Source organism: Homalodisca vitripennis, chromosome 5 (genome assembly GCF_021130785.1).
Source record: "Homalodisca vitripennis isolate AUS2020 chromosome 5, UT_GWSS_2.1, whole genome shotgun sequence".
NCBI classification, from domain to species: domain Eukaryota; kingdom Metazoa; phylum Arthropoda; class Insecta; order Hemiptera; family Cicadellidae; genus Homalodisca; species Homalodisca vitripennis.
The window spans coordinates 73912322-74056500 of record NC_060211.1 but is presented as its reverse complement, the minus strand read 5'-3'; the positions used below and the strand labels follow the sequence as shown (position 1 = coordinate 74056500).

Here is a 144179-nt window from a genome sequence, read left to right as displayed (position 1 = left end):
TAACTTAAATACATCTCTCTAAAATGAGGCTATATTAAACATTATACACATATTAAAAAGGGACCGTTCTCTTTCTCAATTCACATTGTTTCTATACCATAATGATCCAAGTAAAAAAAAAAAAAACAAACCACACACACACACACACACACACACACACACACATACATACATATATATATATATATATATATATATATATATATATATATATATATATATATATATATATATACTCACACACACACACACACACACACACACACACACAAAATATTTAAAAATCTTAGGATATATGAGAACAAACAAAGAAACATCGTGAAAAATTTCACTAATTATAATTAAAGCAAAAATAAATTAAAGCTCTATAGTATGAGCAAATAGAGACTGTAGCTGGGTACACACATAAGTACAGAGGATTATGACTTAGCATTAGGTAACTAACAGGGGGAAAATGCGCCCTAGTGTACCCTAATAAATCCAGATTCTTGTTATTTCTAATGACATCCTAAAGTAATTACTCGTATATAGATAAAAAACATCATAACAAGAAAACCTATATCAAACATCGTATAATATACTGAAATTGTTACAGATTATTGACACTCATGAGTCTCAGATGTTTCTGAATAACCCGGGACGGAAAACATTGCCGGAAAACCCTTGGAGCTCGTGAGTGTGGATGTGCGTACGTGCGAGGCGACTACCTGACCCTTCAGCGGCAATCCCTAATGGCTAATACTATAGGTCTACTAGTAGATTCACATTTTTAATTTGTTGTGTTTACTGCACAGTTGATTATTCTCCTACGCAAAACACGTGACCTAAGATAAGCCAAATTAGACGTCTCACTCGGGTTAGTAACTATGACCAGACAACAGAGTTCGTCAGTGTTGCACTAGATGCCGTGCACCATAACGTGTTGTTATGGGTAGGTGTACGAGAGGACTTAATAGTCCTAACCTCGCCAATTGAGTATGCTTTTTCGTTGTATTCAATAAAGACATTTTTCATTTCATTTCATGCCGTTTATTGATAGTCCCTAGATTTGCCTATTAGATCGCGCTCTAAGCGGTTGGTCCAATATATTGTTTAATCTTTTATGAGTACATAGCCATGCCTGAATTAAAACTAAGACAAAACCTTAGGGTAAAACACTACTGTTTCTCCAGACCACTTACAATAATTGACGAAGAGAATTTTAAAAGAATTTAAGTAGCATAGCATATTCAATTCCGGGACCTAACTTCGTGAGACTGTATGTAAAAGCCCTTTAGAGCCAATTAGTTTTCAGGGTATTGAGTACTGGACAGTAGACTTTAGCTAATATCACACACCACATTTATCTATTAAGGGTAGCACTCTTTTTAGATTCGCCTTTGGTCTATTCTGGAGCACACCAAATGTCTGAAGGTGAAAATATTTGTTTGCCAATTCGAGTTATACAATCACAATTATTATCCTATCGAGTACACGTTGTAGTGATATCACAACTGTTGTAATGAATTGTTTTTCCAAAAAGTAATTAGTTCTAATATACGCTTCTCACTTACTACCTGAAAACGTTTCAAAACTTCACCCGTGGATAAAGTATGAAGGGGAAACAGAAAAATGTTAATTAAAGAAGAGCAGGGTGTCGGTCATAATCGGACTTCTGATCTATAAAGGCGCGAGCAAGATTTAATAAATGGACGCAAGAATAACGACAGTGCTAAGTGACCCCTAAGGGAGGGGGAGGGTGTTGCAAGGCGAGGGGGCGGGGGTGGTATAAAACTGATTTACGGGCACAGTTCGGTTTGATGGTATCCCAGTCCCGCACTCTTCCAGAAATGTCAAAACTGTTATTAAAACCGTGGCGGGCCCTAACTGCCGCTGCATCTGTCGCCTCACCCCATCCTCTATCGAGCATAGCGAAAAGTTTCTTCACTTTCCTGAGCGAACTTGGGTCCGAAGTGAAAACTGCACTAACAGAGTAGATTTCCAATGGGGAACTTTTAGCACTGTGCCAAAGTATGTAATATGTAAAGTGAGTGGCACCAGCATTTTTGGCAACTCATAAATTTACTGAATTAAGGAAACTTCTCGTACGCTTTTAGATCTACGTTTCTAAAGTCTTATTGATAAATGGGAGAAGTTTTTAATACAACAGTCATGCTACTAGCCAATTATGGTTATAGGTATTTAAAATTTCAGGCAGTAAGATACAGAAAACAATTCATTTCTGTATATTTAAGTACCTGTTTTCCATCGTTGCCCGGAATATTGCTGTAAATTAAAGCGAGGTATTAAATCATCAAAAATAAATGTGTAACGTTATCAGCCCTGTTACTGAATTGATAATACCAAACTCGAGTAAATAATGTACGTATCGATATATCCGTATGGCACTAATAGGCTGTTGCCGTTGTATTTACTTCATAATCTATAGATTATTATTTTCACATTTCAATTAATATTTTTTAAACGTTTTACCGACCAATTCGCATATACGTATAAATAAAGTTTTAAGTTAATTAATAATTTAAATTTAACGTTTTGGCGATACACGAGCTTAACATAAATTGATTTCTTATTTTTAATGTTTGAAATCAAATAGTTTTAGGGATCATAAATAGAATAATGCATCTGTAATAGTTTTGAATATTTGAATCCTTGGACGGAAAGACTTAATTTGTCCTTAAAAACAGACATTCTTATCAAATTCATAATTTCTATATCGGTGCATGAAACCAAATTATCTTGAAACCAACACTGATGAGAATATAATGAATTAATTATCAAAAATTTCATTACACTAAAAAGAGTTTATTTATTATTCTAATGAAGAAGTACGAACGGATTACGGTTTAATAAAAAAATGTATAATACAATTCTTTAAACTATTTTCAGTATTTGATTGTGAGGAGTGAACCGTTTTTAAACAACACCGTACCCATATTTAGGGTTTTGTGTTCTTTAATTTGATGGATTTCAATAACAGGGTTGCTGTTTGAACAAGCTTACAACCAACCTCGTTTTAGAATAATAGGTAAAATTTTAAAAATCTGATACCAAGTATTGTTGTAAAAGTATAAAAGAATTTGTTCTTAAAAGTTTCGAACAAATTGAGGAAGGAGGTTACTTTATTTCTACTAAGAAATTTAAAACATGGCCACTCTATAAGAGACTCGTATTGTATTCTCAGCTTGTGCGGGTGGATGTCTTGTTACTACTTAAATGGAACCTTTCGTGTACAATTTGCGATTTTTCAGTTGGTATCATAATAATATATGTTTTTGGCTGAGCTTTAGCAAAGCCAATCACTCGAATGGCTGGAAAGATTTCATTATTGTTTGCCTGAATGTCTGTCCGTACGATATCAACAAAATGACCTACAGAGTTGAATTTATCCATGCAGCTTCATCAAATACGAGAACCACTGAGTTCGATTGTGGTGACGTCACTCCATGGGTTTTGGCTGAGTGTTAGCGAATATTCTTTTACATTGGTCTTATGTGTACCATGATGGCAATGAGAAAATAACAGAATAATAAATGTATCAGAAACATGAGTTTAATCATGTTAGATTTCAACGCGTAACATTTAGTTATAAAGTAAAAGAAAATAATATATCTGAAAGCCATTGTTTAAAGTCGGTGACAACATTTGATTTCAGCGCACTCTTGTGTTGAAGTACCATCCCCAACTCACCAAAAGATTTCATAGCTCTCCAAAACATTTATTATTTGAACACCGGAAATCCTAACTTAAGGAACGAAACTGGGAATAGGTCATGTGAAAAGATATCCCGAGAAAGATTTCATCCGTAAACTACATTTTCGTGAAACTTCTGTTTGGAATTAAATTTTTACAAATACAAGAATGTGTTTTATCATGGTGCATATCCAACCATAGAATTTGGCTGAGCATAATTTATGTCTCAGTGTCTGTTCTGTGTGTTGTATGTCCTATTTACCCGGAGGATATCTCAAGAATGTAATAAGTTATAGATTTTTACTTTTGTACTTAACCTCAATGTAACCTGTTACGCGACACGAGGTGTGGTGTAATGATTATCATAAATAATCTTTTAAAATACTGTAGTGTATTAAGTTGGTTGTTTAAGAACCTCTTGTAATTTACCACTGTTTCACCGTTACTGTTAGCAGCTATTATACTAAGATTTATATTTAAATAGTAATAATTAACAATATAACCATAATGGCTATTTGTTGATTTTTAATTTTCATAAATTATGTTTTAAAGGGGCAACATTATTACATTATTGTATACCAAAATTTGTTATTAATTTTTTGAACAACAAAAACACGACTTTTCAAAAACGTATATCTGTCCTATTCTTCAGGCATAATTTCTTAAAATAGTGACGCACATAAATTAATTTCTTGTTCTGTCTCATCAAGATCTTTAAACATATATCTAACTCAACCTAAACTTAGATTACACAATTTCCAGCAATTATGTAACGGCAATCTGAGGAGGTGAATTCTAAGATGGCATAAACGAGGATATTAGGTTCTAGATTGATTTTTTCTTTCTTAAATTGAACCATGAAATATTATATACAACCGTCCCAGGACGTCGGTGTCTTAATTGGGAGAATTCTCACACTTGGCAACTGATATTGGTTTTGGAGTCACTAAATACAATATTGTACTTATTAGCAAATGACGTGGGGATAATCAACCTTAAACATGCCTGGTTGTTAAGGCTTATATGAAAACAAGTTTATGTTTATAATTACATTTGGAATCAGAACATGCATTATAGGTTGAAAGTACCTACAAATAATTTTAATTTATTTAATATAGTTTGCAATAAAAAGAATATACAATTTATGAATACGTTTTTCGGATAAATAGGCCTGTTTGAAAGAAACCTCCACTTTAATATTTCCATTTTTAATTTGAATATTTTATGGACCATACAAAACAATAACATGAGTAAAGAATTAGTATTTACAACATTATACTTTATCTATGACACTGATTTCGTCTGATCAAGACCTTAAAGTTATGTGGAATTTTACCTACAATTTATATATAATAAAATTAATCTAAAGATTTTCTGAAATTCCTTAAGAACCATACTCTCGCCTTGAGGAATAAACATAATCCATCACGAATGGAAAAAAATGGAATGTAGTATACTCCATATCAATATGCAGAAATTCATTTTTAGAATAGAATCAATACAAAATATATTGTTTTTGCCATATAATTGCTATATTTGCCAGTCTTTAAAGATATAAGTACGATACACCACGTGTCTGTCGTAACAGGTTTCTCTGAGTTTGCATGCCAAATTACAAAACTACAGGTCATTTCATTCTAGAGATGCCCTGTGGTCATATACGAGAGACAATCGTACAAAAAGGTTCCCGATCGTACTCGAAAATTACGCTTCATAGAACTCATAATTGGAGAAATGTTTCATGCCACACTTTAAAGCCCCTCTTGTCATGTCTTGCCGCATGATAAACCCAGATTTTTGTGTATCAAATTACGTTTCAAATTAGTGTTGAAATAATAAAAGTCTAGACACTGAATAACTATAGAATGATGAATAGAATTTCTTGGGATAGTTAGGCTGCATGCGTTAATATATTAGATCGTTCAATATGGTTGTATTGACGTTGTTTATTACACTTAACTGTTTTGCTTTTTTCTCGTTGCCACCACGGTTACCCATAAGAAAAACAAGAAATTCGCTAACGCTCAGCCAAATCCCATGGATTGATACGCACGGTCTAGTAGTCAGTATTTATCGTCTAGAAATGAAGCATCATGTATAATTTTTCAGTTCTTTTTCGAGACAGAAAACATTCAGACATAGATGATCGGGGTTACCCCTCGAGGTCGCACCACCACCTCTGACTGTAGGAACTAGGCCTCACAGACATACGTAAATTAAATAAGCCCACGAGTGATAGGCTTCGCTAAAGCTCAGCCAATAAATTATAATAGAAAAACAAGATAGATGTACGCCATACCACCAGGCTTCACTGAGGTTGCATGCAACATTTCAAGACTATAGCTGATTTCATTTTCGAGATGTCCTGAGGACATATAGTCAGTCAATCATAAAAATATAAGTTGACACACAAAATGTTGCATCATTTAATTTATACTTGCAAAAAGAAAATTTTATGTAAATTAAAAATCTACGTATGAAATACTTCTTAACATTATCTTGCTACATAATAAATTCAAATTGTTGTCCATTAAACTGATTTTCTTACATTATTTAAATAATGAACTTCAACTCACCAAGTTATATATGTGGTCAATGTGTTGGTATAGTTAGGCTACATGTAGTAATTTGTCACATGTTTAATCTCGTCATGAGTGTATTGAGTTTTTTTACGTTTATTTATTCTGCAATTTTATCGTTGCTATCATTGTTACCAATAAGACCAATGCAAAAATATTCGCTAACGCTCAGCCAAATCTCTTGAAGTGACATGCACCAGAATCAAAATCATTATACTTCATATAGAAATTAAACCTCGTGCACAATTTCAAGCATATAGGTTCGTTTTGAAGATACCGTGCAAAAAGACATACATAAACACAGACAGGAGACAGAAATTAAATTTTCCAGTCCCAAGAGTGATAGGCTTCACTAAAGCTCACCCAATATACCAAACAGTTTCCACTATAACGCAAGGTTAAACTTGATTTCCTACAACATTCACCTTACGAACACAAGGAGATTCAATGCCGTAAACGGAAGGAACTGTGGGGACCAGCCAATACACTCTCCCTTACAAATCGTACATAATGCTAACCCCTTTTTATAGGCTCACAATTTAGCAGTTGCAAGATCCGCGATTACACCAAGAAAGGGCGCGGAAGACGGGGGCGGAATTCTATCTGGGGCGCGTTAAAATGATCGTTTTTCTAAACACCCTCCCCTCCCCACCCACAGTAATCCGGGAGCTTTGTTTGCTCGCGAAAGGGTTGTCAAGCCGTCTAAGCCAAATGAATGCTGGCGGATTTACACTTTAAATACTAGGGCCCTTCGGCCATCTGTAGGCTTCCCTGGTCTTACGTAGGCGCGGATAACAAATCATCTGATTGTTTCGAACTAATTGCGACAAAAAAGTCCTCCGCTTTTCTGAGAAAACTGGCTGAGTTTCGGAGACTTTTCCAATCTTTATGATTCATCCCCGAGATGGTCTTCGCATACCGATGTGAACATTTAATTCGGTTTCACTAAAGTTTTTATCATGTATGAATACGTGCTTGTATCTGCCTGTATACTTAAAGATTGCCTTAATTCGTACATTATGGGTTCTGTATGCAAGGACTTACAAAATCAAAAGAGAGTGTAGCGTTAAAAAAGTTTAGTTTTACTTAGTCATGCAAAATTCCTCATGTGCAGCAAAGAAAACTACAGTTGTTGTTATGATGTACTAAGAAAACATGTGTAAATAGTATAAAAATAATTAAACAGCAAATAATGATAGATAAGCTACATAGGGAACACTAATTTGAAATTGGCATGGCGTCAGAGAAGTTTTATTGGAAACTCTTGTAAGTTTGTTGGAGAAAAACGGTGCCTGTATGTTTGTTCTCGAGTAGACGTGACAAGCTACACAAGGTACAATCGAGCTAAGCGCCCCAGGAATGCTTTGTGAAAATTACTTCGCAAATGGAAAATACTCGATATTTAAGTAAAATATAGCTCATTTGAAATATATTAGGAACTTCAGTAACGTTCAAAAATAGTAAACGGCGAGTATGGAACTAAAAGCAACTGCCGATTTGTTACTCCACTGTCACTACATGAATATAATACTTTAAACACTATTAATACAGTAGTATTGAAAATTATTTATTTGAAGACCTTCATTGTCTATAGGGAAATTGAAATGGTAAAATTATCACGGATAATTGTCATTTTTATGACATATTGGCAGAGCATTAGCGAAGTGACAACTAAAGGAGCTAAAGTGTTATTTCATTCTGTTCACCTATCTTTCTAAACCTATAGACTTGAACTTTAGCATGAAGCTTAATTTCTATACAGTTAACACTGAGTTCGTCAATGGTGCATGCCAATCCATGAGATTTGGCTGAGCGTTAGCGAATATTTGTACAATAGTCTTCTGGGTAACCATGATATAGCTACGAGTAAAAGAACATCAAATTCAATTATGATTCATCTCACTCCAGTGAATTTGGCTGAGCGTTAGCGAATATTTGTACAATAGTCTTCTGGGTAACCATGATATAGCTACGAGTAAAAGAACATCAAATTCAATTATGATTCATCTCACTCCAGTGGATTTGTCTGAGCGTTAGCGAATATTTGTACAATAGTCTTCTGGGTAACCATGATATAGCTACGAGTAAAAGAACATCAAATTCAGTTATGATTCATCTCACTCCAGGGAATTTGACTGAGTGTTAGCAATAATTTTTACATTGATATAAATCTTATGTAGCCATGATGGCATTGAAAAATTATAGAATAAACAAGTGAACAGACTGGGCACAACTGTGATATTTTAACATGAGTGATGTAATAACTCATGTGGCCTAATAAAATGACATACGAACTTGAAATTTTCATGCAGCCTTAGCGAAGTCTGTTATGTGGTGTGGAGCACTCCTACCTTGTAAAAACAGAAACACGACGTTTCAAGTGATATTAATATCTACTGTCTTCTTCAGGTCTCTGATGTATCTAATGTACATCATAAAATCTAAATATATTTTTTGGACAAATTCGAATTTTAACCTTATTTTTTATGTTTGAAGACTAAACTTGCTGAAGAAAAGGGCAACATCAGTTTTCGAAACAGGTGTGTTTTTGTCTTTGTAACACATAACAATGGAACATGACAATATGGAACGTCTGTAGTTCGAAGTAAAACTACAGATAGTAAATTTATTACCTAAAAAAGTAACAATAGTTAGTACTATATACTACTAAAATTAGTTATTAGCTGAAAATAGACAATGAATGATATGTTTAATAGATCTAGTTGGTAAATGAAGCCCTTGCATGGATTGGTTTTTATGTTGAGACCATCTCAAATACCAAATTTTCGCCCAACTACATCTTTTTACTGTTCTGAACAAATAATTGTTGCGGGATCTCGTCCCTAGAAAACGTAGAATTCTTAGAAAGCTTAGGGCTAAAGTTTCATAATTATAGTTTGAGCTCCATAGAATAAGATGGACGTGAGAGCTGCAGAGGCTGTGGGGTTCAAATAATCCGTCTATACCTCGTTTGACAGTATAATGAATTACATTAAACAGGACCAATATTCGTATTACGGAAATGAATGCATTCCAGCGATTCATTTTCTCCCATCATTTCTGCTTGTGAAAAACATGATAGAAAACAAAATTGGCATATTTTCACACATGGTCGCTGGTCGAGAAGTGGGCGTGGTTTTATCTCTAAAGCCACTTAATTTATGAAGAGAGACTCTTTGAACGCGCTAAATGTTTTAAACTGATAGTATTTACAAATATAATTAGCTGTAAGCTTTGCTTAAATTAGGCTAAATTATAGTACATTTTTATGTGCACAGTTCATTTAGCTCGATAAATTCTTCAGATTTATAGTACATAATGGACCCGTATTTTTAATAACAAAATATATGGTTTAAATAAATAAGACTAAATATTTCATTTTTCAGACATCTGTCTCGTCGTGGACTAGATCGTATTCGTTAGAAACAAAATTATGTTTACTGAATTTCTATCAGTTATGTAGACAAAAGGAACTTTGAATTTAGAAAATTGAGCATGCGATAGAGTGAAGATATAAAGTCTGTTTAGGTTAACAATAACCAAGCACCCATTGAGCAAGGCGGGGGAGGGGTGGGTCTCCCCTAAAGTTTGCACCCTCGCGACTGAACGCTGCACCCGGCGCGACGGCCTCATTCCGCGACCTTCTCTCCCGAAATTGAGGCGACAATTTGATTTGGCAGCGCCTGAATGAGCTTCCTAATGGGACGGTATTGAGAAACCGACCCCCTTAGTCGCGTCTCACTCGGTTCATTATGGTAGGATCGCATCTGGGACACCTTGGCGACATCGACATATTGATGTCAGAAGTGGTGGTGAGATGGCGAAGAAAAGATATGTAGTAATAAAAAGTGAAAGAGTAAATCCTCCATTGATTGGAGACATACTATTTCTTTATTCCTCTAAACCTCAGTTAGAATATACAGTACTCAATGCAACATAGTATGCAATTTACTATCAGCATTTACAAATACAGAAATCACAAATTGGTAATGATTGCACAGCACTCCTTGGTCCAGTACGGATCTACTCACTCTTTTGTGAGATAAGACAGAAGTCAATCACGATCAATGAAATTTTGACTGAATCTTTAACGCCTGAGGTTAAGACTTCTTGGTATTAAATCTAAGGGTAGACACGAAGTATCACAAATTGGATTTTTATTTTATTGAAAATAAATTATCTCTTAAAAACGTCAATGCTGACCTATACGGGACGTGAAATTCAAAATTGGATACATAATGCATTTAAAGAGAAGACTGTACGAAGTTCCTACAGAGTAGATGTACAATAAATAAATAATAAATCAAAATAATGCTCTAAAAATTGAAAAATATGTATGTAAATTAATATAAACGTAATGCATACAGCAAAGAGAGTTAAAAATATAGCAAACGTGAAAATTCCTACTTCACAGATCACGTATAGTAAGTAACCATAAGATAAAACGGAGATATGCACAGTCTTCAGTATATCTCAACATTTATTTTGAAAACAGGATTCAGATATTTTATGCCGTGCAGAGTTAACGGGTAACAGAGGTTATAAGGATTCCATCTAATGAACGATTTTAGAATAATATAACAGTTGTTGTATACCATTGGTTTTTATTTTGACATAAAGGTATTGAGGTGCGAGATAGTAAAAAATACATCCATTGAATACCTTGATTTACCTGAAATTATAAAACTAAAATATCAAATTAAATAGGTAATGCTACCCTTTAATCTTTGTAATTATAGGCAATATAATGCTTATATCACTAGTAGCAAGGTAAGAACATGCCAGGCCATGTGTACGGCAATAGACTGCACTGAAATGGCATGCAAAATTTCAATCCTGTACCATATTTCACTGTCGAGATGTCCTGTGGACAGATACATATTCACACTGGAAAGAATCGTTACAGCTCCCAGGATGACAGAAGATAAAATCTGCCAGGCTTGTTGCGATGATGAACTTCAATGACGCTCACTCGTACGCTATGGATGGACATGCTCCATCACAGAACACAATTTCTCTATCGAGTTCAAAAAAAAAAAAAAAAAAACTAGGCTGTGTGTTCATCCATTCGGTTCTTGGACCTAAAAGTACTTAGGTCAGTTCGTACTCAAGATATCATTCCCACCAAACTATAATTGGTGGATGATCTGTCTGATTTCTCATTGGCTACGAATTGCTGTTTCCTAGACAGTGTCAAACATATACATACAACTCAGACCAATTAGACCCTCCCCATAGCACAAGGGTAAGGTTGCGGCTCTGTAACCGAGAGGACACGGGTTCGATTCCCGGGAGGTCAATAAATATTTGTAAGTGGATTTTGACAGTTTTCTCTTACAACGTTTAGTATGCTCAGTTTAAATGCTATTTTCATAGAAAGTACCCTATTATTTACGTCCTACTGAGGTTATAGCAACTAAACCAGCAAGCAATTCACTAGTGATACGATATGTCCTGTGAGTTGTAGTACTAGGTCTGACCGTCGCGTCAGCCTGCGCTGTGAACAGTTGCTTCAATGAAGCTTTTTTTGCTTTATCTCTTAACTTTTGTTTTGAATGAAAGAGTTTTGTTAAAAATATAAAATAAATTACATGTTTCGTATGTCATTGAAATGAACCGAAGAATTAGTATAAATTTGGGTCTAGGTACCTTTGTGCTAGTAGTTCATCCCCAAACAATAAATTTTGAACAGGTAAGAAATTGCTTTGTGAATGCAATCACATTATCTGTCGACGTTTTTAGCGAATTTCAAAATTACCAACCTATCACAAAAAATGGGAGTGGGAAGTAACTGAACAATTATAAATAAGAAGGCATCAAATGAGCTTGATATTACAAAACTAACGTCATAAAAAAAATCAACTTTCGACTACATTACATTATTCATTGATTTCCCCCCGATATATTTTCCAAAGTGTGCAGTATTGTAACATATCAATCCACTTCAACTACAATTTTCATTGCTATTTCATTAATAAACGAGTAAAATCATTTGAAGCATTTGAATGCCCTTTTTACGAGTTCAAAAACTCGTTTGAATTGAGGAAATTAAACGAAAATACTCGACTCAATCACAACTCTATTGAATCCTATCACAATTAAGTACTGGAGGTCGATTAAAAAGTTGTAGTTCCTTTTTATATTTAACCGTCGATTTCCCTAAAGAGACACCACGGAGACAACAGTCTTCGCAGGAAGGTAGGGCGAGACGGCGGGTGGTTGAGAGGGTCGGGGGGAGGTCGCTATTCTGGTAAGAGATTTGCAAGTCGACTGTTGAATATTCAGGCTGCCGAGGGCATCTTCAACTAGAGACATCTTTATTATCTTAACCACCCCCAGATCTTTAATCTTAAACACGTTCCTCCCCTCGGCTCAACACTTTAACGTTTATTTCCCTGCTGTTGAAAAGCTGTAAATTAAAAGGAATGTACGAGCTGATAATTAAAAACTTGGCGTAAGGCGGTCCTCCCCGCTCCGCGCCACGAGGAACCCGGGCGCTAACTTCAGCTACTTACAGCCGCGCTCCACTCTAATTTGAACACCGCTGGTGAATTTTAATTAATTACGGGGAGATGAAGTAGACCTAATGTCGGGAAGGTCCTAAGTGTCCAGAATTTGGATCACCTCACTATCGTCGTGAAGAGTACTTCAAAAACTGATTCGGCATCCATTCACCTTTATATATTATGGTCCATGCGCAATGGAATATGGAACAATTTTATTACTAGACATTGTGTACAAAATTAAATGAAAAATAAAAAAAAAATGTATTTTATCTTATTATATGTGTAGTAAAATTTTAATTTTAGTGTTCAATGTCCAAAATATCTTGTACGATCAGTGAACAAGAAATATCTTGTACGTTCGTACAATTATTTTATAATAAAAATTATAATAGAGCAGCCCGTACGAAAATCGTTCAAGGGCGGCTAGTGTCTCTGAACCAACCCCATCCCCCTCTACACCACCAGACCTACAATGCTGCAAAATTGGCATTTATGGAAAATTACTAATAGGTCTCAGCATCTGTTGCAGTAAACAAACATAAGCTTTAACCGTAAAGAAATATACATTTGATTTTATTGATCTGTTTTGCAAACAATGAGTACATCGAGCATGCATTGTGACTATAGGCACGTCATAGCGCTCGTGGTCATCAGCGACATGGCAACACTGCACAGCATCTCCAAAAATGTCATCGGACTGTTTTCGTGCTGATTACAATAGAAGAAGATACTTTCATAAAGTTATAAGCTATTTACTTTGATGAAATGAAAATTTGGTTATGAAACATATATGTCTTAGAGAGTTTTGTTTTTTTTTTTTTTATAAATTTTCAAAATTAAAAAGTGCCTTAATTTTAAAATTATAAGTGAAACACTAATGGATTTCGTAAGATGAGATTTTTGTATTGACTGATAATTAGTACATATGAAGCACATAATGCACGAGGAACATCCTCAAAATACAGTATTTTCTCCGATATCGATTCCCTATCCACGATGGAAAAGCCAAGAAAATAACCGTTCGCCAAACAACTCCCTTTACTTTGACGTGAACGAGCCGACAGTGACGAGGCAAACAAAGTTGATTTCCCAAACAAACCGACGGACGGATGGCGCGTGTTAGATCATCAGTTCGATACTCGACTAGGTCGACATCGTCATCATCGACTTCCAGGGCACAGACCCGGCAGTAATAACGAATCGCTTGCTGGGACTCCGCTACCCGCGCCGTGGCCTGGTTGGCGTCGTTAACTCTAATGAGGAATAGCACCCCCACCCCCACCCACCTACCCTCGCGCTCTCACCACCCACCCCAAGACGGCCCAGTTGTGCATTTTTTATAGCTCATTATGCCGCTTTCGCGACTCCACCTTTACCCTCCATGTTTAATTCTTAATAATCACATCTTTTGCCACTCCGTCTTCCACTTGCCTGTTTGTAGAGATAATTTAATATTTTTTCAAAGCTAACGAGTATTCCTCCCCGCTGCAGCCCTATAATTATCATTATTTTCAAAACGCACATCTCTTGTTTTTCTTCCCAATTTCCCACCCCAGCAACCCCGGTTGGTCTTTGTTTTCTTCAATTTTCATCTCATCCTCAATCAAAATTTGTTCACTTTGTTGCCCAACCGGACAGTAAAACTGCTTTACGCCAGTAAAATTCTGAACCATGCACAAATTGTGTTTTATTTGGGTTGCTGTCAAAAAAAATGTAAATATTAATAACCTCAACTAGGGACTTGTATGGCTAGTGATATCGTTAAGTAAATAAATTGATAATCTCGTCCAATATGGCTAGTGTTATGGTTTCGTAGTTACGTTTATTAAACCTGGATCTGTTAAACTAATAACTTCAGTTTGTGTGGTTAGTAATCTAGTTTAATAACTTTGACTAGTGCACCCGGCAAGTGATTCCAACTTGTGATTATGGTAGAAACTTAAGGGTAATGCGGATATAGCCTTCAGATGTATTTTGACCTAATCAAATATCCTTGAATAAGAATCTCGACTAATGATCCCGAATAGTGACCTAGTTCCTAGTTAATTATCTTAATAACTTCAGCCAATGACTTCAGGTTATACCAGCCGTTTCAACTAGTGGGATTTTGGTTGACTTACCTCTTTTAGCAAACTTGGTTAGGAAATTTGGTTGTATACTGACCAACGAGTCTCTTAGCTAACTGACCTTATAGTAGTCTCAGATACCTTTCCCTAGTGATTGTAGGCAATGACTTCGGCTAGTTGTTATCGTTAGCCCCACACGCTCTAAAAGTGCAGGTTTCGAAGAATTAGAAGTGAAATGTGTCTCTGTAGTATCTACATCCTCAGAAATGAACAAAAGATCTTGCATTTTGAGGACTGGTAAATCGGAGTCGAAAAATTGTATATTACCTTGCCGTTTACACTCGGTTGCAAATGTTATCCTGGCTGGATTTAAACTACAATTTCGGATACAGCAAGTAAGAGGTTAGTGCATGCAATGATACCTTATCGGAAGCTCGGAACTACAAGAGACATCTGTTAAGCCTCATAATTGAGAATTTTAATTGGTATCCTTAGAGCACAAGTTGTAGTAGTATAAGTATGAAAAGAAAAACATTTTACTGGATTTAGTATATTTGTAATGGTATTCCTCTGATTCCCGCCGTTACAAAATCCAGAAGAAGGGACAATTTAATGAGAATCATCATCAACCTCTGTAAACAAGACGAGTTTGAAAAGACGGAATCAAAACGGCGCACTCAACTGAACCTAAACCAAACAGTCCTTAATTCGGTCAACCATTCAGGAGGCTGGAACAATCCGGGAAGAGGGCAGATTATTAAATGACCATCAATAATGTAGGGTAGCCGGGTAATCTTAAGGGACGCGGGGAGGGCGAGTGTGGGTGGGGACGGGGGCCAGAGAAGTGACCCTTGACCGGCCGGCTCGTGAATGTTTGATGCTGTTTGTGTATGCGGACTCGCTGAGAAACAGTGAGGACAAAAGATGGAACCATGTAGCACTCCTCTCAAACATTCATACCGCTCAGGCGGTCCCCCCTCGCCTCTCTTCCTGGCCCATCACTGCTAATGACGCTCACACTCGTCAAGAGTGCCCCACTGCTCGAGCAAGACTTAGCATTACTTCATGTAGACAACATGTCTGTCTGTAACATAATCTGGCACACTTCTCTACTGTGCTGGTTCATTTCAAGTATTTAACTGATATTTTATTATCTATGCGAGAACGTACGGTTCCACCTTAATCTACGAGATTAATATTGGGCGAAATAACTGTAGGTCCTGTTTGTAGAATTTGTAGAAAACGTTTTCAAAATTATACGAATCATTTCAGATGTGTACATGTCAACAACTCAATAACATCAACACTAGAACTTCGCTCGTTCTTCTTCCCTCAACTGGTTTCGCGAAGCTAAGCAATGTGTGTCCGCTATTTGTGTGTGTGGAGAAGCATTTATGGTTCAAATAAATTACACTTTTCAGTGCCATAGATGAGTTCTCTTGTTATCTAAATCAAGACAATAGTTAGTCTGAGAAACATTACTTCGGTCCAAAAGCGTCACCTCTGAGCTATAGAAATCTATTTCCGACCTAAGGTATTTACGATGATGTAAATGAATCTGCCTTGTTACCCGACCAGGAGAATATATCTACACGTACGTAGGTTTGAAAAGCCTACTTCAGTAAAAATTGTCTACACCTGGTTTAAGGTATCAGTTCTTCTTGTTGCCCGGATGAGGAAAATATATACGTAGGACTGACCTAGGAACTTCGGTGACACAGCGTGTACATGCGGCTTTTTCAATCTTGTTCCTGTGTAGGTCATTTCTGATGCCATAGTTGAGTTTGCCTTGTTAATCCTTCTGACATGAGCTGTGAGAGGATACGGACCCTGTGACACTGTTATGTCGTAAGCGTGTTTTATCCCTAAATATATTTAAAATTTTGTTTTCAAAATCCTTTTCATAGTATTTTCTTAAAATTAATATAAACATTATATGTTTTATGTTTCATAAGCTTATTCGCTTACAACATTATAAATACGTGATATTGTGTAATGTGGTACGAAAAACCAAACCCTGAGAAGAAACAAGGAAGAAAAGTCATCCATGTAGGTATACGAATAAAAAAACTGATAAAAAATATTATTAAGAACAATACTAACAACATCCCGAATAATCAATAGGAGCAATACATTTCAATTAAATGCCTATATAGCTTTAATAAAGGAGATTCTTGAGGTGTGAGTTCCCAGTTAACTTTATACGCGGTCCTTCATATGGCAAACATTACATAAGGAACTCAAGTAGGTCAAAAACAGGTTTCAAAAACACTGTGCCAGAAGTTATAAAAAAGCCGAAAAAAGCCGCTACTCGCTTTCCCCCGTTTCTGTGTTGTGTGTGTTTTGCAATACCTCTTCTAATAAAAATTATAATAAAAATTCGTTAATCATAGTGTTAGTAATTGACGTGCACGCTTCGAATCAGGTGCATAACTTGCACGATACGTAGTTATGAACTACGTTATGAACTACGTATGCGGAGGAAATAAAAAAACCCAACTCGGTTAGTGTTAAAGAAAATATAAAATAACCAAGGAGTCTCTTCCAAACTTAAAAAAAATTCATAATTAATCAAAATATTTTAATCATTCAACAAGATTGCAACAAATAACTAGATAAATGTGCAACGAGTAAACGGTAAACCTTGTTTAAGCCTAATTTGAATGGTTTTCAAAATCAATTAAAACTTAGATTACAGAATATCAAGCAAAATTACCTGTGGCGTTTATTAGCATTCTTGCCTGGGTCTTCTGTAGCTTCTATGTCCTTCTGTATTCTTTAATTCGTGTTCTCTTTAATTTTACCTTCTTTCTTAAGATCAGCAACCGTTTATTAAGCCACGTATTCCATTTCCGTTTAAGGAGCTCCATCCTTTTTCCAACTTATAGTCCTAATCAATATTCTGGTTATGTAACTATTATTAGAAGGTGAAATTGCCTCTGATACAACGAAACACAATACACTTGCAGTTGTTATTTTTTGAAGTCTTAACCAAATCCAAATGTTTTAGAGAGTTTTACAGTCCGATTTCAGTTAAAAAATTACTAAAACAAAAACAATATTTCCCAACGACAAAACAGCTGACTTAACTGAAAAAAAAAAAAAAAAAAAAAAAAAAAAAAAAAAAAAAAAAAAAAAAAAAAAAAAAAAAAAAAAAAAAAGTGGTAGTGCTACATTATAAAAAATTTAATACATACACAATATTTGATAAAAATGAAGTCCAAATCCATCTACAAAAATCTTAGTAGATGTAACGATTACTAGTGTTTTTTATCGTCTAAAAATATTTTTATATTTCTAAAGATAAGATTTCAGAGATTTGCTTTACATTATTTAAACGTAAATTATATTTTAACTCAATAACACATGGTTATAGCATTTATGCTAATAACGAAAGTGGTATAGAAAAATTGTAAAAATGTTTCCGAATCTAGAGCTCAGAATCTTGATTGTATGCTTATATCGGTTTTGTGATATTGCAATACATTTTAAATAACGCTATAAACTTCAGAGGATAAAATACATGATGTTTCTGAACACCATTTAGTAAATTTCATGGATGCATTTTTTAAGTTAATACAAGTTTTATATAAATAAATATTTTATTCACCTTAAAAAATGCACTTCAAATCATAAACTAAGTAGAAATATTAATTTGAAGACTGTTATATACCACATACCTTTTTCCTAAGAGGTATTCCTAATTCATCCCCAACTCCACGTCCTTGGATCATAAATTCATCCCCAATGTCCTTGGATCATGAATTATATAATTAAACCATTCCGGGGCTAAAATAAGACCGAAAGATGATGCTTAATATTCTCATAGTTAGTCTTTAATTTTGACAACTGAAGAGGAAGAAGGATTCAAATCCTCGAAACGATGTGTACAATTTTTATTAATATAAAAATTTCGAGGATTTGAATCCTTCTTCCTTTTTATGTTATAATTAAGGTGAAACTAACATATTGAAATGTTTTTACTATTGTAGCCACCGCAGATTAATTACATTTACTATTTTTAGCAATGGCACAATTATTTCTCTTACCAAAATTTCTAGACTTTTCAACGATTATCTCTGTTGAGTTGAAGTCAGTTATCTAATTCACACCTTGCCAAATAATTGTTAAAAGAGATGAATTCTTGAAATATTTTAGCATTTCTGTAGAGAATCATATTCAGGCAAAGAGCACGTGTTACATTGAATTATATTGAAAAGCTGAATATATAATTACAAGATTACGCCACACCATCTGTAGCGTAACAGATTTCACTGAGATTGCATGCAAAATGTTAAGTATACAGCTAATTCCAATCTTGATATGTCCTACAGAAAGACTCCCCTGTGACAGCCTACCGAGTGATAGGCTTCAATGACGCACAGTTAAATCCCATAGTTGGATGTGCACCATCATCGAACTAGTTCTTGTCTTTAAAGAAATGAAGTTTCATGCAGCATTTAGAGCTAAGAGATAAAGTCTTTCTCGAGATATCTCGACATTTTTGTTCATTAAGTTAGGTTTTATACCAACGTTTGAATGATAAAGTGATGTAGGGACAGTAATAAAACGCAACGCAAGAGTGCGTTGAAAACAAATCTTGTTACATACTTTCAACGTTGAATTTCCGCTCTATTATTTTTATTTTTACCCTACAGTATGAATAAAAGTCTAAACACAAAGTGTTCAAGAGATGATATTGTATGGGTTATAATGGTTAGGTTACATATGTTAATTTTTCATATTTCGTACTAGCAGTTACTCACGGTTTCGCACGCAATTTTGTAAGTTTTGCACCTGTTTGAGCACTTTTCGTAGGAGTGAATTATATTTCTCACGACAATGTTCTAGAATATATGTTAAAAAGTGTGTATTTATGACCTTGTAACTTACTTAGACGTTAGTATTTTTTGTTCTATAGCTGATTTTGCCTCTTTTCCGATCAAGTATATATATATATATATGCATTCATTTAGAGCTGTTTAAAAAGAAAACTACAATTATAACTGTACAATATTTCGTTGATATCGCAACTTTCTCAAATATACTGTATAAACGTGCACTGAGTAAAAATAAAAGTTTGCAAAGAAAAGAAGAATCACCTGATTACAAAATTTCTAAATGTAAAATTTTGACATTTAAACATATTTGGATCAGTTGTTGATTTTTGACATACATACATATACACATACATACACAGCTCTAAGAAGCCTACTTTTGTCAAAAGATAACTAATTTAGATTTCATAACTGTTTTTAAATTAAATTAAAAGTTTGGCTACATTGCCTCTTATATCTGCACTGATAACAGTTACCCGCTGCGTTGTACAAAGTTTTATGGACCTTGCATGTGTATGACCACTGCTGCTCGAGTGAATTATATTTCCGATGCCAATGTTGAGTTTGCCTTGTTTCCCAATCAAGAAAGTATATATAACAGATTAGGGAAGCCCAGTTGTGTCAAGAGTAAACTAATATGGGTTTTCTATCATTTTGTACATTTATAGTAAGTGTTATCAGTAACATTGTCTTTTGGATCTAACACTTAATATTTGATAAAAAATTGCTGTTAAAAGTAAATTAACAATGACACTACGCTTTTGTTTCCTTATAAAGTGGAAAATATTGTTAATATTCTAGAACTGGAATTGGTATTAGTTCAAAAGCACAGTCAAGCAAACTTGCATCTAGTATAGTTCTTGCCAACTGCTTCAAAGGAAGTCTGTTGACAAATTCCGAACATCTTATGTTTTAAGAAATTTTATAAGGTTGATGGGTACTTAACGTGTACACAACGAAACGTGTAAGTACCTACCGATCTGCGTGCATTTGAATACTCTTATTGTATACACCTAATCATTGAAATCTAAAAAGTCACGAAAAGAATGGCTATTAAGTACACATTCTCGCTTACTATACATATAAACAACTTAAAAATAATAAACAATGTTTACATAGAACAGTTGATGACATTTGACAGGCTCATTCAATTAATTAATATCACACAACTTAAGAGATCAATGTGGGAATTTTCACTATTTTAAAGACCAGTGGTCGCTGGGCGTAGCCTAAAGGGATTTTCGAGATAAGAATAGGCCTATATTTATCCCAGGAACGGTAAGAATGTCCATATAAACTTTCACTTGTTTACGCGTGAAAACGAAAAAAAGGCGTTTTTGCATATTATTAGGATAGGATGATTGCACATATAATTTAGATGTATTTAGAAATGTATTTATTCTGCTATTTTCTCGTTGCTATAACATGGCTACCTATAAAATTAATGTAAAATATATCAAATTCCATGAAGTGGCATACACCATTCTTGAACTCAATATTGCCTCTATATATACAAAGCTTCACGGAAAATTTAGACATTGCGGACAGACAGATAGATAGAAATTACAATTTTTCGGCTCCTTGAGTGATAGGCTTCGCTAACGCTCAGCAAATCAAGTTTCAGTAGCAATGCATTGAAAATAAATAGTGAAAAATTAGGAAAAGACGTTCCGAGTGGTACTATCAGAATTGTTGGTTTTCTTAAGTTTCTTTGCTTCATCTGGTTGCTAACTTATAAAAGGACAAGAACCTCCTAAAACGGGAAAGAGTTGTCTTTAGATTATAATTTTTTGACTTGATGTTCTGTAAATTGTCGTAAGCTGCCAACAACGCTCCAAGTGTCCAAGGTTTCTGTGATTTGTCAACAGTAATAGATTGTAAACTTACTACAAAATATTATTTCAAATTTCGCACTTGCCACATTGCCACATATCAGAATGGTATGAAGTTTCGAAAGTATTAGTAAAAATTCTAAAACAAATTCAAATTAAATTAAAAAAAGTACTATGTATACATAAACATTCAAATGATTACGATTCGTTCTTCATTCATTATTAATCGTTTAATATAAAAGTAAAATTCATTCCACTTTACTCTGACTACCAAGTGACTACATATCATCGTGTCAATAAAAACAGTAAGGAAAACAAGACCCTGTGCCACGATTTACATCCGTATTAAAGAAAGATCTCGGGAGGGGTAGGTCCCGACATTATGCATCAAACAAGACGCGGGGCTGAGGCTTTCTACTGCCCTTTAAGACAAATATATGAACCTCTCCGACGTTTTTCTTTGTATATCCATATTTTGACCATTAGGGCCGAGCGTGCCCTTTGAGCGGGCTAGCCATGAATTATGAATGGCCCGCGCTCTGCCACACCAGCCCTCACAAATCATCCCCGCTCTCGCCAATAAAATCGGCCTCATAAAAACACGCTACTTCTGCCTCACTTCAAAGCAGGCTTTAATGAATTGCCTCAATGGATGCTACATCACATCTCCTTACTTCTGCATCTCGCCCCGCCCCCCACTCCCCCGAGCACACTCAGACGGTAATCAATTTCTTCGCAAGGAACTCCGCCAGGTTTGCATGTTAGAAGTGTAGGATAGATGGATTATTGAACAGTGTCGACTTGGCAATCTTCAAACTCGCTGCAATTCTGACGTGATTCTTTCATTCATATGCATTGAGTTTGGATCAGATTCTTGGATGACACAAATGATAGAGAATTGTCCTGAAATTGCTTGTATTTATGGCAGTTTTTAATACAATTTGAATGACAACATATTGAGGTGTCCAGAAAAGTCTCGATATTTACGTCTATATCAAGTAATAATATAAGAGGTCCTTGGATTGCATGAAGCATGGAGTAGGTGTTCAGAAATTTGGGGATTAAAATGGTAAAACGTACTAAGATTTCGGGAATTTGGATTAGAGTTAGAGATAGTGCTAATCATGTTTGTGACTTTAGGTTTATCAGTACTATCGACCTTGTCATCCTCGTGCTGTTCTATAAGATCCTCGCAGAGGCCAGTAACCCATGAAGACGAACAGATCTGTCTGCAATAAAATTCACTGCGGGCCCTAAAATGATATGGAGCATTGAGAAGCTGCCCTCATAAACGGGTATTGACGGTATGTGGTTTGACATTGAAGTTAGATATTAGCGACCTATCAATAGACTACAAGCAGAGCTGTCAGATTTTACGTAGCATGTGCTGTCTTTCTCGTGTAAGCAAACTTTCCCATCCATGAGTAATTTAAATTTTTAAAGAATTTTTAAAAACTAAAGTTGTTTTATTTCTGGTTATAATTTAACTCCTTCTGCGTTATGTTACATTGTTTATATTTGTGGTTTTCGTTGAAAGAAAATGGATGATTGTAGACTAAAAAGGATAGAAAACCGATTGTACTCCATATATCTTATCTCATAACAGTAAAACTCATACCCTAATTTATATTTATTCACGATTTCCATTCTATTCGTAGAGAAAACAGAAATATTAACTAAAATATACTTTAGGCTATTTAATTTTAACAATTTATATGTATAATACTGTTAAAGCAATGTTTTATTATTTTACTTGAAATAAAGAATTTGAACAATGGAAGTTACGTTAAGTTACGTTATTACAAAGATAGTCAAATATATGACTTCATGAAATTAATAATAATACTCTAATTTTCAATGTCACTTTCTGGCGAGGACAATCATGATTTATACCACACTAACAATTTGTTACTCCTACAACCAATTCAATCAATTTTGGGGAACTATACCGGTGAAAAATGGTTAATCAGTATATTGATACACAATATATAAAAATGCCATTACTAAATCTAATTTCAAAGTAACCGGACTAGAAATAAATGAAAAGAAATCCTACCTTGTAAGCGTGTTAGCGTTTGGGAAGATTAATGTACTCGTAATTCGACCGTGAGCAAGCCAGATGTAAAATTCATCCGACAACACCAGCTGATAGGTGTAGACAGGTGGTGTAAATGTTAATACACAGTTTACCCACACTCCTTCTAATGAAGCCATTTAAAATTGACGAACGGAGGTGGTGTGATATAGGGCGGCCGTAATTCCATCGGAAAGTTCTGCGCTTCACCTCCGCAACTCATTCTGTCGCTCGTCGTCATTACAGACACCACGCTCGTAATTGTAATGAATGGGGACAGGCGCTTTGTGTTACGTTTATACAGCAACATATTCGCATACATCCCTGAAAAACTTTGAACAAATTTAAAAATAGTTTTCCATTGCAACTCTGGAAGATAGCGTACCAATCAAGATGTACCAACCCCTCCAATTTTAAATTTTCCAAATAAATCAGGCTTCCAACAATATTTTCTTGGGACCATTTGTTTATATTTTAAGAATATTTTCAAACCTTTAGTTTACTTATATAACAGTACTCTGAAGTATATTAATGTTACTGCTTAACTCAATAAATGTTGTCTCACATGGAATCTTAACCTTTGCATTGTAGCCATAGAGTCACAGCCTTACTTCTAAAACTGAAAATTCTGAAAAGTTTATGTTTTAGTATTTATACACATCGATTGTATCAAAACCAGAAATAAAGAATAGACAACTCTGTCGTTTTAATTATTATTACTATGTAACTTAAACGGTAGTCTATACAAATATATGGTTGAGATTACTTGAAGACAATTATACTGAGAATATAATTAATCCAATGACATAACGATATAGTTCCGCAAGGTTCAGTAATTAGTCCTATGTTGTTCTTAGAGTATCCAAAGCAAGGTAATTTGTTCGAAAAAGTTTAGAAAAATAATTTAATATTCTAATCACATAGCACTGGGTCCAAGGATTTTAAATAATACATTATTTAGAATGGTTTACAGATATACAAGTATACGTACTGATTATAACATCTTGTTAATATCTATGATTCCAATTCAAACACTTTTTAAATATACGTGCATTCTAAAATTACTACAAAAGATTAATTTATCCCTTTGAATTGCATCTGCTCCTAATCAAATTTAATATATAAATAAATAAATTAAATGTAAATAAACTCTTATTGAACGTATTTGATGTGAAGATTGTACGTTTGGGACTGCTACATCTAATTAGAATGGCAACAGAAGTTTAGAAAAGTTGAACATCCCTAAATTCCCAATATCGAATTCACACAATTTTACAAATACCAGTAAATGTCAATACATTTGTTTCTAGTAATGATTTTATATACTGTGGATCCTTAATTACAAGACTAATTTTCATACTAGTCAAATGAATACATTGATGGGTAGGCTTGGGGAAGTTAACGTAACATAAGAGAATCCATAAAAATAAAAGAAAACAGGAGGTGAAAAGGTATTAAAAGTCCACCCCCAATCTCCACATTGAGCTATGAATGGTTGAGAATTTACAAAACCTTTTTTGAAGATGTATAATAACATCCTCTGACGATGTTTTGATGATTTGAAAATTACTCTTCCTTCTCCAAAACTTTTGCAGGAGGAAAACAACTCAAAATTTGTATGTAAGATGAATAATTAAGCAGTACCTCAAATTAATTTATAAGACAAACCAAACCATCGTTTGAACAAATTTGGAACTCTAACTTTAATGGAACATTATGTTGGGTAGAATCGTCTTGGAGAACTATAGTTATAACTATTGTTCTTTTATCAAGACCGTTAAAATATGTCACACGATTTGATTACCATTAAGGACGGTTGACTCCCTCTCCAAGTTTTGCAAAATCAAATAAAAGTTTAGAAAATTATTCCTATAGGCGACTTAAGATTTCTCAAGCATTCAGAAATGAAAATGGATTGTGGCACGCTGTATTTAATGTTAAGTCTTCACGTGCAAAAACCGAAAGAAATGTTTTCATTCTATACTGTGTGCTTTGCTATTGATATTAAGTACAAGAATATCTTTGGCTTCTTGGCCATTTAACATTATTCTATTTATTTTATCTTACTTTTGGTGTAAATGTGTATAATAAATAGTGAATAGTCACTGAATATTTCTTTTAATTGATGCAACTCTCGTAATTTGTTCTTGTATTTAATAAAGTAGTGCAATACATTTTTAGGTTGAATAATCTTTCTGAATTTTAAAGACAATTTTGACCACAATCCTTTAAAATACTATTTGTGAAAACTGAACAGACAGGAAAATCTGTATTACTAAACGAGGAGTGGTAGAAACCAGACCTGAAGAAGAACTGATGAAGATAAGGATGTGAATTATTTTACAGCCTGTACATAAAAGATGACTGGAGGGAATTACATTTTATCATGTACAATACTTTTAACTATCTTTAGATAAATATTAAAAATTTAGTTGTATTTAATTGTTAAAATGGTATTTTCTCAAGATACCAATTAAACATGGCACTCCCTAAACCCAATGTACATCCTGTAAAAATGTCTACATTTTACCTACATCCGTTTTTGGGGGCTTATTTAATACCTCGCCTAAACGACCTTTCCTCATCATGAAGTGATAACACTTTTTAGAACTATTTTTAGGAGCTATTTGTTCTTTATTTATAGGAGCTATAAATTTAAAGTCAACAAAATGTTTCTGACCAAAAATCAATAGCTTAACCTTGATTCAAAAATTTTTAACGCCAATAATTTGTTTGACATGCTTTCAAAACTCATGTCAACAAAAATAGCACTCGACGCGACTAGACGCAATCGTTTTATATATTGATGGTAACGCCGGAGGACACTGATTCGCGCAATGGTGTAACGGTTGTCGGGTGTTTTGCAGCGGCTAATGTAATAAAGGATGAAAAGACAGGAGACAGACAGACGTTCGGACAGTCGGACGAGTGAGAAGACAGATGGGCAAGTGATGTGACAGACAGCCTGTGAAAACTGTAACGCTGCAGTAGCGTCAGGCCGACAGTACTGCATTAACAAACCCACCTATCTCAATTATGGAGCTAATGGTATCACCCAAACAGGATACCCTTGTCCTTTGGGTAAATAACAGGGGCATATCGTCGAGGAAGAGTTAAAGGTTAACACAGTTTTGTCTGCATTTATGGCTTGCTCTGTTTTTGTGGACTCGGTTGCGATAATGTTTGCAACAAAATACTGTACCTCCAAAAATATTAATATTAGGTAATGGGCAACATAGCCTCTTCTTTGACTTACGGAGGAAAATATATTTTGGTCGAGTATAAAACCTTGTGAACTGTTTTTTTGTTTTGTCGTCCGTTTTTAAACTTTTTAAGAAATATTAATGTTTTTTTTTCTTTAGGGATCCATTGCACATTACTTATTTACAGTGTGTTTACTTTATTCTTACAGTCAAAACCTAGAAATAGGGGAAAGTTTTTAAGTCCTGTAACATGTTATGTTAGCTCCGCCATTTTGAAATGATGAAATATTGTTGAAAACATTGCACAAACATGTTTCTTTTTACAAAGATATTAAGCCCACGTACATAGAATTGCGTTAAAAAGGTAAGTATTACAGTTAACTAATAATTTTTTACATTAAAATAACGTTTTTTAATGCACACAATAAAATATTTTGTTAAAGACGTTTAAAATGAGGTACAACATAATGCGAACTTCCATTAAAATTTAACTTTTCCGAATATTTATTTGTTTGCGAGGTGATCAAATACGCGTAAATATATTAATGTGATATATAATTTTAAAGAGTATTTATTGCAGATTAACAATTTGATATTTGCACTGTTTTTGTTTTAATCCGGGATTTTGAAACGTTACAATATTTTTGAAACAAACTTTTATGAAATAGAACTTTAAAGCAATTTGTTTGATCTATTTCTCTAGGTTTATATTTGAAAAAATTAAGATTATAACCCGGAACCTCCAGTTTTCATGCCTTAAAATGCAAAAAATGAATTTAAATATATTTCCTGTATGTGATTGAAGGGTGTTGCATTATATTTCTTTGTTATATCTCTAGTCATCCTCCTAGTATATACGTTTAGGACACCTTACCTGACACACCCTGAATGATCGCTACTCACTAGAAGTTATTCGTTGTAATAATTACCAAGCAAAGCTATAGATTAAAAAAGAAATATGGATAGCCAAACTAGAGTTCAACCTATTATTTTGAAACTTCTGGGAAGAAGTTCATTTCCATACTGCCCTGCTTTTCTCAAGATACCACATTTTGGTTATATATTTTTATGAATTATGGAGTCAATAGCAACATAAAATTGAAACTGAGATAAATGTAAGTAAATAAAAAGAGACAGTGTAACCATTGGACTTATGAGGGCAAACGAGTATGCATTTCTGCGCAAAGAATACAGAATTTCAAATTTCTTTAACGACAAAATTTCAAAGTATTTTCTTATCAATGCAGCATGAGAAGCAGTATTTATAGTGGATTTACGGCAAAAGTTATTAATATACAAAATTTAATTTTTAAGCAATTATACAAATTATACAACTACGAAATTATTGCACAAATTTAACTCTTCCACAAAGGACACATTTTAAGTTACGCATTTAAACTAAAACAGTTACAACATAATATCGTGATACAGAGTATTACTGCTTGTCGCTTGCACCACTGCCTTGACCACCGTCTCCGTGTTCATCTCCATCTTCCGCCTTATCCTTGAGCTTCTTCTTCTTCTCCTTTTCCTTGTTGTGAAACAGGACATAGGCCATCAGAGCCAGCATAAGGCCGGTGACTGTTGTCAAGGACATGTACAGCGCCAGTGCTAGCGCCCAAGGAGGGTACGCGCACGACTTGAGGTCGAGGTAGAGGGAGGTGATCATACCGGAGGCGACTGTTAAGAAACCCAAGGGGTAGGGGAGGAGGAGACCACTGAGGGCCATGGCGGGAGGTAGGATGCACCAGCGCATCGTGTCCCACGAGGGAGTGGGCACGGGGTTTTTCGACAGCGCCAGACCCCATTTGACTCCACTGAAGTATCCGATGGACATGGCGGCCAGGTTGAGCTGGAGCAGTGTCAGCACAGGACTGTATCCTCCGACGAGTTCCAGGAACGGGAAGAACAGCTGAGAACCTCCAGTGGCTATCCCTGCCCAGAAGGCTGGCGGGGGAGCGTCTTTGAGGTCGGACAAGTCAACACACTTCAACATGTTAACCATGTTGCATGCGATCTGAGCAGGGTCCGGCATCTGGAACTGAGAGGTCCACCTCTCATTGCCCTTCAATAGGATATCCAGCTTAGGCAGTGGGCGTGTATGGCGCTGGCTACCCCAGGGTAACAACGGCCTTTGGCACTCCAGGGCACGGTGGGTACGTCGGATGTCATAGATATACATGGACCCTGGGTCTTGTAGGTCTCCTGTATATGTGAGAGCCGGTATAGGTTTGGGAGTGAGCAGCCTTCTTGTTGATGCAAGGAACACTCGGAACATCGTCTGCGGTGGTCTGGAACAACACCAAATCGAATGGAAATAAAAATCGAGGTACTTATGTAGCTAGAAAATGTATTCTATTTTTGATAGCGAGTTCACAACGAATCTCGATCCTCCTTCAAGATAATAATATTTGCTAATCCTTCCGGACGTGGTAATAACGCTTTAGTACTTTTATTATTGGAAATTTTCCCTTTAACTTAATTTTACGTTAAATGAATATTGAATACAATATTTACAGCAATAATTGGGCTAAAACATTATTTAGAACGTAAAAGATTACAAATTGTATATAATTATGAGTTGTACTCCATGATTTTCAGTTTTAGAGATGGAATTGATAAACCTCAAAATCCAACAGAGTGTTGGGAACATCCAAAACATAAAAGTGGATTAAACATTTTTCACAGAATAAAACCAAGGCCATAAAAATTTAAATGATTTAATTATGTTATTTACTCAAACCTCTATTTTTAATGTTTGGAAATACGTGTCCAGTGAAACAGGTGTTATGAAATAAAAGTATTAGGTAGCCTATAAAACTGTACTGACCATTGACCTGATCTACAAATTATAACATCGTAAGAAAAGCATGAACCTGTAAACTACAAGTTACTATATAGTTACCAAATAGACTATCTATTTAATTAGGCAAGCTCCATTTAGATCAAGATTTTTGCCCTCGGTTGAATGATAAAAACAATATAACAAAGTTTCACTATTTGACACATACTAACTATAAATTTACACACCATCTCAAGAAAATATAACATTCTCATCATTATTGGACTCAGCTGTGACAGAACGAACATACCCACTAAAATAAATTCTAGGTTAATACGCATACAAGTCACTTTACCGTGCTCACCTTAAAATTGCAATCAATGTGAAAGTCTTTTGTAAATATTGTCAACGTCACTGGACTTCGGCGAAAATGTGACTATTTTGTTGTATTGTAATTAAAAGAATGTTCATGAAAAGAAAACTTAAAATTTACATAGCTTACACTAAATTCCTCTCCATTAACTTCACTTCCAAACAGCTGTTATTATATAAATAATATTAACTTATTTTCCAGCTGTGAAAAACCTTTAATACCCAATCTTGAACCGTCATAGATTTAATCGTAGGCTTATGTTCTGTATATAAAGCATAGAGTAAAAGACAGAAAACCATGAGTATATTTAACCATACTAACCGATATTTTCCGTTTTTCATATAAAGGAAAATAGGAATAATATCACAACAAATTCATTCTGGTAGGAGGTAAAATTAATTTCAAACATTCCTGACTAATTTTTACGTAACATTTATTGAAAATACCTTCAGAAAATAAAAGCAAGAGACTAGTTTCGTTACATTATATGCTGATTGAATAGTACGAATAATAAGTCAACAGTTTATATAAAGTAGCACAATATAACTTACACAAATATTGTATCATGTACAAAGAATATTATAAACTAAATTAGAACAATGAAACCATTAAATGCTATTAATTACCTCAAGTTAACTAATTGAATAGAAATTGAAATAAATTATACATCTTCGTGGATTTTGTAAAAGACGTGTGTTTCCAATAATTATAAGAATAAAACACAATCCAGAATTAACTTTGTAAGCACTTTCGAAATTGTATTTTAGTTTAGTATGTATGGGCTTATTAGTTTTAAACATTTGTTTATGGAATCTACATTAAAACAAGGTGAGGGTAGCTACACTACGTGATACAACATGATTCGATGAAGTTGCATGCAAGTTTCTAAGTTTATGGTTGATTTTATACTTGAGGTGTACTTTGGAGAGACAAAATAGGCATACAGAAAATTTAGATTATACATCTAACCGGCAGACAAAAGAAATTTGTGCCAGCCCACTGACAGATAAGTAGTGGTTCAATGGCAGTCAGCCAAATTCTTTGGATCTAGAGATGAAGCTTCATATTTTCCATGAAGTACCCAACTAAACGAAAGTCTTAACCAACCGATAGAACAAAGTAACCTTTTTAGTTTGAATTTGGGTTTTATTTCCAGTTCACCTTTCTTTTATTGCACCGTTTGGTATCTGACACTGTCTCAGACTAGACTCCTGGAATTTGGAGTCATGTTCGCTTGAAGAGATCCAAAGGCAGTCGACGACGAAGAAGCTCAAAACGAAATATTTACATAGTTTCGACACCAGAAACACCTATAGATAGGTGAAGTGGTAGTCTCATGAATTCACATTTACCATCGTCATCAACGGCCTGACCACAAACTCGGCAACCCAATCACGTGACTTATGGCTAAGGGTATTAGAGGATGATTGGTATATTGCTCATCCAGAGTGTTTACTGGTGCTTATAGTATAGATACACAGAATGGAAAATATTTATGTCTTGAATACATAAAATCTTGAATCGTCCCTTGTGGTAAAAGAATTTTTGGTGGCTTTATCACATCAACCTATTGTATATCGTATTGTTCACGATCTCTGACAAAATCTTGGGAAATTTCTCTCCGTGTCAATACAAAGTAAAAATTTTATATAAACATGAATCAGAAACCTGTCATTTTAAACCCTACTTCCATAAAACTAATAAGATTATGGGTTTCTTTTAAAGTATTATAAACATTATACAAAATTTAATTGCAAATATTTTGACACCAAAAAGATTAAGATTGGTCAGTAAACAATGTGGATACGAGCTTTTATCTGTTATAATGCACGGCAAAATTGTCATTGTTTAAATATTTACGGCATCAATATCCGTGCATTACAACTTTGGTAATAGTTTTTATAATGCAATATTTACCTATAGTTAGGCGCAGTTATCACTAAAATAGTATAAATAATAATAGGTATAGTTTATTGTAAATTGTCTTGCATAAATGAATACTATTTAAAAATACGCCTGGCAATAGAAGAGTTAAAATAGTAGCATCTCCTTAGTATACAGCTCTGAGGAACCATAAACCACAGCGCTTGAGAAGATCGCTTAAGCAATGCTAGAACCCCTCCCGCATTGTACAATACCCCAACGTAAAGACATTACGGTAAGGTCGTAATATTCCGTAAGGTACTTGGTAAGATCACTAAAGTTAATTAGTATACTCGTGGCAGAAATGAGGAGCAGCAATCCGCCCCACCCTCGTGTTCAGATATGAGTAGCGGGTGGTTTAATCGCGAGAGTGCCGAGAGGGTGCGACACTCGGAGGCAAGGGTTAGTCTAGTTTACACAGTGAGGGTGCGAGAGTGAACGATCGATAATACTGAATACGTCATTCTGTGTCATTCCTGAGAATACTCATGGTTTGTACACTTTCATGAGAGGTGCTTCTAACACTCTATATAGGCGATTTGGACATCAAAGATAATTAATCGATTCCTTTCGATACTTACAATTAGAATATGCCCTGAATGCGATGTATATGTATGGGAATTATTAAAGTTTTAAATAATGGTGATAGTTATGTTATCCCTGTTGCCACATTAAAAAGCTATCATAGTTCTATAACATATCAAGTCTCATAGAAATTGGTCGTCAGCCACTACATTTCTGGTAGAGGTCGAAATGAGAGCACACATTTAAAACCAATCAGGAGCCTCTTAATAAATATTACACCAGTGCTAATCGTACATATACTCTTACAGCGGCAACTTTCAGACTTCAACATATTAATCTGGTAATCTGACGAAACTCAAATATAACTATTATTTATTTGGATAACGGTGGGTTTTAACTACATGAAGCTAGTACTATTCATAAAGTGAAACAAAAATAATAGAGAAAAAATAAATTATGGTTGCCTGTAAAGTCGGTTTTACGGGCGAAGATTTTACGTGACAACGTCTTTTTCTCGGTAGAATATTTATTGATATGAATATTATTAAATTGCACAATAGGAACAAGGAATTGAATGAAAATAAGAATTGCACAAATTTTAACTATAGAAATATATTTTGTTTACTAAAACATTGTACATAATTTGAAATTAATTAAAATTTGTTATTGTAAATGGTAAAGTTGAATAAAACATTTACTAAAATTGGAATTTGAAATTCTTGCTAAACACAGTTAAATTCTAACTCCGCGCGAGGTGATTGGTCGGTTTAGTTCGTTTGTTTGGTCGCACTGTTATGACAGGTTAGAGGTTATAATTTGTTATTTTTAAATGTTTGACTAGCAATACGCGCTGTTTCTTCTCAATCGACTGAATTACGATTGATTGCAGAGTGATTTAACTAATAATTTACTTAACACTATCAACATTTGTCAATAGTATGACATAACCTATAAACTCAGTTTCTCAACTTTTGTGTCAACCTAACAATTAATCAATCAATCATAGTTTACGACAGTGAAATATCAGTGTACAATTATTTACCTTTATTGTTGTACTTGTTGTAAATGACGAATCTAAGCACTCCACATTTTCACGAATAAACATAGTTATCTGCTTTATCCCGTGCGGCGGACCCACAGTTATCTGCTTTATCCCGTGCGGCGGACCCACTGGACGGGCATCGTAACGTTACCGGGCGTTACACTTTTTCATGAGTGACTCCGAGCCGCAACCTAATTTAAGACGTTGTCACGTCAAAAAGTTAGTGGTAATAGTTGGTGATAAAATTTGAACTCTACTATCTCTTTCTTTGTAATACTTTCCCTACCGGCACTTTTATTATTTAAGCACTGCTATGAAACCTTTGCTTGTCCAATCATGGTATTTGGCTGAGCGTCTTTGAACTCAGTAGACTGACAACAATTTATCTTTCGTCTGCCGGGGGATGTAACATTTTATTTGCATGATTGTCTGTCCGCAGGAAATTTCAAGAATTAAATAAGCAATACATTCCAAACTTTACTTGCAGCCTCAGCAAAGCTGTTACACGACACGTGATGTGGTGTATTCCTATCTTGTTTATAAAAATTAAAATTTTGAAAATAGTATTTTAACTTTTCACCCGGTTATTATTTCTTTCCTTGTGCTATTTAAATAGTAGGCTAACTATTGTCGAAGAAAATGGAGGATTATTGGATAAATCAATCTATAAGTCTAACTACAGTAGAAACAAAGCCCTGACAGGCTTACGATAAAATATGAGATAATGTTTGAAACTTCTAAAATTAATATTTTTTTATTATATTTAAAAAGAAATACCCTACACAGAGTTTAATATAGAATATTTATAGAACATCTACTTATTTTGAGTACATCCCTTGATTGATGCTGATAGGACCAGGGTCTCCATGGGGTGGCTGTCTATGTATCGTAATGTGTTTCTCTTGTGGACAATTTAGCGTAATTGGGCACAGATCCAGTGATACAGTCAGTATAAGTGCCGCAATGACCTATATTATATTCAATTGGAGTAAATCTATGGTGTACGTCTGGTATTCCCATTAGTTTCATAGTTGTACTTAGGAAGGTAATTAATTTAAAAAAAAAACTGTTCATTGTTTTAACTAGTTCAGCTCCGTAACCTATGTATACTTAGAATAAATGTGCTATTCTTGTATAATGAATTAGGCAAATCAGGCCAGAAATGCCCGTGTGTTTTTGTTATTGTTGCGGTACAGCCAGATTCAACTACTTTAATTTTGTTCGTAGTCAAGCCATTGTTACGTCCTAGAAAAATATGAATTGCAAACTTTAAAATATTATATTTTTGTAACTACTGATGGCAAAAAAACCCAGTGGAATATTATATACAGTATATATATACTTACGTATATCCCTCACCATAAGAAGTCATCACTAGTTTGTACAGGACTTGCAAGCGCAAACTTAGCACTATCTTGTTTAAAACTCACAGAAAACATTGTTAGTATTATTGTAGAATATAAAAATTAGATTTAAATTTACAATATTGCAATGATTCTTGAAAAATAATATTCTCTTCCATCCCTTTTTATGCTTCTTTTCAGAAACATAAAGCCGCTCCAGAACATTAGGATAAGTAAAGTATTCATTCCAAAAAGAATTTCATCTTTGAGCCGTCTGAATGCATTTACTTAGTGTTTTTACTCTAAGTCAAGCGAGCAATGTTCTATATAAAGTATGTTATTAATACGATGGCCACGATCATGAGAAAGTGAAGGTATACGAGATACAGTAGACTAGCCAAATTTTACTTAAACTACTACAAGTAGAGTGAAACCCGGGTCATACATTTTGATGGAATTCATGTAAAGCACGGGAATTACGTAGCCTATATAAATTAAGCTTTCCCTAAACAGTTATTAAACTTAAAATTAACGTATGTTGTTACAAGTTTATAAATATATTTTTGTAATGAGTTTTTAGGTGATAACTTGTTTAGTTGAAGTACTAGGTGAAATATTCTAACCTTAATAATATTATCAAAGCGGAAGTGCCTTTGTTTGTTTTTTATGCTTTCACGCACAAACTATTCAACCGAATGTACTGAAATTTAATATGGACAATCTTAGGAGCCCTGGGATGAATACAGGCTTATTCGTATTTCAAAATTCCCTCCGGGCTACGCTTCACTGGTCTCTAAAGCAGCAAATATCACATTTTGGCCTCTAAAGTTGTCTAATATGAACTGAAAGAGCCTGTTAAATGTAATCACCTGTTCTGTATAAACATTGCATTATGAAAACACAATCACATGTTTTATTAATTTAACCAGTATTTTCAAACTGTTTACGTTTATAGAGTGAAAGCACAATAAGAATAACAATATTTTGTATTAGAACACCGTAGCAAAAAGGCAAGCCAATTAATTTATTTTGTGTTTTAATTAATGAACTAAATAATTGGGAATGTAAGTGTAAGATATCAAATTTTGTTTCCTTAGACATTATGAGACGACATATTTACAACAGCTGATGGACCAGAAAACGGAGGGACTGGGCAAATCAAATTATATTTTACTAAAATTTTACAATTGTACATTGAACAAGTACAGAATAGCCTGATTCAACAAACGATTCGCTCCGTTACTAAAATTTAAGAAAAGAAGGGAGCACATTGAGTCTATGATTAAAGCAGGTGGAATAAAAAAACAGTACACGAGACACTAAATGAAATTTTTATGTTAGAAGCTTGTCAAGGGAACATCGCATCCATTCCTCACTGATGAGGTATTCGATAATGATTAGCTATATAATTACTCATATAATTTATACACTGGATCGACGAAATAGTATGATATTGCGAACAAAAATATAAACAACAGTACGATATTAGGAAGCAAAAAAATGCACTTTAATGTACTATGTATCATATGGATGACAACTGTAATATTGTAAGTAATGAAATGTGTAAGAATTATTGATTTTGATTTAAGTTTTTAGTTTTTAATAAGAATATTTATATACATACAATTTAGAAAACGGTATTGTTTTGAATATAACATTATTTAAGATTTTATAGAGGTCTATTTATACTAGTATGGTTTGTTGGGTAAAAATAACAAAACTCAAATTTTGATTTGAAATATAATTACCTTGAACTAAAAGAGCAACGCATGAAATAAGACTCGCAAAGTGAAATATAATTGGTAGTAGAGGGTGTAATATAGTTAGTGAATTGTTAACATACAACCTTTCACTGTCACGATCGGTATTAGTACTATGTTTGAGCAACAACTATATAGAAGTAGGACCTAGATGGTAGTAAAAGGTGTAATAAAGTTAGTGAATTGTTAACATACAACCTTTCACTGTCACGATCGGTATTAGTACTATGTTTGAGCAACAACTATACAGAAGTAAGACCTAGCTGGTAGTAAAAGGTGTAATAAAGTTAGTGAATTTTAACATATAACATTTCACTGTCACGGTCGGTATTAGTACTATGTTTGAGCAACAACTATATAGAAGTAGGACCTAGATGGTAGTAAAAGGTGTAATAAAGTTAGTGAATTGTTAACATACAACCTTTCACTGTCACGATCGGTATTAGTACTATGTTTGAGCAACAACTATACAGAAGTAAGACCTAGCTGGTAGTAAAAGGTGTAATAAAGTTAGTGAATTTTAACATATAACATTTCACTGTCACAATCGGTATTAGAAATATGTTTCAGCAACAACTATACAGAAGTAGGACCTAGATGGTAGTAAAAGGTGTAATAAAGTTAGTGAATTAATTGTTAACATACAACCTTTCACTGTCACGATCGGTATTAGTACTATGTTTGAGTAACAGCTATATAGAAGTAGAACCTAGTGTAGTAAAAGGTGTAATACAGTTAGTGAATTGTTAACATACAACCTTTCACTGTCACGATCGGTATTAGTACTATGTTTGAGCAACAAATGTACAGAAGTAGGACCTAGCTGGTAGTAAAAGGTGTAATAAAGTTAGTGAATTGTTAACATAAAACCTTTCACTGTCACGGTCGGTATTAGTACTATGTTTGAGCAACAACTATATAGAAGTAGGACCTAGATGGTAGTAAAAGGTGTACGGTAATAAAGTTAGTGAATTGTTAACATACAACCTTTCACTGACACGATCGGTATTAGTACTATATTTCAACAACTGTTATAGAAATGTAGGATCTAGTTGGTAGTAAAGGGTCTAACATAGTTAGTATTGTGTTATAAAACACTTTAATAACACGTTCAGTATGAAGAGACTTCATTAAAAGAGTACACTAAGATCTTCTGATGCTGAAATTAAAAATGTTAACATCATATGTTATAGTTTACCCATAAACCACCGTTTCTGCCGTTCTGGAAAAATATCAGTCTTCGATGACCAAACCTTTACATGCCTTTCTGTACTATTTGTTTCTCTGCGGGATGAATTGGATTTCAGGCCCTGAAAAATAATATAATTAATACACTAGTTAAGACGTTTATATCCATACAGAATATTTTAACAGCCTTACACTAATCTTTTATTTTTACTAAAGTATAAATATTGAGTAGTAGTAGTGGTTCTTATATAAATAATTTTGGTTGTTTGTTTTGTAGGATGCCATAATAGAGTACTCTTAATACAGTCAATAATAGGATGCCATAATAAAATACTATTAATACAGTTTTTGACCGTATTGAACTTCATCAGTAATTAATTAACTTTTATCACTTTAATAACACGTTCTGCATTAACGGTGTCCGTAAAATTTAAAATGATCAAACTATACAACATTCCTAAAATTCTTTAGATAGGAAATATTAGAATATTTAAAGAATAACGCAACAATTTACTAATAACCGCAGAATACATATTCAATTTGCTAATATATATCAGCACTCAACACTGCGACAAACACGTGACATTTTAAATTAATAATTTTTATAACTATAGAGCACATTGCTTTTTATTTTAATTTGTTCATGTCTTGGAGCTCTGTGGCAAAAAAAACCCAAAATACTTAATAAAATTACGGTTTCAAGTAAAATTTCTTATGGATGTTTTTGGTAATGTTCGGTAAGAACTATTACGATACAGACGTTTAAAAATCTACTGAATGTCTGCTTTTAATTTTTTATAGTGATAATTTGGTAACATAGGTGAAAATACAGTCAATATTACGGGTTAAAATGCTGTAATATGTGATGTGTTTCCTATCTAAGGACTGAAACCCGAAACCCACTGAAAGTACGTAGATAGTATCATTGATTCAGTACATTGACTATAGCTATCAAAGTATATATGATTAAAATTTTAACATTGGGGTTTCATCATGCATGTGTAAATTCTTTCGTAAATCTGTCATTTCTTTCAAGTTTTATAGTATTGTGTCATCTAAGTCACAAAGACTTTTCTGAAAGATACTGGTGGTTCTTTTCGATATACGGATTGGATTGAAAATATTGCTTAATAGTATGTACTTCGTAAATTAAATAGATATTATCTTTTATGCTGGCTTAATACAAATTATATAGTGAGCATGAATAACAAATACTTGATATATTAATACTAACACTAATTTACTCAAATTAAATAGTATTACAATAGCCTAAAAGTTAATTGTAGGCCTACTATTTATGACCCAATGGAAAGTTCTACCCGAGATGTTACTGATTTGATTTGTTAATTGAATAACTAAAACTTATGAGATAATATTTAACACTTAATTGTCTGTACATTCAAAATGGATTAATACTGAAGATTTCTAATTTCGTTATTAATTGAGTTGGAGTTGTTGTTGATGGATGTAAATAGCTGATTAGAAAACAATATTGATTAATCGAAAACTGAGGAACTTGAGAAGTTTGGAAATTGTGTTATAAAGTTGTGCATGTAAGACACCATAAATCACGAGTGAATTACACAAGAGGCGAGCGGGTGAGGCGATGGAGTTTGACATATGGTCGCGGGTCGGCTGTTCTTGGCCGTCATTTGTCAAAACGAGCAGGGCTAATGGATGAATGGAGCGTTGTTGATTAAAAAGAGGCGCGAACAGCAGAGTTTGTAAATCAGCTGGGGTTTGTCAGCGTTGCGAGCAGCTGATTATTGATCAGAGCACAACAATGGGGTGAGTCATCCGTCAGAGTCAGCGTCAGAGCGGGCGAGTCAGCCGTCCCCGAGCGACTGTCGTGTCGGGCTCTCGAAGACGTCGCGACGCGGAAAGAAAACCCGCGGACGCATGCGCTCTCGGCGACGCTTTCTTCGCCCTTTCTTTTCAACTCGTCGTTTCTCGGCTTCTTTCGTCGGGGGAGGGGGGAGGGGAAGGCCACATGCGGCCCGTCTTGGGCCCACAGAAGATGTTGAGGCGGCCCCGCCCCTCCACGCCCCGTAAAAACCAAACCGCACGCCCCCACCATTCCCCGCCGCCCGCGCCGCACACTTTTTTAACATCCGTCAGTTCTTCACGTTTGTTTCGCGTGAAAAGTAGCGAGGCGGTCGGCGCGAGGTAGCGAGCGGCGGGTGCCGGGCCGGCGTACTACCTTCCCCCTAATTGGCGGTGAGGAGAACCACATCCCCCGCCTCCCCCGCGCGCAAAAATCCACCCGACCTCAGAAACCGAAAAACTTGGACAAGTTCAGTTCGAGCATAGTTTGACACCGGTTTGTGGTCAGCTCCTGGGTGACTTTATCTGTGTAATTGTACTGTGATTTGTCAGTGTTCAGGTCAGCAGGGCGTCGTCAGTTACTGAAGTGTCATACAAATGCCGTGAGATTTTAAGTGTTTGGAACGTTTTTGATTTTAAATTGAAATTTATATTTAAATTTTATTTATATACTATCCTATTTATTGATTTGGTTTATCAATATATGTTGTGAACAGTTGACAAACAGGTAAGGTTTAAGACGATTGTAAATTATTAATTAAATGCTTTTTAGTATTTCTTGGACTGAGAGAAATCCTAACATAACACAAACTTTCTATGACTAAGTCATAAACAGTTTTTCTTTCGAAAATTGTTTTTAAACAGCAAAGTGCCTTTTAGTGCTTATTTTTGACATTTTGGACGTGAACTTGTGTGAGTTGGTGAACACCGGAACGAACTCTCGGTGTTACCTGACGTGATGCCGTGACGCGGCGGACCAGCATGCATCTGGCGGAGATGGAGCCAGGATATGTGACCGCTGACCTGCTGGCAGAGCGGACACTGGACGGCATCCTGTCGGAACACCCCGGGGAGCTGGTGAGGACCGGGAGTCCTCACGTGGTGTGTACCGTCCTACCGCCCCACTGGAGGTCCAACAAGACGTTACCGGTGGCCTTCAAGGTGGTGGCGCTGGGGGACGTGGTGGACGGCACCGTGGTCACCGTCAGGGCCGGCAATGACGAGAACTATTGCGCCGAGCTGCGCAACTGCACCGCCGTCATGAAGAACCAGGTGGCCAAGTTCAACGACCTCCGGTTCGTCGGCAGAAGTGGCAGAGGTAAGGGTAAGGGATTTTTCATTTTCTCAGTTTTAGGTAGTATAAATATTTAGTACTCAGCTTTTTCCGATCTTAGATCTTTTAGAACGCAGAATAAATAGGTTACATTGCAATTCTTAAATTTAATGGACAAAAATGAAAACTATATGCTATTGAAATTTAATGGTATTAGCAATCCAAATTGTAGTAACAAACATCTTTTTAAAACTCCTCTGAACTTCACTGCAATTTTAATTTGGAAAAGGCTGGTTAAAAAAACCCAAAGATAAAAACACATTCTTGAAGCTCTTTTCTTATTGGAATTGGAATTCTTTATAAATTTGAAATAAACTCCGATAATTTTCAGTATATGGGTCTAATCAACACCAAAGGCACCACAACAATAAAAAGTATATTATTGGAGTGTTTGTTTTCAAATTTACAAAATTAAGAATGAATTATAAAATGAATAATTTTTTATCAGTACGGTAACATATGCGTTCAATTACTTAACGACTTTATTAAGTTTGAGTGACAATTATCGTGGTGCTAATGTATGCTTTTAAAATTGTCTAAATTACCTTTACGAATTAAGTAAAGTACAAATTTTAGTGATGGAATACTGCTTTCATAAAAGATTTTTACGATGTATTTTTTAATGATATAAGTAAAATAAACTTTAGAGGCAACTCTAGCTGTAAAAAATAGCTTAAGCTATATGTAAAATAATAGTATAGTTTTATTATTATTAGAATTAACAAAATTATTAAATAGAATGTTTAGTAAGCATACTTTTAAGCTTACTTTTTTGTAGTCTAATGTTTTGGGTTTTTCGTTAACATTGTTTTGGATTAATGATTACGTGATTTTGTTTAAGTTAATTATGCACAACAACTATCGCTGCTTTATAAAGGTTATGTATTAACTGTTTTGTATACCTTACTTGGTATTATTTTATTATTATGGTTATTATTTTATATAGGGTATTGGTTTTCAGGTTAATAAAGCTGAATTTGACCTAAAAGCATAATTCAAAAAGGTTCATCGTCTGCTGGATGTACGATGCATTAGTAATTTATAAAATGATAAAATATATTAATTTAACTAATACAATTCCAGAATACTACACAAGTACAGTTAGTTTTAACTTGTATAACTTCTACAATAGTGTCTGTGTAATCTACATTAACTAAATCAAGTGTTCAATACAGATGAAAGCTATAAAAGACTGTGTAGCACGCAAAAACACTTAATATTAGCCTACATCTTGAATGACAAAACATTTTACACAGAAACAGGTGGAATGGAATAACCTCACCCCTTTGTGGATAAAAACTCTACTTCACTTTTATACGACAGCTGATCCATTTGATTTGGGAGTGATATAAAACAGAACTGACAAAACACTAAATGATTCACATTCTTTCTGTTTAAACTGAACAGATGATGAATGTCTAATAATATGTTTTAATAAAATTTTGTCCGCCAAATATTTCAGAATAGAGGGTTCTAGAATTTTTTCTAAAATTATTTTTTTTTTGCATGAAGAATAATATTTGTAGAGTTTATTACAACACAATATGGTGTAGAATTAATACATTTGATATATTTATGTTACTCATTTTTCATTCTTCCATTTGGTGTTATTTGAGGGAAATGTCACACAAAAAATGTTATATGCAGTAATGATATAACTGTAGCCTATAACTATGATGTTTCTTAAATAAATAAGAACCCATTTTTATAACCGATCTGTGTATTTTAATTAAGAAAATGAATAAATTGTTTAATGTTTCTAAGACGTTATGAAGAAACTAAAGAAAAAGTTGCATAATTTATTAATTTATTTGGTCCTGCGTATTTGTTTTTCATAACTACTAAAAATTACATATTTATGATATTTTATTTATTTATGGATATGAATATACACTGTAAAATATTTTTCACGGTAAAAATCAACGAAATTGTAACCATCCAGGTTTTAGTCGGGCCTATTAATCTCAGAGTAATAAAGTTAAATATGCTGCTTTTTATTCATTAAAAGTAATTAAAAATTACTTTATTTTGATTACTAATATCTTACTAATTTTGTTAAATTACATGCATCAATTCTACTAGGATGCTTATTTCCGTAATCCACTTTGATTTCATATACTTTTGCTAAATGTAATGAGAGATATATTTTTGAAAGTGTAAGATGAATTTTCAAGGCCCACAGTTCCTATTAAGGTGTAGGTCAGGTTCCTAAAAAATGCAAAACTTCAACCATGTCTGGGCATAATGAGAGAACTGGATGATGAAGTCAAGTTTTGTGTCCGGACAGAGACACGCGTAGTTTCCTGAGGGTCCCTTTTAATACGCGGACCCTACAAATCAATAAAACAGCATCTGTTCGTGGTCCACGTCCAAGTTTGAAATCGTAAGTCAACCAAAGAATGGACTGAAAATATGAATGAAACCGATACCCTGTTGTTTCTGGTTGGATTGTTTGTACTAAATGGAAAAATTAGAATGCTATTGATTAAACGAAAACGTAAGTCATATTAAAAAAAGTCGCGAGTATTTAAATATATTTTATGGAAATGGAATGGATTAAATTTGTTTAATTTACCAAATAAAATTGATGTCGTAGATACACTGTAATAATACTACTGCGTTTTTGAGTTTTCATTGCATATTTCATTTTTTGTCACTTAATCAACGACATAGAAATACCCTTTTAATGGAAGATAGTAACAACATTAAGTATATTTACAATTAGTAAAAATAAAAAAGATCAGCGTTTGAGTCCCGGCGGGACAACAACTTTTTTGAACCAATTCATAGTACAATTTTAAACGTGTAATGCGTGTTAAAATATACATGTAAGAAGAAAGAAACCTCGTTAAATTATATTTCAGTTTTATTTAGTTTGAAGTACGTTCATGGCCGCAACCAAATTTTAAATAAACAATATTGATGATAGGCATGATATAAGATACGCAATACTTTTCTGCATTATTGGAGGAATTAGGCATGAGCCACTAAAAATCTAATTCTATTATACTTGCATCATAAATTTTGGTACCTAGATATCAGGTTTCTATCAAATATAGTTTTTATTTATTTCAATTGTCGAAAAGTATTAAACTAACAATTTCAACATAATTGTAAAATAAAATATTTAACCCATTCAGTACATTTGAAGTTGGTCGTAATTTTGAATATGAGAGATAAATTATTTAAGTGCACAAAACAACAGTTGCAATGCCGTAAATACACTTATTGGAGTGTTTAATGCATTGTTAATAACGATGAAAATGTTTGTAAAGCTTTCCTAATCCAAATAAATTTGCCTTTAGTGTTCCGGTTATGGTGTACGAATTATTGACTAACTTGTAATATGTTGGCTCAGATCACAGGTCACAAATGTTGGCTTTGGTTATAAAAATATTGTGTTTTTTTAGTTACTAACCAGAATATTAAGAGATTTCCTAGCATATTTTGGAAAAGACATTTCAATAATATGAAGTTTTAGACAAGAAAGTAAACTGAAACGTACACAACTAATATTATGATTTGAATATGCATCTATAAGCTTAGAGCAAAACTATAACTGAATAAACAGTAGTATTATTTATATTTATTAGGTGGATAGAACATTAACTGGTTAAATAGTTTGAGCGTACTTTAAACAGGGATTTGTATTTAGTTTTTTTTAACAAATATTAATTAAATACTAGAATACAATGGCAAATAATCGGCTGATCATTACGTAAAGGACATAAGTTATTTCACTTGTGACTGTCCGGAGATATTACATAACGTAAGATCTCTTGAGAATAATTTCTTATGTAGACTTTAATGTTTTTGCTAAGCGTAATTGAAGCATATTATTTAGTGGTCTGGCACAATTTCTTTTTTATCTACCGCTAGAATTTAAATATGTGACTGCGTTAATCTTGTTATTTTTATAAAATTATGCATAGACTACTACATATTACTACCGTATGTATCAGGATGAAAACACAAACTCAAGTTTGTCGTTATAGATTTCTCTACCTACATGTTCCTGAATGATTCCGGCAATATATCAGTTTCTTTATCAGGATTACAGTGTTCTGTACCTCATAACGATCGGAGAGTTAAGGATTGAGAGCTAGGATTTATTTATTTATCTTCCAGATAAGTGAATTATTTGGTCATCAATTATTACAATTTCCTATCTAAATTTTAACATTTTGTTGTAACTAATAGTTTTTATTCCCGTTTTCAATAGTTCTCCCTATAAGGTTAAAAAATTGTATGTTATGGCTATAATTATTATTATACATTTAACTTTTGATTGTAACTAACTACTTAACATACAAATATTGTGATAATCTAAATTTCCTAAATTGAAATAAGTGCAGAATAAAATAACATTGTTAGCATAATTGCGGAACGCAGATAAAGTTGGTGGGAATATCAGTAGATTCGGGAGGTTGGGAGGTGTTAGTGGCGGTGGTTGCGGTATGGCTCCCGCCAACCTCTTGCTTAACTAGACTACACTTGCGGTACAGCGCACTCCGCACCCACACACACGCACACACTCACACAGCAGCCTATTGACTCCGTAGGGTAGGTTGGTAATACTGTATTTTGTTTACTGATTCGAACTCGTGATGGGTAAAGACAAGCTAGAATAAAATGAATTCTAGGATTGATACGACTCTGGGTACAGAATACTAAAGTTGGAATAGAATTAATGCTGGCAATGTAATTCAGAGAAACAAAGCTAGTCATAGAATTAATATGAAAATTATTATAAAATATCCACTCCATTATACAATTACTACTGGAAGTAATATTACCAAATATTATAGAATACGAAAGCTAGTATGTAGTTAATAGAGTACTAAAACTAACATGAAAAATATAGAATACAAGAATCAGTGCAATGTTGGAGACAATGACAATGATAATGACATCAGGGGATGATGAGACCACCACTCCATCTAGATTACACTATACTATTGTATTTTGTAGTCTCTGATGTCGAAACTATGTTAAGGTTCGTTTTGAGCTTCTTCGTTACCTTTTTTGGATCGCTAAGACGAAAATGACTCCATATTCAAGAAGTCAAGTCTGAGTCAGCGTCATATACCAGACGCTGCAATAAGAAGAAGGTGAACTGGAGCGAAACTCAACATTCAAATGGAATCAACCATTTCTATCATAGCTGTGTTATGCGTATAAGACAAAATAGTGCAAAGATTTAATGCTAGTTTGAAGCTAACATATTGTGGTGGCCCAAAAACTCTTATTAGGGTATTAATACAAATAGGTTTTTGAAATAGCTTGTGCAATATTTTCGAGCATGTTTTGCTTAACCATCGAAAGTTGCAAAACAAAACTTAAATTTAGTATTTGTGTGAAATGTTTATTGTGAAAAGTTCTGTGTTGGAATGTCGTAATACTGTTATATTTTATTTAGTTTTTATAATTTTGCTGAACGTGGTTTTAGAAAACACTGTGCTTCTTATTACTTTTGATTAGAGGTTTTTCAGCCCTTTTAATTAACAAAAATGACAAAATATGCCGAAAATTCATATTGAAAAGTTAGATGAAAACGAATTATTTTAAATCCAACAAAAGTTGAGTTGAAAGCCGCATAACTTGACAAATTGTACTATGCAAATGTGATCTATAAGTATTAACTGATATTATTTTCAAGCATTTTTTTAATTTTTGGTTGTTTCAAATTGTTTCTGTAAAACACGGTTAATATTTTCCGTCCTGTTCTTGATCCTCGAACTCGCTATGATCTATCTCTATGCTATAAAATAAAATGCCTTTCATTGACCCAAGTGTGTAGCGACGTCTACAATAAAGCGTGTGAAACACAGTATTGAGTATTCTACAACTATAGAGTGCCATACTTCAGAGAATATATTTTTTATTATTCGTATTTAATTTGTTAGCAAGAAAAACTCTATTAGTAATAATTTATTTTAAAACGCAAAAACAATACGAAAATGTTTTGATCATACCTATCGATTTTTTGTTTATTATTTATATTTAGTACGGTACTCGTCCTGATTAATTTGAAACTTCAAAAATTAAAGATCAGTAGAATCAAAGTTATGCACTTTTTATGAAATTGCGTACACACAATGCTTTACAGGCCAAACTAACTTCTCTTGCTGGTTAATTTCAGCTAAAAAGACCTATTTTATATAGTATTGTATAGTATGTAGCATTTAAAAGTAATTAACATTAGGTTTTGTCTAGTTGGTACTACTGCATGTCAGCTGTGTTTTAACTGGCCAAAATGTAAACAAACAAACGTTAGTTTTGTGTACAATACGTGATTCTCACTGAGGTTACAATGTTACAATAACAAGTTTTATTGGGATGAATTGTTTTGTAGCGTCTGCAATAGTTTTTCAATATGCAGAGGCCATTTTTGAATGGTTCCAAGCTATATTTTTTGAATGGTTTCCAAAAAAGTAAATGCATTTGTAAGCTTAATAGTGTTAGTGACTGCACAACCAGGATTAGCTCCAGATGAGTTACAAATATATGGCCAAGATTTTGAAGTTTAAAAGTTTGAATGTGGGCATGATCAGAAGGGAGTCGATTGAGGAATCTAAAAACTAAAATATGTAAATACAAACTAGCGGATAGCAAAACTATTGGTGGTAAAGACCGCCTTACTGGCTAATATCAACACAATACAGTTGTCAATGGACTTCCAATAAGAAGGAATAAAGAACTCATAAAAAGAACCATGAAAAGAGCAATATGGGGAGAATACTTTAATTTGATTAGGTGCAATGATGAACCAGTGAACGAGCTGTACCTAAGGATGAAGATAACTGGCGCAAGTACCAGAAAGCTGTCTAAAATAAGGAAATTTATGACCATACCCACACCAATTTACCTTCTGCAGTTATGGCGGAAATCGAACTTGTTTTTTAAATGATTTTTTTGAACCAGAAATTTTACAAAAGTGTTTGCATGGAGCCACACAAAGCCCAAATGAGTTAGGAAATAGTGTTATATGGTCACGTCATCCAACTAACTACACTTGAATTAGTTGATATGAAGCCATCACTTGTTTTAACCCTTTCAGGGCCAGGACCAAATATGAGATGTTGCTTAATTTTTTCACATATCTATCCCCTTGTGACTAGTCAAAAGTGCCAGGCTAAAATTGGCGATTTTGCAGTCTCTTAGATTAAAATTTATAACTTTTCATAAACATTAGAGAATGACCTAAAAGTTGCACCAAATTACTCGTATAGATATATACTATCAACAAAAAAATATAAAGATGTAGTTTTAAGTAATTTAAAATTAAAAAAAAAATAATGTTTTAATGGATTACATAAAAAAAATTTAATTTTTTAATTTTTTTCGTAAATAACTAAAAAAGGAAAAATAATTTTACCGTAGAAAGCTATGTTATTATATTGTACATTTATAAAGGAACAACCATACAAAAATTTGTGTTATTTCTCTCATAAATACATTTTTTATGACACATTTTGTATAAATACGCATAATTGTACTTCGCAACAAGTGATAAAGCAACTGACTCTTAACTGCAAGAAACTTAAAATAAATATTCACATTACGGATGTACCGGTAAACAGATGATTGTAGGATCCATAAGCAGTTTCAATACAGTTAAAAACACTATTTACCAAGATATATTTACACAATTTTATTTGAAATTTATTTACACTTTTTCTATTTACAAATATGCTACTTACAATTTCACTCCCGTGAGATCGCAAATTGTCAGTCATTGTAACTACTACACACAATAGCTAAGCAGGTAACACTACTAATATTTACAACCACAAAATAAAATAATGAAGAAGAATCCAGCATACAATGGTACGATTGCACTAAAGCATAAAGAATTAACAACAATAGATCGAGTCACCTGATAATGTCACGTGACAATTACGAAATAAAAATGCATAGACCTCCAAAATAAAAATTATATTCATATTAAATATCTACAAATATACCAGGGAATAAAAAAACATAAAACTTTAATCATTTGATGTCGTATTTTTTTAAAGAAAATTACGAATATCAAGGCGGCGCGTATGTCACCGACGGCAATATATTGCCGCCTGGCACTTTTCAGACACGATCTATGGCGGCAATATATTGCCGCCTGGCCCGGAAAGGGTTAAGAAAGGAATTATCACCAAATTTATGGTTTTACTTGGTGATGAATCATGAACAGTGAGTTATGTGAACAGGTGATAAAAATATTTAATGATGTGGGCATTTATGAAAGCTGAAAAGGCGAGTAAGAGGTGCAAAAAATGGTACACAGAAAACATCATTGGGAAAAGGAGACTTAAAGATCTTTACCACGAAACTTAGTGTTTATATAAACCAGCCTATGAGCCAAGATTTGTACTAAGTGCCACTTAATCATTTTCACCATTGCTTGATTTCAAACTATATTTACCGTAAAATGGAGTTTTTAACCTTGTAAGGTACATTATCCCTATAACAAAAAAATATATCTTCAGTTTTTAAATATTTGCTTTCAAATGCACATAAATATACAGATATTTTTAAAAAGTTTTGTTTATAGCGACCAAAATTAAAAATTAAATTTTAATTAAAAATTAATAAATTTATAGTCAAGAACTATAAAACTCATTTAAAATGTATTTAAAACAAATTCTCAAAGAGTGCTATGAAAGTATAATCTTATAGAAAAAACTTACAGTAATGGCAATGTCCTTAATAGTTTTTAAGAAAATGTACCTTGAATTTGACAAATTTAACATGCGAAAGATAGGGACAACCGACTCTTCTTCTTTATCCTTGTGCAAGAATGCGACGAAAAGCTGTAACATTAATGCATTCACGATAAAAGTAAAAATATCATTTAAACAGCTTACAACGTTATCAGATGTTTTACTATAGCACTACCAAGTCTAGTACACTCTATTCCAAGGTCTGACTTCAGTTAAGTCTGACAAACTCTAGCGTTTTGGCAATCGACGATTATCCACCCAGTAAACATGTGCTCGTTCCTTTATAAACGAAAAGGGAAATAGCAGTTTTCCTTTTTTGTTTCTTTGGGCATATTTTCCTCAGTGTTTGTATACTTGTATAAACATGTTTTTCTTGTATCGGGTATAGTAACATGTTATAATAAACATTTTATTGATATTAAAATATGGAGCACATGGTTAGTAATTATTCAAAAACAATCTCTTTTTCATGCGGCACTTATTTTGTTTTGAATTTTATAACTATTTTCATGTACTAAAACTTACTATTCTAAACGCGTGTTAAAAGAAACTCTTGTCATCGATATTTAACATCGAATTTCCACTATAGTAATTTTTATATTTACTCTAAGAATAAAAATATATTTAAAAAAATCTTATATGATATTCAGTTTCTTTAGAAATGTATCTCCCCTGAAGACAAAATATAAATTGTGTCAGCCTATTGAGTTATAAGCTACAAGGATACTAAACCAAATCTCACGGAGGGACATGCGCCATCATAGAACTAATTATCTCTATGAATAAATGAAATTACTTGCAAAATTTAAAGTCTATAGATGAAATGTTTCTCGCAATATCTTGCCACATGATACATTTACATTATTGTTGATTAGGTTAGGTTTCGTAGCAGTGTCTAAATAATATAACATTGTTTAATATAATATAAAATCTGTATATAGTCACCAGAAGATTAGGTATATGTGGAGTAGTAGGGTATAACATTTATCCATATTTCACTTGCTACAATCTCATATAATTGTACTCAATTTGTTTGGAAATTAATTTATTCTGCTACTTTCTCGTTGCCATCTTGGTTACTCGCATTACCTCTATATATTCTTCGCTAGCGTTCAGCCAAATCCCAATGAGCGACATGCGCTGTCATTTAAGTCAATGTTGCCTAGATATAAATGAAGCTTCATACAACATTTAATATCGGTTAGTTCATTTTAAAAATTTTGTGCGGACAGAGGGACAGATACTAAAGAGAGGTTTCACAAAAGAAAGATATGGTCATGAGAACGGTTAAACTGATTTGGCTATATTTTGTCTAAAGCTTACGCAAAAATCCAAATTAAGATTTATGAAAAGAAAAATTTAAAAAGATTGAAATATATATTTCGATTTTGGAATTCCCACAAAAATGTGAAATTCCAAAAGTTTGTGGCAAACGCTCTTGTTGGTTAAAAGCGAGCGCAGACAACGCGTTGTCAATACAAATAGAATTGTACCTGACATAAAGCGCAATTTTTTGAAGGTCCAGAAAATCAACATGAGATAGTGGGTTTATTTTGGAATATATGTGTCCATTTGGGTGCATACAAATGGGAGTTCGAATTATGTTCAAATTAAGTTGATTTTCAGTCAGGAAACAAACTACTGATTCCCATACGTGTTTATGTAGTGCTGATCAAAGTGAATTTTATTACTAGGAAGATATCAATAAAGATACCAACATAGAAAGAGATCAAAGATATAGTGCAGGATTTCAGCATTTGTACTTCTGCCTGGTCAAGTTGTCGTCACGCTGAGCGTAATTCCTTTAAATGCATCAAACAAATGTCAAACGAAAACCTTATTCAAGTTAGATTTAAGCTCACTCCTGACTATAAGACTAAATAAACTAATGCCGGGTCTGATTTATTGCCGAAATGATTGATTGGGTATGTTTATGTATAATGCCTCATTTATTATAACTTTTAAGAGCATTGTACTTTTGTTCGAAAGCTGTAAACTATTACCATAATGCATTTTTATCGATTTCACCTGTATAATTATTACGCCACTTTTACAATTGTGTGTGTTGCTCAATAACTTATGTTACCTTATTATTGTGGTTTTTATTGGAGTGTATGCGTTCATGAATTTCTCGTAGAAAAGGCACACGGTGCTTATACGACTAGATTTTCGTCAAAGTGGCAGCAATGTTTATGAGACGCACATACATATTTTATACAATGAATTATAATAATGGAACGCGCTCTGGGCCAGAGAAACCGAGCCGAAATCCTGGGCTGCGTTCCGAGTCTGCAGGCGCTGGAAATGGGCAAGAACTATCTCCGCCCATATGGCAGGCATTATAGTAATGATCTAACATCACTTTAAAACGCCTTCTAGACTTAATACAATTGTTAGATACTACAATTTATTTATTATTACAAATGATAGTAGCTGCTTTTTACCGTGGATTTTTATTTTTAGTTAAGAAAACTGATTTTTGTACAATATCAAAATAACTGAGATTTTGACTTTTATTTTTCTTACAAAGTCTGAAACAAAAATTACAGGCATTAAAATATTTCCCAGATGAAAAAACAACTTGTTATTGACAGTATTTTATTTCAAAGTAAACTACATAAAATTTACAAACATGACACACTTAATATACGTGTTAGAAAATAAAATTATTTTGACCAATTTTTGCCTTATTTATAAGTTGGATTTTTTTTATAATATCAAAAGTTTTCTGTTTTTTCGATGTGATGTGATATTATTAAAAAAATAGTTTAGTCACAGTTTTAATTAAAAATAACTTGTGGCTTCCAGTGAATTCGTCAATTTAGAAGTGGTCGCATTTGTTTGAGATAACTACAGCAAATAACAATATTTTACAATTTTCAATACCGTACATCATTACTTGATCTACTTAATTTACCCTTAGATTTAAAACCAATAAAAAGTTAATGTGTTCTAAGATCAGCATCATTGGCATGGAGTACAGAACTCGGTGAGTACTTGCCCACTTTAAGCGCCTGCAAATCCATGGATACACCAGTAACGCACAGCTGTGTGCGACCGGAAAACACAACATGTGGCTTATGGGCAGTGTGCGTTCCAGTAGTATAGTTCGTTGATTTTATATTGTTTAAACGTTTGACAGGGTAAAATTTGTCAATTGAAATAAATACAAGTAATCCAGTTGGAATTATGAAAAATAAAACTTCACTTAGAATATATTAGAATTTGTTAGAATATATTTTATTTTAGATTCCTCTATTGTTCTTATATCAGCTGACGGCTATAACAGCTGCCCAAACGTTGTCGTAATCTATTGCACAATCGTTATTTTTGTAAAATTAGAAGTGATTATTAGGGATTGTATGCACACCCTAAAATAGCTGAGCTGTTCATAAAAGTTGTTTTATATTACATAAATAATATAAATTTATCTTTAATACACTAAAACGTAACACAGTGTATATTTGCAGTAATTCATAAATTCACATAATTATTTATTAAAAACACTTTGATGCATGTTCGTAATATAAATTGATTCATACTATATTATTTGGTTTCTAGTTCATTTCTTAACAGAATAGTAAATAATTTATTATATAGTTGCTTGATATTGCTTACAGATATTTCTCTGTATTTATAGTCGCTTCCCGGAAAAAAGATAAGTATCAATATTTTTATAAATTTAAATAAATATGTACTTCAAAATGAATTGGTTAAAACTATATATTTCTGAAATAAACATAATATTTACAGAAGTAACAGATATTATTATGTGTATTGCTGCACACACATGAAATTACTCAAAGAAAGGAATTAAGACATACACATTTTTACATGTACACGTATTAATAAAATTTTGGGATCCTAATTTTCCAGATTGTGATTGGAGTGGTGGCATGTAGTAAGTTTAATTCCTTGAAGAAAACCTATCTTTTAAAGCTGGTTTTCATTCTCAACAATGTCGTGCGTAGTTACGTAAGTCGTTCCAGACTGCAGATTTCCTTTACTGGTCTACTCTCCAGTGTTTGATCGAGATAATATGGCAACAATTCAAAAGGTCACAACGTAATATGCTCGAGAGCATTTTTGGGAGATCTTGCTTGTATATTTTCTTACAATATTCAAACAAAAATACTTCTAAAAATATTTGGACCATAAAACAAAAATAAATAAAATTAAATAACTTAGAATAAATAAAATGTAATAGTGGTTAGTAAAATTTTCTACTCTCTGCAGTCTGCGATCATTTGAAAATATAATTAAAAACTGTCCACCATTCATAGCTTGAATTTGGAAATATAGTTTAAACGTATTTATTTGAAACCAGAGTACGTTTGGAACACTTGATACAATTTATTTGAGATTAAGCTACCTCTTAGAAATGTTTTAGTATTTTCGGAATTGCCTTTACTGGGAAAAAAATTAGTAAACACAGTTTTGAGTGGAATGTAACACTATCCATGAATGAGTAGGTGTTTATATAGAATAAAGTACACGAAGTTATGCAACTTTTTGTTATTTTGTATGTAAAAAAATAAAATAGTCACATTATAGTAATCAATTAGTGAATATTAAAGTATATTTTGTTTACGATACGAGTTTCTAAAGAGTCTTAGCTTTATAGTAAAGTAGTGAGAAACGCATAGGAAGAAACGGGCCTACATTGGTATTTCTGAGCTGGTATTTACGTGATAACAACGTGATTAAACAGTAGGTAAGAATGTCCCACAATGCGGTGGTCTTATTGGTCTACCTCCTTGTTTTTACCCTATTTCCTTGTTCGTTGAAGCGTAAACTGTAAATGAATGGTATGAAAACAGGAGTGTGTCTTTAATCGTTTAACATTTCTTTATATTTAGATTTTTAATTTCACCTTCTAATAAATATCAACTTGAGACACCTATTGCACCAAATACAGTATGAACAAATAGACGAGTAAGAAGTAATTATTATCAAGGAACCCGGGGAGTCCCTCAGATTTATGTGTAAACCGAAAAACAATTTGTATCCGTATAGCATCTTACTTGATATCTTCATAGAAATGTCTTCATCACTTCTAATTACTCATTCGTAGTTGTATTAAAATCTCCCAAATATCAGTTATTGAAGTCGGTTACAGCAGAGGTTTTCGCTCTTGTCAAACATTTACAATGTACACGTAAGGGCAGAAGTCGGGTGCGGCAACAAGATTCAGCGGTCCCGTCAGGGCCAATAATGCGGATGGAGGGTACAGGATCAGTTACCATTCCGGGCGAAACAAGACACAACAAAGCCCATTAACCACACGTAACGTATCGAACAGTTTGAGTGGATTACCCGGTCTGGAGGCGAGTCCACACCGCTTTTTAAAACCCAATTAATATCTTGGCTGACAAAGGGTGTGTTGTCCTACCGGGGTGCGGGGTGGACAGTGAATAAAACTGCGTGACAAGAGACATTAGCTGTTGCTGACGGCCGGAGAGATTGGCAAACAGAATTACCCTTTTCCCTCGCGCCAAATTTATTTTTTAATTTCCCCGCTGTCCGGTAGATGATCGGTCGCCTCAGACCCACCCCGTTGTTTAGTGTCGACAGATATGACCGCGCCCTGCCCTCACTACGGGGTGATATACCGCTTGACACCTTGCACCTCGTTATACACTCACTTATATCAACATCAGTTATAACTGTTATTGTCCCGCCGACCACCCTTCTTTCTGACCAGATTACTGGCGTGACACTGAACAGGCTTGTCGCTTTACAGTGTTTTATTGGCAGATGGGGTTTAGCTGATTTATCCCATTAAGCAGTTGATATCCTGCGCATCGCGGAAAAGGAACTAATTTTTATATGTGATCGAAATAGTAAACTTATTGAAATAACTCGATAGAGACTACTCTTGCTCATTTTTATTTGAAGTAGTCTGCAGCTCAAGATTGGAACTGTCTATTTGCCTATACGCTTGACCTTCAAAAGTGCCTCTCACAGATCGTCTCTCATGTAGAAACAATGTTTGCAACTATAAATTCACCGTTTTTCCCTTCTTGTCCCAAAAAATTCATTATTAGATGGTATTATAATTACACAAAATAATAGAAAAGAAAAGTGAATTTATTGTTGTTTCACTTAACTCGGGCTGTATAAGTTGTCATCTTGAAATGTTTATAAAAGTCAAATTGAATAAAATATTGAATTTTGAAGAAATTAGAAGTTGTTGCTATATCATGGTGTGAGGGAAAGTCAAAGCAAAACGTATACAAACCAATATAATTAAAAAACTATTAATAAATTAAAAACTATGACTAATTGAATATTGTGGATTTTGTTTAGTAAATAACAAGTTCAGTCTGATTTTGGATTCTGCAGAGCACATTGTTAAAAATGGAAGTTTTAAAAGAAATAAAATGGCACTATCTTCAAAGCAAAACAAACTTTGCTTAGTATTTTAATTAAATATATATTAAAATATGTTGAATTTTGCTCATGTTTTAAAATTATTTATATTTTAGGTAAATAAAAATAACATGTTTTTGACGATAACTGTCGAAACGTTGAGGATATAATTATTCAGAATAGTGGATTTATTGATTTATCTAAAGTACCATACCAACGTAGTTCAGTCCTTAGTACTACAAAAAAATAATATAAAACTATTTTTTTAATTAGATGAAAAAAAACTATTGAGATCCGCAATTGCATACATAGTATTGTTACGACTTAGTATGAATTTTGTAATAATATTAATTTATCATCATTAAGATATCATCCAATAGAAATTTAAATTGTTTGGGAGTGCTATTTCCTTATTATAATCTACTTACTTCGATGAGATTTGAATGATTGAATGATCATCCACTTTATTTTCGTTTGTGTTATTTTTAAGCTCTCTCTCGATTAGTTTTGGTAAGACCAGTCCTCTCATCAACTATTTATTAGACCGGTACTCGTTAATTCCAAGAGTAAATAGAGTTGTTGTAAACTGGAATAATAAGTTTTACACTCAATCATAGTTACATTAAAAATTATATCCTAGGAAAATGCATCTCAAAAACTTTTGCTCTAATCTGAATGGCCATCTAGAAACGATTTATGGATTACGGCTGGCTATCGAACTCATTCAAGATATTTGCAAATACTGCCTCTGTACCACGTCTGAATCTATTACGAAGTACGGTATTTATCGTGTCCACAATTATTCCCGCTATGTGTTATAGTACTTAAAAACTTTGTACTCCTGTTATAATGAAATTACGAGTATTCCAGATATCAAAATACACGTAGGAACAAATATTATAGTACATGACCTGAGAACCCTAAAACACTTTCTATTCAATTCTATTTTTTAAATATTTATTTATTTATATTAAGTACTTTTTAAACCCATGTAAGGACTTTAAAATTGAATTTATATATTTTTCCAAGCAAGCGCACATGAGGTCTGTGGTACAATTCCACTGCATATTTAAGTAATTTCTGGAATTCTAGTAGTTAAAGTCGAGGCATTTAAGACCAAGTAGAATCTTTGAAGAGATCGCTGACAAATTCTAGCAAAATATTATCAATTTCTGCTCCCCGGTTCTATTTACTAACCTTGGAGCTTCGGTGAAATATCTAGATCAGCTCTTTGGTCATAGTGTAACCATCTTATGGTTATTTCTTGATTAAGAATCTATGAAGTCTATTCAAAATATCATTCTACATCATTTGAGTAGTTTATGTGATTTCAGTAGTTGCTTTTGAACGTTTTATATATTTGTTGTTCAAAGAAGAAATTTTCAAATATCATATCAAAAGTTACTTGTATTGATAGTTTGATTAAAATAAGTATTTTTTCAAAGTAATTCCATGAATAATATTTGTAATTGCCATTTTATTGCAATAGTTTTGTTATAAAATAAATTTTTTAATGTGCATATTTACAATTGTAAAGTTTGTACAAACTAATAAGTTAGTGTTCCTGTATCAGCAAACAAAATCATAAACTTCTTTACAGAATTTATGTGATTTACCAAAATTCTGTAACATAGATTTAGCACCATTTTAATATCTAAGATTAACATTAGATTTTACAATGTGGAAGCTCAAGCGGATAAAGCTAACACCCGTTTAACAGTCGGGGCTGTGACCTGGATACTGCTGTGAAGTACTTCAACGCCTGGCATTTCCGTAGCAATAATGTTGTACAGGATGAACCAAGAGTGTGGATACCCATATTACATGTTTAATTGCCACATACAAAAAAAAAAAAAAAAAAAAAAAAAAAAAGAAACTGAGACCGAAAAAGTATACAACAGCAGGAAATATAACTGAACTATTCTGTTAGTAACACAAGACTTTACTAAATATACAAAATATGATATACAAAATTTTAGTTCCCAACTTAAAAACTCAAATATAAACATGTATAAAATTACACATAGTTTTAAAGATCGTTATGAAAGAAATTACCAGTGAAACTTACAGATCGCTAACTAATTCAATTTAAAATATGCTTATGCCTAAAATTGTTTAAAATAACAAGTTGTGAACAAATTTATGAATTAAAACTAGTTAGAATACATTATTTTGTGTTATAAAAGAGAAACAAATAGGTTTTACAAATAGAAATGTTTGTAAAATCTAACTTCATGTCAGTGTTTTCATAACATATGGTCAAACTGCTCCCCGTCAATAGTCTGATATAGTCCTAACCTGTTGTAAAATACTAAACTAAAGGCAAGTCTAGGCTTGCTAGGAAGTTTAATGTGGATGTAGCTTACAGTGAAATCATAAATATTTAAATTCATACTTTTCCTACTACAAATATTTTAAATTTGAATTTACAGCCATTTTGTACTAACTTGAGACAACCATCTCTAAGTTTCACTGTTACTTTTCATTCATAAAAACTTTTAAAACAGTGTAACTTAACGGAGATTGACATTAAAAACTTTCGTTTGGCTAAACGTTTGGTATTTTGGGAACAGGGGCAATCTTGTGATAGTATTCTAAAAGTTTAGTTTTTTTCTACAGATGAAGTTTACTAAGTTTGGTTTCTGTAGGTGAGGTTGTAAAATAGTTAATATGATGTATCTATTCTTTTTTTCACTGTATATATATGCTTATTGTGTAATTTAAGGGAAGGGAATTCCTTAGTATGGTTAAGGATTTTGTATTTTCTTGAGTACTATCGTGTGGACTACATATTTTAGTATTATCAAGGACCTGTCAGATACTTTCTAAAATCGTGTAGATTTCTGTTCGTCTGTATGTCCGTCCAATCGATATATTTTGTTGGAATGTCCTAGAGACTTGAAACTTGGTACATAATTATGTTCCTCTTGATTCACGTAAGAAATTTGTTGATGTTAAAAAAAAAACACTAAAACAAAATTTTTACATTGTTTCATGATGGCTACGAGAACATTGTAGCATAAAAATTTATAAACATACTGTGTAAAACCTTGGGAGATTTTGTATGTGCCATATGCATGTGTTTAAGTTGTTTTGTTCGATGGGTTGGTAAGACTTCCTATTTTCAATTCAGGATCTTCAGTTCTCCATTGCATCGGTCCATTTATATTGTTAACGTTATTTACATGCATTAGATTATTTAATAAATCTGAGCAAGATGAAATGCTCTGTGTATTTTTATGTATTAATAAAAATAGTTTAATGCCTATTTAATAAGGTTATAGATAATCTTGTTTTATATTAGCATGGCCTCGGTCTACATTTTATAAAATAAAAATAAAAAGAGGTAAGTAATTTATGGAATTAATCAAATATGCTCACTATTTTGAATTCAACATGTGACATACGTAAGTGCAGATTTGAAATTTTGCATTCAACATCAGCGAAGCCTGTTACTCGATACCTGTTGTGGTTTACTTCTACTTTCTATAACTATACCTCTCACGGGTTTGTTTATATAAATGTTCCTAGCCTTGGAAATATGTAAAACGTCAGACGACTAGAAAGTATAGCGTGGTCATATAAAAATCTTTAAATTGTTAGTGCAGCTATTGGATAGTAAAATTCTCCTAATCATAAACGGTTTTGACACCAAATAAAGCAGATGTGAAGGTACGATTGTTTTGAGCTATAGTCTGAAAATGGATTGTTGAGTTACTAGATGAGTTGAAAAGAGGAATGCCTTGTCAGCAAACCAGAATAGTTTTCGATGCCATGGTCCTCTAAATCCAGCAATTGTTGTTAAACTGTTCCAGGGTAGTGGTTTTCAGTACCATTCAACCAAAACAAGACAGTAAGACATTCAAAAGCCATCCTGCCAATGGAAGCGAGTCATAAACGAGTTGAAATCCAGAGGCCACTGGATTCACCAATTTCCAGATGGTGGATTTGGGCGCAAATCTCGCACCCAATCAACAAGAAGGGCGTTCCAAATTATATTGGAAGGTTTGGAGAGGAAGCAAGCGAGCTAATGGATATTGTTACGTATAATAGCCATTAAGCAACTCAGCATTAATGTAATATGTTATTGCATCAATTGTTCAGATAAAATGCCAGGATCCTAGCAAATAAACCGCTTTGTGGTCCAAGAGAAATCAGTTTCCTTTTTTGCAAACGAAATAACAACAAATCAAATTGAATTAGTGGATTGTGATTGTAAACGGTTTGACAAAAAGTAGTGAGAAGACAGGGAGTGTGGACGGGTGGGCAGTTGGTGGTGACAATGGACAAACACGGGGCGAGCGGTCTTGGTAACTAGCGGCCGCCGGCACCGCCGTGCTGGGCGTTCGTTAGCGATGTTTGTCTGTCTGTCTGTCTGCACAGTGGCGGGTCAAAGGCCGGTCCTCAAACAGTCTCAGCCTTGCACCTCCGGGCTCGCTCAAACACAGGTCACACTGGTTTATTAACAAAAAACCTCCCTTGTTTCACTTGAATTCTCTTTTCCATAAACCTAGGCGCTTAACGGGTGCACGGATTTCTCGATAGTAAACAGAAACTCCTTCCTAGAACGTTTGGTCATATTGGTGGAAGAACTTACAGTAAAATTCAATTTTTAGTACTTAAAATTTTCCATTATTCTGTGGAAATTTGAACGGTAAGTGCTAGATCTACAAGTGAATAAATTGACTTTAACGTTTCCTATGTGATTCGGAAGTTTGGGAAGCTTGATTACATTAAGGAACAATTTGTGTTGCAATTGCTAGCTAAATTTTATTATAGGATTTAACTGTTAATTTAAATCTATCAAGCTCAAATTTAACTGATATAAAAAGTTCTTATGTAGAACATTCTTCATTTAAATTTAGTTTTTTTACATTTACCACCGTTATGAAAAAATATGTTGAAAACTACAAATATATTAATTTTTTTTAAATAAAATATATATGCGGCTGATTGTAACGCATTAGGATATAACCAGGCTAAGCAAAAATCATACAAGAGCATTGTAACGTACTAGATATAGGAAACATGAAACATAACATAAACAGTTGGGTGCCTGATCCACAAATATCACCTATTTATAACATAAATAAAAACAAACAGAAATCGAAAATAAAAAAAATGTAATAACGAACAAATATCCCGCTGCTGGACACAATACCACGCACACTTACCACAAATTGACAAGCTCCAGCTGTGTCTTCTGACTGATTAACTCGTAATGTCTTCCTCTTAATGTTTAATCTTTATCCAACATTGATTAACATCAACACTCCACGATTGACCAGCATTTAAACAGTTATCAAACGAAATATATGATGTAAATAGTAAAAGCTTGTACCCGTCAGTTTTGTTTTGAGAGTGTACATAAAATTCAATTTTCAATTTTGGCTTCTTTTTATTTTTTTTAGTACATAAGAAGTGTTGCAATAGTTATAATTTTACCAGTTTAAGTTGGACAAGTACTCTCTAGTATTTAAATAGAGGACCAACGACGTAAGGGTGACTTCTGAATCAGTGGTGGGTAGCTTCTGCTAAGAATAGGAAGAATCAGCGATCGCCCATCCAAGGATTAGTTACATTCGTTGCTTGGCTCGGTTATGTAGTGATAAGTGCTATAAAAATTACACTACGCAGATGTCAGGGATCAAATAAACAACAAACAGGAACAAAAACAAACTTAACAAGCTGAGTTTGTTTGTTGTTATTGAAAACTGAACAATTGCTACAATATTGGATTCTAGATTTAGACAGAACTATAATATAATTGAAGTCTTAGAAAATCTGTTCTAATTATTTTCAGCTAAAAACAGAGGAAAATTTCCTCCAGTTTTATTGGGTACTGGAATATTAGGAACGCATAAAACTATGCATCAGCCGTCCTTAGATACGTTGTAAAAAGGTTAGACAGAGAAATAATACTCATTTTTGCCGTATTTTAGTTCTCACATGGTAGAAAAACTAAGTGTGGAATTATTTACCATTTCAATTCCTTGAAAATGGATAAATTAATAGATAACAAATATATGCTGTGAATAGAACGAAATGCAACAATCATTGAGTAAAATAACTAATTAGTCTATATTCTAGGATGTGTAAAAATTTATAAGATTCATTTCTCATAGAAAAGCGTCACTTCTTAAGATATTTCAATACTCTTTAACGGAAGCAACAAAAAATATACACACATAGGTAAGGAATATTATTACCTTGAATATTTTGTTCATTATTAAAAAAAGTTTTAACTACATAACGCTGTAGTTTACATCACATGTCTGCTCTGCGAAAAAGTGTGGTAATATTTTTTATTATAAATAACAACCGTAAAATATGTATTTATTTATATGTTTTAATGTAAGCGCTACATTAATCTTTTCCTTTCAAATTATAAAAAATTCTTAATATCTCCGATTAAAACTATTTCTTCATTATAGAATCTTTAATTCATACTAAACGAGACATATACCAACAATGTTATACTGCTTACTAAATAAAATTAGTTTGATAAACTCGTACAATATTGAAAAATTCTAAGATTACGCGTTAGGGCATGCTAAGGTAATTTGTTTACAGAAAAGTCATCCAAAAATAAGAATAAGATATTCAATTGATATCATGGATCTCAGATACAGATTCCACGAAAACAAAGTCCGGCCTGGACACGACAATGTTGACCTCTCGACCAGAGAGCGAATAGTAAGAGACAACAAATCACGTAAAGTCGACCGACTGTATAAGACAATGGGGCGGGGTTCCTGGAGAGACGCAATGTAGTGAAGGACGTTATGGCGTTATGACGGTCATCCTGGACGTAATGGGGCGTCCCGGCGTCCACGCGGCGCTCGGCGTCGCTCGCTGTCCACTCATCTCCAGCCCACTGGACGTGCACAGGTCACTGTTGTACGTTTATCGAGTGGATTTTTAGTAAAAGAAATAATAGAAAGATTTAAAACTTTACTTTAAGGATTTCAAATGGTCTGTAGTAAAACGTTTGGTAAAGCGTAACTATTTATCATCTTGATATTCATTTTAACTTCATAGCTGGATCCAACTTTTTTTATCCTGTTTATTCCCTCACTCAAGGGATACAGCCTATGGTAAAGATATTACAAATCAAATAAGAATTAGTCAAATTTGGCGAACCAAATGCTCAGGTCCTATCAAGAGTTACCACTAACGCACTATCAAGGTCCTGACTTTTACCACGTGTTTATGGAAAGTCCAGAATAATCTTAGAATATCTTGCAAAAGACTTTAACCTGCCCAATTCAGAATTGATCTTGCACGAGTATTTCATTACTGTCAGTAACGACATTGTTTATACTTCGAGGACACATTGTGAGGATGACCTTAGACTTTGTTGCTAAAACTTGTAGACTAACTCCTAAGAGGATTTTAAGTGGTACATAGATGTCTGTCTTCCTTTTTTAATTAAACCTTGATGTTCAATTTTAAAAGAGCTATATCTTATGCAAAAATGTCCTTTTATTGAACCCACATTCAACCAACTCAATTATTTGTTTTTTTTGTGTGTTAAGAGAAACATATATACACATTTTCAAGTTGGTAGCTGGACTATTCTGCTGTTATCGTGTAATAACAAAAAACAGACGTCAACGACTTGTGTGTTAGAGCCTTTCGTATGTATGATGTTGTCTCACTAAAAGCTTCTGTCAATAAAACATATGTGAACATATTTAGTCAAGGAAACTGTATCCATTCAATATTTTTATTATTTACTTTAATAAGATTTTTGTCTAGCCTTTTCTACACTAATACACTAATTTAGTATTTTACTGCTCACTATGTGAGATCTCGGCTACTGTGCATCGCCGAATTCTGTCAAAAGAGTTTTCACTTGGGTCAATCGAAGCAATTTGCTGGTATTGCGGCTTACCCTGTCCGTGGTAGTACTAGCCCTAGCTGCCGGGTCAGTTGTTAAGTTGTGTTTTCTGGTGGACCATCTCAAGATATAGCTTAGAATTTCATGAAAGTCAATACTTTCTAGAACATTCCTTTTTAGAGTTTTAGTATTGTTTCCCTCATTTGCATGTATCTTCTATATTGCAATAAACATAATTATAAAATAAGTTGATGTAAAAACATAAGTATTACTCAACAAGAAATAAATAACGTGAGACTAGAAAGTGCTCAACAACCTTAGGTTAGCGCACTAGGAACGAGGAGTCTTGGTACCGTCTAGCTTTTTAAATCCACGCCCTAGAAATATAATTAGTTACAGAACTGTGTGGTATGAGGACTATTTTTAACTGACTCTGACTATACTGTTCTCCGTGTTTGTTGTGTGTCTTCCTTTGTGTGGAGTCAGTGGTACTGAATAAAAATTTTGTATAAAAAAAATCATGGAAAAAGTATAGAGAATTTTGTTTGTTTATAAATAAATGGTTTGAATGACAATCAAGTTGTAAAATGCTTTCCTCATAATGAATATTAAGCGTACTGGCAAAAGTTGCGATACATTCAAAACATCTTATATTTTCTCCATCAGTGTCAGCTGTATGAGATGAAACAACGAACACTGGTATGAAAACGTCCTGTAAAGCGCCGCTCGGACAACTCTCGGTTACTGGTGACGTCATTCAAACAGGTGACGTGTAAACAAGTAAACAAGGGAGTATCTGGAGACAGGGTGAGGGCGGGAGCTTGTCGTGTAGGCATATCGAAATTGATTGGCTGCTATGGTTCAGCGATTTGGCTCAACAAAATGGCATTGTATGCGCGGAGCTCTGACGGGTAACAATATTAGATTTGTAAACGTTGCCAGAGCAGGGGTGAGGGGGGCAACGAACTCAAAACGCGAGGGTTGACGTGACTGCCACCGTCGCGTTGAGTCGACTTGAACAAAATCAACAACCAGCCTGTGCCGGTAAAGCGATAAGTTCGATACGTTCTGAGTTGACTGAGTTGACACACTCTGGTACACAATACTCGCTGACCCACATCACCCGTGACTCCGCCGGCGTGACTCCGTGCTCCTGGTCACGTTTGGGTTGTTTACGATCAAAAAAGTTATTGTGATGTTATTGAAGATTCGAGTTTATTGCAGAACTGGAAAATTGACTATGTAAATATTACATGGGCAGAAAAAGTTTCTGAAATTAAAGATAGAAAAGGGTTGACGCATATCTTAATTCATTAATTGAGCGTAATAAAGGTAGGTACACTAGTTGATAAGGTAGCCAGAACAAGAGTATGAAACCCATAGCCTCTATTTTGGAATTTATAGAATTATTTAGGTCATCTATACGTTTTGCGTTTGTAAAAGTGTTTAGTGCAGAGTGTCAGAAATGTTTTACTCAAAGACGCTTGTAATGAAACTGTTATTACGTTATTAAGGACTCTACAGCCACTGGACATAAACGTGTCGTTGTCAATCCGCCTGTACGCGTGTGTGGTGACCTTTGATATAAAGGTCCTAGAGATTTGAACTTCGTTGAACTAGGTTCTTTTAAGTCCAAGGGAGAATCCCATTGATTTTAGGGTCAAAAGGTAAAGGGGCAGTCAGTCTGAGCGATAATTCTTTCATTATATTCTGTCAGGCCTTTGTTCTATCAGCTCCGTTCTATCGGTTTGTTTACGTATTACACTCATTGTTTTAACCTAGACAAGTTTTAATTTTCCTTGTAATAAGGCCTAAATAAAACGCCGAACCCCTAATTATTTTTGTTCAACATATGTTTATTTTACATATTTTTTGTAACAATCCATTGTTCTGTCTTGTTATAATAACATGATTAACTATATGAAACATCTACTAATTAACGTTTAATAATACCAGTTACTGTTATAGAAACTTTGGTCTATAAAGTCATGTTTATTATAAAAGACTTTATTTTTTCAAATTTTAAACTCAACCATAAACCTTAATTTTAAGTTTCGGAGTTTGAATTTATAATATATACATATATAATATATACTAACTTTTATACATATATATAATGCAATTAAACTATATTGATTATTTTACAAGTTACGTTGGAAAAATACAAGATAAGACAAGGGTTAGATAGTTTTTTAACAAGTTATTAAATTCATAAATTAATGAAGTTTATTAAAATTAATAATAAAAAAATAAAAAAAAGAATCAATAGGCCACAGGAATCTTTGTACGAATATGTGTGAATATGAGGCCATGGCACAACACCAATAAATTTGTCAACAGCAATAAAACATGTATGTAAGATGACAAATGTAATTGGTGAACGTAAGATAATTTAAACAAGTCACTGTATGAAAAAGATAATACTAATTGTACATCGTAACTTTAAACAGGTGATGCTGCATTAAAATAAGTATTAAAGAGTTGCGGGAATTTAAATTCTGGTTTTGTAAACAGGTTTGTGATCAACAATTTCACTGTCAAAGATTAATTAAAAATAGAAGCTAAATGATAATAAAGTGGAGAAATTCTAAAAAAATAAGTATAATTTAAAAATTTCAACCTTTAGTTATTTAATGTAAATGTTTTAAAGCGTAAAACAAACATTTTTAATGAACGGAAATTGTTTTGAAACCTAACGGTTAAGAATCCAATTGAATTGCAGAGTCAAAGAAGGGGAAGAGAAAGGTCCGGATATTTTTGTGGACCTTGTATTTACCGTATTAAAACGTTGTTGGCGAGGAACTGGAGATTTGCATGACTCCCCCAGGAAACGATGTAGGGCTACTTCTTTATCCGACTCCACTGCTTTCTTCAAGGAGGAATTATTTGTACAAGTGGGGTGGATTTAAAAGATCCCTTAAGCACTAACAAGGCGGGGAGGGGGAGACAAAATCGGGAATCAATTAGAGCCAGACGGACGCATATTGAGCAGGCCGGGCTGATCGGTCGTTGGCCGCCGATTGCCCGCACTGCGGTGTCTACATCGGCCGGTTCTGTCAAGTTTCTGTAACTACTGTCAGCATTTGTCGGTCGCGAAAAGTATGCCAAGGTCTACGTTCTGATCTATTCTAATAAATCCCGCTTACGATACCTCTCTAGTGGTCATCAATTGGTCCAATTTTGTTCGCCATTGCCTTTAACAAATCTGCTACTGAAGAAAGTAGAAAATATTAAATTCTATGATAGACCCTATTATACAGTACGGATGTTAGCACAGCAACTGAAAACCAGGTCTCTCCTACAGTAATGATGAGATCCAGAATTGGAACTGTTCGTAAATAGCTGTCTGATTTGAACTTCTTCCAATGTGGATCTTGATCCTAGAGGAAGATTATTTGGAGGTTAATCAATTTTTTTTATAAAAATATTCAGAATCAGGTAAAACATATTGTTACCAGGGAGGAATAGTGTAAATTTTACTCACACTGCAAAAAAAGTAATAACATTACTTCCTTTACAGAGATTTTTAATTTCAGTTACCCTGTTGCATGCATTTAAATGTAACACAACGCTCTCCAAATCTAATTTGTTTGGCATTTTTGGATAGCTTTCAGGTAGTGGAGAAACTTAAATGTTTTTTAATTAATTTTAGTGAAGTACATTTTTCAGTTTCTTTTGAATTTCCATTTTAACGTATATATTACAAAGGTAGCTGTTGTATACGTATATAGATATAAAAAACTACCGAGTAATTCCAATTTTAATTTATATTTAAAATTTGTTTTTAGAGACGTTTTATTAAGTACTTTTATTAAATACTCAGGATGGAAGTAATACGTAACTTCTGTTATCCTTGTCGTCATAGGTTTACGAATTATAAAAAAATTACTATCTTAATGAAATAAACTCAGCAATAATAATAAAATAATAATAATAAACTCAGGAGGGGATGTAAAAAAGGACTTGGGTTGGCATTTTCTGTTGGTAAAAGTTGGAAACTGGATCCTTCTTTTTTCCAGAATTTATATTTTACAGGGTACGTGGTCATCTCATGTCAACAAACTACACGCTGAATCATGTGTTTTAGTTTATTTAGAAGAACGTTTTATCAGACGTCAAAACAGACTAACAGATTTCAATATATCCGTTTTAGCAAAAACCAACCAATATGCAACCAGTCTGTATTAGATTATTTGTTATCTCTAAACAAAAGGGAATCAATTAATCATTCTCCCAGAGCAAAGTTATAAAGTATAAAAGTAAAAATGAAACTAATCATGTTTTTGGAGTATTAATAATAAATCATTTAAGCCTGATAATAAAAGCAATAATACTTCATAAGAACATTAAACACTGGACCAGAAAATAATATTTTCTTAGGACATTAAAAGGGCAAATGGATTAAAAGTGATAAAGTAGAAAGTGAAGCCACGATAAACCACACAGTTGGTTGCTGCAGCACAGCGGGCCATAACCGGCCTGGTATCGGGAAACAATAGAGAAACAACCAGAGAGAGTTGCCAGCCATTAAGTGAGAAAGTGAAATTGTAGCAGAAGAAAACATAGCAGGATTTCTTGGCACTCTCGTGTTTCATCTCCCGGGGCTCACCGCATAACCGTAATTTTCTGGTGCCCCCGCTGCGGTCTCACTCCTCCACACAGATCCGACCCGGAGTTCTTCTGTATTCGCTCAATTATGCAATTTCAATTCGCTTTTCAATTTATTTTCACCGTTTCTTTTCCAGACCGAGATTGGTTTCAGTTAGGCAGATTGGTTTTCTTTCCAACCCAGAAAACATTACAGTATGGTGTTGGTTTTTATATAATTATCGATGAGTTGCAAACTGCTCTTACGCGGAAAAATTGTTATATAGATAATTTTACGTTTATTGGTGTAAAACAATATAATTGTTTGAACATGCGTTTAAAAATTAAGAATCTTACAGACCATGAAGGTCGCTGGAGAACAGTAAATAATGTAACTTTACTAATAAAGATTTGAACGGTGAATAAAACACGTGACACATAGTGCTTTGCTCCGGATACGTGGTTTAAGGAATTTTGAAAATTTCAGGCGATGAGCTTACTGCATGATATTTTTGTTCCTGCGAAATTTGCCTGGCACGTACTTGAAGAAACACAATGTTTGGTGCTCAAGTTTGGTTTAAATACTTTATTTTTTAATATTGATAAAGACTATTTTTATGAATCAGTCTTTCTTAGATATAAAGCATCCAGTACTATACAGGGCACCTACCATTCTAATCTGTACACTTCTATACTAATTATACCCGCTGTTCACTTTTAATCATTCAGTTTAAAAAGATACTCAAAGTATGATTAACATGTTTCTGGCCTACATATTTCTGTTCCACTAAGAGTCGTCTTTAATGTATTTCCTGTATCTTTTAATTTCTCTTTGAAGAAGATGATGAAGCAGCAATGCGTACTCTAAGTAGACCGAAGGTGAAAAATTGAGTTTTCTATATTCTTTGAATACTTGACACATTATTGATTTAATATCTCATATACAAAAAATATACATACATGTAGCGATAAAAAACATACATACATTTATTTATTTTATATGATGTTTTTGATATGTGTTATTTCAGGTTACAAAATAATAAATTAAATAACACTGATGTCAAACTGACCTCTACAAATAAGTCGAATAACAATGACATTGATACTCGTAACAAATAGTAAAAAAATATCAAAGCATAATGCAAGTGATATTTTTTGCTTTAAATCTTTGCAAAATATTCTTTAAACCTCCTGTCAAATATATTTAAATAATATACACATTATACACTATAAGTATAAATAAAAACGTACTATGTATAAAAATGTGCCGAAACAAATTATTTGTAGTAATTTTTCTCATTACAGATATAATAACAAAAACATTCTTTGCCTTCTGGAGCAGGCTCTAGAGTTTCGCTCTAATTACAGAGAAGAGTCACAAAACAGACTTCTGGAATATGATGAAGCTGGCAACAATAGGGTGGGTCCTTTTCACCAACGCAAGGGGGTGAAACGCCTTTTACGCCACCAAAGGGGGCTCAGTTTAATAAAGTTGGCACCTTGAGTCAGCCTTACAAGGGCAGTGAGGCAGAAACATCCCCTTCCTACACACCTTCTCTCGGCACCACCGGAGATCATAGGGGTTGATGTGACACCACAGGTGGCGCGCTCCTACATTAACACCCTCCACAGAAGAATAAAATGTTTAGGACGTTTAAAACGAAAATATCACATATATTTATATGTAAATATACACGTTAATTTGCATCAACAAGTACACAACCTGTTTTTTTTCAATAGTTAAAAAACAGAAAGAAATTCCCTAAGAAAAACATTGATCAATAGCCGCCCTAGTCTTCATGGAAGTCAAAATGAAAGGGTAAAAACACAAAAGGATAATGATTTTTCCAACGTCATAAATTTTAAACTTGATACTAAACCAACCGTCCGATTCTTAAGTAAATGTTAGATGAGCTTCAGCTTACCATACACAGACCTTTATAGTGGCGACTTTCAATCTCTTTACCAGTTCTCTGAAGGTGATATAGTTACTGCCGAGCGTTAGTGAAACCCACTCGAGAAACTGTATCAATTAATTTTTGTCTGTCTGTCTGCACAATAACTCGAAAACGAACTAACCTGTAGACTTGAAACTTTGCATGAAACATTATTTCTACATAGTCAACGCTGAGTAAGTTTTCTATTTTAAATTGAGTGAAATAAGATTGTTATATCTTTCATGAAACTCAGTTTAGTATATGTGTTCCGTTGATCGACTTGAATTATTATATTCATTCACCAATTTCAATTCCTTAACTCGAAAACATTTCTATATTTTTCTAATTTATTATTATTATTTGATTAACCACACGTGCTGTGATGATTATGTTTATAAATAGCAACATATAGTTAAAGTGCCGTCAAAACTACAAGATTTAAAAATATCTTTGGTGTTAGATTTTAAAGTTTTACATTAATTCTGTTCTTTTCTAAACGTAATGGAAAGGAAATTTCAGATTTAGAATAAAATTATATTCAATAAAATAGAAAAAAGGAAAAATAAAAACATTTTTACGGACAGAAATTATAAATAAAAATTATTCTAGATTAATCATAATAACCCATTTAATTACTGTTATGAAATGAGGTTTGATCAGTTTTAAAAGTAGTAAATGGTAGAATGGTATAAGTAATTGATACTACGCAATTTATTGCTGAAAAGTGTATTATTAATTAAATTCACATTTAAAACAAAATTGTAATCTTATTCCCATTCTTACACATTCATTTGCGATCCGGTTCAAAACAATAAGACTATATAATGAAAACAGTTTCTTTATTGTTATAGGCGATTCTAGTTATTAAAAACTATCATTATACATATATTTAATATCAATCCAAAGTTCTTACACTTTACGAGTGCATTTTCGAAATTTGAAATACATTCAACTATAGTGCTTTTATTATTATGGTTATTTATAAATTGTAAACCATTGTTATTCGTGTATTTAAACCATGTGTTTGTGCTACGGAATTTCGTAATTGAAACTAGTTATGAACAACGAACTAATAATTCGTTGGTTATGAATGTACAACAATGAAAGAAAGTCTCTAAATCTACTAACCACCTTATTGTTAGCTTATTTCTCTAGGATGGTTTACACTGGTTTTATACATAATATAATACAAGTTTTTGTTATTTTGGTCAAATATGCAATGTCAAATTTATATATTTATACAGAGTTATTGTTAACTGTTCTCATTGGTATTTGTGTATAACAAGATGAAACTTAGGACATTCGTATATCAAGACGGCCAACTATGTTATAATAACTCAATGCCAAATGCTCAATAACTTTATGTTGAAATGTATTTTGATTATATTTTTTATATATTTGAAGGTACGAGTATTTCCTTTATTTATATGTCTGGGGATAAACATATAGGTAACGTAGTGACGCTTTAGAATTAAATAATGTTTTAATTCCACAAAAAGTAAATATAAAACAAAATACAATAAAAGAGCTTAACTGCTGATGTAAAAAGTTTAATATGGAAGCACATATGGTATGGTAATGCTTGAGAATTTGATGCAACATTAAATATTTGTTATTGCTAATGTCAAATGTTACATTTTGGGGTTTTCTTACGGAAGTTAAATAAACAAGTTGGTAAATGTTTATTCAGATGATATGGAATTTACAAATTTAAAATACTTATTTGAATATATTGCACATATAATACAAATTTCCTCTTACGTTTGGTTAGAACTAGTTCGCTTTACGTATCAGTCGTAGCTTCCTCAAAAAACGATTTTGTTTTTTAACACCTTTGCTGCAACATGAGGCATTCACAGACGTTAGAACACGCAGAATAATAGTAATGTACATCTACCGCAGCCAATGTGTTAGAGCCTACGCAACGATACATTACAAATAGAATGTTGATTTAAAAATTTGTATTTGAGACTGCTTCCTTTATAAAGGGATCTCCAAGTAATTTCTAGTACACATTGTTTCAGCCTGAAAAATTATCAAGAGAGCATACATTATTTTAAATTACAAAAACTCAAAACCAACTAAGACACTGTACTAAAGACCTCTATAAGGGGAGGAAAAGACAGTGATGAGGCGTTAAAGGGGTTCTTGAGGGCTGGTTAAATCATTGACAAAGTTAGGTAAAATTGAATCAAAGTTAGCGACAGCTCGCACACACACATCACATCAGACTTGTCCCGAGGGAGAGGATGGATGAAGTTTGTGTCAAGTTTTAATACCAGAGATTAATCCAATGACTGACTAACTTCATTCGGCTCAACTTTAAAGTTAAATTAGCGGTGACGGCGGGCGAGGACGTGTGAGGCGATAAGGAACTTGGAGTAAACAATATTCATTTACTCAGTGTAATCGGAACTAGAGTGGATCATAGTTTCTAGAATTTCCAAATTTTTAAAGTATATTGTTAGGTATTAATGTTTCAGGAATACATTTTAAATGAGAGTTAAAATGATAAGTCCTTAGAGTGATGACCTGAGATGCAAATAACTCATATACATAGGTCGATTCATTTGTTAATGAACTGTCTCATCGAATCCTAATAAAAACTTCATGCCATATCATCGTATAATATGAAAATACGATGTAGGTACTAACATTATAAACTCGTTTAACTACGAGTGTGTAACTCAAATAATTTGATATCTACAACGTCAAATATTTAACTTTAAAAGGCTACACCACACTGTACGTGGCTAGTGTGTCTGGCTGGATATATGCTTGCTATGTTTCAAAAGAGGTCCATGTTTACCAGAGACCGTTTATATTGCAGAGCCATGGCCACACATCATGCATGTCCACACGTATGATTTTTTTAAACTTTACGGGCACGTTTCAATTCTTTGTATTGTATTCTTGATGGAAGTAGAGACGCTTTAAATTTAAATAAATGTTTTACTTCCACAAAAATGTAATACGGAACAAAAATTATACAATGTGTCTTCAATTTTAAACGTGTTGATTCCTTTATGCGAATTGCATAGAAAATGCCTGAATATAGGTATAATTTGTCCTTATGATACTACCAATCATTGCCAAAACCTCATTAAAGTTTTTATGAATTTGAATAAAATAAGTACTGAATCATCATTAGTTTTATTCCCAGATATCAAGTGATGGCATTCGCCATAAATCTGCCTTTTAATCAAGCCAAGCCAGATCATCAACACTGTCGCTACTGTCATCATACCAAGGTAAGCCGCACAAATATCGAGATTCACACCAAGGATAGTTCAGAACTGACATCTTTTTGAATACCGGCCGTAAAAACGTAACCTGTCAACAACGATCGCGGCCTGCTCTTTCTTGGCTAGCATTGCCTCGGTACAGCAGACATCCAGACATGCCTAGTGTGGCGTGGCCAATTCAGGTAGTATAGAATGAAATAGATCATGACTTTTTTAAACCTTAAACAAAGCACACCATTAGGATATAAAATCGAGTTAAATAATCCACATTATCTTAACAATAAATATTTTATTACTACATAAAGATATAACACTGTGATAGTTGCGTGATTGATAGAATTAAGGGAGAGGATGTTTGTTATTTCCATGATCAAACCCAAATAATTTATTAATTGGATTTAACAAATCCTAATCCCTTAACAATCAATCCGATTATCTTAAACTAGGCCGGATAGAAGAAACTCAAATCGCCAGGCAATGTACCGATGTATTTAAAGTAAAGTGAGCGCAAACGCCAATAAAGCCCTTTACTTTGATGAATTTGCTGACGCTTCTACTCAATCAAAACCCTTGTCTATGTAGGTGGTGGGAGTAGGCAACCATAAATTATGTTTTATCGCAATATCTAGGTGGTGCTGGTAGGGGTGGCTTGCGTCTAAGGTAATATTACCCGAGAACCAGGCTTGAACACCGGTATGAGCCCGTTATTCTTTTTGAGCGCTAGCAATTGTTCATCTGAGCCTACCATGAAAAAGTAATATATTTCCTGTCTAGAGCTTCAGCACACAAAATATGTTATCATAACGTTAATGTGTGATAAATAATAACCCGTGTAGAGCTAACTCCTCCTACATGTACAACATCTTTTCGTGATTTGGTGGGTAGTATTGAATAAAAACAGTGTATTCTTTTATTATATAAACACTGCTATGTATCCCAACTTAATGTAGAAAAAAAAGTTTAATCTCTAGACGTTGAATTTTGAGTTAAACTTTATTTAAAAATACGTGTTATAATGGCGCATAGAATGGAGATCATACAGTAATCAGACACATAGGCTCTTTTGTCGTGTGGTGGAACTTAAAAATGTCTTTTCTGTACGATTGTCTGCCTATCTGTTTGTCCGCAGAACACATTTAGAATGCACTCCACTCTAGACTTGACCATTTGTATGCAATTTCATTGAAACCAGTTACGCGACTCTTAGTGTGGCGTCTTTCTACCTTGTGTTATGTTATTGCGTGTTTAACCTTGGTATGCGTGGATGACATACGTAGGCAGTCAGAACCAATCATTATTTACTGTTCCAAGGAATAATTTATCCAAGGATTTATAATTTATAATTTATTTTGCTCATTTTAATCTCAACTGTTGTTTCTTCAAAACCAAAATGTACTTTTATATCCAATAAGGAAATATCTTGAATTTGCTACCTCATCCTTTACAATTTTGAACTTTTCTTTTTAATGAAACATTTTTTTATCTATTGAGCATATTTTTGCATGTATGGGCCTGAAAACTGAACGTCTCATATTGTAAAATGTATACATCCTTTCAAAGGCTCCTTTGCGTTCTAGTGATTGTATAGTTTGTTTTTATCAACGTTCTAAGGCAATTTGTTATGAATAACTAACACACTACTGTAATGTAATACTAATACAAAAGTAATAGAAATAATGACTAAAACTTTTAATGTTTTCTGTCTGATACATCAACATTTTGAGATAATCAAGTATTTAGTACTAGTTTATAATGCATGTGTCAAATGCTTTTAAAGATCAGGTGATTCTTTTCGAATTGTTAGAAAAAAACTTATTTTTCGTTATTTTTCTCAACGGAACATTTAGTATATTACTCCCCCTCTAGAGGCAACGGCGGTTGTCATATCTTGTGTTATTAATGTTTTGAAACACTTATTTTCTTTGTTGCACATTGCAGGCTTGTTCCGAGTAACTCACCCCATAAAAAATTAATTTTCTATTGAAATTTTACAGCAAACATAAGAAGTCTTAAAAGTTTATCTATGTATTGTGTCATCATATTTATAAGCTCATACAAAACTAAGTATCTTGATGGGAGAAAATGTATTGTGGACATCTTTACTTTCTGTGTATAAACATTTTTATATTTATATATAAAGAACTTTTTCTATCGTTTCAGCCATGTTCAACATTGCTTTAATTTTTATTTGCGGATTATGCTGTGAAACGTCGTCAGTCATCGCTTCCTTGTAAATTGATCAACGCTTTCAGTACCTAATTACTCATATACCAAAGTTATGGTTGATTAGTTCTTTGGTCGATCTTGCACTCCTTTGACAAAATATAACTGCATTTTTACACGTTTAACCTAAAAAATTATCAACTTCTTGATAATAAAATAAAATTGTGAATTATTTTGCAGAAGAGAACTTCATATGGTGTCATGGATCTCATGGACGTACCTTCCAGTAGCTTCACAGATTTGAAAATCACGTGAGTTTTAGGAATGAGAGCTGAGAAGTCCTCCACGCAATCTTTCTACGGTACTCTCTGCGTTCTTATTTTCGGTCATCTGATGACGTGTACCCTCGGTTTGTTGTAGGGAAGAGCTTCACGCTGACCATCATTCTGAACTCTTGCCCCCCGCAAGTCGCCACCTACAACAAGGCCATCAAGGTCACCGTGGACGGCCCCAGGGAACCTAGGTCCAAGACCAGTGAGTGTTCTCACTTTCTGTCAGGTATTTTCAGAGTTCTCCTGCATGTATTAACCATCCAGACATTTGTATTAACAGAATTGTGAGGTGGAACACGGTTAATTTTTCAATTAACTCACCTTTTTCATACGCTGGCTATTGACGTAACTCTATATAAACCAATTGTCCAACTTATTTTATCAACCATCTTTATATGAAATTAACTATCTATACTACAATACTAGGTTCTAAATCATAGGGACTAATAATATCAATAAATTTAAAATCCCAATATGTATGTGTGTTGCCATTTAAACATAATTAAATGTAACTATAGTTGAATTTCTTACACATGTTTCTTGTTTACAGGGCATCAGCCATTCCACCCGTTTCATTTTGGTCCTCGGCCGTTTCCGTTCGGAGCCCATCTAGACCCTCAGAGGGTGGCGGAATCACTGCCTTTCAAACTTTCTGGTAAGTAGTTCCAAAATGTTTAATTTTACGGTGCCCAGGAATAGTAACATGACTAAATTGCAGACTTTTTTATTGAGGAATTTATAAAGTAATTATTTCATTATTAATTGTGATAAATAAAAGAAACAAAGTTCGTGACGGCACTAGACAATCTACATTCTTTCTCCACTAAAGATAAAACAGGAAGGAAATATTTTCCCAGTTTTTGCAGCTGCAATCTTTCCTCTGAAATAAAGCAGTTTCAGTTTAATTCCACAAATGAGTAATTTCAAGAAGTGCTCTGTTCTTGGAATAGTGCAAAAATTGTTGCTTTGGCCAAATATATATATATATATATATATATATATATATATATATATATAGGTAAACAAAATCATACTCCCATCCCTTATTACTTTATTATTTGAAATAAATAAATATGCTTGCAGGAGATTTTTCGTTAATAGCGTAATTGATTTTATACCTGTAAAGTATCAATTTAGGAATTGAATTACAGCAGTACAGTTTTGAATAAGAAATTTAGTTAGCTCAGGAAGATTACTAAAAGGTTCCTTCTGGTGTTGATTTCCTATTTTCATCAGGCGCTCATGTAGTACACAAGTCGTATAAGTCGTACATACAGGGTGAGTTTTTTTGTCCTGGCACACCTGGATATAATGTAACGGCCCGAGATATCTATGTGAAACCTTGACCCTACCTATTATAACATATTTTTTTTATTTTTAAAGTTGTTGAAAATTTTGCCCCTTTTCTAAAGGGGGCTAAAGGGGGGCAACTAAACATTTTCATTATGTGACCCCTCATTTTAAAGGGAATTAAAAAATAAATCCAATAATGCAAACTAGAGGTCGCTACGTTTATTTTAACAGATTTTATAACAAATTTACAATAATAAAATCAGTAACTGTCTTGTCCTGTTTATCGTAACATGAGTCAACACTAACGCAAATTCTAAAAACAGTTACCTGTTTTAATGTAGCAGGTGTTCAAACTGTTCACCTTCGGCTGTTTGACAGTGTGCTAGACGTGTGTAAAAACTTGAGACAGCATTCAAGAAATGATCTCTAGGAATTGTTTGAGATAAGTTCAAAATTCTTTGCGTTAAGTCATGGACGTCAATTGGCTTTGTTTTGTAAACCAGATATTTCGTGTAGCCCCAAAAAAAGTAATCAAGTGGGTTAAGGTCAGGAGATCTTGCTGGCCATTCCACAGCGCCCCCTCGTGAGGGGTCACGTGATAGGGGTTTGAAAATGTTTAGTTGCCTCCCTTTACCCCCCTTTAGAAAAGGGGAGCAAAAGTTTCAACAACTTGAAAAATTAAAAAAATATGTTATAATAGATAGGGTCAAGGTTTAACATAGATATCTCGGGCCGTTTAAATTATATCCAGGTGTGCCAGGACTTAAAACTCACTCTGTATATTAAGTTGCATTGTTAATCTTATATCGTAACAAATTTTTAATTTTGGAAGGTTTCAATAATTTAGTTAGTAACGAAATGAAAATAATAAAATACACATTAGGATGTATCGCAATACCCTTTATTTAAATTTTTACATTATGTTCTATAAACCATATAGAGTGCAATGTGCTCTATATGACAAAATTGTATAATTTTTATTTAAATGTAGATTTTATTGATTATTTTTTTATATAATGAGAAAGCTTGGTAATAATATGACTGTTGAGGTGTTTGAAAAGCGTAATTATATTCAGTCTGCATTTTGATGCTCTTGACACAAACATGCGTTGTGTTTGTGTTAATGCATTTCCTTCGATGATGTAGATGTACATTTTGAAAGGGTTTTTCAAAAACGTATAACAAAGTAAGTTCAGAGAATAAGCCCCGAGAGTTGTGTCTATGAAAGCAATTTATATACTGGGTTTATTAATAAAATAATTTATATATTATTTTTATATATACATTTAAAAAAAACAATTGTATGTATTTTTTTAAACAACTCTCTATAGCCCATCTACATTACAACATCCCCAAAGAGCAATTTTATTCTGGATTATAATTCAGGACATATCTTCGTTCATAGGCCATTCATAGAAGGCTCTTTTTATAATAACTATTTTAAAATATTTACTTAGGACCTTCAATACACTGGATGAAACTTTTGAGCGGAGTTTTATTGATTTATTTCAATTATATATACAATAACCACAGATTCGATATCCTTATAGCTATTTTGACATTTTATAAACTAAAAAAATGCAATACATTTCACTAAAAGGAGAAAAATACTTCAAATAAGAATATTAGGCTGAGCAAAAATGTATAAATTAAAATAGTGCTCTGTACAAGTTCAGACACTTGGCATACACATGTACAAAACAATACAAACAAAATACAGACACAACACAAAATTGAATGGTTTGTATAATAAGCAACAAACTTTGTCAATTTGGGATTTGAACTCACCAACTATGTCATCGAACACATCTACCTCCTGATTAAATAAATGTAAGTCTTAAGGTTTAAAAAAAATTATAGTATTACATCTGGGGACAAAAAAAATTATGATGGACGCAAGTTGCTTCTAGGAACAAACAACTGAATCTTTTTTCAAAGAAGGTAACTCTGTATTTTACCATAAATAATTTTATAAGTAAACGTAAGACCAGATTTGTTCCTTCTGGGTGTAAGTGTATCAAACAAGTCTTCTAAGAATCGCTGTTAAAATGTCTCGGTCACAAGGAAAGTTAAATTAAATAATATAAATATCGAAGGAATTTGTTTTGTACTTGTTTTGTTCAAGTCCTGAAATACTGCCATTTAAACATGGATCCAAACTACAACAGTACTCCAATCTGTTTCTGACAAAAGAACTATGCAACGTATCAACTGAAACAATGGTAGAAAAAACTTTGAATTTAATATGATAAAACCTAAAATTTAATATGGATTGTTAATGACAAAATTTATATGGGTATATATTTTAAAGAAGAAAATTACACCTACGCCTTTCATTTGCGATACGGTTTGTAGCAATGATTCATTAATTTGATCAGAATGCGGAACAATTTCCTTTTTTCCCTAGAATATTTCATAACAAAGCATTTCTTTAATTTCAAAATTGTTAACGTGTTTAAAAATTTAGTCTTTTATCAATATTTATATAGTCCTAAGCATTTTTTACTGTTTTTCTCCTATAATGGTTTCATAAATCAAAACATTAATGCTATTGTCTTCAATAACAAGTGAATGTTTCAAAAACAAGAGAATAATTGTATTATTATAAGTTCACTGTTATCTTTGTCTGACTATCTATTTGTATCAATGATTTTCGTGATAATGGGATTCTTAATAATAATAGTATCACAATATCTGCTTATTATACTACATTTCCAATTGTTAGAGTGGCATTAAAATTTATATTCTTAACAAATAATATTGGACCAAATGCTGATTCTTGATGGACACTAATAGTTGTTTCATTATAAGTGATACGTTGTACAGATATATTTACATGTTGCATTCTTTAGGCTGTTAAATTGTCTCCATGTATACTGTTATTGTATTAAAAAATGACTAAAGTTGAGTCAAGACTGATGCATTCAAACATTTTTGGTAGATCTGGGAAAATGTCCCTGATTGATAGGCTTCGCCATCGCCCAATAAATTAATTTCATTACGAATGATACTACATCAATGGTAGATTTTAATTTCCTGGATCTAAATTTAAACTTAAATAAGTAGTTGTACTTATCGATACTTAGTTTTTACAGGTTTTAGGGATATATCGTACCTTGGATGGAAATATTTTTTATTTTAGTTAAAGGTGTAAGAGTATATCCTGAGCATTATTTGAACAGCCACCTCAAAATATTATCAGTGTATGTGGACTATTGAATGAGCTTCGTGCAGTCGTTGACCATTTGTTTTAACAATTGAATTGACTCCTACTAGTAATTTTTATTATACAATCAGATCATTTTTTATACTACAATATTTATAAAAAATATTTATAGCACGTGGCACAAATATACGACTATAAAATTCCGTTCTAACGTGATAACATTAAGTAGATAAGAATCTTTTCTATACATATGTTCATTTTTTGTCAAAGTTTAAGTTTTCTTTAGGAGATAATCCGTGACTGAATTTTTATTTGTATACATTTTTGCCTTAATGACTATAGTATGAAACAGTTTTTTTATACTAGTGCAATGTTTTATTGCCTAAGATGTAATTTCGTGAATCAATTTGATATGAGTGGTGAATAGAATGAGTGTGAATACTCTGTGTAGTATTATATCTTCTTAGACCGATCGGATCACTAATTAAAGAATCTGACATAATACTGCACTATCAATGCCCAGTATAGACTGAGAAAAGTCATAGGTTCTGTGGACTCCGGTGTTTTTGAGAGGGAAGGGCTGCCATGCTGGCAGGTGAGCTACGGCAGCAGCATCGTCTGCTTGATACCGCTGCGCACCGTCTCCCAGCAACGCCAAGAGGCTTACTGTACGATATATGCGCTAAACCGATTCCCCTAATAACCACCCGACATTACAATAAAATAAATGTTACATCAATTCCAGCCCTAAATCCTCTCGTCAGCCACTTTTAAAGAAACAACCACGTCGGATTGTAAACAGCGAGGGTTTAATGATAACCGTTCGAGGATTATGGTGGTTGTTTGTATTTAACGAGTTATTTTATTATTTTTACTAAATGCAGACACAGTGAGTTAGTAATTTATTGTGTTTCGATTACATGAAAGAGACCTCAAAAATCAATATGAATGAAAAAAAAAAATAATTTTAAGCTTTTGATTTATACGTTTTCTTATCTTTACCTTGATACGAATTTTCAGTTTAATATCTTATGCTGTATATTTTATTGATTTTAAAAATTTATCTTGCCAGTCACTTTTTTCATGATTTACATTTACTTTACTTTCCAAAATTCAGTGTATGTAGAAAGTTACGTTAAAATAATGGCGAGATTGTAGAGCAATAGATTGCAAAGTGTATGTCATTTGTCAGATTTTAGAATTGTTTAATTATACTAGGCTATTATGCAGAACAGTTTTGAAGTTTAGTTAAGTAGAAATTGTTATATAAATTACTATATTAAAGATTATTTTATTGCTACTATTAATTGTAATAACAGAGAAATGCTGAGACTAGATTAGATTTAATAATAGAAATGACTTTTGGGTGGCACGCTTTTTTAAGAAAAAGAAGAGGTCGATTCCCTTATTCTGTCCGTTCTTATTGGTCACTGATCTTTGCGGTACGGTACCAATAAGATAAAATACGGAACGGTTAAACACAGTATTCGACGCTAACTAAAATTCACACTTAAAGTCCTACGCCCTACACCGCTTGGAAATCAGCTGTCCTAAGCTAACACAATAAAACCAAGCTTCATAGTAAACGCGAATCTTTTGATTTGTTACCTTAAAAGGATAATAAATTGGAATTTGAAACAAATGAGCACATCATTCCAGCCATTTCCATTCATTCCATGCATCCTCTGTTGAAATATCAAAAACTTGTCTTTTACGAGTTTGTAATGTAATTTTTGCAAGCATTTAATAATGTATATTGAAAAAATGGAAATGTATAGATCTCTATGGTTTATACTGAGTTTCCAGAGAAAAGTGTACTTAGCTCTGTATACGTACATAATTGGAAAGAGGCTTCCCTACAATGTTAACCCTTTATTAACCATGTAAGAAGAAAATATTTCCACACATGCTTTTGTGAGCAGTAAATTTTGTTTTTGTGATATAGATGTATTCTGGAGTGTAACACATTCTATCCCAGAAGTTATGTTCAGGAATCCTGTGTTTCAGAGTTTAGTATTATACGATTTAAAAAATGTTCTAATCTCCAATGCTCTATTTTAGGATATTATTGAAGATACTTAATGATCTTTTAATATAAGTAAGCCCGAAGACAAAACTTGTAAAGAGTTCAGCCCCAAGGAAGCTAAATACAGTCGAAATTCTTTGTTCTGTCGCCAGATGGGGAACGATACTTATCGTGTGAGAGCGAAATTTAATTTGAAACTTGTTCCAGCTTTTGCACCCCTTCTCCCCTTTACACCACCCTCTGCCCCAGATGATACAGCCCGTGCGCCTATAGATAGCACCAGTGTGCGGCTCCACATTCTGATTTTGCCTCTGAACATATTTTGTATCAGTTCAAATCTTGCAGATCCCATGCAGAACTTTAGATTAGTGACATAAAACAGTTTTGAAATGTTAATATAAATCCCAATTTTCTAGGTTTAAAAACTGTAACACAATTAATAATTAGATTAATTTTGGTTATATAAAACATAAGTCCTACGTTTTTAAAGGACGTCAACATGATTTAAATATTTTAATGCTGTCTACTGTTTAAGTGTGGCAAGGCAAACAAAAACAAAGTTATTGGGAATAATATATAAATTATCAGACTATTCTTTGTTTGAAGTTTGTTTTAACGATGGTAGGACTGTGAAGGAAATGGGATTTTCCGGACATTTTCCATCGTTCACTGATACAAAACAATCACTAACACTTCGCTTCGAGATCTGCAATCTGATACCTTTCTCAGATAAATACCTGAGCGTCGTAACACGCATAGGTCAGGGTGTGTCTACTCCATGCACACTGTATCTAAAAAATGTACTTAACAAAAATAACACTAATTATTAAAACTGAACTGCAGAATACAGGTTACAATAGCTTTGTACTCTTCAGTTAACCAAATAGAACTGATTATGTGTTGGGTTAGGTATACACGTGAGGAAGAGATAAGATTTCAGATCTCGAAACGTAGTGCTACTGATAGTTTTGTATCAGTGAATAATGGGTAATGTCGGCAAATATTCTGTCCCTGTTATATGTGTGTATATACAATATAGATCTATATAAAGAATGCCTCTAAGAAAACACAAAATGTTATCAGAGATACCAGGAAGAAACAAATTTTACATATAGATATTATTTTATAATTGATCTGTAATACCCAATTTCATATTTTATTCAAGAGTTATTTAATGATGTATAAAGTTTTATGTCTCCATTGAAGTTTTACTAATAACCAATAAAATGAGTCATAGTTACTATAAAGTTTGTAGTATTTCAGCTTTTAATACAACCGGAAATTAAGTGAGCGGAACAAGTGAGCATAATGAACCTGTTGGTTTTCAAAGAAAGGAGAGATAACTTAATATGTTTTCTATTTCTAAGGCCGAGAGCAAAGTCATGACATTATATTTCCCTTAAGGTTCACTAGTTTTACCGCGTCTGTTTGAAATGTCACATGTTATGTGGAGTGGCCCCCTTTCCAAATATACTATATTTTCCCAGTGGAGGAACTATGAAGATAACAGAAAACGCAATAAACTTTTAATTTCTGAGCTACCTCCGGCCGAGACCGGGTCCCAGACGCAGACCCGCGGCACGGCTCCCGGCTCGTTCTCAGTTTTATGCCCAATAAAAGCCACTCGCCCAACAGTCTGGAAACATAAACGGTAATGCGGAAACGGTTTAGTTTGGATTGTAAATATTATAGCGGGCTTTTAATTGACTTTTAAAGCCCTGTGGGAGGTAGCCGGTCCTCCCTCTCCACTCCCCCCTCCCCGATACCGGTAGTTGACACAGAATCCTCCCTCGCCTTGTTCACTGCTTGTTTCAGATGGGGGGGGGGCGGACAAGGGGATGTTATATTGGTTGTTTCTGATTGTTGATTTATCTGCTTCAGCGTTATTGTTGATATGTTGGTAGTTACGTTGGCGATGATATCAGGAAGTTGATCAAGTGAGAACTTATGAAGAATGTTTATTATGTTGGAAGTTTCTCTACAGTTTGAACATCATCATATATGACGTAGAAATGTGTACTTTCACAAAAACGCTTTAATTTTTGCAACATAATTTAAAAGTTTCATGCGCTTCCTAATTCTAAATCATATAATTTTTCTAATATGTTGACCAAGACAATTTTCACCAAGAGAGTTAAATACAACACAACTCTTTATTTGACAGTCTGCTTTAATGATAACAACCCAGATTTTAGACCTATAAAAATTTAAAACCCAAAACGCTCTTACGGACTTATGTTTGGTCATAGAATTGTGAAGAGACGTCTCGATTTAATGATATAATTAAACGTATTAAACCGATTGACCGACTTTGAAAATTTGGATTTATTTTTATTGCTTTCCCACAATAGAAGTCATACATAGTTTTGTTCTTTATCGTTTGAATAATAAAAGAGTACACACTTTGTATGAAAAACAGAAAAGCGTTTGGGTGCTTATTAATCACGTCTTTATAATGAAACACAAACCACAGTTATGCGAACAAAAGTAAGAGCGTAATCATGTTTGAGGTTTAACATTAGCTTATGAGATCAAACTCAAGATTGTTTCACTACATCCGGCTCTTAAGGTTCTAAGAAATTAGTGTTTGAGGAATAAAATTTAATAGATAAGAGAAACAATTTCCAACCAATTTAGCTAGAAAATATCATTAGATCTGTGTCAAAGATAAATTATCTTCAGCTCGGATTCAATATTGATCTACTATCAATTTAAGTAGTTACGACCACAATCAAGTTAGTAAACCTGGAATTGTGAGTTGCAGCTAATTTTAATCCATATCCATAAATACGTAAATCGCTCTAGTACAAGCTAGAAAATATCATTAGATTCTGGGTCAAAGGTAAATTATCTTCAGCTCGGATTCAATATTGAGCTACTATCAATTTAAGTAGTTACGACCACAATCAAGTTAGTAAACCTGGAATTGTGAGTTGCAGCTAATTTTAATCCATATCCATAAATACATAAATCGCTCTAGTACAATATTATATTGTGAATGTATTTTAATAATGGATTTAGATACAGAATAAATAGGTTCAAACTGGATATTTTAACTTCTATATTACATTATACGATATTTATACTAATGAAGATCTTCGTACGAAAATCAAGATGCAAAGAAACAAAACTAATTGTCTAAAAACGTATAAATGTATAGAAGACGTCTGACTTGGAGGAAAATACGACAAAAATATAGAGTAAAATGTTGAAGAACAAGTTTGTAAGAACTTTAAGTAAACGTTTCCTGATTTAAATAAATAGTTATCAAGTGACGATTTGCCAATGTTAAACATTTCACTTAGCGTTTCTCAACGTTTTATAGATTAAGTGGTGAAGAGCAATTTTAAGTCCTAATTTCTCTGTGTCAAAAGTACATTTTTACTTTTTTAACGGTCCACGTTTATTAGAACTATTAAGGTTTTAAACGAGATTCATATCATAACTTATTAAGAGCATTGTGTTAGTAAATTTGCTGAAACTCATTACCCTTGGAAGAAATGAGGTTAAATTTTCAAAGGGTATCGCTTCCCGTGGTGTTCGCGCCACATCGTCTTGACATTTTAAGGCATCGACCTTCTAGGTTTTAGCCTAATCAGGATAAGGTTATCACACCAGCCTCTAATGATATCGTCGCACATGGTTAATAATGTGGCGTTGCCATTTAGCCGTTTTAAGGAAATTACAAATTGAGATTTTTAAGAACATGCCTCAACTTTTATGGGGATGGGGCGCGTTTATGGGGATTGTTACGGCAATAAGTTAGATAGAAGTTAAATGCTGTGAATAAGACAGGATTTGAACCTGTGGCGTCTCAAACCTAAGCTCAAATACCATACAACAACAATTATTGCAATCCGAAAAGTGCTATAGTTAACCTAATTGCAGATAGATATGTATTTCCAAAATTTTATTGGCTGATCGCTAGCGAAGCCTATTACTCGAGGGAAGGAAAAATATTCCTGTCTGTCTGTCCGTGCGATATCTCGAAAACGGATCGGTCTATAGACATGAAAATTTATATGAAACTTTATTTATGTATATGCAATATCGAGTTCATTTATAGTGCACATCACTTCATGGGATCTGGCTAAGTGTTAGCGAACATTTTTACATAGACATTATGGTAAATAGAATCGTACAGTATATACATTTAAAAACAAAATATAATTTGACATTCGTGATGTGAATAAACTTTAAATTTGACATGAAACTAAACTTCCACACATACAAAAATGAGTTATAGGCTGGTGCATGTCTAAACCATGGAAGTTAGATGAGTACACGTTGTATATAGACAAATTCTGATAATAATAAAGATTTAAATGTATCTTTAACAATATAACATTTGTTTAGTATTTTGCAGCTGCATAAGGCATTGGCACCAAACATTTTCTAACGATAGAAGCGTTTTATATAATAAATAATTAAAAACTAAATATATAAACAAGGAATTTACAACAGGACTACCAGCATGAGTTGTTTAGATCCTAATCATTAGGTTATTTGAGAGATGTTATAAATTAATTAGAAATAAATAAATAATGACCATGTTAAGAAACAAAAAACAAAATGAAAGATACTTTAAATAAAACAGGTGGATAAAATACGATATTCAAATGTAATTAAACTATAGATATTATTATTATATGTGAAAAACTATTTATAGGTGGCCATTACACAAGCATAGGGATTTAACCAATTTAAATTTGTAAATGAGGAGCAAAATCAGCACATGGTTCTGACCCTGATCTTAAGCGATAAGATACCCGTAGACTGTAAAGCGTCGCTTGGCAGACCTGAATATGTTAGTATGGTTGCCAGTTCTGTTGGCCAAACATGTTGCTATCGATTACTTTCATATAGTTGTTGTAAAGTCCGCATATCTCCTTTTGTTCATAGACTGTAGAAGCGTCACTTGGCAGACCTGAATATGTTAGTACGGTTACCAGTATGTTGGCAAAACATGTTGCAATGTTTACTTTAATATAGTTGTGTTTTGGTGTGAGTAAACAGTCTGTTTAACACTAATTATATACCAATAAACAATATATTTTAGACTCAGTTTAAACAATACAAACATTTTGTAACCTATAAATAATATGGCTTTATACAATATAATATTCGTAACTGAATTTAAACACGCACATCGTACTCAGAAGCAGTAATTCAAGAGGTATTTCATAGGATTAAACTTACGATTTAGCTAAATAATATCTCAACTAATAATATTATAAAATTATTTATTAACTCTTAAAGTGCTTATTTTATCAATATAATTAAATATAAAAAGTCACTGTTTTTCAACTCTTAATGTGTATAGTACTTTTAATATTTTTAAGTGTTAGTATTTAAATGATAAATAAAACTTTGCTAACCAGTGTCCATTAAAACTTATGGTGCTTTCACTTGCAAGGAAGTATTTGATTCAATTATTTGATTTAACCATTACTAAACCTTATAAACTATAATACATTTAACAATTTCATACATTTAGTATCGACTACGAGACTAATGGAATGTGCATAGTAAAATGAAAAATATACATTTTGATTTGATCAAAAGTAGTTATATATTAATATACTTAATTGTTTGTAAACTACAAATAAGTACTTTTTTTGTAAACTTTATTAAATAAATTCAAGAGGGTCGAACTTTTAAATCGATAGCAATTTAATGTATACTCATTGATAATTAATTCTAGTAAATTGAAATATTTTATGGATTTAAAAAATATTGGACTATTGGATATAGGACTTTTATAGCTGCAAGTTTTTCAGCCTATTTATATTTACTGATAGAAATTGATTTAACTTAATATCCAGTCCATGCATTACGTTTTAAAGTTTTAAAAAGTTAAGAAACATTAGACGTATTCAGAAAATTCCATCAAGTTGAAAGAAAATATTTGGTTAACTTTTGGGCTTTTCCAAAATCTAGATGAATTTTCTGTTAGTAAGAGTACTATTAAATTAATTCTTTATTCACTTATGTTTATTAGAATATTTAAAATGTTTATTGGTATTAAAACTTTTAATACTAATATTATTATTTTATTATTAAAAAATTACTTATTATGATAATCAAAAGTATCACTGCATTTTCTTTTTTTAATCGTTTGTAAATTTTCACATTTGTAACTGATAATTTAAAACTTAATTGAAGTATTTGTTAAACATAATTCTTTCAAGTATATCTGGTATATGTTAATTTATGTTAAATAATCTGTGTTAATAATTAGTTGCGTTTTTGCCTTTCCTCAAAACCTATGAACATTTTTATATATAGATATAAACTATTTTCCAATGCAGCTTAACACTTATTAGTACCATATAATCCATGTCAATTTGAAACGGTCGTCCTGAACTTATTTTAAATTGGATACATAAGATTTTTATATCACTGACTAGTTAATTCATTGTCTCCTAAATTTATTGATTAAAAATAGACGGAAAAGTATTAATTAAAATTTTTATTTTATTCTGCAATTACGAAAATTGAAAGTTAAAATTAAAAATAGAAAAGTATAAAATTGTAATATTATTATTATTAAGAGCCGTTAGCCAAAAAATAATTAATATAACAAATTTCAAGTCCGTAGCTCAATAGGAAATGCACCACATATGGTATAGTTGAGTATATAAGGGTAAGCGTGTCCACTAGCGCACCGCGGTGAGCCAAGGGCGAGCTAGCGGCAGTTTTTGCAGGCTCGCCAAGTCCGGTTACCACAGACCTCTAATCCTCCCGGGGCCTGACCGCTGCTTTTTGCCGGCAAACCCACACCAAAGGACTCAAGATTTGGGTGACCTCACTGAAATAATCTGATATATTCCATTCTTGAAATGATCCCGAATTTAACCGTGGTATTAAAAAATTGCAGTGTATCTTCTCGGACACGTTAGCACCATATTTATGATGTTCGGTGATTGTTATTAATTAATCAAATTAAATTTACCAGTTGAATGTAAGAAGGGAGTAGCTAAAGCTACATCGATAAATACTCAGAACCAATGTTTCAAGCAGACCTGAGTGGTTCTCTACGTACGTCTTTGAACATTTCACATAGCATACTTATTATTAATATGACAAATAAACTAAAACCCTTGTCAAACTTACATATTGTTAACACGTATTGTGGGATTAAGCCATTCAGTGTGCAATATAATAACAATGTAAGTGTTTTAGTTTATTTTTTAAATTAATTACAAAATTAATAAATAGCATACTTATTACATTTTAAATGTATATATTTCAATGCAAAGCCAATTTGAAATATTAATTACACAATTCAATACATTGCATTAAAAAACGTATTGTCACATTCAGATCTTTGCTAAAAAAGATAAATGTATACCATGGTTGGCGTGTATTTTCTGTTGAAATGTCACAATAAAACCCATTTGTGTGAGTAACAACTAAGTTAAACCATGGACTTTTAGATCAAACATAATTATTGCTGTGAATTATTGCAGTAGCATCGTCAAGTTATCTTGATAAACGTTAGAAAGCAGCAGAGACAGAGGACAATGTGTTTGGAGTTTGTGTTATGTGTTCTTTACTATTGTGTTAAATTCACATTTATTGACATATTTGGGAATTACACTTTTGATTTGCAATCATCCTTTGCAGATACAAAAATATTCTATAAATGCAAAATAAATATCAAATTAATTTACTTCGAGGTTCAAACCTTGACATGGTGGCTATTATTCTCCTTAAAAACGTAAGCACTTACCAAAAATATACCTAGAATGTGCCAAGGAAATATGTTCATTCTGATAAATAAATTTACCTGAAATCACTGGAAATTTAGGCCAAAATTGTAACAATATTATCCTGTAAGAAATACAGGATATCATGATAGGTTTTTAACCATGCTATCGAAATTTTATTCATAATTAAATTTAAAAAATCAACATATTATAATATTAACGTGTTTTCAACATGAAAAAGTGTGGATGAAAGGTATAGTTACTTTTTAAGATTTAATGAGTAAGCCTTAGACAGGATCAATTGTGAAATACAAGAACTGATATATTTACTGACATATGCCAGGTTAAACTATTTTATGCTCAAAAGCGCCTAATTTATGGTCATTTAAAAATCTCCTTACCGGAAAAACTGAGACACATTATTTTTAAAATGGGTAAATATTCTCTTTTCTGGTGAGAAATCGTAATACATAAGTTCTTGCGTGAATTTCCAAATCAAGAAAGATAACGCCGTAGTCAAGTGTCTCTACAGAAAGTTATATTTCGACTTATTAGAATATAAAGTTCACTATACAGATGACTATATACGAACAAAATACGACGAAAAGATTAAATACAGATAATGTATTCTTGGCTTACCAAAAGGTGACTATCATTGTATGGCGGGTCTTTCAAGAAATTCGTTTGAAATAAAATGTTTCTGTTGTGAAGACCGACAAAGCGTACTTTATACATTACTTCATGTGTATGTTTAACGGCTCATCTAAAGGTATCTGAAAATAAAGTAGAATTAAGTTCTCTAAACGTTACTTCAAGTTTGAGTTCTTAAATAATGATGGCATATAACAAAATAAATACGTAATGATTCCACATGATCTTAATCGGGTAATTCTTTTAAATAACCCAACGTTAATAGCGTGATATTAAAGATGTGTGCACCTCAACTGATAAAAATAACTAGAAAAGGGCAAAATTTAAAGAAACCAGTGTTATACTCGTTATCCCGATATTTTGATTGCTGAAAATGATGCTTATATCTTTATTTGAATATTTGGTTTATCGTGGATCCAGCCGGCAAAAGTTAGCAAGAGGGCCCAAGTAGTCAGCATAAAGCTGTAAGTTAAAATGTCCAATTTGTAAAAATAAGAAAAATAAGGATGTCGTATTAAACGAATTATCTAATGGGTTCCTTGGTTAATATTTTTGATCAATGTCCATTTTAAGAAATCACATTAAATTATTTCGAGACAATACCGGGTTCTCACTTATACAACATTTTATCTAACAAGGTCTTGGAGTAAGGAAGTGCATGTTTCAAAAGGGTAATTAATAACGAACTAAATAAAAAAATAATAAAGATTTAAACTTAAAAAAATTGTGCATCACTAAATTTAACTAAAATATCTTTTTTAATAAACTAGGATACAACACTACAAGCCTATACAGTTCAGTCCTAGTACCACACAGTGTTGCTATCTCGCGATGATTTGAATAATCACGATCTCCCCTGTAGTGAGGATTGATCGTCAGCGGGGTGAAGGGTTGTGGAGAGGGGAGGGAACTGGACAATGGCTATCAGCACACTCTGGAAGGGTTAACGTGAGCCACACATGTAGTTAGTACAACCCGTTGCCACCAGGTCGCGACACCTGCCCTACATACCGCCATTTCGCCTCAGACTCCTCTGTGCCCTAGTTATTTCTTACCACCCGATCGCCATCAGACTCCGACTGTTTCCTTTTATTTTCTTCAAGAGTTTTATCCAGTCCACTCTGAACGAGCAATTCGAAGGACTTCAATTGAATCACAATATTTTGAACATTGTGTTCTCCGCTCTTTTTGTAGTCACATGTGATAAATAAAGTAAAAGTAATAAAGTATATGTGAGTAATAAAACGATAACAATCTAGGTTACAAATTCATCAGTGACCCAAATCACTAACTGTATTATAATTTAATGTTCCAGAAACATACATTTTGTAAATATTAAATAAAATGCAATTCCCTTTCATTTTTGTCATCACTCTTTATTATAGAATAATAATCCAAATACAGTTATTTCTACATAATTCGTAACTAGCTCTAAACATAACGTAGATCAACATACAGGACAGCAACGGCCAACATAAACACACAAAAAAAATCTAGGATAACAGTGTTGGATAATTAAAAATATATTTATATCTCAGAGTGAGTTTAAATGGTAGACACTATCTCGCTTTGCTCACTTCTTCAACAACAGAAGACACTCACATAAACCAACACACGTGCGCTGTCTAGTACAAACCATTCTTATTCTGATCTATAAAAACCTATAGTACATTTATTTATAGTTTTGAAACACTGTTTTATTTATTATTGATTTAAGACTGCTAAGTTTAAGTTATAGACGTGTGGTATCTCTTAAACTACAAAAAGCCAGTAATAGTACACCACTTCCAAAATCATATATTTGTGTGTGTGTTTAAATTCCAGTGTTCTCGAGAGTAGGTACACAATAGGAACAATAGTAGCACGTCAACGCGTTCTCTTAGAAAAGTGCATCCTGCTTATACAACAGTTTCCTGGCCTAATGCATCAAGTCTAAATCGTCATGGCGTCGTACACTAACCACGGTCTGAAACATTACTTGAAGACCAATGATCAATCAAGGCGCATGATACTCGAAAAGAAGTATAAAAGGAGAAGTGAGAAGTAACTATCACTAAGACACAAACTAGCCCTGAGGATTGTTTAAAGGCGTATCCGTGTCCGGATTTGCATTCTCCATAACACCTGTTAGAGATTACAAACAGGTGCGCCGTTTTGTAACACAAGTGAGATAATGATCTTAGTCTAATTGTCACTTTCTACATGTGCATAGATCTCATCAAATGCAATAAAGCGACGGTCGGTGTATTAAAAGTTTGACACTACTGATTATAAGATGTTCTCTGGTCACTAACAAGATTTGAAACTGCATAATGTCCAATCCGAACTAAAATTCGATGCTGCTGTGCATCTGTAGCCTCTCGAGCAATTCAGTATATGAGATACTTGTCTCCATATTTCATACAGAGTAATTTCTCTTTATTTCACGTTGACCACAGGGGCGCTTGGATCGACTACTTCTTCCAGATAAAGGTTTACAAACTTGGGTCGACCACTGTCTCTAATGAGAAAGGCCTAATAAATATTCAATGTTTTATAGAATGAGTTCTTTTTCTGTAAGGTGAAGTTGAGCAGTCGAAATTAAGAGTTCTTTGTATATAATATTAGAACCTTGTAATTCTTAATATAAACAGCAATATAGAATTAAAACATTGTAACTGGTCGAAAATAGTCCAATTTCGGCTAAAAATCAGGGAAAACATAAACTTAATTGTAAGTATATGTATGTATAAACGTCTTAGCAGATTAAAACTAAAACAATCCTCAATAGGACAACTACTAAAACAAAGTATATAAATAAACTAAAGTAAAAAATAAGATTTCCTGAAATCCCCTGTATGTCTCTATTGATATTACTACTGAACCTGTCACATTTTTTACAAATTTTTACATTCTGATGCTTCTTAAAAAGGTAGATGTTAAATATTAATACAACGAGAAAAGATGTGTAAATTTGTGTATTAACTATAAATTATATATAATCCTGTAATAAAATCAAAATAGCAACTAGTTTAATATCAGAAAAGACTCAAAATCCATTACAAGTTTTCAAAATATTTTGTACGTTACATATTAACGTTTACAATAATAATTGATTTTAGACATTCAACTATTCAACAAAAGGTTTAAAATTATGCCTTAAACTGACGAGGTAAATGTGTCATCATATCAGTTAAATGCAAATTTCAAACAAAATTTTATTGAAAACTTAGAGACCCAATAATAGCACTTAAATAGCAAAATTTAGTGTGCATTAAAATGTTTATATAATTTCCACAAATAAACATTCCCCTGACGTAGTTAAATGATTATTAGACATATAAAACCGGCAACTCATATTATAAATACATTCCCAGAATATTGCACTATTTTTTCACATTTCACTTATATTTTTGAATTATGAACCCCAATAGTGAAAGGGGTAAGCGCGTAACCAACCATATTTCCGACGCGGAAGGAAAGCGCCACGCTAAGGAACATAAAGCAAGGCAGGCAATGATCCGCCCCGATGTAAGGGGTGAGTGCAAATTCTAATAGTGTGAGGAAATCGAGTTTGGAGTTGGTAGTATGTAAGGTAATGACGTCAGCGCGCCTGGTGGCAGGCGGTAACTGGATTACTGATGAGACACCTTCCCGCCTCTCCCTCCAGTCGCACCTAGCATATGTCGCTGATGGGCCTCAAGGCCTAGTATTTCCAGCGTTTATACCTATACCGGTCTAAGAGGTTCATTGTCCTATTTTAACGCTGTTGAAATACATTTTTGGAAATGTCTTCCAAGAAGGAATATACATATTCGCAAAAAGTAGTATTACCATCCGTTGCTTGTGTATTTCTTAATTCAACAAGAATATCGTTCCATACGTTGAACATTGGAACTCATTTTTCTCATTCTATCTCAAAGATAACAAGATAATATTCATGCTATAAAGTTTTGAAAATAAAACAGATAGTAATTTTTGCTTTCATTCACATATATTAATAATAAGTCAATACTTAGCAATTTTTAAACAGTCAGAAAAATCTAATGCTATTTTAGGAGTACCTCTTGTAATTTTTGTTGTTAACCAACAGATATTGAGACTTTAGTAACTACAAGATGAAACTATTACGCAGCATGAGCGCAAGGATACGCTGTGCAGTATAGTGCAACTCAAAGATTAGTTGAGTTCTAAATACTCCATCAGTCACTAAGTACGGGTGGTTTAAATGGATTCAAACCTTTTATAATAATTTCCTGACTGTAAGGATAAACTGAATTGCTACAACTGCACATGCAGATACATTCGTGATAGAATTAATACAAGCTTAAGTCATTCCCTAAAGAACTAGGTTTTTAAATAATTATAAGAAACGTGACAAAATTCTGGGAATTTTTATAGTAATTGGGAAATTGTCAATGTTTTATTTTTTGAATAAAATTAGTTAGCCTATAGTAATATTTTGTTCACCCTAATCAAAACTTGTAAGCAAATCCGAATGCATGGACATATTAGTTGTGAGATTACTTAAGGAAATTGAGGAATTTTGGTGTGAAAAACTATTTACAATCTTAATATGATATGACCTTCCGAGTAACAGTTCAAGTTCCTGAGCTTGACCGGAGTAAAGAGAATAAACCTATACGAACATTTTGGCATATCAAACAGCCATTTCAGTCTCAAGATTCCCGACGACACATCTGTATTACTTGATACCTCTGATAAAAGTTCTTCACCGGAAAAAAATAATAATACCAAGAACTTCTGTGTCGGACAATGATCTCGTGGACACTATGGTTAACTTCCTTTGAGCTACATACGCAGGGCTTGTCAGAGGGAATTGGACGCTGGCTGGGGATTTGGCCAGCGTCTGCTGGACGTTTTTTTCCCGATTCTAGGTAGTACCTTCTCAGTGCCCTGTTGAGAATTAATTCTGTTAATTACGAGATTGCTTGCCCTGCCACACGGAGAGCTGAAGGTTTCGGTTTGTCCACAAGCCCGTTGAGCCAGTATGTAATTAGGGGACACATTGCTTAAGATTTCACGTAACACCGACCAATTATTCTTCGATGACCTGGGGTAGTTTTCCTCGTAGAAGCGTACCATGAGAAACCTAGTAGTCATATCTTTGTTCAGATGTAGTCACCGAACCACAGTACTAAGAGAGAGATCCAACGATCTGACTTTCGCAACCCTTTTCTGCTAAACATCTAATTGCAACAAAGATAGCAATTAAAAATATTCTACTTTAATATTAGTTTTGTTTAAATCCCATAACAAACACCATATAGAACAAAATTCATCTTAGTAATTGTATAGTCACACCATACTACTTTTTTTGAGTTTTGAAGTTGTTTGTTGACTGGTTTCTTAGTAAACAATCACCGATGTAAAATTTTAAAAGCATTATTTCTATAAACTTAATTGTTTATATAGAAAATAACACGATGGATGTTCAGTGTGAAACATAACAAGGTCGTATTAAACGTTTCAGTAATGTAAAACAAAAACAAAAAAACAAAAAAACAAGTAAGTGTTATTTAGTTTTATTTCCCTGAATATAACTATAGCATAGATCCATGTTTTTTAAGACAGCGTGTAGAATGTGTAGTTGGGAGCGAGTGAAGGTACAACATGCACAGTATGTGAGGTGACAGGGGCGCCCCTAGCGAGAGACCCCGTAACCTGATTACGCGGGAGACATCTTGGTACGCGGCGAGCATACATTACGCCCCCCTTCCCCCGACCACCCACCGGATCCGCTGCGCGTATCATAGTTACCAGTTAACTGGAAAATACTTCGCACATCATCCACCCCACGTGTTTACCTGGTTAGTGGAATTCCTTCTCACACCTGGTTTGAGGAAAGAGCTTTACACTCTGTTAGCGTTTTCGGATCCCGTCATACGTCATTAGGAGAATATAGAGCCTGTGCTTGTCTGTAACGGGATATGGTAAGACTCGTGTTTGAAGATTCCAAATCACATCCAGATCCTTCTTATATATTTTGTGGCACAGTTCGTAGTCACGTGTAATTAACTTAATCGATCGTTCATGTCACCTTTAAAAATGATTACTTAAGGAGAGATAATAGATTTGTAACTGCTTACTACTATACGAACAATACACTCGTGGATTTATATCAGTAATGATTAGTTTCCCAATCGCTTATCTTTGCTCTGTTTTGTTAACCTTTCATTTCAATTAATCCCAAACATTGATAAATATGATTCTTTATATAAAAAGAAAGTAGTCGTTCCCTCCGCGTTTCAAGTCCAATCCTCTGGCAAGTCTGAACTCCATTAACTTTTTGCTAGGCCTTTAAATAGTCTTTAATGGGCCTTAAATGGGCCTGCCGAAAAATCAGATATATCGGTAGGCCTGCCGTGTACGTGCGATTATTAATTTAATCATTGTGGATTATTGTACAGATTCTTTTTTATGGAATATTTGATATGTAGTTCATACTTTTGTATGTTTTCTCTTTTGTATTGAATATATAATTGATTGACTTTACAGAAAATTTACTTATGGTAATACACAGTAAATCTTTATTGGCTTTAAAGAAAAAACAAAATATTTTAATTAGTTGCCTTGGTATAACAAAGTATAACCTTGGGCACATTAAAAAAATGTTTTAATTATTTATTTACATTTATTTGTAACTTGTTTACAATAACATATATTTTTGTAACACTTAATAATGTTAAATGTTCTTGCAAGTCACTATGACTACTAATTAACATTAACGCCGACATAAATTCGAATGGGGTAAATAAACTTAACAAAACAGTACAACCGAGTTGTCTCATATTGGTACTTAATCAGTACCAACTATACGTATAAAGTATGCTTTCGTTTCTTTAAGATTGTACTTTTTAATTCAGTGTTACAAAACTTTAACGAAAGACTGATTTAAACATAAAACATTACTTTAATATTACTTTCCGTTAAGGAAACTGAATCCTTTATCTGAAAGAGAGAATGCTGTCGGTTCAGGTGACAATGTCTCGCCGGTGTTGCCAGGAATCATAAGGCGGCCGGCACCACGGGGGAGCAATCACCAGTGGAGGCAGGAGAGAGAGCGAGAGAGTGAGAGAGAGAGGAGGCGAAGCGAGCGTAGCGCGCCGCGTGGCTTGGACAGCAACTAATGAGGCCCGGCTGCTACAAATTGCCTCCCCCAGACGTCCCGTTCACCCCCGGCCCTGCTTTTTACCCTGGAAGGGGTCGGGGTGGCAGCTCCTCTGTGTAAAAGAGAATTTCAAAGCAGGCAAAAGGCGCAATTATAGAGGTGGGGAGGTGACCAGAGAAATCCTAATCGATAATGTGGTCCTGTGGGAGGAAGACGCGACCGGGGCTGGACAAAAACAATTAGGGCAGAATTGGAACAACTGCTTCGCCGAGACGAGTCAGGGTGTTTGTCTTGACGGTCGAGTTGAATGTTCTGGCGTCAACAGTGTTATCTTCTCTGTTACTTATTCCTTTTCCTTTGTAAAAAACTGACTGACAGTCAACACTGTTGAGGTTATCAGATCGAACGCCTAAAACAGCCAACAACATACAATTAACAAAGGCAGCTAATAGAATATCATCGTTGTAATACTAAACTGACCTATAAAAAACATCCACTCTGTATGAAATAAGCAGCGCGAAAATACTTAAATGGTTGGGATCTCCGGTTCCAGTTTCCAGTTCTGTAAATATGTGACGGAAGGTTTCGTGAAACTTTTTGTAGGACGACTATATGGAATACGTTAGATTTGTCTGTTGCTCTCTATTCATGCAGTCCAATTAAAAAAGCTCACAGTTTCTTAAAAACTTATTATTACAATATTATTCAATTGTATTTCTATACCTATAAGTTATTTATAATATAGTTATATATAATAATATTCAAATGTATATATATATTTATATATTTAAATGTATCTGAATGTATATTAATTTAATTTAATCATAAATATGCATTTACAATTAAATATATATTTCTAATAACTGTCTTAATTATCAAAATTGATATATATAAATTAAAATGGATTAAGGAATTAAAAGGCTAGTTATCTATAGTTTGGGATCAATATTGTATTGATTCTTTTATTGTAAAAACACAATTCAGAGTATCCCTACTGATTGTTGACTTCATATCATGTTCATGGAAAATACTTTAAGTCACAGTTACCTCTTAACATATAATTAGGTATAAATAACATTATAAATACATGTAAGTGTTTTGCTTTGATTATATTTTAAAATCAATGTAAACTATATAAAAATATATTTAGCAGAAGTAATGAAATGTATTTCAGGATAGTTTACAAATTTAATAAAAACTTTACGCTTTTTTTAAACCCATTGTCCTTTCTTTTGAAGACCTAACAATATTATTCGCGTGTGATATCATAATTTACACATAAACAGCTGTAAGAGGAGGATGTGATGCGGAGTGAGTAAGATTTTAGTTGCCGGGTTCGCCGCTAGGTGGTGCGGGCAGCCAGTGACAGCGAGGAGGCAGACTTGACAAAGTATCCAGATATAATTAAAGGCTCGGATGGCACAGACAGGATTAGTGCTTGTCGTTCTGAGGAAAGCAGCTTAGCAACCCTTTCAGCCAAGGAAATCCGCTCTCTCTAGCTTCAGCTCCGGATCCGGGCTCAGGATATTTTATAGCTCACATTGCGTATTTGTCCTTATCCATCGTGGAACTGAATAAACTGCGCCATTATTTTTGGAGTATGTCAACACTCTTAAATATAAAATGCATTCGCTTCATTTTAATTGTGGGTATAATGTAATTAAACATTTAAATCTTCTGTTCGATTTAACGTCACATTTCCTATTTCCAGTATAGTGATAGATTAACACTAGTACTTTATATCTTAAGTTAAGAAATAATAATCATTTGCAGTAAAAATATACTCGTAAAATATAGAATAGCAAATTTGATACATTTCTCTTATAGTAAGAGGAAGTAGGAAGTGACAAGACATTTTACAGACACGTGCCGTGCAAAACGCTATACTACTACATACACCCTGTAACTGAATTGCCTATCTTGCGCCGTCCTTTTTGGAAAGTACTTTTTGCACTATTATATATTCCAAGACGTCTCATTTTACTTTTTTAATTATTTTAAAAATTGTTTTCGAAACATATAATTGTTTCAATTCGTATTTTAAGTTATTATATCATCTAATCCCTTGTATCTAGTTAATAAAATACCTACAAATAATAATTAATATTGTTGTTTTTCAAAATATATATTAAATTATTTATTAAAAACGAAAGAGTTAAAATGTATGTAAAACTATCTGTAAATAAATATTTTAATTATTTAAATATGATTTTAATAGTTTAGAGTGTTAGTTTTATTTTTACGTAAGCTCAAAACTTCAGCTTACGGTTTTCCAAAAGCGTCTTCCTTATTGTGATTAATACCTGCTTCGTTTACTCTAAGACGTTTTCGAGTTTAAGATGTTGTTGAAGTCTATTTCGGAAAAGTTGCTATGACGGCAATAAAGCAGTAAAAATAATAAAGGGAAGTGTGAATAGATTGTGGCGCGAAGTGGAGGCCGTGCGGGACGAATGCAGTGAGCTGTTAAAACAATAATGGTGTGTGATGATGAAGGAAAGCAAGATGAAGCCAAGATAAGGAAGGCGGGAGGTGGTTCACGGATGGTGTAGGGGAAGGGGTGGGGGAGGGGTCTGTGGCACGCTATTGGTCCCCGCAAAGCGTCACCGCGCACCGCATTTCCCCTTAACTCCTTCTCCGGCCCCTGAAATATTGGTCAATCATCAACTAACCCGGCACACAAGAAATTTCATTTTCCAATTGCCTCCGTCGTAAATGAAATAAAAGTTTCTGCCATTTAACCCAGTTCGGTTCCAAGACTGTGGGGATGGCTGGGCTTTATTGTTTTCTTTTTAACCCCCTCCCCCTTCAGGAAGCAAATGACCCCGTTTACCACCCCCCTCACCTCAGCAGTATGGAAACATCATGGCCCCGAGTGTTCCTTCAAAGTTGCCTTTTATAAATGAAGTACTAGAAATATATATATATTTATCACAGTTCATGGTTTATGTAAGTTACTTACCAAATAAAGAGTACACTGTACCCTGTTACTCGATATTGTCTTGTTGTGAGTAACTGTACTGTACCAGCGAAAGTTGTAGTTTACCTTTAAAACAAACTAAATGGGTATTCAATAATGGAAAACTAGTAATCGTCATGGCTTTATTCAGAGAATAATTCTAACTTATTCTTTTTATATTTTATTAATGAGGTTGAAAGTTAAAAATAAAATCAATATGTTTTGTATGTAGTAAATATACACTTACACGGGTTTCAGGAAAACATAAAATAGTTCGTTGTGTAGAGCGCCGCGCCGGGCAAAACGCAATCGGACTACACCCTGTATCTACATTGCCTATCTAGTGCCGTCTTCTCTCAAAGTTTTCAAATGTATAAAGCAATGTTATGTTGTATTGAGTAACCAATTATACTACCTATAGTAATTATAATTTCAAAAAAGAAAGTAATTTTACTATATATTCTTATGTTAATTATTCAGTTGTATGAACGGAAAAGACGACCGTTAAAATAATTGTATTAACAAGAACAAGTAGTTCTAAAGGAATCACCTAGAAAACAAGAAGAATATATTTTTTGGAAGAAATATATTCTAACAGGTTTAAGAAATCATACTTTAAAATATTGACAGTTCAGGTTTGTAATAATAAGGAATAATTAAAATGTTTGAACTAATAATTAATTATGGAAGAACAATCCATCCAATCAGAAAGGTCATATACCACTAATATATCGTACTCATTTGTAAAGTTTTCTTTTTTATACTGTTTATAACAAAATTACATTCATACTTAGATTATATAATTATAACATGAGTGTGTGTAGCAGTAAATTTAAGGAAATTCAAAACTTTAACTCTGTCATTTAGTATAGTTATTTCCAAACTAAATCATTAATTGTAAATATGAAAAAGAATCGGTGGACAAAAATTAAGCGATCTGTGAAGTAATTGCCAAGAACATAATTCTCATTAGACAAGTGAGAGATCTGAGTAGGCTATTGTCACTTATATATACTTGATATTAATTGTCATTTAAAATGTATTTGCAGTGATTTATAAAAAATAATCGATGGATTAAGCGATCTGTTGAATAATCGTGGGCATTCTCTGCCGGCGAATGAGTTACATTCACCAATATTATTGATATTAAGTTAGGCTACACTACTGCTATTATTTCAACAGCTATTTAAAACTGTCGATAGAACAATATATAACTAATCCATATTACATAATAAATTTGTGTTAATTAACACCGTGTATTTAAATAAACCCAGATTAGCACACTGAGTACATTACCAATTGTTTTGATTGCGATGATAACAAACGCCGAAACTCGACCATTGTTTAAGTGTTCAAGTTTCGCTAAATGCTTTCGGGGTGGAAATATATTTGTCACAATATCAAAGGCGGAGAATATTTCACCGGGGGTCTGTCAAACAGTTATGCAAGGGTTGCGACATTTGCGAGTCGCCTTACGACCAAGATACGACCTTCATCCGCCCCTCCTTGTCAAAATATCACATTTGTGACCTTTACAACCCTTCCCTTCCTGTGATCTTGACGGGTGTGTGGTGTCTTGACGCGGAGTTGTGCCGCTACCCCGCGCTCCCCTGGACATTTCCACCGTCAGTAGGGGCTGGTCTCTCGGTAGTTTCTATGCATATAGGACTCATTACCTACTGTGAAATAATAACTATTTAAAAAATGTACATTGTTATTTAATAACACAAAACATTTATTTATTTAATGGTACTATCTGCACTAAATAAAACTAACCACAGAATTCCATTCTATTGTTTTAAATTGTTTCCTTAGATTTTTATCAGGATTGAGTTAAATTAAACTAAATTGGATTCTATAAGTTAAGTAGTTTAAGTAGTTGATTCATCGTTTAAGGTAAAACAACTATATACGAAATGAGCTGATTCAAGGGAGGCTTTATTTTGAAATAAAACGATGACATTGAATACATTCCCAGTTACAAATTATTTTAAATACTATTTCATTGCTACCAGTAGATTTTTATGTGTCTCTATAGTAATATGTTCATTGTATATACAGCATTATAACATATTCTAAAAATATTCTTAAAATTTTTTACCATCGTTCTAATCCATTCAATGAATATTTATTTTAATTTCCTTATGAAAAATTATTTTCATCTAAGCCATTTCATAATTTTAATGATGTTTTGGAAAGTTCCTGTTTTTGAAGATGTTCCAATCAATAATTAAAACATTTGAAAAATTATTATTACTTCATATAAATGTGATTGAATTCATGATTGGCTTTTCCCCACAGGAATGGCTCACCACCTGAGTATGGGAGCTGGGGAAGGGCCTTGGGGCAGCGCGTTTACGAGAGGCCTTGGAGCCTACCCGCCACCGTACCTGCCGCCCCATTGTGGGGCACCTCCAGGGCTCCACCCTCCACATTTCCCCAGTGCCAGGATGTTGGCGCTGTCTGCAGCTGCTGCAGAACACTCACTTCATCCTTCAGCGAGAGGTAATCTATTACTGATGAAGCACTAACTGTGAAGCAATGTATCAATATACTCTATTAGTATAGGAATGTGGCAAATATAGTAAACTCACTTTCTAAAAGAGGCGTGAAAGATCTAATAAAAATTACTGATCAATATTGATGAAAAACTCCACATACCTAACAATTCCTAATTGGATATTCCATGTCTGCTAATGACTTGTTTTACCACTGTAAGGTGTTGTTAGTCTTGTTCAAAGTTTCAGAGAAGTAATAACACTGTTTGTGGTGACAAAATGTCATCAGGATGAGAAGATAGCTGGAAAACCAGTGGGTCTTGAATAATAACTGGGATTGTATTTAATTAGGTAAGAAGTCAAGCTTAATGAGCAAATATTGTGTTTGAAGGTTATCGAAAAGTCTTATGCATGTGTGCGTTGCAAAGAAGCCATGTTTTGAGAAGATTATCCACTGACGTTTCTGTGAGTTTTTAAGTCATGTGTATTGAGGGTTTCCAGGATTCTAAAGTTCTGCAGATTCTTATGGGTTCTTATGAGGTAGAACAGAGTTGGTAAAACGTGTGTAAGCTACTGTTGAGGAGGGATAAACGCTCAAGGAATTGCCCATTGGGTTCACTTAGAAGTCTCAACAACTTTATCATGTGATATGTATGTATCTCCACGAGTTCATTGAAAAAGCTGATGAGTTTCTCAACTGCTAACGGAATAGCTAGGTCTGATTAATGATTTGGAGAATAATCATGGTATATTCTGTACCGCCATGGCTTTCTGTTTACAGAGGTCCTTGTAATATTGTTTTGGAGACTTCTTACGATATCGTGCGAAACTTCCATTATAATAGTGAATAAATTAAAGTTCACTGTTGTCTTTTTTTTAGAATATGTCACATCTACTTGGATGAGAAATAGAAAAACACTTACCAATTCTAAATCGTTGGAAAAATATTGAATATGGTGTCAGGTACAGGCTTTGTTATGGAGGACATGGTGATGTTCTTGTGATTTACCATGTAATTTTATAAATTTAATTTAATGTATCGTGTAAAGAAACAAATTAATAACTCTTGTAAATTATACTATTACGTTTCACCTAAATACAGCATGGGGTCCATAACCATAACATTAAAATGCTTACTTTAGTATATTAAGATTTAAGAATAAATTTCGTTTTCCTATACATGGTTTAAATGTGATATATTTTCTGTTACAGTAACCGAGGCAATTAGATCACCTGATTCGGAACCTTTGGGACCAATCAGCGTGAGCGTGACACCGGATCGGAAGTCGCCACCTCCGGACCCCCACCCGGGACTACTGACCACGGCACGTCGAGCCAGGAAGCGTTCGTTGTCTCCTCCAGAGCCGCCTCGACCTCCCGACGCCCCGGTATCTTCGACATCCTCAGGGTCCGCCGAGCAGCGCAGCGTGTCTCCCGTGTACCCTACCAGCCCTCCACTGCCCTTCCACCCCAACCCGGCCTTCTTCAGCCTCTTCCTCAACGCACCCTTGTTGCAGCCCTCACAGTGGTTGTACTCACAGCTTCATCCCTACAGCCACTTTCCTTTTAGACAACCGCCACCCGAAGACAGCTCCGACTCGAGGAAGACATCCCCTAGTTCTCCCAGCCCTGTGCGGACAAAATCTCCCTCACCACCGCCTTCGTCAGCGCCCGAGTCTAAAAACACTTCGAGACATTCTGATGTATGGCGTCCGTATTAGTGGCTGCGGTAGTTTGGAAATTGTACATTATATGACTTATATAAAGATAGGTGACAAGAAGAAAGTGAAAGTGAAATGATAAATGAAAGCTTTAGAGACTAGTGACTTTATAAATAACATTGATCACGGAAAATGACTAGAAAATTAACCTCATAGTCAACACCATGCTCAAATTGCTAAAATCTTTTCAAAATATGGTGTTTTAGAGCCAGGAGAAGTGAAATATACGACAAGTTTCAAGAGGTGTAATATGTGATTATCTTTAGACCGTTTAGTTATAAAGCAAATTGTTTAAAAATTTCAGTAACCTTTTTATTCAAAAATATGTATTTAAAGTATTTTTTCGTTTAATATTTTTAACATTGTAAACTAATGTTTTTAGCCTACGTAAATGTTTTTCACGCAAACTTTAATATAAAAAGACTAGATTATTTTATGACTATTCGAGCTATTTATTTCACAGTTAATAGATTGTTGGCTCAATAGATTTTAATATGTGGTGGCACTTTGATGCATCTGAAATACAGCGTGTAAATTTGTCACGATTTGTTGAAAATTCACTATTTTCCCTTACTGTGTATTATTTGTTTTATACCCAAACTGGTGTTGTATTTATGTAAATATATGGAGTTACCTTTTGTGTAAAAATTATACTTAGGCGATTGTATTTACGATTAAAGGATAAGTTGTAAATGTAATTATGAAAAGTTTTGATTATTTCCTATGTATTTTCCAAGAGTATACTTTACATAAGATGGCCAAACATCAGTTGTTGAAAATAATTGTTCCATAGTCGTATGTTAGTAAAATTAAATAACAGAAATTTAAATTCCCAATGCTATATTTAATTTGAAAGAACAAGACGCATTTGATGAACCTTCGTTTCCATATAGGCAACTTTGGGTTCGATGATTGAGCATGTTCTTCCATGAGATTTGGCTTAACGTTAGCTAAACCTATCTATCCACAAGGTGTAGACTAAGATGCGAAGCTGTTGACTTGAAATGTGGCATGAAGGTTACAATTCTACATAGATAATCTAGAGTTAAATGATGGTGCGTGGACCTTCATGGGATTCAGCAAAGCGTCAGCGAAGTCTATCACTCAGAGAAGTGGTAAAATATTGTCTATCTGTTTGTTTCTCTGTCTGCAGAGTATCTCGAGATGATCTATAGATTTTAATTTTATAAGAAACTAAAGGGAAGCTTGTTGTCTAGCAACGTGATCCGGATTACCTGTAAACCATATAATAAATGTCTATCATTACACGGAAAGTCATAACTAAAGTACATAATAAAATCAAATAAAATTACTTAAGTAATTCTTTTGTAAAGAGCATCATAATGGTATTCGAAACAACCGTAATTATAATTTTCCATCTGTCTTAATATTTTAGTGACTGTATACACTTTTATTAAAAACCAATTCCAAAAAGCCATTAATTTCAGGAATTCATTTCAATAAATGTCACTGATTGCTGATATGCCATCAAAATGTTGGCGATCGTAACCTTGACATCCTTTGACATATGAACCTCAAATTAATATGTATTTCTTACACCTAGATGTACCATATGTACCATGTTTGATATGTACCTTTCTACCAAAATTCATCGCACGGACTGCCAACTTGACACAGATTACCTATCGAGTCTTTATAAATAAGAGACCAACTAAAAAATAAAATAAAAATATACTTGAAATAAAATTGATATCTTTTGTTTCCACATTCAGTTATGTTCAACATTGACTTCAACAGAAAATTCATAGACATATAACCGTGTTGGTAGGTGTATTTATCTAATGTCGAAGAACCAACACTTATCGAAGCTATAACAGTTATGAGAGTTCCTAGACATGGCGACTGGAGAAGTGTCAAACTCAGACGCACTTGGCCGGCGCGGCGTGGCGGGCACCCTAAGGCAACAGCGGTTCAATTGACTTGTCAATAAGCATGACACTTTACAAGAGGGAAAAGTCTAAGCCAGATTCTCGCCTTGTCAAACCTAATCGCGTAAAAAATACAATCTGTAAATGCTATTAAAAGTAAGCCCTTGCTGGGGGATCGTGTTCTTCCCTTCTCCATGTTTATTCAAAGCCTCAGCTGCTTACTCCGGCTTTTAGGTTTGTTTAAAAGATATCTTTGATTTGGAAAGGACTATATTCACTGCAGAGTGTTTATAAATATGGATGCCTCCTATTTGAATACCGGCATCATTATTTAATGAACATTTCAAAGTAAATACAACCGTGTTTATGGCAGTGATGAACCGGGAGAGGTTGAAATGGAAAATGTATGTATCTTGAAATAACATAAATTACAGTTTGAAACGTAGATTGCTGATTTTACATTAATAACTCGGCATTTAAGATTTTGAACAACCTTAAAGAAAATGTTAAATGAAGAAATTTACATGTGCAGTTGGTTAAAACATTTTACCAGATGTTGAAAAAGCTGTAATAGTTCGTTATCTAAAGACTTAAATTTTGGGATCGAGTGTTATTATTATTATTAAATAAAATATATTATTATTATCTTACAGAGCTATGAATTTAACATAATGTTTAAATAAATTATTAAATAAACCTAACTAAATATTTTATAATTCCAAAATTGAAAGCACCACTTTAAGGGTACCGGACAGTTCTTATGTTATGCTGTTAATTTCACTACTTCACTGCAAAATTGTCTCAGAAAGTACTAAAGCTAATTTACTATGTACACTTTATAAGACACATTAAAAATGATCATTTTCCAAAAATGGACCTTTTACACTTTTTAGTGCAAATCGTAAGAATTAGGTAGATTTTGTTACAACTGAAATATAATTGATTTACTCTCATAGGATTTAAATCCACTTACCATCCTAAAACCAGTTAACAGATACAACATGTTTGTAACAATAAAATTAGCACATGTTCTCACTCTTTATTTTGTTAAGCTTCATAAATAGAGGAGTTGTTAATTTTGCTGTAGTTTGAACGGCTTCAAAATGGAACGATTTGGCGAATCAAGTTGGCCAACGAACTTAGGGAGGAGAGGCACTTTTACAGCTCAATGGGTTTTATATGGAGAATTAACTACATAGTTGGGTAGCTTGACCTAGTGTCCTGAAATTGTCAACGCATATGTTTGAGTATATTACACATGAAATGTACTTGTTTTAAAAAGTATTAAAAAGTCGTAAGTAAATATTTTTATGTTAAATAAAAATAAAAGCTTTTGGCATTCGTTCTTTAAAGGGTAAATTAATGGTATATCTTAAAAGTCCTAATACACTTTGTTGCTACTATAATAACAACTAACCAGATATTTTGGATTTCTGGTATTGTAGATAACGTACCTAAGTTTTAAATATAAGGTTACGGAAATCAGGCATTAAAAGTATAACTTTACTTACCATGACTCAAAACTCTCCTGGTGAGTAGTTATTTTCCATTAAGGTTAACCTTCATTTTACCTCAATATTGTAAATAGCTTGAAGGTCTTTGATCATGAACTTTCCGGGTTTTAGTTGAATTCTTTTTTGCATTCCTTCGGAATACATTTGTTTTTGCTATTGCACCTTCATCGAAATATAGGACAACATCTTCCACACCTAGGTTTAGAGTTTTCTGGCCAACAAATTCGTTTTTAGGAATTCTTTTCTAAATACAAGCATTGAAACTCTCGTTCACGTTTTGCATTCTTCTTGTCAAGTTAAAAATCACATTAACATCACTATTATCAAAATCCAGGTCATTAGAAGGCTAACTATTTTTCAGTTCCATAAGAATTTCAGATTTCTGATACCTACTCTTTTTGGGAATTTTGGGTAAACAAACACTAAGACTATACACTAGCTGTATACCTATTTCCTTTAAACGTATTGCATTTATTGAACTTCTTAGTTCCATGAATATTTACGACTGTACAGAACTATTCCTCAACATAAACAAACACAATCACCTTACACAAAATATTATGAAAACTACTAACTTTATGAAAAGTAAATTTATAAACAAACTATATTTCCATAACTAGCAATCAGTTGTAAAGTGTAAATAAGTAAACATACAGTATAAATGGTATAAATAGCAAGTTATACAACCACACAACTAGGCTTTCCCAAGGACTTATGTTATAAATTCATATGCATGAAAAAGGCAGCCCTGTGAAGTAGCATATAGACAATGAAATAATGCCAAAAGTAATGCAAGCTTTAACAAAAATTGTGATTTAATACATAAAATAATGTGACCTGCATACGAAAGTATATATATATATATATATATATATATATATATATATATATATATATATATTCTTAATCAGTATTAATCAAGGATAATTTATGCAGTAAATAATTACGCTTCTTAAACAAAACTGTGCATCTCTCCCCTCAATCGAGATATTTATATTCAACAAATCATAAATAAACCAGTTTAAACTTTTTTAGGCATTTTTGGGGACAGTTATTATTTCATAAAAATCGCTATATATATAAGCCAAACACAATTAACTTTTACACATTCATTCAAATTCACATTTTCTTAAAAACTACAAGGCCTTGGACTATGGACCTTTGCAAAAATATGTTTTTTGTATTTGCTTTAGATGCATACAAAGAAGGTATATTTGCAAAATTTAGTCCATAAATACGTTAAATATTTAAAACTAAGTTGATAGCTGAACTACCTCAATATAATGGCCTCGATGACTACTATTTATTATATCTCAATCATTGTCTGCTCATTTCATTATTACTTAAATCAGCTCCCAGATTAATTATATTCTATCACATAAGTATGCGGTAAAAAAACTGAGCTATCACATATATTATCGGCGAGGGTCACTCATATAGACCTTTATCTGTGTATGTTTAAGGGCCCTCACTCACTTATCACTAGTTCCCAAACGTTTTGATATCTTGGAAAGTTAAAATTTTGCACACGCAGGTCTCTTGATATACGTATAAAACGAAACAGTTTTCATGAAAGTTAACCACCTCTATGGATTTAAATGATGTACAGCCTTTAGAAAACTATATTTTTGTCCCAATGTCCTAGAAAGATGTACTTTTACACAGACGTGTCTCATCATATAAACAAAGAAGCAAAAGCATATTCATGAAAATCATCCACAAATATGGGTTTAAATGATGTTGCAACCTTTAGTAAAACTATATTTTTGTTTTTCAACTTTTCCAAGTCATACAACGGTAATATTTATGTTTCAGGTATACATGTGTTTCATGCTTTCAACAAGAAAAAAAATTTTTTTTAGGAAAATCAACAAATTTATAGAGGTCGAAAAAGGTTGAAACACCCTGGAGTACGGAAACGATCTTTTTGTTTTTCAAGTTTCCGATAGCATAGAACGATGAAATTTGAAATGCACGTGCCGCATGCTCTCAATAAAAAACATGTTATGACGATCAATCAATTACCAGGGTTGAAATGAAGAAACAATCCCTAAAAAAATATTTTTTCAACTTCCCAATGTCCTAGAAAGGTGAAATTTCACACACTGATGCCTAACCGCTTTAATAGTAAAACAGAACCTTTTTCATGATGATAAACCACCGGGTTTAAATAATGTTGTAGCCTTTAGAAGAACTATATATTATGGTTTTCATCTTCCCTTTTCCTTATTCCAATAAGGAATACGTGTGTCTTATGCCCTCAAAAATCAAATAAAAGGTTTTTTATGATATCAACCAGCACTAGAGGTTGAAACGGGGTTGCGACTGCTAGAAAATCCGGACTCTTGTTTTTCAATCATCCATAAGTCCTAAAAATATGAAATTTAACGTGTATTTATTATGCTCTCTAAAGAATGCCGGCAACGGAAATACCTTACATCCTAAGTAGATTACAATGACTGGATTAGATACTTTATCACAAAATAAGACTTTCTAGACTAACGTATTTATATATTTATTTAAAGGAGTAACACTGCAAACGCGACTACAGCACCAAAAATAGCTTAGACGGGATGTAGATGAGAATTGGATGATGAAGTAGATACCTTTTCACCGAAGAAGACTTTCGAGAAAGTACGTATACATTTACTTCATCGGGGCAACAATGCTATTAATGTATTACTGTATAACTTACTACGGCACTAGAAAAAATTTACACCAGAAATAGAATATAATGACAGGAAGTAATTTTTTTACCGAAGCAGGCTTTACATACAGATATATGTATCGGAGCTTCAACCCAAAAGCTACTACAGCACAAAAAACCCATTTTGTTCTTAAACGAAAAACCCGAATAAAAGCCATTCGAATTTTTATTTTTTTATTTTGATATAGTAACATAATATAGACCACAAATAGTTAACTCCAATTCATAATGATCATAGTGCTCCATGATATAACATTATTACTCTGGCCTAAAATAATTAAGTTTCAACAGAAATTGTAGGAGGTATCGAAACATTATAGAAAGTTGCAGAAAGAGTAGGGTATTTTCTCGATTCTTATAAAAACCGTTTCATTCCCCGACTTTAGGACCCCATATCATTGCTTTAACTTAAAGTCCAACTAATCTGAAATGAATCAGTAGATTGGAATATGTTTCAGTGACCACAGCTTGTAATCAGGAGTGTACATTATATCATTTAAAAAGGATATGTTTTTCATGTACCTGCTATTAAAATAGCAAATAATTTGCAAAAGCCTGTCAGTTAGCTTTTATCACTCGAGTGGCTGGAAACGTTCATTTCTATCTGTCTGTCCGCACGATATTTTGGAAACAAACTGACCTATACACAAACTTGAAATTTTTATGAAGGATTTGGCTGAGAGTTATCGAATATTTTACGTTGGTTTTATGAGTGACCTTGATGGTGACGAAACATTTGTAGAGTAAATGAATTTGTTAAAAAGCTGATACCAATCATATGAGCTTTCAGCATGTGACTTTTATTCACATAGCGAAAAAAATGATAGGGTGAAAAGTTATTATTAAAACTCGGGAACATGATTTGATATTAGCGCATTATTACGCTATAGTATCCTCTCTAGCTCCCAAACTTTTATTGAAACACAGTTGTGAAACCTAACTTAAAGAACAAAAATGTTAACGTATCATGTGGCAATATATCTCGAGAAAAATGTTGAATGTAGACTTGGAAATTTTTCATGAAACTTTATTTGTAAATAAAAATAATGAGTTTTATCATGATCCATGTCATTGAATCCTATCACTCAGTAGGGTGACAATATCTCTCTTTTGTCTGCTGGGGATATAAATATTTATTTTTTTACATTCCGAGAATGAAATGAGCTATAGACTAGAAATTTTACATGGAAACTTAACAAAGTCTTGGGTGGTCGTGAGCTGCAGTTTTACTGTCTTTGGCAAAAGATTCTTGAAACTGTAAATGCCCCTGAGCCTGCCAAGCACTGCGTAGCGTACGTGACATGGAGAATGAAATGAGCTATAGACTAGAAATTTTACATGGAACCTTAAGAAAGTCTTGGGTAGTCGTGAGCTGCAGTTTTACTGTCTTTGGCAAAAGATTCTTGAAACTGTAAATGCCCCTGAGCCTGCCAAGCACTGCGTAGCGTACGTGACATGGAGAATGAAATGAGCTATAGACTAGAAATTTTACATGGAACCTTAAAAAAGTCTTGGGTAGTCGTGAGCTGCAGTTTTACTGTCTTTGGCAAAAGATTCTTGAAACTGTAAATGCCCCTGAGCCTGCCAAGCACTGCGTAGCGTACGTGACATGGAGAATGAAATGAGCTATAGACTAGAAATTTTACATGGAACCTTAAAAAAGTCTTGGATAGTCGTGAGCTGCAGTTTTACTGTCTTTGGCAAAAGATTCTTGAAACTGTAAATGCCCCTGAGCCTGCCCTGATGCCTGAGCACTGCGTAGCGTACGTGACATGGTCTGTGAAAGTGAGTTTGTTATCTAACATAAAGAAAAGAGTTTTTAGTTTTTAACAGACTGCCAAAATCCTCCAACCAGCATAACCCTCACGTAACTCTCGTTAAGGGACTCTACTAAGGTGCTGTGTGTAGAGAACCATACACTTACCAACAATGAGAGTCAGTCCATTGTTAACCGACCATTCGATATCTCCCTCTAAGCATAAATTCATCTGATTAATGGCTTTTTCCATCTGGAAAGAATTATCAGCATATGGAGTCATCTGCATATAAATGAGCAGTGAAACTTTGCAAATAACTGGAAAATCAGGTGTTAACAAGTTGTACAGAGTTGGCCCCAGACAACTACCATGGGGAACACCTCTTTTCCTCGGCATCCGTCTAGATATGTCACTTCCCAGCCGTGTACCTACAGTAATTCAAGTAGGACTATCCAATCGATCACGTTATCACCTTAACCGTAATAATTCATATTTGTAAACAAACTCTCATGCTGAATCAAATAAAAAGCTTTCGAATAGTTTAGTGGCACAAGTTTTAGCTCCCTGTTTTAGCTTTTTTTCTAAAACCTGACTGGCAATAAAAATAGCTGGATATCAAATCAAATCAAACTCTTTTACTGTCTTAGACATTGTACATGCATAGACATTGTCAATAAGCCGAAATACTACTCTTTGTTACAATATTTAGAAACAAATTATAGTTTGAGCTAACTTAAAATATATTGAACCAGTTAAAAATTAAAAATGATGCCTTCCAGTTGGATCAATTGTTAATAAACTATTCAATAATCAACAAACTATTTACAATAACATATATAATAACAGAAACATAAACATATGGTTAAAATCGAAGGGTAACAATAACAGGACAAAAAATTACATTTAACAATTATGTCAGGAAGCTCTAGGAATTCATTAAAACTATAGAAGGGATTTTTGAAAGCCAATAATTTAATTTTTTTTTAGGAATACCTGTTGCGGGTATTTATATGCACAAGAGAAATAGGACAGGACAAACTCTAGAAATTTTAAGCTCGTCCGGGAAAATCCCTTCTTGTAACATACTATTTACACAAATTGCTAAAGGAGTTGAAATGCTTGGAATTATTTGCTTCAAGAAATTATTTGACATGTTGTAAAAATCATTACTGTTAGAGTTACTGAGATGTTTAAGAACCTTTAAGACATCATTTGATGTAACAGTTTTCCACTCAAACAAACACATATTATCAGGCCTATAACTACAACGTCTTAAGCTTACATTTGTGACAAGATTTTCAGCCCCTATAACGGGCTGTGCAATATCTCTTTTGATTTTTTCTACAGCATCAATGCAAAAATTATTAAACACATTTGCTTCAATCAATGGTTTGCTTTCAATTGAAAGATTACAATTTTTCTTAATTAAAGCCCAAGCTGTCTTACACTTATTTTTGCTACACTCTATCAACGTATGAGCAACTTTAGCAGCAGAAATCTTAAGTCTATACTCTTTTTTTTAAACTAGTAACTGACCTTTTACTACTGTGCTTCCTGTGATTTTAAACAAATAGTCAAGAGACAACAATCTTTTCTTCATTGTAACTAGTTCAGGTGTGTACCAATTACAATTTGTTTTTCTATTACTTACTTTAGATTTATGAGGTTTTAATTGTACAAAAAAATTAATAATATCATTCTATTTGAGAAGAAATATGTAAACATTGTTGCTGCATTGCATTAATACTGAGGAGAGAGGAAATACCAGTTGACTAGATTCAGTTTCTCTATTATATTATAAACACAGTGCTTGGGTAGCACCAATTTAAAAGAGTTATTTTTCTCAAAAAAATTAGTTGAGGCTTCCAATGGCACAAAATGATCTATGGCCTTGAGTCCTATAACCAAGCCATCATGGTCCGAATAAGGGAAGCTCTTAATATTACACAATATTCCATCAGAGTTACAGTTAAAAAAAACATTATCTAGGCAACTGTTACCTCTCGTTGGACTAGACTTTAAGCAGTAACAATTAAACTGCCGAAGTAAGTTGAGGAAATCAGCAACTGTCGCCTTTGTGGTAGTTATATCAAAGTCTCCGTTGAGGTCACCTCCAGCTAAGATTATGTGATCCCTCCATTTTGAAAGGTAGGTCAACAAGGCTTCCAAAGTTCTCAGAAACTCCGCCGGGTCAGATGCAGGAGAGCGGTAGATGCAGACAACGATGATCTTGAACTTATCCAACCACTTGATATATAGTCCTCCAAAAGATTAGTTTTATTTATAAAACCTTGGATGTTAATAAACAAGAATCCCAGAGGAAATAATTTACCACTTAATCCTGCAAGGCTAGAGTTCGAGTACTCTATCCTCTCTGATGGCCTAAAAAATGTCCCTGATGTTGCTTCCGTAGTGGGATGTATTCTTTAACAAGTATTCCTTCATCCCAGAACTCTGGATCCATGATTTGGTCTACTACATAACATTAGTCATTAACACCTATTTTGAAAGATTTATATGTGTCACATTTCGTTTCTAGTTCAAAGCATAAAAAGTAGTCGATTTGTGAGTCTTTTAAGTAGGATTCAATCTTTTCCTTAGTAACACTAGTGTCTAGTCGAGAGATAAACACCATGATCTCTTACTTGCAGTTTTTAGCTTAGTGCCAGATCCAGTTTTTTCCCAAAGATAGGCCTAGAAGCCAATGCTTCTCTTGACGTTGCATTACTTGAGCTTTTTTCTGTTCTGAGCACGATTCATCGCAGATCACCTTTTCCGTGAGACATGGACCTCAAAATTACTGTCAATTTCATAATTCTCGTTAACTTTGTTGTCTTCATCAGTCTTACTTTTTAAAACACAGTTTCTAATTATTCTAGAATAGGTTATATTTTTATTTTCAGGCTGTTTTTTTTCCGCTTCAGAAAATCTACTTGGTCCCTGGCACAGAGTACGAGCAGAGGAGTTAGTTTTTTTATTATTGGATATATCAATGTTTTTATGAATACGAGAGGAGTTTTCCCTTAAAGGAGGAAACTAGGTTGTACTGGGTTCATGCATACTGTCCATGATATTTATACCTTCGCTTTTACCTATTAGGTTATTTAAAGCTTTATGACTTGCGTTGACCTCCTCCGACTCAGTGTTAAGTTTTTGATAATTAGAGGTGAGGTTGTCTATCCTTCCACATAGTGCAACATTGTTCTTGCTCTGGTTTTCCAATTCAGTCAGCACCACATTAATTATCCTCGGCTAATCACAACCATCATCAATTTTTGTTGGTTTTCAAAAGAGCATTTCTAGTTTGACTTCACAGTCAGCACAGAACCATTTAACCTTGTCGGCAATGTCATTTATCGCAGCGTAGGTTTCATTGTCAATATGTACACATTCTGGATGGCACCATAACTGGCAAAACCCGTCACAACCTATAGCCATTTCATTGCAAATAACGTCTTTACATTTTCCACAGAATTCTTGGTCCGTTGAAACGTCAACGGGATATTCTGTTTCGTGGTAACTAGAACTGCGACTCTTCATAATTTTTTACTCACGAGGCTGGTAGCACAGAAAATGACACAATACCACTCAAGTAACAGAAGGTGTGAGTTATTTGATAACTATAGAATTTGGATGAAGCACGCTATACAATTTTATTGTCTGAAATATCAATAATAATTGTCATATCATTTTAAACACAGGAAATTAAACAGCATTTACTAGTTATGATTATGGATAAATATGTGTCCACATTAAATACAAGTTAGTTATGAGGACACTGGAATTAAGATTTCTTTTTATATATACATATGCAGATTTAAATAAGGATAAAATACAAATAAATAATAAATAATAATAACGTACTGAGGTAGAAATAGCCTTATATATTAAAATATTATTATTTTACTAGGTTGCTGTCTTGCAAAAAGTTATGGTCTCCAAGCTGGAATTGATCTCTGAATCTTGGGTTCTAATAGCGAGTGTCTTGACCACTAGACCGCCGAAGCCGTGGATGGGATGAATACATGTTGATAAGCCGCGTGTCGGGCAGAACACGACAGCGTGTACACGTTTAGTCTGTTGACTGGCTCGGCTACTGCTAGTGGCTACTTGATATAGGTTATGTACCTGCTAGTGGCTACTTGATATAGGTTATGTAGGTATAACAGAGTTCTTACGCTTCAATCAAATCCATATTTCGAGCAGCACTTCTATGGACTAACGCACTGATATGATTAGCCTCGGTAAAAAGTCACTGTTTTTAATATGTAAGAAACACTATTTTTTCACTTAGAAATTGTATTATTAAGTTTTATCCAAAATTTTCAAAAATTTTTTCTTTAAAAATATAGCAAATACAAATTAATTTGTCCTTACCCTGCTGAAGACAGTGGACTGAATCAGGTTTAGGTTTGCATCCTCACTCACTAGACAATAGAAATAAAACACATGCAACCTTATCAAATATTGAATTGTTGAGGAATTTGACTTCGGCTCATTGTCAGTGGAGATACATGGTACCATGATCAGTAGGCGTAGTTTTATCTAATGAGATGGGCTGATCCCTTTTCTGTCTTCCGTACGCCCCACTAGGAAGTCATGGGAACGCTTCGGGACAGTATAGAAATTATAAGTAATTGCAAACTGTCCATAATGGAGCTGTTCAAGCAAAGTTCGTAAGAGGGGAAAATTTCATGCGAACACGCTAACTCAAAGCCTGGAATTTAACCTTATATAATAAAGGTGACAGATATCCTGATGACTTAAACAGAAATAAGAAACATTGAAAAGTTTGTTTTAATTTTAACACTAGGTGTGCTGAATTTATTAAAATGAAAATTTTGATAATTTTTAAATTAATTGTAGCCTACAAAATTGTAATTGAGAATAGGTTTTAGAATGACATAGGACCTTAAGACAATTCAATATAGTTTTCATCCCTTTCTGGACAAACATTAACAATGGAGCTGTTCAAGCAAAGTTCGTAAGAGGGGAAAATTTCATGCGAACACGCTAACTCAAAGCCTGGAATTTAACCTTATATAATAAAGGTGACAGTTATCCTGATGACGTAAACAGAAATAAGAAACATTGAAAAGTTTGTTTTAATTTTAACACTAGGTGTGCTGAATTTATTAAAATGAACATTTTGATAATTTTTAAAATTAATTGTAGCCTACAAAATTGTAATTGAGAATAGGTTTTAGAATGACATAGGACCTTAAGACAATTCAATTTAGTTTTCATCCCTTTCTGGACAAACATTAAGAAACCAATGTTAGTTGTAGAAATTCTGGGGGAAAATGCTATTTATTACTAATAGATATACATTTAGAGAATCTTCATCTCCACGTAATGATCTTAAAAAGACGGTAATGATAATAAAAAAATACCTTGATCTAAACATATAACTCTTTTTAATTTCTTTTTTGTATAAAATGCACTCATTATTTTTTTATTTTGTGTTTGGTATTGCTACCAAGAACATTATCTAAGAGATCAATGTGATCAGGGTCACTTCCTTGATAAACAGCACTATGAACTCGCAATATACCAATATTGATGAATGGCATTGTAAATGTAATAGAGGTGGAGTTTCAAGCCAAATTTTAACCCTACAAGGTCAACTCGTTCGAAAGTTATCGAGCGTAAGTCGGACACACCCACAGGCAGAAGTTCGTCAACTACTAGTGGGAGAGGATTAACTTTTATGAATTTTCTTTAATTAGTACACACCATATGATTATAAACCGGATTATATTACGTAAGTAATCAATTGTAATGTACTTCCCATTTATCTAAGCAACTAAACAATAATCGCTAAACGCTCATTCTAATTATAAAATTAATTGCTGCCCATAAATGATCAAATATAAAATGTTAGTTACATTTATTTTATGATTAATAATAACAAACTAAAGTAAACGTTTAGATTATTAAAAGTAAACTATTGGGTGAAAGTGCATTTTTTAGAAACTGTTATGAAAACGAACATTGAGTGAGTAATAATGTACTTTCTCTTTCAGAATTTACGTTTTGAAGTCCATCTACCAGGAATCTGTGCGGCATGGTAGACTCACTGCTGTTGAGGTCATTTACAAAAACAATCTACTTTGAGCTGGCGGTTCAAAGCGCGCCGCTGAATAAATAACACGCGTGTTTGTACCCGGCCCTTGATGGGCCGGCAGCATGCAGTATGGTAATGGCGTAGACCGCCAATGGGCCTAAATTGGAGAGCTTTGGCGCACTCAGAACAGAAACGAGACCTTAAATCTGTCTTTCAGATAGTTTAGCAGCCGTTAACCGGCTTCCCCGGCATTAACTGGGACCCCAAGAACTCAGTAATGTCCTGAAACAAATCTAGAGTCATAATAGAGAATAATGTGGGGGTGATAATTAGGGTGTTTTGGCGCCAGGGTGCGGAGCGGCGCGCGTGCTTCTTGACATTTTTACGGCTTTTGGAATAGATTTGGTTGTTTTCCGGCGGCCCGGTCCTTTCAAAATCACCACATAAGTATTATAAATCCGAAAAAGGCGATGGGCTCAGAGAGCCCGCCACGGCCGGTTGCATTTGTATTTACGATATTGCCTAGACGGACCCGGTACTAATTGTTTTTCCCGTGTGCACTCTACCACCCAAGTACAAAGGCGGTATCGTCATTTGATCTTCCGAACACCCAAGAAAAAGACAATATGTCTTAGGAATTTGAAAACGCTTTTAAATTTAATTATTTTTTAAATTATAGTTTCAGTTAACACTATTGGACTATTTAGAAGTAATTTATTAGCTCATTAATATCTATGCAAATTAAAACGACATGGGGTTGATTAGTGATAATCATAATCGCTCTGTCATTATAAAAATTGTCAATCCGTAACATGAAACTTTTATAAAGTTATTTTGTATTTTAGTCTAGTATCCGAGAAACAATTTGAAATATGTGAGCAAACGTTTTCCGTGAAAGTGGAGAGAGGATTCTTCCTAAGAAAGAAATCAACCGCACTTTTTATAGTGGGGGCTTAAAATGAAAAGGAAAAATACAAACACAATTCTGAAATTTTTTTTAAAAATCTGACACTCAGAGACAGGTCAGCGACAGCCAACTTTATGAAAACCAACTATTTAAAAAAACGGCGACTTTCACACTCTTTATGTTTTTGGTTGATAATTATAGTATATTGGTATTTGTGTCTGGCGAGTTGTCTCAGGCTCCAAATGTTATCTGAGAAAAATAAAATTTGATAATTTTAAACTTACCATTGTGTTTCGACTCCAACGAAAACCTAGCGCGGTAACAGCAGAGTTTTTCTTTAAAGAAAACTCATTTACCAGTTTCACGAAAAAGTTGTGTGTCTGTACTATGGAATTAACTCTCGGATCTTAGTTATTACCGTAAATTTATAACTGTCTTTAAAATAAGTAACGTTTAAATAATGTTAAATAAGGCTAATTCAGAACAAAACGCGATGCCTAATAAACAATTTCATTTTACTATAGCTTTAATAAACTTATTTCCAACAATAGGTATCCGAACATACTACTCGCGATTCGGATCATGCTCTCGTTATTTGCAGAATGTACTGAAATATTCAACACTACAAATCAGTAAAACCTCCTGTGTTAGATGCACAACAAAAACCGCATCAGAAATCAATAATCGCCAGCCCGAATACGACAACCATAGCAAATTAAAACAAAACAACCGTCGATCGATTGTAAAACTGCCAAACACTAAATATCGAATGAACACATTAACGGAAAACAATGTTACCGTGCATAATGAATAAAAGCTACATTTAGGGTTAACCGTAAACGTGTTGAGGCTCTTTTAAATAGGTTTGTTGAAAACAACAGTGACACAAGCGACCACATCTCCTGGGCGAGCAATTGCGCGCTGCATTTACATTATAAAATGCCGGCAGTGGCCCGCGCCACGGGTGCAGTTAGGGTTTCACACAGAGAGGTAAAAAACCGACAACAACAGAAATAACTGCACACTCCGCCCTCTCCACGCCTGGCCGAGCGACGTAAAATGCAGTCGCCAATTAGGCCACCTGGTTGTTTGATTTAGTCGCCGCAATAGCGCCCTCTCTGTTGAGTGGCACTTTTTGATTTGTTGAATGGCTTTCATTCGGCCGGTTTTTCACAGTTGGTGTTATTCCGTAACCAAAGCACCCTTTTAGATGAAACATAACTGGTGGTTGGATTGTTTAAGTATTCCGCTCATTTATTCATTAGCTTCGTTTCATCTCTAGCCCCGGAAACCGTGATTTATTTTGTTGCTTTGGACAGTTCTTAAAAACAAATAGCAGTTTGGACATCTTCACTGAATTTATTTTAAATGTAGTTCTTTATTTAATATTTACTGTAATTTACGACAGTTTTAGAATTTTTAGGATTTACGTGGGTTGCTGGAGTTCTTCATTTTTTTATTTTGGTTTCCATACCTTCCATCAAACAGTAAGAAGAGTAATTTAAAATAATAACGCAAATATTAAAAAAGAGGTGCAATATATAATGAAGAAGTTATACATAAGTAAAGGACAAAGAGAATGTATTACGTCAGAAATGAATACAAAGAAACTTGAATGTCACAAGGATTAATTAGGTTATGTGGGTGTTTGACATACTTTCAACTATTTTTCTTCAATTAAGTGATTAATTTGGGAAATTCCATAGTTGGTTTAGGAATAGCAATTACAAGATACAGTTACCGAGAACTTTAGAAACAAACAGAGCACGTCATTTATCAGCTTGACAAAATGAATACACACAACTCAAAAATAAAAAAGTACAATAATAAATCAAATCTTTTAATAGTAAACTGCTATCATTGAAAACTTACTTGATCTTGATCAAAAATTGGTCTTGGTCAAAATTGTATTATATAACTGAAACAATGAATTTAATCGGCCTTATCTGACTCTTTTGGACTGAAGTAACTTTTCACTTGTACGTTATATATTTCCTTTATCAGGACAAAAAACAAACTATCGCTGTGGCCCGGGACAGAAAGTAAATTAAAAGAGCTGAAAGTAGTCTCTACTTAATCGACGTTGGTTTTTATTGGTATATATTTTCTTGATCGGGGAATAAGTCAAACTCACCTACGACACTTGAAGTACTTTTGATCGAAAATTAATCTAAACAGATGGAAGTTGACACTTTTTGACCAAATTAGGTTTTCGAGACTTATATGAATATATTTATTCACACAACAAAACCTGAAATGGAAGTATTGAACATTACGTTTTGAATTTATGAACTATTCATACTGTATAATATATGAATATGATATCTCTACTTGTTTAAAACATTGTAGGGCTCCATCATATTACATCATAAATGCTTTCACTAAGCTATGGCCTCCGATTTTGAAAGTTTCGTATGAAGTTGTACCCATGGGGCAACTGAAAGTTGTGTTAATAAAGTATAATAAATGTTTCTTTTTCGACTAGTAATGATTGCATCAAACTACTATAGAGATATACAATGTACAGTACAATGGATGCTAGATCCAGCGCTTGCAGCTGTTCTCGCCGTCGTGTTTGACTCTCCAAACGAGAATCATCAAAGGAAACTGCTAAGACAACAGCACCTAATGGACCAACAAGGTGCCAACTAATGGCCAAAGATGTCCTTACTGCCTGACAGTGTCCAGGCGGAGACAGCTCGTGCTCAAGCATCTGTTGACAGTCGGCGCCAGCTCCATCCTACCACAACTGTCACATCTGTCACCCGAACAGCAGTCATCCGTCCTGCTCCCATCAGGACTAGGATCAGCACCGGTAGTGTCCTGCGCCCTGTATCCTCCCCGGCTATCGCACCATCTCAGTATTTTGTCACCGTTGCGGCTGCTTTGAGATACCCGCTGATGTATAGCCTTCTAATGGATTGAAGGTTTCGGAAAAGGTGAGACGAAGGATATAGGTCTGTAGTTTTCAGATTTCTACTGTTTTCGTACAGTTGGACATGGAATTGATATTTTAAGTGGAGCTAATGATCCTCTCGATGCACCCAAATTACCAGAAACAGAAATCGTCAGTAAACACTAATAATATTGTTAAAGGCCAGTAAAATAATTTAGCTACAACATAGTTTACTTTAAAAATCAATGGCAAATTTCGTCAACGATACATTTTCAACTATTAAAATAATCTAACTACTTAAACATTGCAATAAGGAGCTTTTTACACTTGAATGTAATATTTGTAATGTTACCAAGGAACAAACTTTTAATTTCAATCGAAAATTTTATACATGTCACCGTATTCCTGTACAATTCTGATATACAGTGAGATACAATAGAGTAAGCTATGTTTATCTTAAACAGAGATTTGTGAAACATGTTCAGTTGTTTAAACCCCATCACTTCAATTAATTGAAGGATTAAGTATCAGCTGATTAAAAATATTCTTTTAGGAAAAGAACTAGTATGATTAAAAATTAGTGTACGGAATTCAAGTTGCATTTCAATTTAAAGTTATTCTCGAGATACAAATATTTATACATGAAATATTAAATTTAAACACCCATAGCAACATTTATGTCATTTAAAAGTACATATTTACTTTCGGTCTTGTATTAGTTACTGATTTTATGTTTAGTTTACCATTAGCCAAAAATATTAGCTGAACTTATTTAAAGCCTTCAATAACCTCTTTGTTGAGTGTTAAAAAAATTTAACTTTCTAGTTCAAAATTGTCTTACGCTGTAACTTGAAGATAAAAAATACATCGTTAAATACATCCCAGTAAAATTTGTACTATATATAGTTGACTATTTATTTTATTTTTTAGAAATAAATAAGCATATTACCCGTTGAAAAAAATGAGCGAAACAGAATGAATTTAATTTTCTGAAGAATCAAGACACTGCTATTTTTTATTAAGTATTTTATTCTGGATAATATTTTCCAGGACCATAGAAATATATTAATAATTATATTCCCCTAATATTGAACAAGAATGAAGGTATTCCTGGATTAACGCGTAGCCTATGTGTTCGGATTTAATACTAAGGAAATACATATGATTGGTTATAAGATATTTACGGCCCCATTCTTCTCAATTTTTAAATTTTTTATTTGGAAATTTTAAATGTGGTGTAAATACAAATGAAAGATATCTCTTAACACTAGCAACTACCAGCCGAAGGTTAATATAAAAAAAACTAGGACACAAAAGTATATGCAAAAAATGATATATAACGTTGTTGATAGAATCTATTAAGGAAAGTAGTTTTGACATTGAGTTTGTATTTTTTCAATATTTGTATACACCTAAATAAATTGGCATTACACTATAAAGAACACAAAGCAAAATCTAAGGCCTGAGATTAAAAATAATTTTTTCTCACGACATACAATACATATTTTCCTATTTTGTACAATTTAATTTCCTTACAGAATAAACTTTTATTGTTATTATTTATGACATTGACATGATACTGAGTATTAGCTTAGTTTCGTTACATGTATACTAATAGAAATGAGGTTTCATGCAAAATGTAAAGTCTACATATGACATATTTCTCAAGATATCTTGCCACATTTAGATTTTAAATTAAATCCCATGGAATGCCGTTTACCACCATCGAATTTAATATGTCGTGTGTAGAAATGAAACTTCATAGAAAATTTAAAGTCTATACGTTAGTGAGTTTTCAAGACTTGCAGACAGGTATACGGATAGACGGACAGGCAAATAATCAGAAATTAATGTTTCAGCCCCGCGATAGACTTATCTAAAGATCAGCCATTTATGATGTAGTGTATAGGAAATAACTATATTGCAATAAAACGTACTAAAAAAGTAAAAGATATCGATAAACTTCGACATATAACAGAAATTAGTTTTTGATGACCAACCAAGAGCGACATTTGGTGAGCCAACGATGAATCATGATAAATCAATGGTGAATTTTGTCTGGTCTCACGTGATGGTTAGGGGATACTAGAACCTCTCATTTCCCTTTAGCTAGGGCCGAGATTTCTATGCGAGAATACTTGGAAGTTGAATTTTTCAATTAAATTTCCACTACATATTTGATTCTACCGTTAGTGATGTAAATTGTACAAGCGAGCCATAAGTAGTTTTAACAATACACTGCGACAGTAATGGTTATTAATTCTATTAAGTATAAATATAAAAAATTGAATTGGGAGAAAATCTGTAGTTCAACCCAAGAAAATAAGCAATGTAAATATGTACATACATAGTTCATTTTTATTTATTGATGGAAAATTAGAGCTTACTCTACCCGGACATAGGACTTCCCAATTACCAAATAGGATACTGAGAACAATACTTCATGAACCGTGATATAATTATTTATTTTCATTAACAGCTATTACTCACTTGTATGTGTTCAAATAATAAATTAACAACTATTCGGAAAATTGAAAACATGGCTAGCTGCCTTTAATAGGGACTATGTGTATAAATAGATTCCTAAATAAAATATTTTATATCCCTAATTAGTTAAAATTACTATTTTGGATTTTGGATTTTAAACGTTTTATTTTTTTATAAATAACGTTTAAAATATGCCTTTTTGGGTCTTTAATAAGATGAAGTACTACAAAGCTCCTTCACATAGGGGAAGTTGATAAATAAATCAAGGCAACAAAATATTTTAACGGTTTTGTAGTTTCATCAGCGTAGAGTTACTCCTTATAATGTATTCAAAATTATAAATTCCACCATGGTAAGTACAGTATTCTTCTCTTCGTAATAAGGCTTAATGCAGAATAGTTTTATGAATGGTTAAGAATTAATCTTTGATCATTGCAGTCAATTAAATGTTCCAAAAAACAGATTTTCTCATTATACGTTACTCATTACCAATCAAATGTATTGTTGTGGTAATGTATTAGAGTGTTTTTTGAATAACATTGTATGATATAGGGTAATATTTTGGAGAATCTATAATTGCAAGAACTTTATTACAATTGTTAGAATACAGAAATGGTTCATTAGAGCTGTTTTAAAGCAAGTTGTCATGCAGGCCCCATTTTAAATCACTTAAAATCTTAATTCTTGCAGACTTGGTGGGTTACGAGTGCTGCATTTTAGAAAGAATAACATCAATATGTTTTTACTGCACTATTGTATATTTTAGCAAGCATTTTTTGAATCCAACTGTTGTACGAATTTATGACGTGTTCATAAATTTTAAAGTGTGTTTGGAACAAATAAATTCTTAGATTCTTTGAATAAAAAATTGAACTACAAAAATCATGATCTGTAGTTGAGTATTTGATTTCGTGTAGGGATTAGTGAACGATGTGTAGAATACTGTTGTGTTATAGATTTATCACAATTGTCCAAGACATAAGATATTTTAAAGATATTCAGATGATTTTATAGATAAATATCTATGTATATTTTCTGATTATAAACCGATTTAGTGTGCGAGTAACGGGAGGTTCATCAAGATCAGTGAGACAAAAGAGGTCCATCGTTGACAAAGAAATATCTACATCAGAGCTGAAAATCTCGAGGAACTTGTGGAAACTATTCAGTCTAGACGGAACGAACAAAGATATAGATCAACCATTGTCGACTCGCAGGATTCACAGCTTTGGCTTGTCGCCAATCAGCTTTTACTAGGAACACTTTCAGCGGTTAGAACGGTCTCAAAACTTTTCTTAAATATATAACTAAGGTATAATTCTTTAAAATATATTTATTAGGTGGTTGACCTCAATGAATAACAAGCCATAGGTTGTCAACTTGTTAATTCATGATCTTTAATTTGTACATAGAGAGGAAGGAATATATGAAGCCATCAAAGGTTTACTTCAGAAATAAATGTAAAAGATCCGGACACTCAAAAGTTACATCAAATATATAGATTCTAGTCATAACTAGAATTTCTGGTGTGAAAACAATTTCTGGAGGGAAAGCAAAAACAGGAAGAGCCGGAGGGACACAGCGTAAATTCAAATCCTAATAGTGATCGGAGTACTTTTATCAGTCCTGTAATGTACCAATCCCTCACTACATCGTATGTAATAAGACCTTTACAAGCAAATGACGCCCGACGAGCGATCCTAGCCTACAAAGAGGTTCCACCTATTTTATAATTGAAAAAGAACGTCTTGGATTATTGTGAGGTATATCAAATCTTTGACTAAAAAACCCAAAGATGAAAATATTTTTCAAGGTTGATCACAGACTGATAATGCTTTTTTATAGTTTAAAAGAAGGAAAATTATTCAATATATTTATTTTCTCACTACTATACGATTCCAAAGGAATTGTTTTTTCCGCAGAACTGATGGTTTCCCTATATTTATTTTAAAAATTAGCAACTACAAATATTGAATTTGGTTGTCACTTCATAAATATACTGAATCCTAGGTCAGGAAGCGAATACTTAGGGACAAAGTAAGACCGTTGACCGCCCGTAGCCTTGGCGACCTCAGTTATGCGGCCCAGGTTCGAGGAAGGCGGCGACCACTCGTCACAATACCGTACTCCATAAAGTGTCCTGTCGACGATCGACTCCATTGACCCAAAGGCGAGTGGCTCAGTGGGGTTCTGGGTCAACTACCACCGACCACCTCCCTCCAGCTCGCGAGTAATTGCCTCTGGGGGTTTTTTGTGAAGAGCTCTTACAAAGGGTCAGGAGTAATTATTGTAAAAGTATCTCTGGCGTCATCCCCGAATTAGGGACTCAAAAACGACTCTGAATATTTCATTTTTCACCCCTACCCGGTTTGCAGGCAAGGGTGGTTATAGTAGCTAACTTTTAACGACAGATACTTATTGTAAGGGAGCAATTAAAATTACCTTTAAAAGAATCAGGGGGGCTATAGTATTAGAGAGTTGGCGTAGAAACAAAGTACTCTTGTACACATGTAGAGGAAGATTTACCTTTAAAGGTTTACTTAGAAACGATTTGAATTAAAGTTGACCTAACTCGTATGTCTATTTATGTCCTTATTTGCTGGTCGACTGGTTCACATGTGATCTTTTTTTAAAGTTGTTTATTCGGTTTTTTTAGTTAGTTTAACGTTAACAATTCTGGAGTAATTTGCTTTTAAAGTAACTGTTCTGAAGTTAGAAAATATAAAACATTTTTGTTAAAACCCACAAGGATTTCATCTTAGTGGGAATTTCTGCCAAGTCCTAAGAAACTAGCAAAAAATATATAATGTTTTTTCAGTATGTTCTAGTAATTTATGTCATAATTTAATTCAGTGGCTGTAATAAAACATGTCCCTCCCTTTAATAAACTTTTACGATTTTCTATGTTTCTGATTACATGATAAATCCAAACACTACTTTTTAACTAAGAATATTTCATTACTTTCAGCGATCGCTATATTAAGCTAAATCTAAACGTATTTCAGAATTAAAAATTAATTACAATGTATTGAGTTATAAGAGATATTTTTACTTTTAATATTAAATATTATTTAGTAGTTAAGGTTATTGCTCTCCTGTGAGCATTTGCTTTAAACCCTTTTATTGAATAAAACTATATAGGGTGTTCACTTGGCATTTAAGGGGCTTTAAACCAATGTTGAGAGCAAAATTAATCTAAAATAGTAAAATCAAGTGTTTCAGCTAAAAATATACCCTTTAGAAGTTTTATGTATTCGTAAGGAAAAGGGTATGTTTGAGGTTCGACTGCAAATTTCTTCAAATGTAAACATATATTATATAGTTATATTAATTAGGTGTTTGTTAACCAAACGCTTTGGTGATAACGAAGCTTAATTATCTTTTTATGTTTAAAATTGTCAGCCAAAAACTCTAAAGTGTAAGGTTTTGCTTACAGTATTTCAAAGTTAGTCTCTAACAAAAGTTCTATGATCTTGGAATTTTTCTGCAATGTCCACAAGTTGAATAAAGTATATTCCAAATTTATTGTTAAAGGTGTTACCGTAGAAGATTAAATATATTACAAGTAGCTATTTATTGGCGATATTAATTATGAAATAGTTTTAGAGGAATAGTAATCCAGAGATGATGTGTGTACGACGTACCCACAACATCGACAAGTGTAGATCATTGAGAAGAACCTTCATTATAGTTTTCTAGGTAAATAGGTCATGCAAATTCATCATAAAATAATGGTATTTCCCTTCAATAGATCATAATAATTCATAATTTAGTTAAATTCAGAGAAATCGGAAGTCAAAAAAATTGAAATGTACGAGTACATATCATTCGACTTTAGCTAGGCTAAAACTAGCTCAGTGAATGAGTGGTAAGACAATCTATGTCTATTTAATAATCAAATATTATCGCTAAAAACGAAAACCCTCTTGAATTATCGTAGATGCTCTGGAACCCTCTACTAGTAGTAGTATCCTGTGTAGTAAATCCTGGCCGTGTTTACATTTGAGAATGTACTTGGAATGTTTATTGTTCGGCCAAGTGCATATTTCAGCGTGAATGTTGTCGGGTCACACAATTGAAGTTATGGGACCACAGAAGGTGGCCCCTTATCTTGACGTTTAGGAACGGGTATATATGATAATAGGGATACTTCGCTTTTTGATGTTAGTTGGTATTAACCGAATGCCGTATTTTTAAGTTGATTTACTAATAGTTTGTAACCAATTATTGTGATACCGTCTTTATAATTTCTAATTTAATTATAAAATAGCATGTATTAAAAAATGTTATTATACAATTGAATTTTATATTATTTAATTTTTAATGGAGAACTATTGATTCGTTAAATGGACGATTGTTAGACACTAAAATTTATTCGCTTTAACTGGACAAAAATGCTATAGAATTTGGATATAGAGCTTTGAAATTTCCGTTAACAGTAAACTTTGTAAATTAATATATATATATATATATATATATATATTATATATATATATATATATATATATATATATATATGAGGTTATTTAAAAGCCACAAGAAAATTTATTGGTTATGTAATTTTGTTAAAAAAAATTGTGTTAGTATCGTATATGAGAAATTCCTGAATTCTAATTTTTGATGCACGTATATTAATACGCCTAGCAAATTTGGATAAGTTTGAAACCATGTGAGTTTTCTGGATTGCTTCCTGTGGAGTATTGTTCATCCCGTTGTAGGAAAACTAGATCAGCTCTAAGATCAAGTCTATTTAAGTTACTTTCTTGTTTCTTTAATGTTAACGTTATAACGTTATAATTTGAAACGCAAAATAGTCGCTAACGCTCAGCCAATCCCATGGAATGACACGTGTCATCATCAGTCACTATATTACCTATGAAAATATAAAGTTTCATGCAAAACCTTTAATGTATATTTCATTTTCATTCTTTAGACTTATGAGTCATAGATTCGTTAACGGATTGTACAGAATAATTTGTGTCTTCATCGAACTTGATCTAAGTATAAATTAACGTTAGTGCAAAATATTCGTTCTCAAGATGAAGAAGAGACATTTGGCCAGTTTCCTGTGTTATAGGGTTAGCTAGTTATATTAATTAGTATAAGTGTTATTCAGGATTTTTTGATAGGCTTACTTGATTGGTGTGTTAAGAAAGATTTGGCAAACAAAAGTAATTTTATTGAACTTGGCAAATACTATACTTATTTTAATATTTAACAATTTAACCTTAAACAAGTATGCATATAATTAATATGTCATAAAATCTTGGATCTACTAATGTTAGTTAATTCCTGGAATTTCTTATACAGCAACAGAAAATTGTAAAACCCCTACAATATTCCTTTCGACCACAAAACTAAGCAGACATGTGGCAAAGTTCACGTCAAGGTTGACCGTTGCGATTGTATAGGTTTCTTCGTCAACGGTATTAGTTGCCGGTGGACCGGACAATTTTACAACACCCGTTACGAACATGTTATTGTCACCGCATCTTTCACGGGCGGTCTGTCTCTCTCTCATTGTCATAGCTCACAATATACTCTTACTTTCTGGTAGTCCCTGAGTCGTCCACTTGGATTTATGGCCGTTTTCACTTTCTGTACCGTTGAAGGTCAGTAGGTTCGAAACCTCGGTTACTGACCCAGAGGCCTTGTTGTGCGGTGGGCTGATACATTGATTCTTTCCGGTACTCACATGGTCCTACCAGGACAGTTCTAAGTATAGGGAGGTCCCGCTTATGTAACTTCATCACTACAACAACTTTAACTGATCCACAAGAAGAAAAATGTACTTTATGCAGTGGAGTTTACAATAAAAGTAGTAACATAAAAAGTGAACGTGCCACCATCTAAGCGTATCAAGTGCTCTACGCCGAACAAAGACGTGGTTTAGTTTATTAGAAATTTGTGAATTTGAGATTTATGCATTTTAAACAGTATTCGGAAAATATCCGAGTTAGTCAATCTTAGTAATTTTAAATTTATTTGAATTTGTCCACTACTATGCATGAGTATTTTGAAATTGTACTTATATACAAGAGTTCACGTACGCATTTTAAAGTTTTAATAAACCTGGGCAATAACATACGGACATTAAAAATTCGAGAACTGAAAAAATGGCAGCTGCTTGTAATTTGGAATGTTGCAAAAATTCATAAAATTAGACACTTGAAAACTGATTTTAGAATATTACAAATGTTACAGTATTCAAAATGTAATAAAGAAAATTAAAGAAGAACGCCCACTCTTGGTTTACTCTTGATGCCTATAATCGATAAAGGTTTACCAATTCGCAGAAAAATATAGTTCCATGCTTTTCACTCCGCACATGATGGAACTTTATCCTTGAACACAGTTTCTTTGTTGGTGATATTTGTTTTAGTTTACGTTTGGAAATCATTTACGACTTTCAACAACTGGTTCGTAAGTGTGCAATTTCTATAAAAGAAAAATAAAAGGTCCCAACCAATGTTTGACCTAACTAAAGTTAACAACCAACAAAATATCTAGTTAATAAAGGTTACCAATAATTACTTACACTACTAATTACATTGTGTATTGTTATACGATAGAACGATAGACCTGACATATTTACGGACAATGGAGCTTAAAGCATTAAAGAGGAAACGAACGCTGCTAAGAGAAACTGAGCAAGAAAAATAGGTTTCTAAGAGCGAAATTTCAGGTAATATTATTGTGTAAGTGGGGTGGTATGGGAGGGGGTGATCGGTCAGCGGTAATATCGGCGTCAGCTGCCGCCACGCACCCGCACTCGCACAACCCGAGCACACATCTCAGATTTAATTTAATGAAATTTCCTCTGTCTCTCCCGGCCCCACATCTCCTTTCTCTTGTCTCATTTTCTCCTCACAGTCATTTATCTCTTGTTCTCTCCCCCCGGCGACAGTATTTCATCATTTCCTCTCTTCAAACAAGCTCCAGCGCTTTTGCATTTCGCGACAATCCGCCCGCACATCCTCCTCCTCCCCTCTCCGCAGTGCCATTCATTTCGAATCATTTCAACCCCGAACGGCGCGACGCTCAAAATCGCACACATTCTTGAGAAAACGTCAACACATTAAGGCGATATTAAACCCTTTCAGCTGTCGATCGTCGATGGACGCTGCGCCGAGTGGCTGAGGGCGGCGCGACAGACGCGATCCTTCATTTCAACTCTCAAAGCGTCCTTGTCAACTTGTGCTTTGAGCGATTTTACAAAGGAAAAGTTCCGTTGAGATTTTTGCTTCTCTCCAATATAATACTAGGGTTGTTCGAAATTACAGTTAAACTATAAATCTAACCAAATTGTAAGAATTTTTATCTTTGAACATTTAGATTTACAAATACCTGTAATTAGAAACTCTGTGAAGTACATGGATTTAGAATCATTCATGTGTGTTCTGACTTAACTGCTTAAGAATATTTTGAGAAATATCTTTAAACGAAAATAAGGTAAATAAAGTGATTACAAGAAAACGTCTAGCTTGTATTTTGTTTGACTGGCTGCCTGTTATTTACATGATTTTATCAGGTACCACCCAATGATATGTAAATTAATTTTTCAATAACTTTAAAATATTTTTGTTATTTTAGTTCAATATATGTATGGGCATGATTAGGCTTGTTTAACTTTAGTGAATCCATCTAAGGAGTATTGATCTTCTTCTAGATTTAGTGTTCCACTTTAGTATTATATAAAAATGTTCAAAATCCTGTTATCTGTACAAATTACTTATCGTTATGATAAAATTTTAACGACGAAACTGAGAAAATTGTTAAGTGGCATTTACATGACCCAAAGACACATAGAACATTTAGTCGGACGTGGAAGAAATGTTGTCGTTTATAACTTTTCATTTTGCAAAAATTATTGGGAAACCTTTTGGAGTAGTTAATGTAGTATTTAAAAAATGAAAAAATAATAGGTATAAAAGCTTTAAACATCTTGAATAATAAATTTGAAGTGTTAACTGTTTTCAGCTTATCTAAAGTACAGTACTGCTGACGCTTCTCAGATGCGATCTATTTTCAAAGACTTTTGCTCATATGGAGCTACAAAACTTGGTAGTTATAGCACACAAAGAACTCTTCTAGAGGAAACATACCATTGTTGTCTAAAATGCAAAGATGAACACGATATCTGGTTAACATATGACGCAAGCTAAAGTCAAGACCCCGCAATTATTTTGCTAGCGTACAATGGTCCCATTAACTAAAAAATAATATTTTTTTGGAGTCAGTGACAACATTAATTTAACATGCAACAATAGGCAGTGTAAAAAAATTTCCATTTCCTGATGATAGACTTTAGCAATCGTTTTAACCCGCTAAAGTAGCGTCACATATTCCAGAAATATTTAGAAACAATAACACAACAGTCTATATGCAAGATTAATAATAATAAAGTCTTATAGACGTATGAAAAAAATAGATTTTCATACATTATCACAACTTTGATGGCAGGAGAACCTACATGGATAAGTTCGTTTCGCATTAGCTCTATAGGTAAGGTACAAAGGAACAACGGCTGAAGAGAACTTCTGGACCATCACCTACTACCGCATGGAAGAGTGGGATGCTTACAGGGAAAAGATAGAGACGTAATTATTTAGCATCCAAGGAAGTTTCAGTTTGACACAGTTATCTTGAATTTTTATCTTATATAGTAGATTTTCTACTAGATGAAAACTTTGGCGCTTCACTATTCAACATTAGGCTACCGCTACTTTTTGATTTAATGTAATAAATATAATAAATGCAGATAGTAAACAGTAAGCAATAGCGTCAAAACCTCTGTTTAAAATTAGTTTCAAAGTTTTTTAAACCAAAATATATTGAATTTTGTTATTTTTATCAGTGAATAAGTCATCTTAAATGAGAGTATTATAATAATATTATTGTTGTATAAAATATAGATCAACAATCAGTGTCAATATATATATAACAGGTAGAGCGATACAATGGCCGTGCCGGCGAGAACGTGTGAACAACCCCTTCCTTTCTGGCGGCAAAGTTTCCGTTAATCACCCGCTCAAGTTGGTAACGGTAACCCCGCATATCACTGTAGCAGTCGCAGGCAGTGTTGTGAAGTGATTAGTGACAATTCCGAGCGACTTGTCACTGGCTGTTTGTCTACAAACTTAGACTTGCGAACTTCGAAGATGATGCGTCTTATTTGGGTACCCACACGTTCGTGAGCCGAGTTCCTCTCGAAATCAGAAGTAAATGAACGATACAGAGGAATTGTTAAAGAACACCGCTGTACTAAACAGTGAACAGGTGAGTTAAAACTTGTAGCATAATTAACAGGTCCTTACACAAAGATATAACCATATTGAGTAGGTACAGTACTGTAAAATACTAGTATTATGAATTTTAATAATTGTTATAGTGATTATTTTTCTGGTGATCATTCATATTCAGTAGAGCTAACAAACTCTTCACTTTGTAATAAAGGATCAGCTAATGACTTTTTGAAAGCTCTCACCTTTTTCCAGTGTTAAAATTTTGAGCGCAAGGTTTCTGAGAGCAATAGAGTGAAATTTAAAGATGGTCGCAAATTTTTTCTTGAAGTTTGAAGATTTTGTATACATTCAAAATTACCCAATTGTATACAATAAGACAATATGAAAACGTTTGAATGTAGCAATTAATTTATCCCCAATAGAATAATTGCAGGCTTTTTGAGAAACTCATACTTGTATATTTACTTTTTCATAAAAGTAGTGAAACCTACCACTCGGGAGCCTGGTATCTCGAGAAAGAATTAATCTTAATTTCTATATAGACAACATCAATTTCGATGATCGTGCATGTCTCTAGACAAATTGGCAGAGCATTAACACAACTTCGCTCTCCTTAAGATATCTGACGAAGCGTTTAAATATAGATTTGAAATTGTTAATATTTTTTATTAATTTTAGGGACATGCAAAATTCCTTTTCTGTGCGTTTGTCTATCTGTATATAATTCAAGAACAAATAACAAAAATATTTATCTCAAGATCAAAATATATTTTGCTTTCTGAAAGATATCTAAAGAATAAATTGAACTATAGACTTGAAATTTTGCATATAACCTTAATTTTTACATAGGTAACAACAAGTTCGTCAATTAGGCATGTAACTTTTTAAATTTATTGAGCGTCAACTAACATATTTACATTATTTGGCTGAGCTTTGGCGAAGCTTATCAGAGCGCAGCATATCTAGAGAACGAACTGTGTTATAGACTTGATCTTTTACATCCCAGTTCTACGATGGTACACGCCCCTTCAGTAGACGCCCCTCTTCATGCCAGAGTGTCGTCATGTATCCGCCAATCGCTTTCTAACAGCAATCATTATGGCATTCTGCATGTAACTTTTAATACTTTCTGGCGAAAAATAAAGACAACTTTTACAGCAATGTAATATTCCCCCAAGATGACATTGAGATAAAGCCAATGACCTCGGTACTTAGCGATGCCTGTTTCTACGCAACACTAGTTTGGTGTGTTGCCATCTCGTGAAACTGGTTTTGTTCAAATACCAGTTTGTCTTCTGTTTGAAAATTGTTTGTTGGCACATAAATGGTTTCAAAACGTGTGGAGAGTTGACGCATATTTGGCAGACAGATGCGATATTTTGCCTTCAGTAAGTTAGCTTTTACTATGTCAATATTAACGTCTTAATGGTTACCATCTGATTATGTGGGCAAACGATTTTGTGATATATCTGGCAGATACGCAATGTTAGGCAGCCGGAAAATGAATGTTTAAATGCTACCTAAAAGCAACATTAGATTACATAATTTAAAAAATAAAAACATGCGCTGCACTGGAGAATTATTTCTATGTATGTAAATTATAAAAGTTTTCCCTTATTACAGTCCTAAATACAATGATGATTATCATGATACAAGTAGAAATATTTCCCAAGTGTCTGTGGGGTAAACTAAGGGTATTTGAAAAATTACTTTCTGGACTATATTCCGGTTATAAGAAAGAATTCACATAGTTCAAAAAGAAATGTAACTGGAATTATTAGTATGTATAAACGTCGATGTATTGCCTAGCATTTGTAAATTAAGTTATGGCCGTAAAAAATTTGTAAACCTCAGCGAATTGTTCCAACTCGTAGCTTCATGTAATGATTCAAGATTCCTACAGGAACGCAATTTGGAAACCTGTTGTAAAGTGAGGAGCTTCCTGCAGCAGGTCTGTTATATAAAATGGTGATTTGAAAATTTCAAACTTCAGCACTCAAACCCCCCCCCCCCTCTCACTACCACTCTTCCAGACGGATTCGACATTGGCTCCAAGAGATACCCATTTGTAAGGAGGTCATCTGAAGAAAGCTACATCTCAGCAACTCCTTCTGTATTGTTGTTCCATATCATGTTTAAAAGGATCACCATTGTTTGGAACACTAATGCAGGCTATAGGTATAACTTCCCAGAGCGACGGTTACGAATTTTATAGTGATTTGGAAAATTTCAACCACCGCACTCAATCCTGTCACGCTACTCTAGAATGGATTTTTTTATGTTCCTTCAACAGAGACATCATTCCAAAGCCAATCACTAAAATTATTTTTCGTGTAATTTCTTAGGTTAAGTAGTAATAACTGTAAGAAAACGCCATCTCCACAGTTTGTTTTGCCAGACTTCTTCATATGGTTTTAAATGTAAAACTTCCAAAATAATTTCCTACTCCAATCCTTAAAAGACTTATATGGATACACTTCGAGGCAGCCGTCTTTCATTTAACAAATATTCATCAAAATCATTTCAGTGGTTTTGGAAATCTATGGGCATACATAAAAATAGAATATTGAAATAGCTAGAACTGCATAACCTTTTTTGAAGTAGGTTAATATTTGTTGACATTTTAAATTGGGCCCATAATGTAATAGGCTTATTGTTTTATACATTTTTTCCAGAATATATAATCTACACACGTTGAAAAGACGGGCGTTTGAATATATTAGAAATATATTCATTACATTATATATTCATTACATACATTAAATTTATTTTCAGCAGAATTGTTAGTTAATTATTAATCAATTGCGTATCAATATCAGGGAAAATATGTACCAAACGTTAATGACTATGGATGATTTCCAATATAGCATTGATTGAAGGGATCCGGTCAACAGCCGTGAGTAACACGGCGAGGCGATCGTAAGATTCAGTGGTCTGCAAGACTGCTTACCTGTCGCCCGATACCTGGGCAAAATGTGAGATTGTCTCCCGTAAATAATTGGCAGGGGCCGGGTTCCTTGGCCGCCCGAGCGCAGACCGTCACCTAGGTGACTGACTACAGACCGTGAACTCCCCCGCGTTCCATCCCAGCATTGCTTTGTCACCTGGTTGTCTTATAAACTCTTCTAGTTACGCGACTCCACTACTGCTTGAATATTGTGGAAAGACAAAAAGTAATACGACTTTCCCAGAAGTGAATAATAATTAAATTCTTGATTTCCATGAGACTGCCGAAGCCAAATACTTCAATAAACCAGAATATCAATTGATAACGACACTTATTCAATACAACTTGGAGACATAACACAACATTACAAGAGATTTCAACAGCAAGAACTGCCAACATACGCTCAGCAATGCTCAGTTGTTTATATATCTACCTCCGATTCATTCTAGAACAGGGGTTACTGAATTAAACGTTAAAACACACTATGTTTTGGATGTTATCCTAATAACAACGTATCTACTTGTTAATGCAACTACCGACTGAATCTGTTATTTCTGAAGTACAGTAGTATTTGCTTAAATATGGAGATTGTTGATGATTCGTTAATACTCCATAAGTGTGGTAAAGTCTTAATTTACCTTATAAATTAAAAAGTTCACTAGGCAAATTCATTAAAGGAAGTCATTTGTCAATCGGTATTTGGTTAGGGAAATCTTGAAAGAAAGCCTAAATAGTAGCATTTAGGATACCACTTTAGAAATCCAGAAAAAGATTATTTTAATATTGGTAACGGTTCTTTTCCAAGGAGTGATTAATTTTTGGGACATCGTAATGAAATACACTTCATCATACACATGAAAGATGAGTGGAGGGATTGATATTTCAATTTCAAAAAATCCTCCTTAAGAAAAATTAAAAACATGCAATTCGTTAAACTATATTCAATTTAAAAAAATATTATATTTAAAAATAAATAAAAATAATTCACAGTTTGAAACTAATTCATTTATATATAGTAAAATTTTCACATTCTTGTCTTCAGGCGTTTTTTATTTGGGTTTGATTACAAAATTGCCTGGATTTCCTAATTTAAATAAATGCCTGTAATTATTTGTGAAGTAATAATCTAATTTTATACTTTTTTGTCTTAAGAGAGGTTACTTGAAGAGGTATTAATTTAAAGTAAAATAATATTTTTCAACAACAATTTATAACACTTCCTCAATGCTTTTTCCATCGTAATATACAAAGTGCTTTGGTTCATGTATAATATTTGCTCTGTGTAATATACCAAACTCTATTTATTATATCGTACTCGAACTTTATTCTATTTCATGCTTTGGGACGAGATAAACTGTTCATATGTGTCACCCTTTCTTATTTTATTGTAATATAGCAGTTAGATGGTGTTAGATAAACATAAAAATCTATGACTGGTAATTTACGTATTTTACAGCCTATTCAGAGTGTTAAACCTAGATGCAGTTCTTATATTGTAGTGTTCATAAATGAGCGGATTGCCACCAGTATCAGCAACACACATTCCTACGGCATTGCTAAGGCAAGGTTTACATCTGGTCTAGCAACACAGTGAAAATCCAATCATAAAAATAATAACCGTGCTTCAACACATAAAAAGTTATTTCTATTTCCTATTAGCAATAACTTTGAATTACATTTTGCGATTTGTAGGTCGTTTGGAGGGCTTCATGTTACTTGATTACCTTTATCCAAGAGGTCAATCGAGAACAGGCAAATTTATAAGATAATTGTGGTGTAATTTATTCCCCACAATTATACATAAGGCAACGGCGTCAATTGTTTTAAAATACAACCTTTTATTATTAATCTGCCAATTTTACTAATAAAAACGATTATATTTGAGCTCCGGACGTTGCTTTCCGATCTGAAAGTTCCATTCCACTAACAATTGATGTTCAACAGGAACCACGGGCTTCTCTTGTAACTGTGGAATGCTGCAAGTACGTTCAAGATTCTGTAAAGGTACCATCTTAGGAACGGATTTATAGTCAGGTCCAAGCTTTTGACACAGCGATCTTTAGTTATTCAACAAAGCAGCTTCTTCCAAAGTTCATGGCTTACCAATATAATCGCTAGATTCTAAGGTTCTGTCTATAAAGCAATGCCAGTGAAAAATTCATTTTAATGTCTATATTAATTAATAAATAAAGATCTCAAATATATATATATATATATATATATATATATATATATATATATATATATATATATATATATATATATATATATATATATTGGGATTATACGTTGTCTGATTTAACATGTATCGATAACCATTACCAAGTAGAACTATACTTATTGCTATGGACCTAGAAACCATAAATAGTTGAAGAATGTTTCTCAAAGAGGATCACACTCAGAGTTTGCGGAACAGTGTTCTCTAAGACACCAAGAAGCAATATCAAGCTCTCTAGCAGAAGCGCTGACGTGTGAAGTGCCCTACTCGTAGCGAAGTGCCGTACGAGTCGCTCGCGATCGACACCGGATTACGGCCACTCGAGCCGCCAAGTTGCCGAAGGGTTGATGCACCATGAATATTTATACCTTATTTTACTCAGATAAAAGCGCCAGTCTGGAGAAGATTACTCGCTTAGACGTTTAAACGGTAATCCTCACTCCTCAGCTCCTGGGATTATTTTTGTTACTCTACTCATTAGCGTAATCCTTCGCATGCTCTCAGCATAATCAATAAGTCTTCTTGTTAACATCGTCTCAGACAAACGTTATTTCACTGGTTTTCGGTTACCTACTACCTTGTACGAAAAAAGGCAAAAAAATTTAACAATAGGGTTGTTCTTTCTGTTATTGATAATGATATTCTAACGTAATATATTATAACATAATGTAGTGATTGAAAATTTCCATGGATATAAATCTTCCATAGATCGAAATTATAGGTGTTCTTCTATTGGGGATTTAAATTCCCATTGTAAATTTTTAGGCTGGAAGGCTGAGAATGTCCAAATATCGGAGGGCTTAGTAAATCAAGTTCTTTCATAATCCTGGGATTCCCAGAGCCGGGTGAATACTAATAATTTACGTAATATACCACGCAGCCCACTGAGCTAAAGAAAAACTACATTGTATTTACGTACCATTGAAAAATCAATGATTCAGTTCGTAACACCACTAAAAGACGATGATTAAAAGAAGATATTAGTATAAGAATATACTGTATATACTATACAGCTTCTTATATATATATATATATACTGCGGGTTATTACGTTTACATAAATTATTATTATATATTTCTTATATATTGTTAATTATTATGTACAGGGTGTTTAGAAAAGGGTGTCACAAACTTCTGTGGCTGATAGCACTAATCATTTAAAACAAAAACTGTTACGTAAATATAGGTCGAGAAATGTCTCGTTCTTTTTAACCAGTCAGGAATGTTACCAACTCCTCGAGGGATAAGGCATAGCTAACGCTAAGCTAATTAGACGCAAATTAGTCTTCCATAATTGTTGAGGCTTACAAGTAATATTATATTTATAATATTCACAGACATTTATTTCAAGGACACTCTTCACCCAATTTATGCTGAATAATTTCCTATCTCGCACATTAAGTGAGGAACCTTCATGAAGGCTCAGTATATTCACCAACGATGTTCTCGCCCTCTCTCTACATTCTGCAGCATACCTTTCTCATTGACCAGCATCGTTGGCACGGAGTTGGCTTCTTAACTCCGCTACAAACGTTTGTCCCTATTCTAACGATATCTCAGGATATCTCTTTTCACTAGAAGTCTTGATAGTGAATTTTCATTTCATATCTAATTCATTTTTTATATTAAAATTATATAAAAAACACAGATCATTTCAATTATGTAGTCTCAGGCTAGAATTCAACTTTGCAAATCCATCTCAATCTTTTCATATTAATTTAGAACATTAAAAAATACTGAATTGTTAGTGTTAATGAATAATGCAATATAGAATATTTGCACTACTATTTTGGGTTATTTAAAATCAAAATATATTTGCAGTATCCTAGTACAAAATCTTAAGCAATAGTTAGTATTTAATGTAATTGAATAAGTAATTTTTTGCTGATATCTGATAATGATTATTTTGTTTGAAGGTGTGATTAGCTCTATATAGATGCAGACGTATTACTTTACCAGCCAGTATTACTTACTAAGTCAGTTAACTTTACACTCGACATGATTTTCCACGAACCCACTTATCCTTAGGAAATTACATTTTTAAATATACCTCTTTGTTTTAAAATTACCCCGGTAAGAATAAAAAGTAACTTTATCAAATGTTATCACTCTTTATTTTAATATACGTATACCACTCAAAACATATATACGTTATATTAAATTAATATCTGTGTATTTGAAAAATATTGTCTATGTGTGTTTTGGAAAAGAGTTCTTATACATTTATGTGCTGCTACATTTTGGGTAATTCAGCTACCAGTATTTAAATCTGTGATCAATAGGGCAATTTTGTTATTCTGCCCAAAATAACATAGTTCAACAATTTGAAAGTGGGTTGCTGGATTTGTATAACACGTATAGACAGTAATCTTCAAAATGCCGTTTACAAACAATTAAAAATGACCAAGAAGTTGATTACAAATATAATAAAAAGTAATACATGGCGATTTCATTCTTAAAAATATTGGAATACAGGAAAACGTTTGATCAAACGCAGATCATTTGATTAAAGTTGCAAATCTACACACATCTTTTAGCTTTGTAGGAAAAGAAACCCTTTTGAGACCACAGTAAATATTTTTGTGTATTGATCAACTTTGTAATAATACTTTATTTCATCTTTACCCACATCAATATTCTCTAAGCAGGCTCTACAGTTTTAATAAAACATTGGTAACTACATATTTATATGGCTGACGAGACTGTATAATTGTAAACCTTATTCATTGCTTACTGCTTAGTGTTTAAAAATTATTTTCCTTCGGATGTTTAATAAACTCTCCGTACATAATAGAATACATCGAAAATATTGTTTCTCTTATGCAGAAGCATAATTCAAAGAAATATGAAAATCATTTTATGTTGTCTCGTTCTTGCATTACATAGCCCTTTAATACCAGACTAAAATAAAATGTTGAGACTCGAAAAGAACAACTTTAAATACATATTACACTTTATTTTAGAATATAAGAAAGCGGCCTTCGTCGACAAAAGCTCCGGTCATGCCAGGCAAGTTGGAAGGGTAGCTAGCTGTATCAATAACAGGGAAGCGAGCCGATAAGTTGGACGCTTGAGGCCTTTAGTGGCCCAGTTTGTCTTCATTACACTCTTCCTTCCTGGGCCCACTTTGCATTTTAAATTGTCTTCGCTTCTCTTCTCAGAACTGGTCTTAAACTGGGCTCTAATGGGATGTGTATCGGCTTGGCGGCGTGGAGCGGCGGGCGTCACTTCCAACTGATTCACTTAAGAGTTTAATGGGCGATGTAATGACTTTGAGCAAGGCTGTACATACTAATTAAGATTTTGCATTTTGCGTAAAACAGCCAGAAACAGTGCGTTGAGAATTCGACACACTTTTACGTTGCTGGTTAATCATAAACACTTATGTATTCAAACATATCGTAAAGTTAAAATTACTATTTCCATTTTTGTGGATATTAATCCCAAGTTTTAAATGTAAATAGTGAATAAGAATGTTATAAAAATAGGCAATAATCTACAGAGTGGAATAGTTTGTTTTCGACTTATCAAAACAGTTTATTTAACAGATTTGGATTTGAATATATCCCTAACTGAATCAAATTTGATTGGAACTCTTCTAACCTGTGTAAAATTCTATTGATTCGATCGAACATAATATGGTACGTGGAATTCATTAGTCAGTACAGACATTTGAATGCAAAGGCTTCCAATGAGGAAATGTTGGACAAGTATGGATGGTACGATTATGTATCACACTTGTTTACTGTGTACCATACTTGACTATTGTGTACCATACTTGTTTATTGTGTACCATACTTGTGTATTGTGTACCATGCTTGTCTATTGTGTACCATACCTGTTTATTGGGTACCATACTTGTTTATTGTGTACCATACTTGTGTATTGTGTACCATACTTATCTATTGCATACCATACTCGTCTTTTGTGTACCATTCTTGTCTATTATGTATCATACTTGTCAATTGTGTACCATCCTTGTCTAATGTGTACTGCACAATTACATATTGTCTTTGTGGTACTATTCGGGTCGTTCTTATGGCTCTCACTTTGTGAATAACGAATCGTAGGAATAGTAGTGAATAACGAAAAATGGTACGTAGGAGAAGGTTTTATCAGTAACATTATGAAGAAGAATTTGAACGGTTCTGATCCAAGTAGTTCCGGTCAAAGCATATTTGAACACGTGCTCTATAGTCCTGGAACTAGGTAAGTGCGTCTTTCACTTCTTGAAAAATGTCGACAGACCTTTATTAGTTTGATTTTAATAAGAATCGATTGGGATCTTGTAATATAATCCTTCTATCAATTTTTTAAATTTCAACTGTG

The 144179-nt window shown here is 33.5% G+C and overlaps 2 protein-coding genes across 4 annotated transcripts; one reads left to right on the top strand and one right to left on the bottom strand.

Annotated features, from left to right (window-relative positions):
- Positions 1 to 28132: 28132 nt before the first annotated feature.
- Positions 28133 to 30108, bottom strand: LOC124363869. Of its 2 annotated transcripts, none has more exons than XM_046819135.1 (2): positions 29938 to 30108; positions 28133 to 29082 (listed from the first exon to the last, which is right to left on the bottom strand). In XM_046819135.1, the coding sequence occupies exon 2, from the start codon at positions 29067 to 29069 to the stop codon at positions 28227 to 28229; it is 843 nt and encodes a 280-aa protein (XP_046675091.1). In that variant the 5' UTR covers positions 29070 to 29082; positions 29938 to 30108; the 3' UTR covers positions 28133 to 28226. The 2 variants fall into 2 exon arrangements, with proteins under 2 accessions (XP_046675091.1, XP_046675093.1); XM_046819137.1 differs by lacking the exon at positions 29938 to 30108 and adding an exon at positions 29697 to 29841.
- Positions 30109 to 39900: 9792 nt separating this feature from the next.
- LOC124362366 (segmentation protein Runt-like) lies at positions 39901 to 105897 on the top strand. Of its 2 annotated transcripts, none has more exons than XM_046816804.1 (5): positions 39901 to 40869; positions 76172 to 76285; positions 76634 to 76738; positions 103300 to 103503; positions 104709 to 105897. In XM_046816804.1, exons 1-5 carry the CDS (start codon positions 40533 to 40535, stop codon positions 105215 to 105217), a joined length of 1269 nt encoding a protein of 422 aa, XP_046672760.1. In that variant the 5' UTR covers positions 39901 to 40532; the 3' UTR covers positions 105218 to 105897. The 2 variants fall into 2 exon arrangements, with proteins under 2 accessions (XP_046672760.1, XP_046672759.1); XM_046816803.1 differs by having other exon boundaries at positions 39901 to 40875.
- The last annotated feature ends 38282 nt before the right edge of the window (positions 105898 to 144179 follow it).

What these genes read in the sequence shown, in the direction of transcription:
- LOC124363869 (XM_046819135.1), bottom strand. Translation starts at nt 29,069, where the DNA reads ATGTTCCGAGTGTTCCTTGCATCAACAAGAAGGCTGCTCACTCCCAAA.
- LOC124362366 (XM_046816803.1), top strand. Translation starts at nt 40,533, where the DNA reads ATGCATCTGGCGGAGATGGAGCCAGGATATGTGACCGCTGACCTGCTG. An exon ending in CAGAAGTGGCAGAGGTAAGG is followed by an intron (nt 40,876 to 76,171) that starts GTAAGGGATTTT and finishes GGTTTGTTGTAG; the next exon opens with GGAAGAGCTTCACGCTGACC. An exon ending in ACTTCATCCTTCAGCGAGAG is followed by an intron (nt 103,504 to 104,708) that starts GTAATCTATTAC and finishes TTTCTGTTACAG; the next exon opens with TAACCGAGGCAATTAGATCA.